Here is a 107,904-nt window from a genome sequence, read left to right as displayed (position 1 = left end):
GCAGGTTCAGCGGTGTTTTCCACCAGGTCAGTGACGTTGTCATCCAGCCAGGAACAGAGCAGGACTCAGGCAAGGGGAGATACGGCCAATGACTGATTAAAACAAAGACAACACATTCACATTTCCATTTAAAAAGTGTGCCAATACTCTCAGTGGACATATTAATCATATTTAAATATGGTACAGGAAGTTTCATGTCACGTAAAAGTGAATGTTTTAGCATTACTTTTCAGACTGCATCTTACCTCATCTCAGTTAATTCAGTCATCCCAGTAAATCTCACTTAACTCATCTCATAACATTTCCTTCATCTCAAAAATGAACAAATCTAAATCAACTGGATTTAAATTATCACATTATTTTGTCAAATCATTTTTGATTTTACCTCACTAGATTCAATTATTTCTTGTATCTAGTCTGATAAAATATCATCTAATTTCATCTCATCTGAGCAAATTATATCATGAATTTGTGTATTCTTTTTTTCTGCACTTTGAGATTATTTCATCTACATTTTCTTTCCCACTTTTAGCATTCATGAGAAGTTATATTCAACACTGTGATTTTATGGAAACAGTGAGATTTTAACTGTGTTGTTTAGTCTAATAACTGAGCCTCAAAAGAAATGTATATTTATTCTTCTGTGTTTCCATCACACTGCTACAGGAAACACAGCACAGTAGGAGCATGGTATTCAGTGACACAGTAATTTAGTTTAGAAAGAAAAACAGTCACAATACAAGGACAAAGAGATGAAATCTTGGCGTACCAAAAAAATAATGTTTTAGGCTAATTAGCCTTGATTTTTTTCCATGAGAGAACTCTGCTGTCATTGTTGGTCTTAAGTCCTCTCATGTAGGATCTCTGAGTTCTGGTTAATGTGTGCATCTATACTTCTTTAGTGTGTGCATGTGGAGTTACATATTCTACCCTTATATGCACTGTGTACCGTCTTCAAACAGGGGCCTATATTACAAACCAGCCTCACTTTATTTACAGCTCTAGTTTAACAGCATTATTTGATTAGTACAATGGGTAATGCATGTGTACCAAAGTGCAAGATCCCTATAAAAACATGTTCTCAAGGATAATACGGCTTAAAATAAGGTTAAGATAAATGAGACAGTAAATAGACAGCAGCACTGAATAACATTTTATTCGGAAGCTCTTTGGCTTTGGGTCCATTATCATAGGTTTTATTACAGCTGGGGGAGGCTTGAGGGTCTACTGTAAAACTCAAGGGTACACTCATTTATGATTACTGTCAAGTCTTTCTTTTGCAAGCGGTATATTTCACAGACAACCATTGTGGCAGGACCTGCCAAAAATATTTTGTCATAATTCAGAGAAATTAATTGTCTGTTTCAAATGGTGCTTAAGCAAAATAATGTTCTGTATTTTTACATATATTATGTACTTCGCAACTGACATGGATCATCTTGGTCTACAGTTGGAAAATTACTCTATGCATCAACATGCCTCAAGAAATAGTGTAGAAAACAGTGAAACCAGTCCAGCAATTAGTTATTGGCACCACAAGCTACTCCACTGTGGTGTGGTTATTTGGCTGTATCTGTATATGTACACAGAGCTACACACTACACAACATTACCTCCAACAATGTTATTGCACCCAAACCCTTACAAAAAACAAGCCTGTGGTATGTGGCAAATTAAGTCATAGTACTTTGTGGATTGTGGAAGCCTGTGACATTCTCTCTGTGTGCAGGGTTATGGCCGAATCATTTGCCCCCTTGTAAGGATCCAGCTCCCACAGAATCTGTCGCCATTGTCCCACCGAGTCCCATAAATCCCTAAGCAGGATTTGGACTCTATTCTCCGCTTCAGGTTAATAGTTGACTTTTCGGTTTACAGCAGAGGGCCTCCCAGGTCCTAGATGGCCTTCCTGATATTAATAGACTGAATTTGATGTTTACCCTGCAGTTTGAGGCCATACCACACATGATGGCCAGAGAAAAGATGTGCAGTTTTGGTTTGATGCTGTGATTGTTGTGCTTGGATGGTGCCTTTCCAAATACAGCTCATTACACTTTACTTACTCCATTACATGTGTTCCGTCATCACCGGTGCAATTTTCTCCACCGACCACTCCCCCTTCAACCACGCTCATTATTGGAGATTCAATCATGAGGAATGTTAAGAAAAAAATCTGTGCCAACTTTTTACTTTCCAAGCGCTAAGGTGACTGGTATCCTGGAAAAGATTCCCAGCATCCTGGCAAAGTACCCCCTCACCCAGGATGTTATTGTTCATGTTGGTTGCAATGACATTCCCAGTCAGACCTCTGAAATACTAAAATGTGATTTCAGCAAACTCCTTGACTCTTTCACAGTCCACAGTAAACAGATCTTTATCTCTGGTCCTACCCCTCCACTCAACCGCAGTGTGGGTCGTTTTAGCTGGACTCTTAGCCTCCACACCTGGCTGCAGTCAACCTGCACAATCCGCAAAGTAGCTTTTATCGAAAATTTTAACCTCTTCTGGAAACGCCTGTCCTTCTTCTGTCATGATAGTATCTACCCCAATGGCCTAGGCTCATGCACTTTCACTGACAATTTATTCTACGCAATTTGTAACTCTCTCTCAATCGGACTATCTCTCATCGAATGTCTTCATCCACTCCCAGTCATTCCCAGTCTCAACCAGCAAACCTCTCCCTCCTCTAAAAACCACACTAGCTCCCCCTTGTGGTTAGGAGCGCCTCCTACTGCCTCCCTAGGCATATGTAACTCTACACCACTTCACCCATTCTTATCCACAATAATTGGGAATAGGCCTAGAAAATTCAATGCTAAGGTTGCCAGAAAACTCAGATACTTGCGTGCTATTCCGACCTCTTTGTCTATGTAAGCATCAACTCCAAGGAATCGTCCTTTAGAATCATTCTGCATTGGCCATTTAAATACACGCTCTATTAATAAGGGCACATTTCTTTGTGATGTTATCATAGACAGATCTTTAGACTTTTTATTTTTAAGTGAAACACGGCACCAACCAAACGACTTTTTAAATCTAAATCTGTGTTTTCCTTCTTGCTACAATTACATTCATAAACCCAGAGCCACTGGCCTTGGTGGTGGTCTTGCTATCAACCACCATGCTACATTTCCTGTGTCCGAAAATGCGGTACCAGATCTAACCTCATTTGAATGCCTAGCCCTTAAACTAAGCAGCAGTACTCCTGTTATTGCTGTTTTAATCTACTTACCACCAAAACTGAACCCACTGTTTTTCTCTGAACTAACTGAAATGCTCACACTTTTAAGTCCATGCTGCTCCTCAAGCTTGTAACTTAGGACCTGAACATTCACGTTATGTTTGTCTGTCAGAAGCTTTGTCACAAACTGCCATTTTTATCTAGCTTTTAAGCCACATTTTTACGCTACACTTTTAGATCCTGGTTGGTTTACCTATATGTTTTAACAAGGTAAAAAATTTTAGTCATTGGACTTTTGGATCTTAAGTTAGCTGTAGCCTACTGGACTGCCTTGACTGCTGCTAGCTTAGCTAGGTTGTTTTTTGCCTGGTGGCTAGGCTAGCCAGTCACTTGTACTGAGGATTTTAAGGATTTTTACCTGTGGATTTTACTCCTCTATCCCTGGTTGAGGGGCTTGAGTGACAGTGGTTGAGTATTGAAGATATGAGAGGTTTCTGCACTTTAAATGGACTTTACTCAACCTCTCCAGTTGTGAGTTTCCACTTGAGAAACAGGACTGCTATAGGCTTGTTGCGGGTCTCATCAATGATGGCTGTAGCAGATGAAACCTCCAATATTAAGACTGAGCCCCTCTTTGTGCTATATGGATCTGATGAAAGTGACGTCATTGATGATCTACTATGCTCCAACTTCTATGCACCGCTCCAGGAGTTAGCGGATAGCATGCCCTCCTTACCTCTACCTAAGCTCACTACCCCAGAGAGACAGCATACGAGTCCTCGGTCCCACCCCAGGAAGTGCTCTGGCCCCGGCTCTTCACCCGGCCCCTCATCTGACTCCTTCACTTCCATCCCCAAAGCCCATTGTCCTTGGAGCAAGCAGCGTCGCCTGTCAACCCATGAAGCCAAGCCGGTTACCTCCTTAGCTGTTCTCAGTTCGCCTCCACCTGCAAGGACCACTGCCCCTAGTCAAGTGCCACTGCCCCCTGCCTCGCTGAGGTTGGCTACTTCTGTCACCTGCCATCTCCCTTCCAACCTTGCACTTTACACCGACGGGGGTAACTGTGCCTGAAATCTTGGAATTCAACGACTCCATCATAAGATTTGTTAAACTCCGGTCCACCATCACATATTATCTTGGTGGAAAGCTTGAGGATTTAATTGAACTTGCTCCAATGCTTATGGACCTTCACTGCTCAGTCCACACTGTAATAGTACACACTGAAACTAATTACGTCATGTCTAGACGTCATGTCAGCCAAGCTGCACCAGGACACTGAATCACTATATTGCACAATTGAGAGTCTGGGAAAAAGCTGTGTAATGCCTGGCCTACTCTTTCAAAGAGTGTTGAATGTTTTAGTCGCCTTTTTTAGTCTCCACCAGAGGCTGCTAAATATCTGTTGGGGAGCAGGATATCATTTTATTAGCAATTTTGATTATTTCTGGACTAAGCAGGACTTCTACAAAATGGACAGGGTCCACCCAAATAAGAAAGGAACCAAGCAACTAGTCTCTAATTTTATCCATTTTTCCACACTTCACTTTCCACACTTTAACTTCTCCTCAGAAAAGCATGTTTTACAACAATGAGGATCCTGCTGGCCTTTTCTGTAAATTTAAAAGTACCATTCCCGTTGTGACCAGCAATAGAAGGAACAGGTGTTCAGCAAGCCATCTCTCTCCCTGTATGGCAACACCATCTAATCTCATTCACATTCCCTGTCGGCCTATGTCTCCTCCACTGCCCCATGCCAAAATGCCAAATATACTCAAGACAGGGCTGCTCAATATAAGATCGCTGTTAAATAAGTCATTTGTGTGTAACGATTTCATTTTATCACAGAATCTGGACATTTTTATGATAACAGAATCATGGGTACAACCTGAGGATTTTACTCCTCTAATTGAAGCCTCTCCTCCTGGCTACTCATTTATTCACCAACCTTGACTTTTGGGAAAGTGGAGAGGGGTAGCTGTTTTCTTCAGAAATAATTTCAATCTTTCTTGTATTGACTTAGGTCCTTTGAGGTACTTCTATTTGAGGCGGAGGAAGCACCGGTTAGCCCCGGTTTCACTACAGGCACTACACTTGCTACAGTGGGTGAGGAAATAAAACCAATGAATCAATAAGTACAAACACTGTTGATTTCTTCCCGTGGAGCTGACTATTGCAGACTATTTTGGTTCAGTAAATTTCAGCTGTCAGTCAGCCTAATGAAGGCAGGTTAGCCTGTGAACCGATGTGCTCAACACCTACACAGCTGTATAGGAAAGGGGTGTGCTAGATTTGTAACACAAGACAAAACAAGAGCATCATTATGAAATGGCAATAATCATTTTATCTTGATTATCTGGTTTTCATAATCATTGGAAGCCAAAATTGTAATCGAAAATAAGATTTGATTAATCGCACAGCCCTACCATTGACAGCACTCCAGTATCTCCATCCTCTCTCATCCCAAACCTTGGTGTCATGTTTGACAGCTGGCTCTCATTTGTATCACATATCAATAACATCACTGAAACCTCATTCTTCCACCTCTGCAATATTGCGAAAATAAAACCTTTCTTTTCACCTCTTAATGCTAAAAAATTGGTACATGCCTTTGTTACCTCTAGATTAGATTGCTCTAATTTAGATAACTGTAATGCTCTGTTTCAAGGTCTCCCATCATTTATAAATAGTAAAGTTTAATATGTACAAAACTGTGTTGCCCATATTCTCACACCCACCTCCTCAAATCAACATATAACTCTAATTTTATTTAACTTACACTGGCTTCCCGTTCACTCCCACATTAAGTACAAAATCCTCACGTTAACCTACAAAGCTGTTTATGGATCTGCGTCTCATTATCTATGTGACCTTATTCAAACGTACACACCCTCCCGCCGGCTTCGCTCTAGTAGCCTGCCCATTCTCCACCAACCCCGCTCCAACCTGAAAACTATGGGCGACAGAGCCTTCTGCTGCAGTGCCCCCTGACTCTGGAATGCTGTGCCTGAAGAGCTCAGGATTGCACCCAGTCTTCTTAGCTTTAAGAAACTTCTTAAAACACACCTTTTTAAGCATGCTTTTAACAACACCTGTTAGAAATCTTGTTATAGGAACTGTATGCCACTGTCTGTTCCTACAATGTTATGCGCTTTTATGCCAAATGTTTGTGGTGTTGTATCACTGTTTGTACTGTATTTGTATCTCTGTCTGTTGGCACTTTGGGTTTAGGAAAGCGATTTACAAAGAAAAAAATATTATTATTATTGTTATTATTACTATTATTTTACTGTTTCAAGCACTGGAACAAACACAATTCTAAATGAATGCTAATGTTGCTCTGTGCCTGTTAGATGTGTAAATAAGCAATTGTATGCTAACACATTTATCATAACAACTTCATAAGGAGATAATATGTCAATGATGTGTTTCAGGCATGTTACACTGCCTCCAAGTGGCCAAAAAACAAACAAATAATGCAGGTTTTAGTGTATTGACAATAATATTAAATTAAATTATACGCATTATTTGTCTCTCTTCTCATATAAGTGTGCATTTAACATATGTAATGATGCATTCAGAACTTGTGTTTCACTTGGCATAGCAAGCAGATTTTGTCCCACTACCAGCTGGAAATAGGTGCCAATGTCAGTAGTATGTTCGAGAGGTCAGTTCATCCATCCATCTAACACTTCCAGAGCTTTCAGAACGTACTGATGATGATTGTTGCCATCGTCAGATTACTTGCTTTCTAGATTTCCATGTAGGTTACTGTTGACCTCAAATGTTTCTTTTTCACCCCTGACATCTCTCTTAGTGCTGCCAAGAGTCCAGAAATCCCACTTGTGTACAAGAAATATCACAATCTAATGGGCAAACTGCCATGAAACTCACTGAGTGCATGCCTGCTCCTCACAGAATGAACTCTCACTATTTTTGACACTCTGTAAGCTCTCCTCTTGTGCCATTGTCAATCCAAAATGTCCATTTTACACACAAGACATCTCATAATCTAGTAGGCAGATTGCCAAGAAATGGCTGTTCATTCCACCAGATGTTCATGTTGTTGGATATAGGGAACATTGCATTGAGTCAGCACATAATGTCACAATTCCTGCCTCAGTCCTGTGTCTCCCTACATGTTGCCGCTTCCCTAGTGGCTCTCTCCCTCTCGCTCCCTGTGTGTGTGATTGTGTGAGTAGAGACAGGTGTGCTGGAGTCAGAGGAGAGCCACACCAGCTGCAACCTGTTCCATAATCAAGACCTCCACTTATAATCAGCCCTGCCAGAGCCACACTGCAAGACTGTAGCCTCGGCTCAGTTGGTCTATGATTCCAGCTGTTTCGCCTGCATTTATCTTTTATCTTGTTGTTGCCTGCCTGTTTTCCTGGTCTAACCTTGTCTCCTGTTCCCCGCAGTCCCATCTGCTCTGACTCCTGTCCCTGTCTCCTGGTCCCCGCAATCCTGTCTGCTCCAGCTCCTGTCCCTGTCTACTGTTCCCTGCAGTCCTGTCTGCTCTGGCTCCTGTCCCTGTCTCTTGTTCCCTACAGTCTTGTGTACTCTGGCTTCTGTCCCTGTCTCCTTTTCCCCCACAGTCCCGCCTGCTCTGTCTCCGGTCCCTTTCTCCTGCCCTGGACCCTTGTTCTACTTTGCTTTTCCCCCACAGATTCCGCTCTGGACCTGCCCAGCTACCAGTCCAACCTTCACTAGGCCTGCATCCCATTCCCCCCTTCTTGCAATAAATACCTTGTCCAACCATGTCCCTGTCTCCTCACTTCTTAGTGTCTGCTCTTGGGTTCACCTGCTCCGCCCCCATGTAACATATAAACATCCAGGCAACAAACAAACATCCAGCTAAAATTAAAGTGCTGACTGGGACTGATCAGAAAGTCGTCACCTCCTTGTTCTGAGAAGAGTTTGGGCTCAATGGCGACAGCACATAAGCCAAGTTATCCCAGTCATTAAAAATAAAGTAACAGTAAATAACATCCTGAATGGCTGCCATAGCTGCAACACAGTTTTCTCTTTCTGTTTTTTTTTTTTTTTTACAGAGATCCTGCCATTATTATGCCATATACATTCAGCATCTGGTTTCCATTTGGGTTGTATGGAGAAAATGGTGATTGTGGTTCTTGTCAGCCAAGCTTTTTCCTCCTTTGTTTCTGTATTTCTATGGTTTCTTTTCAATCCTCTACATAGTAGGATGAAGTGCGTGTGTGTGTGTGAGTATGTGTGTGTTCAGACCAGAAGAAGAATGACAACACTGTAATGCCTCTATCCTCTGTTGCATCCACCACAGAGATGAAGAAAAAGCTGAGGAAACTGTGGATAATTAATTCAGCAGAGAACAAAAGCTACTTTCATTATTAGATTTCTCTGCTTTTCTGTCTCCAGCTGCTGATCTGTGCTGCTTTTGCTATATAAACCCACACTCTAACAGACACTCAACTGTGGGAGCATATTTCAGGGCTCTAACACAAACATGAGAAAGAGAAACAAATAATAAAGCAAGACATGAATCAAGAAGGAAAAGGAAATAAAAGACAGATTTACTCAGAGATTCATTTAATAATCTTTTGTCTTATGTAACTGTCCCACCTTAATTACCTGTCCAAGGTCATTTTACCCCAAATTGTTTTGCAGAGGAAGCAGAGAAAGAAGATCACAGTCCAATGCTTGATCCCCTCTGGCCAGCCTTGGATTATGAGGGCAGTCTGGCTGATTTCAACATTCAGCCATATCTGTTACAGTTTAACAGACCACATGCGCACTGAAACATACATTCATATGGGCCTGCATGAGCACACATAAGTGAAGGTGCACTGCTTCAGAGATGAACCTCCATCAGACAGATATTAAAATGTTATGAGTTATTGTAATACTGTTCTTCAAACCAGATAATATACTTTAAATACGTTTCCATCAAATACATCATGGATTGAACATGCTATGCTCAAATTTGAGACTTTAATATCTGTTTCAAGTGAAAGGTTTTTCTGGCCAAGTGATCCATCCCAGTGGATGGATGATATTGTCCACCAGTATTGGTCACATGTTCAAACAGCTGAAAAGACCTGTGTTTCTGTTCAAACCTGTCCTTTAGAAGTTATATTTATATACTTCAATTTTTCAACAGAAAATATTGCTAGAAATGTAATGTGGCCCAGATTACTTGTTGGGGGGCATGTATATGCCTTTATTACATACTGTAGCTGTTGCAGAAGGAGGAAATGAGGGGAGACAGAGATGGCAAATGCAAAAAGGGATGTAGTAGTCCCTAGGCCACCATAATGATTACCTCAACATAATGAAATAAGTGTTATTAATTAACATACTGATTCTGCTGCAAAAAGGTTGCTACAGCATGATTTCACTTTTTATGGTTAGGTAAAGCACTTGGTTAAGGTTCGGGAAAGATGACAGCCTCGGTTAAAAATTAAAAAAAGTCAACAGTGACTTGAAGCACGAGACGAGACAACACAAGTTTACTTTACTTACATGTAACCAAAACTGCAATATTTCTATAATCTCAATCAAAATGCTTATGTTGCCTCAACCAAACCACATCTGACACTCAGGATGCAAACACCAGACTATAGTGTCAAAGTCCTACGCATTGTACATCCACAATCTATCTCTACCATCTCCTCACACGTTGTTCGTAGTTTGCGTTTGTATTTTTAAAAAAACTCATTGCCACTAAATATAATCAAGGCAGCAATTGTTTCTCATCAAAATGTAACTAGTTTATTATTTGGTAAAAAGCAATTAGTAGTATTAAATGTATTTTGTAGACAGTGGAGACCCTGTTGTTAAATTTTATAGTAAAGCATGTAGCAGTAGCATTGTTGTGCAGTGACTCTTACCCTGCTTTCACCATTATTTTCAATGTAGAGTTCGGTGGTACACTCACAACCTGCTTATTAAACCATAGCTGCACACACTAAAGTTTTCAAGAGGTAGAAGGGTCGTCCGTTAATCACAGGATCAATGGTTCGATCTCCAGCTCCTCCTGTGCACATATTGAAGTGTCCTTGGGCAAGATAATGAATCCCAAATTGCTCCTGACAGTAAGGCTAGCACCTTGCATGGTAGCCTGCTGCCATCGGTGAATGGGCGACTGAGCGGAAAAGTCTAAAGAGCTTCAGATAAAAACTGAATATAAATGCTTTTTTTTAAAAAAAAAAAATGCTGCTAAGGCTCAAGGAAATTGCACATTGACACCAAATGCTGACATCTGCATTCCAGCATTGATAGGGGGTTATAATGGTGCCAATTTGATCAAGAGGAGAATGGAGGAGAACTTTGAGGTGTCCTGGTGAATGAAGCTGACCATGTAATCACATTTGATTGATTGACACGATTTGAGTCTACCTGTGGACCTTTGCTACATGTCATGTTCCCGTGCCATGTTTTTTTTCCTCTCATATACTGCATCCTATCTAATAAAGGGCAAAATTCCCCTGAAAAACACTAAAACGTATGGAGATTCCTCGTGTCATTCGATCAGGGAAGAGAAGATGGGGATTAGATTAGAAAATAAATATTATGATTGTGTGCATTCCGATGTAGTGCGTAGCTTCCTAGTTAGCTGCTTTATAGGATAGTTTTATGTGACGCATTTCATCCTACACTCTGCCTCATGCAAACTATACAATACACATTTGGTATGAAAACGGCATTACAAAAGGGGTCAGGATGGACAAGTGGGTGAACAAAGTATCTGACTTAAACATGAGAGAATAGTGTGTCTTTGTCACACTTCATTTCGTGCTTATTTGTACTGCATTTATCTAATAAGAGGGAAAAAAAATTGGCTCCCAAATCACTCCCATCAGTCAGCAAAATACTCATATGGGCTGTTTTAAAATGCATGAAAAAGAACTGAAATGATTCACTGCTGCTCAGGAATTCCTTTGTTGCCATTTAAATCAGCTAATTTAGTGAAAACCTGTTTCTGCTTCCTGTTTTTCCCCAGCAAATGATATTACTTCTGCTTCCTATTTGTATAACTGAAGCTTCAATCTGTAGCCAGTATATCATGCTGACAGTGTTTGTCTAGACATGGCCTGCCCATTAATTGCTCTGAGAGAAATTTCGAAATGCAGTCCGTTGGTTACTTTCTTTTGGTTAGCTTTTGTTTGTTCATACTGTTCCTGCGAGAATGAGATTTTATGCTTCACTAGTCGGGGTTTCATCAATCATTCATCAGCTCTGTATTTTGTAACAGACACCATAAATGCAACATCATGGCAGAGAGAAAATCAGAGAGACAGAGAGAATCATTTCTCCGTCGTCCAGTGATGACAGAGAAATGAGTGTTGGCTAACAACAAACATGGCAACAAATAGTCTCCCATTCAATTTCTATTTCACACACGTGCACACGTGTACACACACACACACACACACACACACACTCATACCCAGACAAATACACACTGTTAAGTTTCTATTTAGTTGTTCTTTTTCTTATCTTACCAGGCACCACATCATTTGTGCTGGAATCTGAAAATTGGACCTCTGAACATCTCTGACTCCTCTGAAGAGTAAACAAGCTTTTATTGTGGCTGTGGAGGAATGGCTGGAGGAGGAGGAGGCTAAACAAACAAAAGAAACAGCAAGGAAAAAAAACATCTTCAGAGTGAGTGCTCATAAAGAAGAGCTTACATGAACTGCTGAGGAAACACTTTCATAAGACTGGCTACTGTTCTTTTGTATTCCCTGTGTGTGACTGCGTCTCTTTTCATGCGTCTACTTTTTTTTTTATTTTGGTGGAAATGCTTTGGGCTGATGGCATTTGCAGAATGTCCTGCAGGGAGGGAGCATCAGGAGTCCCATGTACCTTCAGACAAGGGAAGGTCAATAACTATCACAGAGAATCACAGGAATGGAACAAGAAATGAAACAAGAGATATATTTCTACAGGTGCACTCACAATTATTATATTAGGTTTCTGCTCCTTGCAGGTTATCTCCATATTTCTGTACACTTACTATTATGATTATTTATCCTATGTATCCAGCGTAAGTGGTACATTTTGTTGAGATAAAGGTGTCAGTAAGCTGCTTGTCAGTTGGTTGAACAGCTTCTGAAATCAACCAATCAACTTGCTGATGTGCAGGTCTGCATGACGTGTTGTTGAGATTTGGAAAGAGTGTGCGCTGGCTCCTCTGTGGGCCTCTGCGACTCATGGTTACCCACAATACCCTTCTCTGTTCCTCCTCTGTAACTTCACAGGGATGTTTACGAACCTTAAGTCCAGCTTCAAGCTCTCTTTTTTCTTTCTTTCATACAATTACTCCTGTCATTTATGTGTGTAAAAGCAAGTGCAACACTATGAATGAATGACTCATGGATGACGTGGATGTTTTCAATGCACACTTTGGGCAATCATTTTTTCATTTTCTCTGCCAAATAAACCTTTTCTAAGCTGGGTCTTGCCACTCATGTTACCCCATTGGACTTATTTTAAACAATGTCTCCACTTTCTGAGATCTCAGCAATTACTTTAGTTTGTTCAGTGTTATCATACAATAAACCCTGGTTTTCCTTTACTTTCCGATGTTATTTTAAGTTCCCATTTTTTGAAACTTTATCAGGAAATGTAACAAAAGATGTCATCAAGTTAAGAGCTCAACTTAATTAAACCATAAATCTGGCGATATTCTACATTTTTCTTATTGACAACAAATCCTATGAAAAAACCAAAACCAACAATTCACCTGACTAACAAGTATTGTGTACGTATTCAAAGCCCAATATAGCTTATTCCTCTGAGCTGTAGAGCTCCACTGTTATCCCAAAACAATTTAAAAACTAGTGCTGTTCCGATTCATTTGTGGGTTCGAGACATTATTGGGTCTGTACTAGTCCGTACTGCCTCCAAGAAGTAGCCTTACACTCACTCTAAAGTCTGACACTAATAAAAGCCCTCACATTCTCCCGAATACTTCATTTTACGTCACCAAACTAGCTGCAATAAAAATAGAAGCATTACAACCTTAAACTGTGTCAAAAAACTTACTTGAGTTCTGTCTGACAACGTTTAGCTTTCAGTAGTCCAGGTGGTGACTGACTGACATGTTTGTCATGCACTCGCCTTGCTGCTGTGCTGAGACTGTTCAGAACTAAAAACCTGTAAACTCAACTCGACTGCTGCTGTGCTGAGACCGTTCAGTACTAAAAACCTGTAGGCCTACACAGACTCAGACTCGACTGCTGATACTGATACCAGCTTTCACTTCCCCAACCACATCCCATACATGCTGATTTAATGCCCGTATGCCGAATAATACCGAACACCGTTCAGGGCTCGGGAACTCACCAGATTCGTTCATGTCCCAGACACAGTTTTAGCTTGTTAGCCCTTTGACAGTAGGCTCAGTGCTTGTCAGTCTGTGGGTACTTTGCTGCTTGCGGACTGGAGATACTCTCTGCTGCAGTTTGGTTGATACAATAGTTAGACTACTTTAGTGCCTGTTGATGATTGTTGTGCATTTTGATTGAAATGTCGTTATTTTCTCCAGGTCATTTCTTACTTTGTCATGATACAAATACGAGTTAGTATTTTTCTTTATTTACTGTAAAAACCATACACATGTAGCATCAACCCAATTATCACTGTAAATAAATTAAAAAAGAAATTGATTTAAGTAAATATAAGCTGTATTTAGCATATAGTCTAATATTTTGGGAAAATAACGAAGCATAAATATATTTACTACTACTTGATACACACACATCTGGTTGTTAGTGTGTCCTGCATTATAGTGTCCTGAGAGGTGTGCAACACTCAGCACTAAAAACTTGATATATGTAAAGGTTTGGACTCGAGTGTATTGAGACAACTCAAACACTTCCCAGCGCTATTAAAAACACAACAATGAGCCACACTGTTGACCTAGGTAACATGTTCCTTAAGTATTAGGATTTTCTAAAGCATTGTTGGTTTGAGCCTTTTCATGTGATTTGTGGACAATAACAAAAAGGTCCCTGTTGTTCTTGGTCAATTAAGATAAAATCAAAATAACATCATCATAAGTGAATCAACATAAAATCACAAGCATGAGGTAGACGTAACCAAATCTAATCTAATATAAACCTTTGCGTCATCATCATCTCATTTGTCAGGAACATCTGTGGAAAGTCTTGTAAGTTTCTTTTTTTTTGTTGTTTCAACATGTGACATAAAATAGACAACCCTCAGATGTGCTAATTGCTTCCACTTTTTAATACTGTACAATAAAATATTCACCAAATGCCCTGTTGTGTCTGATTGTTTCCACCATTTGACATATATAAATTGCTTTATTGTATCACTGAGATATTTTCTCTCTAGTAACAAGTTCCAGAATGCCCTGCTGTGCTTTTTCGGATTTATTTTCCACAGAACCTGTTCTCAGAACATTTTCAAACATATCTTATACATTTCTGATTGCCTCTGCTCTCTTGCTGTTGGAGGCACCCTGCAGGGCATGTCTGAGGGTGTCTGGGACCAAGTGGTTGACCACAGCAGAGTCCTGCCAAGCCATTGTAATGTTAAAACAACCACTGCATTCCTTGCACTGCAGTATAAGCACTGAGCCAGGCTTGGAAAGTTACCGACTTGGGGCCCAAAATCTTCTTGGAACTCAGATAATAGCTGTTCTGTTGTAAGACTAATAGATAAAGATTACTTCTGAGTGAAAAGTGAACCCAGAGTTTTGTATTGGTGCAGAAATAGTATAGTATAATAACACTGGCAAGCATCAGATTGAGATGTGAAATACAGTTTTGACACTTGGATGTGACTCTGTACTGACTGATCATTTTAGACATTGTTTGCCAAAATCTCCATGCATTCTAGGAATGAGCATGACCGTCCAAATACCTAGTGTTCAATCATCTACTGTACCAGTGTGCCAAGACTGGGAAGTCAAAAACCAACAAGTCTTAGAAAAACCATCACCTCAAAGCCGTTCTCTAATTTTTCTCTGACCCAAGACTCTATGAATGCAGCCACATGAGGCAAAATTGTACATAAAATGTGTTAGAATTAAGTATTAGCTGGGGAGATGATCCCAGTGATGAAGAGAAGCCTCTAGTTCACCATGCTCACAATTTCTATAAAGTGCAAGCAAAGTCTGTTGAATTTTCAGGGCAGTAACTCACATCATTGCAATATCACATTGGAACATTCCCTTCCCACCCATCCTGACTTTGGGCGTGTGTATCACCAAATAAAGAAAATAAATAATTAAATTTAAATAAACTGGTGTCAAAAATCAAGTTTTTTTCTCACTATAATAAGTGATTTATTAGACTAATTGTTACTTTGGTCAACCAACTCACATGGCATTGATTATCATGTGAATGTAGAATATGTACAGCTTCATTGTTTGGTGTCTAGGCTCCGACCTCATCACTTTCCACAAGGAATCACCAAGTTCAGCACAGCAGGGAGTGGGGAGGGATGATAAGTCTACAGGTGGATGCTGGGATGGAGTCGGGGCTTATTCCCTGTGTTGATCCTGCACATTTTCTATCATACGTTGATGTATCAGTAAAAAAAACAAACTGTTTTTTCTCAATGACAGTGTCATTTTTCTGAATTAATCACACAATATGTATTTTCAAAATAAAGTGGGGACTTTAAATTGAATATGACTACTGTCACCAGTGGGGCACCATGGAAAATGATTCAGCACTAGAATATATGTGTACAGCAGTGTATTGCTGCCACCATAACAAAAAATATTTTCACAGAAACTTATATATTCCATGTTATTATGACATATGTTTTTGTTATTATTGGATGCCAAATTATTCCATTTTTAATGGGAAAGTTGTCATGATAAAGTGATCTTGTAAAAACTGAATGATCTCTTATTCATTTTTATTTTATTATGAAAAATATCTTGTTAAAATGATGCTGCCGTTAACATGTGTGGCCGCAGTCCTGTTTCAAGTACATGATGGTATAACATCATTTTAATAAATCTTTATTGTACAATTTTTTGTTTACAAAAAATGCAATGCAAAATGATTATTTCAACACAGGTAAAATGGTCTGAAAATGACTTGAGCTGGCTGGGAACTTTTAAGGAAGCAAAAGTTGATAATATATGCCACTGAGCCAGGTACCTACTGTATCTTACTATTGAGCTGCTAGAAGGCTCACAAAACCTTGCCAATGGGTCATTTTTAAATAAAAAAAAAAAACACTGGCAAAGGAAAACCTTTTGCTGGCTGTATAACTGTGTATGCGCGTGTGTTCTCCATCATACAAGTTCCTCATAAACCTTAGATCTGAACCTGTGACCTCTTCAGTCACATTTCCAGCCTGCTCTGCCAGCCCTCTCAGGTCAGTGCCCAGTTGACTAACAAACTCAAGCCAATTCATTATTTCTGCTGTTGGCAGCGGCTCAGTACCACGCAGGACCTGGAAACTAAATATCTAAACCTGAAGCTGTTTTACGTATATAGCAGCATTTATAAGCCACTAGTGGAACTTTTACTGTAGTTTTTCTATTCTGTTTTGAATCACAGTTTCTGTAGTAGGCGATGTATTTTCCTGCAGTAAAAAGGTCTTTGTCAGGCCAGTGTGAATGTTCTCTGGCATGATACATTTTTGTACATTTTATCTCTCTTCATATCTTGCATATATAGTCATATGCAAACACTCATAATCACACACATTTGATTTGCATATAGCATGATCTGTAAACACATGATCTGAATGACTTACTTTGGATTTTAGATTGCACCAATCTTAGACTGTAATTGGACTTAATTTCCTGCACGTTGTCCAAATCAGATACTGCAAGTTTGACATTACACACACAGTCAGAAATCTGGCAAACACACAGTGGTACTTTGTGTCGGCTGTAAGCCTGGTACAAATCCCACTTCAGATATCAGTTTGGGGCTCCTGCTGTGTCAAACAGTGCATCTTTCAGGTGCAAAGACAAGAGGAGGATAAACCTATCTAATATCTTGACACATGAACAGACACACAGTCATCCCTCTCTCATTTTATCTCTCATTTCCCTTTTCTCTCGCCGCCATTATCTTCCCATCTATCTGGCATGTTAGCCAAGCCCTTCAGACTGGCCACACACTCACACACTCAGCCCATTCACCAGATCAAATTGAATCTTTTTCATGTAATTGCTGCAGCGTTGTGTACTGCCAAGTGTTTGTTTGAATTGGAGGGGCTTTTGGTGCATTCACTGTAACAGATAGGAAATCTCATCATATCTCCTTCTCCCAACGTGCCTCCCTTCCCCTCCTCCAAAAAGGTCCAATCCCATACCCACTATGATCTACAATATAATATAAATAACAAAAATAACTTAAGTTCTACCATAAAAATAAACTGTGCAGCTGACAGTGGCCTTACAATGTATTTTTACACAACTTAGATTTTTCATCGGTAAGCCCACTTATAAAAACACTCATTAATATCCATAAATACATCAAGGGAATTAGTCAAGATAAAAATACTGGGTGCTGAGTGTTAATGGAGGCTTTAGGGTTCTTAGCTCTGGGTGAAGTGGCTGGTTGTTCGCTTCTAGGGTTTGGCTTTTGGGGAAATCAGCCTGATTAAAGGGAGCAGGAATGAGCAGCCACACCGCCTCTCCTCCCTGCCTGCCTTCAAGCAGGGCTTTGAGAGCTTTGTCTGCACCATCAATCTGGGTCCATTAGCTGCTCCATCCTGCAGACAGACTGTTATTTAACTTTACTGGATGTCCATTTTAAAAAGAGTGTAGAGCTCTAAAATCTTTTCACAGTCTGGAGCCTGGATGAAAAATAGCCTAGTTTCTTACCACTGGACTCAAATATTTCAGTTCTCTTTCCATTGCTGGGCTTTCACCAGAAGCAGGCCTGCAACCCATCTTGCGTTCTGGGCAACAGCAGCAAGGATTTTAGCTGGTTAAAGAGAGTGTCACTGAAAACCTGGACTCAAGCTGCAGTGTCAGTAAACATTCAATTCGTTATCATTAGCAAAACACTTCAAAACATTTAAATGGAATTGCATGGCAAAGTAAATCCATGCTGATTTTTGGTGTCAAGTTCAATTTTGGTGAACTTTAACTTGCAAATTTGCACCATTGACCAACAGCAAACAGTCTTGCCAGTGCTGACATTTGACAGGAAGGAGAGCCGGAGAGTCCAAAATGGAGGAAGCTATCGAAACTTATTAGCTGTGTTGCACCATTCACTTTTATTTACAGTTATAGTTAATGTGCAAAAGGCTGTAACTCACCTAAAAGCTTTAATTCATGTTTCAAAATTAAGTTATTGGGTCAATGAATAAGCCATTGCCACCAAAATGATGCATTCCTTTGACATTGTGTAAAACTAAGGTGGTCAAAATGTTTTGTCAGAATGACAGTGGACTCTGGAAGTTTGTTCCTCATCTCCTAATTTCCAATTTCTAAACAGTCTTGTCTTATATGTTTTCACTGACACTGAATGCCTACTGGACCAGTTATTTTTCTGAAGCTAGCCGACTGCTATTGTGCATCAAAGTGAAAACTCCTCAGACGCTGATTTGAACAAAACAAGATTTCACCTTCTACTTTGTAAAGCAAAAGATTACTTAGATTAGCATGTAATATGAGCAAAAATAACTTTATTTTCCTGCAATGGTCACATAACATTACAATACAGTAAACAGAAAAAAAAACAACTGAAAATTGAAACAAAATATATGCCGCAACCATAATCTGCACACTTCTGCTATTATGTTGTCACATGCAGCATCCATTGCAGCAAGCAAAGACATTTGATTTTGTGGTTGATGATCGTATACTTTACACCTCTGTTGCCCCCATCCAATGTTCATCTGAGCAGGCTCCTCCATGTTCAGAAACTGTAGTAATACTAGTGCCCTTAAGCTCCATACTATACCCATACTCATGACTTAGGGAAGAACAGGGTTGGTTGTCACATTCATTAGATGTCCGTCCTAGAAGGTGCTGTTAAAAAATGTTGGTACTGAAATTTTCAGAATTGGGGTCAGAGGTTACCTACAAGGTCACTTGACATTGAGGTGAGAGGACTTTTAGTGTTTTTCATGTCAAAATTTAAATATCCAGCTCTTTGGTGTTTCTTTTCTAGGCTTCGAGTTCGAGTTTTACCTGACAACAAATGTATCGATTTAGCGGACTTTACAACCACTATATATCAATGATATTTATAAAACATGGGCTCAGTAAATTTTGACAATTAGATGGACTATTCTGCATGTGATGACTTACACAATGAAAGAATACTAACATATTTTTGAGAGTAAAACTATTCAACTGAGAAGAAACATAATCTATTTTGATCACAAAGACATAAACATAGCACAAAAAGTAAGGAAATTTGTGTTTGGTAGATTATTTCTTTGTTGTAACAATGCTTCTTGGCAATAAATCTTATACCGTTCGAAAGCCTGTTTATTTCCCTTTTAAATGGTGCCACATTTGTAAGGAACATGCATTTGTGGGATGAGCAGCAGAGCTGAGTATGTGGGTTGTGCCCATGAAAAATATGCCAAATCTTCTTTGCCAATGCCAAACAGCTTATTCTACCATTGACTCTTGTTTTGTGTTTGGTGGATTGGATGATTGAAGTTTGAAGAAACAAGACATATTGGCAATTTTAACAATTTATTCATTTAACATTCTTCAACCAGCATTTGTCAGTTTGTGGGGTTTATCAGAGACTACCTTCAGAATTTGTGAGTGGAGAGGATGGAATGGCTCTGAATGGATCTGCTTGGTCGTGCTGTTTGTGCCAGAGTGACCAACACAACCATGTTAGCTGACTTGCGACAAATGCTGGTTGAAGAATGGGATGCCATCCCACAGCAGTCTGTGACCAGGCTGGTGACCAGCATGAGGAGGAGGTGCCAGGTTGTTGTGGCTGTGTATGGTTCTTCCACATTCTACTGAGGCTCCTGTTTGTTAAATGAATTAATTGTTAAAATTGCCAATATGTCTTGTTTCTTCAAACTTCAATCATCCAATCCACCAAACACCAAACAAGAGTCAATAGCAGAATAAGCTGTTGGACAGAGAAGATTTGGCATATTTTTCATGGGCACAACCCACAAACTCAGCTGTGCTGCTCATCCCAAAAATGCATGTTCCTTACAAATGTGGCACCATTTATCCAATGGTATAAGATTTATTGCCAAGAAGCATTGTTACAATGAAGAAATAATCTACCAAACGCAAATTTCCTTACTTTTTGTGCTATGTTTATATAACCAATAACTGTTCAAACTGTAGACAGTGATACTTCGTCATCTCCCTAAATTTACTAAAACATTTGCAAGTGGTAACAAAGAATGAGAAATGCTCTTTCTGTTGTGCACAAGTAACAGAATGTTGTGAAGAATGTCACATTGTTTTGACTACCTCAAAAGCCATTTGAGAATTGAGCCAAAGCAACTGAGAAAAACTGTAACCTCTACTGAAGTAAAACATTGTTCCACAAAAAAGCAATGGTTTGCAGACAGTTATGAGACAGGAGTCAATATATAGGCTATGTCTTTTGAATAAACAATGTGAGTTTTTGAGTAAATTATTGTCCCATTTTTGTCCCCAAGCTAAGCTAACAAACTAAAGAGTTTACAAACTGACTGTTAGCAAACTTGTTAGCTTGGAGAGCTTTATTTTCCCTCTTCAGTAACTTTGTCTTGAATGAAACTGTGTGCAGTAATGAACAAAATGCTATGGGGAAGAAAGAAGTAAACAGAACAGCACAGAGAAAAAAGAGAAAAGCTCCAGGAGCTATTATGACTTACTAGTTCAAGTCCAGCTGGGCCAGCTAGCGAGTTAACCGTTAACTCACCAGCTACAGCAGTTTCAGGATCCTGGTATTGTGCCTGCTCACTCACTGTCACAATGTCATGGCTTAGTGAGGCACTTGAATAGAAAGGAGCCATCGTTAATGTTATCACTAACACCTGTGCTTTTCATACTATAAGTCAAAACATCTGCTGTGAAAAAAGTCAGTACCAGGACCCTGAAACGCAGCTAAATGGAATTCAGCCATCTCACTCCTAATTAGCCACTGATGTGACACACCTGGTAGATGCCAGGAGAACAGTGAAGACATTGAAATTACTGAGTTGCACCACACTACAATGATTACACGAAGGTGAAGTGAAGGACACTTTTAAATTGTACAAACTGCTCCACAATGATTCATACATCAATGGTACAAATAAGTCTTTTCAATTAAAACATTGTCCTGAGAGCTATGGTGACTGACTAGCATTAGCATGTTCCTGGCTTGCTAGCTAGTGTGTTAGCAGTTAGCTCACCAGTTTCACTAATTCACCAGCGAGCCCTGTAGTCACTATGTCATTAGCTTCTAGCGACTAACTACTCTCCAGAGACTGAAAATGGGATCACTGTTATTAGTCTTTGGAGATGTTTCTAAACAAATTACCGAGCCCAAACTCTTCACGGTGAAGAAACTTGTCACCCATTGCAGCAGTGTGACTCATTGATATGTTTTTAACAGTTTGTGGTGGAGGACAACAGCACAGAGGACTACAATATATCAGGCTTTGGATATACACACAATACTTGTTAATAGATCAGTTCATTGTTGGTTTGGCTCTGCACATGAGATTTGTTGACAAAAAAAAAATAAAATTGCCAGCCATAACCCTTTAAGCTAAAACCAGACAATGAGCAGTATTTTCCTAGATAAATGAGCTTCTGAATCATCAGCTGTCCTGAAGTGGAGAGCAAAAGTAGCTGTGGTTATGTTAGGTGCGCAGGAATGACAGTGGCTCTGGTCAAACAGCCAGAGTTTAAACAAAGATGCTCTATAACAAAAGATGACACATCACAAGCTGCACCAATGGTATGAAATGGTATAAACTTTCTGTCTCCTAAGTGGGCACAGTCACCTCTCCCCTCCATAGACACAACCCATGCTGACAGGCCTTTTCAGCCCCACAAGCTTAACCTGCCAGCACCCAGACTACAACCACAGCCTCTGGTGGAGTTTAGATATTCAAAACAAGGTGTAATCAACCTTAGTGTTTAATCTTTATTTAAATTGCATTATGTTGATTATATGAAGTGTGAAGCATTTTGCATGTGAAGGTTGATTTTATTGTGACTTTGCTCAAGAATATCTCTGACTCAGTCAGTTTGTAAAGAGGAAATTTTATGATGCTCTATGGTAATTATATAGGCTTAACGGAGGCCATGTCATTTGCATTGTCATTGTTCTCTACATATAGAGAGAGATAAAGGCTATTTTGATATCCATTGACAATAATAATGTATATTCTGGGTGACCAATCTGTGGTTTTTGTGACTTGTTCACACTGAGCAGGTATAGAGAAGACAGTAACCGAGTTAAAATTAAGATTATATGCCTATTCCCGTTTACCTTACGTCATGGTTAGGTAGTGTTACAGTTGCTTATATCTCACAAAATCTTTTGCCCTGTTGCTGCTTTTGGGAGGGGATTGAGCTGAATCCCCAGCTCTAATAGTCACAGTTCGCCACTGGTAGACTATATTGTGCCATTGACTCCATACCAGTGGTGGACTTGGACCTCTTATGTTTCAATAGTACTTCAACATCATCGCTAAAGATTCACTACTGAGTTCTGACAAATATGTTCACCAGACGTTAGTGTCAGTCCATTTCAAAATCACCTCCAAAAAGAGCAAACATTTGCTAGTGATAGCAGACTAAAAACATGGAAAGAATATCAAATAGTTCCATTTTTTTAAAAAACAGATTGTAATTGATAGAATGGTGCCAATGGCATTTCAGAACATACTGTATAAAACCCCCTGTTCAAATGGCTTGAAACTCTAGTACTGGAGGACACAGATTTGATACACAGAAGCAGGAGAGGAAGGTTTCAACACTTCAGCCCCTGTGTATCACAGTATGTGTTAGTTTGCATAAGTATTTGCCTGCCATGCAGACGGCTGTTGCATCTGGGTTTATGTGGCTTTTTACTGGGAGCGGGTGCTTTAATATTGAGGCCTGGGATAGTGTTTGTTATAAAACAGTACCTCTCCTGGGATATCTGCTTTCTCTGTTACACAGGAATGTACAGAAATTGAGACCTTGCGAAGACTTCAGGGTAGGGCATCCAAGAGAGAAGAGAGAGGTAGAAACACACACAGAAAAAAGAGAGAGAGGGAGAGAGAGAGAGCTGTATGAGTGTGCCTGAGCTTTGTCTTGAAGACAGAGCTTTAAACACTACCACATGCTACGAATCCCGCAGCGAGAGAGACACACTGTGTGTTTCTGTGCACCACACATGGTTGCATCTGTGCATGGCAGAATGTGTGTTTGTGTATTTTATGCTCACTTATCTTTGTGTGTGTATGTGTGTATTAGAGTGTGAGAGAGAAAGAAAGAGTGGACTGTAGTTTTATTATCCACTGTTGATGGCTCAGACCAATTATAAGACTGATTAGGTTGTACTTGGCAGAAGACCATGTGCTTGCCTGCTTAAAGTCAATAAGAAACACAGCCAAAGAGTAAAAGCATTGTTTAACTCAGTCACTCACACATTCAATACAATGCATATTACAATGCACAATAGTTCTGTGGGAGAATTATGTAAGAGGATGCATGGCCACTCAGAAAATGTGTTTTCCAGAAACTGTCATCATCATCCCAACATTTCCTGGTTAGTGTTACAGTTTCTTCTGTGGTCGGCCTATTTTCTGCCCTTGTGTATGTGCATACATGTGTATGTCTGAGTGTGTTTTATCTGCTTAATTTTACCCTCTTTTATATGAATGTCAGACAGGCCCTTGACATTTCCAAGAGAAACCATTCATTCAGTGAAACGATCCCACATCACGCTCCAGAACCACAATGAGATGAGAAGATCACATCCAGCACATCTCACAGACAGATTTTGTCCAGTACAGTCAATAGAGAGCCCTTTATGTAAATGGAGTAAAAAAAAGAGTGTCTATTTGTTGGGGAACGTGCGCATGTGTTTATGTGTGTGTGTGTGTGTGTGTGTGTGTGTGTGTGTGGGAAGGCTCCCTCAAGTGTTGTATTTGACACGTCCTATTAAAACCAGCTGAAGAATTCATCTGATGTGCGGAGCAAGTTGACACAGACCAACATACTTGGATCCTTTCTTGTGAACTGTATTATAGGGCTTCACAAATATTACAGTTTTAAAGCAACATTATACTTGTATTATTATATCTTATTCAGGTGAAAATAATTCTCCCAAATCTCAAAATGGTCCAGAATTATTTCTCACAGCCAAACTTGAATTCAGGCTAGTTGACCATGTTTTTCAGTCATGCAGTACAGAAGTTAGTTTAAATTAAAAATATGTGGTTTCTCTTTTTCTATGGGGATATGTTAGAGAACATATATACTTCAAGCATGTGACAGCATAGACACCAAAATAGAAAGGGTTCTATGAGTAACAGACTTTGAGTCGCTAATATTTTTAGTGTAGCCACGTATAGAAAACAAAACAAAACAAAAAATAGACCAGCCACGTAAAAATAGAGATGAGCGATGCCCAGCTTCAGTAGCAGCTTCAGTTGATTATAATGGCCATGCTGCAGCAGACGTGTTGCGCTGCATCCACGTCTATTTCGGCCATAAGTGTAATGTGGAAGGGGTCGCTTATAGTGACAAACCCACAGAGAAAATTACAGCATCACCCAACTCTGAAGTTCACCTCAGCTCTATGGAGCATTTTAGTGCTGCAACTTTATTGCTTTGTTTGACTCTCACCACTCTGATAGCGTTATTTCCAGATGCAGCAGGCAGCTGTTTTCAGCAAAAAAAAATCAGTTAAACCCACTGTACACTACCTGCCTAGCACCAAACAGCAGACAGACAACGTTAGCAATTAGCTCGTGAACACAGTGGTGCATTTAGCAGTTCAAGATCCAGATAATCAGGAGTTGATGGAGACCAAAAACAGGGCTAGCGGGAGAGGGAGTATGGCAAAATTAAATTTGCCAGGTGTCCAGAAACACAACTGTCAAACTCTTGGATATTAGAGATTTGTTTCCGTTTTTTCCAAGTCGCCAAACGATAGGTATAGGTAGATAGATATTGACAGATATTATATTCAGATTTGCTCTGCAGTTAAGGTTACTCGGTTTGAAGGGTCAGTTCTTGGTGGTAAGTCTTGATCTCGCTATTCCTGTTGGAATAGCAAGTGTCAGTGCACTTCAATCTGCTCCCAGCGACTTTGTTCAAGCGTATGGGGTGTAGGAACGGAAATGGATATTAACCCTCATGATTCATAGTTAGCATTATTTTGATTATTTTATGACGTGTTTGTTCTACAAACTATGAATGGATGAATATAAAAGGGACTATTATGCTTGCTGGGAAGTGTGCAAATAAACTAAACGTCGACAGTATCAACCCTGATTGATTTATATATATAAAAAAAGATAAGTTGTTTTCAGTAAATCACAGTACAATGTTTCACACTGTACAAAGCATTTAGGTGGTTACTTCGCATAAATTCGTCATCACATTTCCCACATACATGGTACTGGTCAACATAGTTTTAATTTCATATTTGTTAACAGACCAGTGTTACAGTATTAAAAAAGCCACTGTACTAGCGTACTACCATCCAATCCGCAGAGTCATTCTCCATCTTTAAGAAAAGACTAAAGACCCAGCTCTTTTCATGAACACCTACGCACTTACTCGTGTAGTTCTCTCTACAAGACTAGATCCTTGTTGTGTTGTAACAAACTCTCAGATGTACGTCATTTTGAATAAAAACGTCTGCTAAATGAAACTGTAATTGTAATTTTAATTACTACCACTAGTCTGAACTACAGTATATGTAGATTGACGCAAGATGACAATGAGAAAATAGATGTGTTTGTGAGTGAAGTTTTTACAGACCAATTGTACAGATCTGGTTCTACCATATGAGTAAGAGAGTGTGTTTATGCAGCTTTTCTTTGCCAATGATTATATCAAGTAAGAGCCTAAGGTCCTGCTGGCACTCTGAATGCTACTTGGCGAAGAAAAAAGGAGGTTTCTCTGTTATACTCACAATAAATGGCTCTCTTTCTTTCTTCTCATCGGAAACATTCACTTTGATGGCTTCCCAAAGTGTGAGTCACCACAGACAGAAAATAAAAAGTGGTTCAGTGACAGTTCTTTTGCGTCATTTTGTGTACTTACGCTTGGACTCAAACAAGCAGATTTCCAAACAGAAACACCAGACGTGGTCAGGAAACCTCATTCAAGGTTGCACTTTCACACTGACAGCAAAGACACACACACACACAATACATTCACAAACAGCACTTATTCCTCACAGTTGGTAGGTCTTCAGAGTTTTCACTTTGAGAGCTGAGAATGCTGAAGCCATGCACCCTCAGGGCCCACCATATTTCCTGGTGATCTGAGTGTTGGTGAACTTGCTTGGCAAAATTTGTTTTGCCTATGTTTCGTGTACTCTCAGCAACTAAGGAAACAACCTAACAAACAACGCTTGCAAACACTATCGACTTTATTGATTCTTGATCTGTGGCCTTCGTTTTGAATGAAGATACAGGTAGGAAATGCATCATGTAATTGGTCAGTCATGGACTGAAGAAAACAGACTTTATGGTGAACTAATGTGGAGGTGAGTTCAGGATTGTTTACAGGGAGAAAAGAGGTGTTAGACAGGCACCTAATAATATCAGGATGTATGGATAGTTTAATATGGTAATACTGACATTCCGACAACATAAAAATACAAATACTAACTGATATGCAGCTGTTGCACTGGATTGTTTTGTTAGGCCTCAGTGACAGCAGAGTCACAGAAGGCTGGTTGTAAATGTTTTTTCCTCTGCTCTGTTTTACAGCCTTCCCTGCTCTCTGGCCTGCGTCCCTTTGCTCACAGCGGGCTGCTGGGTCTGTGGGAGGAATCAAAGACTCTGCTCACTTCATTATATAAGAGCACTGCTGCTCGTTATCGACATTTCTGAACTGTCTCTCTGTCTCATTATAATCCACAAGTTGTCAAGTGCCAGCTAGGCACTTGACAGCATACAGACTGACCTTTATTATTTTTATTAGTAGTGCTGTTATTAGCAGCGTTGGCAATAGATGTAGTAACATTAGCTCCATTATTACAGGCAAGGTTGTAGTACTAACACCAGCGTTAATTTTGAGCTATATGACGAAAAATATTCACCCACGACCCTTTTTCATGTTGAAAACGAGACTAAAACTGAATTTTAAAAAAAAAAGCCATTTGACAGAGAAACCATGATAGCATTTTTGTAAACATTTAAAATCTAAATGATAATGTTAAAAACTGAAGAACAGACAAATTAACTAATCACTGTTTTAATGCAAAGTTTATTTACCACATGCATCTGTGAAATCATGACCTGACTCCTGTCTGGTAAAACTGTATCCTCAGCCGCCCAAATCGCTTTCCAGAAATTGATTTAGCTGCTTGACTGGTTGCGCTATTAAGCAGCATCTTTCATTTTAGGAACCATATGTCTCTGCCAATAATGTTAAGCTAACATTAACGGTTCTTGGAGGATAAAGTAATAGATTTATGGATTAAACTGATCTATAATCCCACTGACGGCAAGCAAACCAGAAAAACAGGCAGTCTCTCACTGTTTTTTTTCAAACAAGAGGCTTTAACATGGTCTTCAGTGAAAAGTGATGACACAATACAATCAATCTTTTGTGTATTGTCTATTTAAAGAGTTTTAGCTTTTGTAGTTGTCAAAAATCAAAACAAACAGTAATCAGCAATTGTTTATGTATTATTTTAAGTGAACTTCCTCAGTTCCAGTAATATTCTCAGTAATATTTATTAGACATTTAATGTAACAAGAAAAGGAACAAGTAACATCCTTTTTATTCTCATGTTCATTGAGAGTAAAAACAAACAAGGTGGTTATACATCTTGTGAAGAGGGTGCTGGAGAAATAAAGTAAAAATAGTGCAAGACTTAATAAGTAAATGCTGGAAAGGGACAGAGAGGAAGCAAAGGAAAGCAGTGAGTCAGCCAGTAGAGAAATGTGTGTGTGTGTGCGTGTTTTTATGGGTGGGCAGAGTAATCCTGATAAACTACCCTACGCTGGCTGCTTCCCTGCAGGCAGGACAAGTCAGTTGACCCTTCTCACACAACCCGGCTGACCCCGACACTTTGAGCCTCTCCACAGATGCTGGTGCAGCGAGCACCTCAAGACCCTTTTACTATCTCACAAGTTCCCAAAACGCCGAGCACAAGACTCTTTGACCCTGACGCTTGAACCCAACAACTTTACAGTGCCGAATTACGTCACTTGAACCCCTTTGCAGGAGAAGAGTTTAGGGAGAGGTAGAGTTATCTCTCCTATTGCCATTAGCTCATTCATACTCAGCTAGCCCTCCACTGATATCTTTGAATCTTACAAAGTTATTGTTACAAATTAAATTTCTTTTCATTAACTTTTTCTTTTTGACTGGGAAGTGACTCTTCATGACTCTTCAATGATATATTTTTTGTTCCAAACAAGGTCTTTCCAGGTAAAACTAAAACTGAAGTGGAAGTGATGCGTCCAGTTTATTTTCAAAAAAACACAAGAACAGGCTGGTTAGAATGGATGGTGATTGTCTGAACTGACAGGAGAGAGCACCACCTACAGAAACTCAAACTTCAGTGCCACAAAAAAAGAATTATTATAAATTATAAATAATTATTTTAATAATAATGAATCAATCCCATCAAGTGAAAGGTGAAAGGTTCATTTAGTGTTGTGACATTATTCTCAAATAATTATTTATTACTTACATTATTTTCTCTCCAATCTGTTACAGTTGAAACTAGAGCTATTATGGGGCCTTTCTTGATTTTGAAGTGCCAGAACTTCCAGAACATTTCACTGTATTTTGAGCTCGTCAGAGAATGAGGAGTGTGTGATGAAATAATACTCTTGAGCAAAGGTGTTGGCACATACAGCAACTGTGTAAGGAGCTCCAATCATCCATCAAACTTCAGTCGGATTATGCAACATGTGCCTCTAGCGGTGTAGACACTCCACAGCAGTGGCTCAACAGATGGCCCATCTCAACTCATTCAGTGAAAGCTGACACACATGCCCACTACACATGCACACACATTCTGAATGCACCCACAGGCAGGCACATTGAGACAAGGACTGCTATATCCTGCCACTGATAGCCATGTGACAGCTGTTTCTAGGAGAGAGTCTGACAAAGTATAAATGAATCTGAGAGTAGCGGAAGAATGCTGAGGCAGTTACCAGGAACCAGTTCGCTTTGCTGATAACACATGAATTAGCATCAAAGATGGTGACTGACAAGACCCCATGGGCCAAAATGGGGCTTTTTGAGGCAAAAGTTTGCTCTTGGTCACCTATTGGCCCCCACACCTATCTACCACCCCCTGTGCATTGTGTATGTACCCTGTCAGCCCCAAGGTCCCATTGAAATGAGAAATCAGAATCAGAAATAGGTTTATTGCCAAATAGGTTTGCATTTTGGTGCATAACAATCAAAATATACACAAAAATCAAGTAATCATGAATAATATAAAATGGAAATTTACAATAGAATATGTAAAATACATTCTAAAAGAGCACACAAGTGCTGTTATAAATAGCAGCGTCATTATGGGCTCAGAGACCAACAGTACTCCTCTGCTAAAATAACACTATACCTTACTCCAAGGTTTCTGTCTGTCAAACAGTTTGCAGTAACTTGATTAAACCCACTATGTGAGCATAACCTCCACTGAAGTATTAAAGGGATTAAAACTAAATTTTGACTCAGGGATACTCTACAAGACTGGGCCACAAGATTAGCTGATGATGAAGATCCTGCCTTACTGAATATTATATGGGGATATTGTTGTACCAATATTATATGCAAATGTGCGTGGAAAGTTGTGCAACTGTGTCTCAATCTGTCTGTACATAATCAGATTTGTAAATGTGTAAAAATCTGTAAATTCATGCTGAAATCTGTGAATGTGTACAGGATTCTGCAAATGTGTATTCTGATTTGCAAGTGTATTGAGACTTGTGAATGTGTATACATCGTGCCCATTTAACATGTATAATATTTAAGTTGGATGGCTTTAGAAATGGTTAAATTATTTTTCACAATAAGTGTCTTTAATTAACTTTAATAATATAGTATATAAACAAAAATTGCTCTTCTTTATGTTTTTATTTGTATTTAACTCTGCCTGCTTGCTTTGCTTCTTTCCAGCTAGAAAGCACTATGTAGTAGCAGCAGAGCTAGGAAAGCCACTCAGCCGAAGCTATGGGAGTCGTGCAGAATTGTTGCAAATTATGGTTGTATTAACCGTAGAGGTATGAATAACCTATCTCAGCTCACACTTAAAACAGTATGACTTGTAAATTAGTTAGAGCTTCAGAATTTCCTTGTTTGAAGTGACGTTAGCATCAGTGGATTTAACTATAACCCACAAACATTAGTGTTAGCTTGTTGTCCTTTGCTATTATTAGGAGCTAAATTATTGTTTTTGTCAAAACAAATTTGCAGCACTGAAATGTGTCCTACAAAACAGGATAGGCATAAAGATATATTTTACAGAGAAAAGAGCTAAAGAGTGCAAGTAGAATAGTAGCTACACGTTTGTGAGCTTTCCTTACTTAATGTCAACAGTGCTGGCTGAGACTGAGTTTAAAGCCTTACAGCTAACATTTTCTTGTTTATTGTTGCTATTAAATGCAGTACAATGATATTAAGTGTTTTTCAATTATAGTTCTAGACAGTTACTTATAAGGGAGCGGTTCAGCAGATAATTACTGGTACAACTTGCTTTGTAACATATGCATCATCAAATTGTACCCTCTCAAATAAAATTTACCGCATGACACCCCTGGCTATACCTCTGCCATGCTTGAGATTTATGAATGTGTGTGGCACTTTGCCCATAACTCCAGGTTTTCTTCGCCCTGTGCCAAGACTCAAAAGCTCACGCTGCCAGACTGTCCCTCTCACTGCCAAAGGCCGCCGAGCGACCAAAGCAACAAGGCAGGTCCCAACTACAAGCAGAAACGGGCACACCTACGTTTCCACGAGATCTAGCGCTAACAGTGTAACCTGCCAACCTGTAAAGTTTTAGCAGCACTAGAAACTGCTTGCACATGCTAACGTTAGCTAACAGACTGAACAGTATTGTCACAGTTTTTCCCCTTAGACAACTTCAACCCTAAGTACTGTAACACTAATATCATATATAAACTATTCAGTTTGTTGCTAACAGCATTACAATGGACAATGGTCTGTATTTTATTGCTAGGGGTTTGCTAACATTGGCGCCCAGCAAGTTTCTATAAACAAATGTCTGTCAACAAACTGTACAGGTCTTTATGTTTGCGACAGCTGCTTACATGTTTAGCTATATTTTCAGTAAGCAACCTCTATCAGACTAATCCTCACTGACGACATGCTGTGCCCCTCCCATGCTCCGTAGGTGCAGGTCGCTTACTGAAAATATGGTTAAATATGCAGGCTGCTGTGACTAACTGGGAATCCACATAGAAAGAGAGGTGTGAGTTGGACAAGAGCATGTTCTGTCCACACCAACTCAGACCTGTCTTCTGACGTCTCTGCCCACAGAACCAGCTGTCTGTCAGCAGCAGCCCATGGGGAGCGGAGAGGACAGCAGCTGGCCAAACTGTCTTCACCAGGCTGACTGACAGCAGAAATTTACTGAACCAAAATAGTTTTTGTGTCAGCTCCAATGGAAGAAATCAACAGTGTTTGTAACTGATTCATTGATTTTTTTCCACGTCCACTGTATCAGGCAAGGGGAATCTGCCTGTAGTGAAACAGGCAAGCTCACAGGCAGACTGGGAGCCTTAATTAATATATATACATACCGTTAATAAATTCAAAACATACTGTACAGCAGGAGACTTGTGTGATTTAATTTAAAGCTGTCTGTGCACTAAATGTGCCAGAGAAGAAAAAAATAGACTTGCAGTGTAAAATAACATGGGGCCCATGAGATGCACATCACTTGTGTGTATAAGGTTCGTATAAGGACTCAAGAGGTTTTATGGCTTTTTCTCCAGTCTGCCTCCAACATGTGATGCAATAAGACATATGGGAAAGAATCATAACCTGCATAAATATCTTGGCTGCGTCCAAATAGAGACAGTTTCTAATATGTCTATATGTTTTAACTGTCTTTTTAACATGTTTCTTAAAATTCAAATTTGGATCCAGTGTCACACCACTGTCTGTGTCTGTCATGTCATTAAATAGACTGTTTTCACAGCAGAAAGTCATTTTGACAAATAAAAATGCTGTGAAGATCCTTTTCTGCTGTGAAAAGGATCTGTTGGCTTACAGTGGGGTTTGGGGTGTGTGTGTGTGTGTGTGTGTGTGTGTGCAGACTTACGATGGAGGAAGGGGAGGGGGGATGTTGTCAGCTCAGGTGTCTCAGTTGGATGCTTGCCGCTTCTTCCACCTTTTTGGTTTCCTCCCTCACCTGGGTGGCAGTCTTAGTGCTACTGAGAGTTTCCGTATCTATGTGCTTTTTCAGCATCTCTAGCTCTGGTCTTGTTTCTGTTTCTCTTTTGATGCACTTGTACTTTAGGCAATGCACATGTCATGGAGATATTTTTGTAAGCCAACTGTTTCTTTGAGTCATCCAACTCTTGGCCAAGTTGGATTCTCCTGTTTCTCTCACAGGAGTAGTTGGCCCTCTCTCTACACAACAGTTCACTGACCTTCTGAAATTTTTTATGAAGTGCATCACGGTCTAACAAGGCCTTCTGCAGAGTCCTGTTTAGTTCCTGTTCTCTTGCAGCAATCTTGGTTGCTTTGAGGGATTCCGTGTCTATGTGTTTTTGCAACTTCTTCAGCTCTTTTCTTGTTTGTTTTTCTCTCTGTGTACTTGTCATGGAGATCTTTTTGGGAAGCCAACTGTTTTCTTGCTTCATCCAGCTCTTGGCCAAGTTGGATCCTCCCAGTTCTCTCACTGGAATAGTTGGCCCTCTCTCTACTCAATGGGTCATAGAGCATCTGAACCTCTTGATGAAGCTCATCGTGTTCCATCAAGGCCTCATGCATAGTCTTGTCTGGTGCCTTTTCTCTAGGGGTCCCATGGTTTTTGAACTTTGAAATCAAACTGGCCACTTGATTGCAGAGAGACTGACGTAGTTTTCTTTTTTTTTAGTCTTTTTTTAGTTTCTCCATCTTGGCTTCAAGTTCCTTGTTGTGACTCTCAGCACATTGGAGTAAAGGTAAATAATTCAATTTCTTTTTTTTCCCCTGTATGTTTAAATTCAAGTTTACAATGTGTGATTTAAATGTTAAAACAGGGGCTGCTACTACTGTCAACATTTAGGACAGGTTTAAAACCCTCTATTATTCCCAAACTGATTGACAGGCCAAACACAACTATTTCACACAGCAATGATGTTGTCATTGATGATCAGTTGAGAATCACAAAATGTAGCTTTTCATCTATAAATTCAGCTCAGTAAATATCTTACAAAACTGGATTAAAAAAAACTTGTATTAAATTGTGTATGTGTATGCTTGTTTTTTATTTTATTTATCAAATGTTTGAACTTCCCTCTAATGTCAAAGAGTGATGTGACATTCCTTTGCTATATGATTAAGGGAAATGTTGAGGTAATGAATATGACTTCCACAGAGCATGCAGGTTCTCTGGTCACTGTCACAAAAAACCCCCAGTTAAACAATATAGAGGGTTTTAGTTATTGTATCGTATTATTGTACCATAGATTTTGTCACAATTTAATGATTGTACTATTTGTGTCAATAAAGACATTCTTGTCTTTTACTGTAGTTTTCATCAGTGAAGATTTAATTTCATGTAATATACTCTCCTTCATTATGAATGTGCTTGATAGGACAATAGCTGACATCTAACATGCTCACCATGACAATGCTAGCAAGTTGACGTCAGGTGCAATATGTGAGATAATGTCATTTAGAAACAAAGAACTAATTCATGCTCTCGCTTTAATAATTTGCGCTTTCAGATGAGTAATTCATCCTCTTGGTTTAATAATTTGTGCGCTTAATTAGGATTACTTAATTAGTGCTCACAATTTGTTTTTGGCATGAGGCAGCCGCTTTCAAGTGCTGTCCCTCATTCTCTCGCCACCCAAAAACAGCTTTGAAGCCCCTGCTTAATGAAAAATACAGTAGCGGTATAGGTTAACTGCTCCTCAGCACACAGGACAACATCTGAACTTGAGGCTTTTTTTCACATTTCAGCTCTGAAACAAAAACCACAGTTTGTGTGGCTTTAGTTGGAAGAGGCCCACACATGAACCTCTCCTATATCACCATACCTTTCATATATGTTGAGTTCAGTCACTTTCACTTCACTTCAGAGTCTGTAATGCATTAGATTAATGAATGTTACTCATTATGTTCATGTCAATTGTTTTTTAAATAATTATTAACAACTATTTTCATTATTTAGCTCATATTTATTATTAAATACCTGTAGCCATCACACACCAGCAGGAATGATACAAGGGTCTCCAAATTAAGAATACACTTTTTCATGCATGTGGGACAGCAGTGGCAACTGCATTAACTGTTCATGATTATTAATTATCCTGTCAAAGCAACAGGATCGGTCAGGATCTCCTATAATGCTAAACAACATTCGGCTCTTTTCTGCACATCAGACAGCTGAGCTGTAACACAGAGATTCCACATTTATCCATGTGAAATCTTTTGGAATAAAGCAGCCATCTTCAGGATGAGCCCTGAATGCCATCAAATCTGTCAAAACAGTTTTATTTTACTGTTGGTAAAAGTCAAATATTACTAATGTGATCACTCTTGCATGTGCATTTTTTTCAGTCCATGGGTGATCCTGAATGACCCTAAAACACACTTTATCATCTGTACTGCTCTATTTACATGTATTACTTTCTGCATAGAGCCAAATCACCTCATGCATAAAACCAGAACTTACATTTGACATGTGACATACAACCTACAGCTGTTTCCCTCTCTTCTTCATGGCTATGGATAGTGTCTTCAACTATTTATTGATGGTGATTATGTTGTTGAATCATGTTTTGATATTTCCTAGTGCTCTCTGGCTCAGCTATCCAGGGTAACAGTTCTCTCTGAGCCTCCAGCTAAATGTGTGTATATATATTCAAATTTGGTGAATGGCTTTGTGCAATTTGGAAGTGTCCTGTATATGATGATGTGATTGGGGAATGCCTTCTACCAGTACCGTGATGCAAGTCGATGGAAGTGGAGCTGCACACATTTACAGTGACAGTGAGTGCAGAGATTTTGAGAGGGATATCTCTGCTGACTGGAGCCAGCACCAAGTGTGTGGAGTAGCTCCAAATGAGTAAGAGATAGAGAAATTACGGTGTCCAATAATTCTAAGGCCTTTCTCAATCTTTGTTCTCGTCTCCACTTGTGTTCTTGTGGACTTGTGAAACATCATCAGTCACAGCCCATGTACTATTCCAATTCAAAGTCTGCATTTAGCTAAGTACAGTCCAAATGACCAGTAGTGTTCTTGCTCTACCTGATTTATCGAATATACATTGGACATGGGATAGCCAGGTATCCCAGAATAGATTTCGTACCAACGGGCAGTAATGGCAGAGATTTTGAGGCTAAAGGCTGTTGTAATTTTTGTCCAAGAACAGAATGTGACAGCATGTCATTTTATTATGTTTTGCTATTTTTTTACATGAGAGAGTCACCATTTAGATTCACCATATTTGGTCAGGAATTTGGAATATTTGGAAATTTGATATTTGGAAATTTGCTCCAGTGTTTTCGGAGATGTGAGTTAGAATGTACACACATTCTAATTATATCTTTTTGGAGGATACACTTTGATCTCACAGATGACATAATATTTGTTGCTGCCACATTAGTTTGTCGCATGGTGAAGTGAAGCTTCATGTTTTTATTGGACAGTACAATAGTGCTGCCTCTGTGGAATTTGGGGTCCTTTCAATACAAATCTATAAAAACATTAAAATTAACAGATTGATCTATATTAAATTTCATTTTATTATTTATATACATAACAGATTGGATTTTTATTATAGCAACATTACAGATTGGATAACATAATTGACTGCATTTCACTGTCAATTAGGTTATTTTTTCTTCTGAAAAAGTCTTTTAGTGGTGACTAAATGACTCAGCTCTTAGGCCACAACAAATAGGAGACACACCATGATAACGTTTAAACCAAAGATATTTTATCAAACCAAATTAAAGAACTAAATGTAAAGCATGGGGTGTGGATATCAGTGGTGTCAGTTGTGTATGGTGTGCATGAGTGTAAGGTGTGTGTGTGTGTGTGTGTGTGTGTGTGTGTGTGTGTGTGTGTGTGTGTGTGTGTGTGTGTGTGTGTGTGTGTTGTAAGGTGCAAAAGAAAGGCATAAGAATAACTTAAAATAGCATACTAAACCAAACAAACGGGTGCCTGAAGGGAAAAGGGAGAGAGAGTTGCTGCAGCAGCTGCATGGCAGAGAGAGAGATGCGCTGCAGCCAGGCTTAAAAAACCTGGGAACACCCCAGGGCCCCCAGGTGTTCCATGTTCCTCAACAATCTAGCTACAGGGTGAACAAAGGCACAGGTGAACCACACAGCAACGCAAAATGACTCAGCAGGGGTCATCACAGTGGACTTTTGAGATTAGATGATTTTGTGACAGTACAGTGACAAGAACACTGCAGTTCCAATTGCAAATGATGGTACTGTGTCCTTCTGTCCACCAGAGTTTGGATTTCTGAGTTGAGCCTGCCAAGTTCGAACTTCCAAGCAGACAAGTATGAACTTGACGTACTCTGTATGAGAAAGGCCTCTAGTCTCAAATCCTGGTTGAGCATTCATGTGGACTAATTACACAAACCGTCAGCGACAGATATACTGATGACACGGATTTGTGTGTGCATCATGTCTTAAAGCTAAAACCTGTTATTGTTAATGTTAGTTTGTCTGATAGTAAAGCTAGCTAAGGCTTGCTGTGTAAATTAATGTGTAAGCTAGGTAACGTTAATGATTATTTAGACGTTTAATATGACGTTTGCAAAATAAAACAAGGTATTTAAGTTACTATAAAATAGGACTCATGCACTAACAACAGCATGATGTTGATGCAGCAGTTGGCTACAGCATACAAACAGCATAACGTGGCTGCAATAACAATTAGTAAAGTATACAATTTCATATAAAATTTCAACATTTACATTAACACATCTCACAATGTAAATGTTGTTTTTAGTGACAGAAACCATTCTTATCCAAGTGGCTTTTCCTGTTTGCTGCATTTACCTATGCTCTTTATTTAACAGTTTACTGTGCATTTTTATACAGGTAATTGATAATTGTCATAACTGTGGAACTCATCTTCACAATGCACACACACAAATACGCACAGTGAGGATAATATCAGGAGATAGTCCTCATATTAGCTGTAATGACACAAGAAGGTGTTGCAAGAGTAAGTGAAATAGTTGGTATGTGTGGGGATGGGAGGGGAGTGGGGTGACTTAGCCTACTTTCAGGGACACACACCAGACTTAAGACCAGTTGATTTGGGACGGCTTGTTGAATAGGGGAGAAAATCTGTGTCCCCAATTGGAAAAAATCTGGTTTTTGGGACAGTGGTTAATGTTAAGGCTATGTTAAGGTTAGGGTTAGGCAAGTACTGGTTAAGGTTAGGGTTGGGGTAAGTCTCCAGGAAATGAATGTAAGTCTATGTAATGTCCCCATAAGTGACCTAGGTAAACGTGTTGTGTGTGTGTGTGTGTGTGTGTGTGCGTGTGTTTGTAGACAGAGTGAGACGGGAAGATAAAGTGGGTGAAGTGGGAGTATCACAAGGCCAACAGCTGCTGGTGTGACCAACAACAGGTGCTCCAAGGTAAACCAGAGGTATACCAGACATATCTCTTTGCTCATACAGCTACACTCTATCTGCGCACGTCAGATAAAGTGTGGGTCCCTCCAAAACAACTGTGAAGAAGTTCATCTTTGGTGGCAATCTGTAAAACTATTTGAAAGATATTTGGCATTAGCATAAAAACAGTTTCAACCTGCCTTAGCCTGACAGACAGCAGACAGACAAATGGATAGCCAACCTAGTAAATAGCGGGCCAGGACAGGTGTTTGACAATGTAAACAGATGGAAAGAAGACAGACAAGTAAGCAGTCAGATGGAAAGACAGAAACGCAGACAGACCCCTGACTAAAGGACTGCCATGATAGCGTGGCTGGCAACAGGGGACAGGGACATTTATTTATAGCAACATTACAAGTTTCCATGATAGTTTCCACCACGCAGGCCAGAGATTCTGGAAACACATGGCTATCTATCAACCACTGTGCTTATCATCACACAAGTACCAAAGCTACTCTGTCGGCAGCAGCTTATGAAACGCTGCATGGACCAAAACACCCACCGCCCTGAATGACATGCCAGTAATGAATTTTTTTCTTTATTTCATTACCAGTTGATGTAATCAGTGGTGTGGTGTAGGGTATGTAGAAGCATACATTACAGATTACTACCCTCTTTATGCATTCTGAAAAAAAGTCAAGCTTTTGGGAAACAATCCTGTCGGTAAAAGTTCTGGTTAAATTACTGAAAATAAATATCAAATTCTTCCATAGGTCACCCGAAGCTTATCATTTGCTTCTCCCAATTGCTTGACACAGTATACTAAACAGGGCCTACTCTTACTCACATGGCGCACTATAGCGTTGGCATGAGGCCCACAATATCACATAGCATAATACGTGATGGCAAGGAACACTTGAGCCAGCAATCTACCAGGAACACATACTGTAGGTGATCTTAGAGTCTAAATGTTTGTCTATATTGCCAAGTGTACAATAATTATCATATTTGCACCATAAAATAGCCCTTTTTATAATGTGCAATTGAAAATTTTCAGAACCCTTAAACGTATGCAATAATTTTGACATGTCATAAGTATGGTTATTCTCATGGTTTTTTTGGTTTATGGATTTTACAAAAGTTCTAAATCTATAACGCATTTGCGCACGTGCTAGGATGCATATAGTTTCCTGTAGCCTCCATAAACAACATTAGCTTGTAGTAGGAGCCCAGTGTAGTTGGCTGTATTGTGAACTACTGTACAGTCTTTTGCACGGATTAACATACATTGTAAACTCAGTTCTTGGTTTGTGCCATCTGTATCCTCTTTCACACATAGTCCCCCATAAATTACTGGGATAACCTTCCAGGCACCACTAGTGATTTTCACTATTCACACATGCAGCTACATTCATAAACATTTCCGCCTTACCCCTTTTCACACATGCCATGGCAATGCCGGAATAGATGGGCTCCAACACTTATGGATCACATAGCTCTGATCAAACTTTCAAACTAGGCAGTCCAGATTAAATGAATCAAGATTATGTTACTGCATTGCCTATTTCTCATCTCAAATGTTTCCAGAAACATATTTTAGCGTACTGTTTAGCTATAGTATGAGAAAGTTTGTGATGTGGCCGCCATGTTGAAAACAGACGAGCCAAAACCAAGCACCACTCAACTCACAGTACGTCACCCACACATCAAGTCTTGTGATTGGTTCGCTCACTCCACGTGAAAGTGTCTTTCGTCAGATGGATGTAACCCTTTGCATGCTTATCCCTGCAATGTTACTGCTTTCATTCACAACACAGCTGTACCGGCATTTTCCCTGAAATGTTACTCGGTCTTGAGGTGGGAAAATGAAGGCACAGATTTCCCTGAATATTGACCCCTGCTTCCATTCACACATGACCCCATGCGGGAAATGTTCATGAACATTTCAGGGATAGACTGCATGTGTGAAAGGGGCTTGTATTTGAATGTCTGATAGCTTTGCTGGAGTTTTTTGAACCACTTGCTCACTGATCACTGGTAAATTGAACAATGCAAAGAAAAAAAAGACCTGCACTCTAGACTTGATCTTCCATCATTTTTGTGCATTTCAATTCTGTTTGGTCCTTTAACAGGTCACATAGCTGTATTGTGTTCCCCCACTCAATTACATTTTCTGAATTCACATCAACACCCAAAACCAGCTGGCACAGGCAATGAAGATATCCTTTCACCAGTGCCATTTCAGTTGGGGTCATGTGACTACTTATGTATTTACTAAAATTGTATAAATGGATGAGGAAAAAGCAGAATATTTATTTGACCTGGAGAGAATCTGTATAGGATCGAAAGGTTTTCACATAAGAGTGGTTACCTTCTACATACATTAAACTGACAAATGTGACCATGGTCAAGCCCAACAATTTGAATAGAAGTAATATTACAGAATCACTATAAAACACAGCAACACTGGAGCTGGTGTTGCCTGTCTGTGATACTACCATATGTTTGAAAGCAATATGTCTTTTTATATGGTATAACTTCTACATGAAGTTCTGGCAAGTCTCTTTTACCCACACTTTTTACCCACAGCACTTCTCTATAGTTCAGAGCAGCTCTGTGGTGCAAATAATGCCTTCTGTTGTGTGTGTGTGTGTGTGTGTGTGTGTGTGTGTGTGTGTGTGTGTGTGTGTGTGTTTGTTCATGCTAAATATGTATATGCTTGCACACCATCTCTGCATGAAGGCGTTAATGAGGTGCTGAAAATGTCAGTGTTCATACAGCCATGGTGATCTGAAGCCAAAGAACACCACATAACACATAAAGTACACATAAAAAAAACATAAAATAGAGAAATGTATAGGGAAACATATGGGAAGGCAATCTTAGTCTTTCCTGGTTTTGATTATAGTTAATATGAGTTAAAAATAAACAATGAGGGCCTGTAAAGCAGATTTCCATAACCTCCAGGGGCTTTCCACCTCTGAATAGAAGGATAAAGCAATCCTTAACTATAACATGGATCATGTTACTATAAACCTAAATAAGACCAGGACTTAAAGCCTGTTACAGATAGATCATCCTACAGACCACCATGTTGCTGATACCACCAAGACTCAGTGCACCTCAAAGTTTTTTTTTTCTTCCTACTTTAAGATCTTGGAAAAATGCTCTTCAAACTTGTCAACTCTAATATTGCGAACATTTTTACAAGCCTCTTTGTTTTAATTGCAGCAGTTTGGAGCAAGTCTAAACTGTCCACATGTGCTTAGAAAAACAAAGCCTCTCCACTGGGGTCTTTTTTTAGCTTCAGTATTATGTTGCAAGTGGGTGAGAATTTTGCCAGGCATTTGCCTATTTTAAAAAGTCCTAAAAGTAATAAAGACATGAGTTGAGCCTTTTGAGGGTTTTCTTTCTCTTTAGTCCATGCTACCACCTAGTGGTGAAATTGTAAACTGTCTTTGAGTCTTGACTTGAGTCTGATGAAATTGAAATAACACAATGTACAGTCAAGTGTTGGAGGTGAAATAACTGTTTGCTAATTAGTGTCCTTGCTCAAGGACACCTCTGCAGCTTAACTAGCAAGGACTTGAATGCAGTTGTCAGATAGAAGATCTTGACAGTGTCAGTGACACCAGGGAGACTTGCAGAACCGACACAAAAAATGGAATCTATAGTTGTCAGGAAACTGCAGCAGTGTGGTCCAAATGATTACCATATGGTTTCCCACAAAACTATCTGGAAGTTGATTTATCTACAGCCAGTGCTATATTATGTTCAATGCCAGTAATTCCAAGATATTCTGTTAATTGATTCAATGCATTTTGGAGAGTTGAACTGTCCATATGGTCATCTCACCGCGGTAAATTCACCTTATATCCAAGAGCATATTATGGCTTAGTGAGGCACATGTTCCACCCTCAGTGCTGTCAAGTATGCAACAATGAGTACACTGATGTGTACATCTAAACATCTTATTTCTGTACTGAGTTTGGTGTTGGCTGCAATCACCCCTCTGCTGGATTTAGCTTCTCCACCTAATCACCAGGAATGGATAACAAGAGTGACAATTCACTTCAGGCTCCACATTGTCATTTTTTGTTGAACTTAGGGCAGTCAATCAATCAATTCAATCAATTTTATATTAACAATGGATGAAATTCCTATGTGTTATTTGATAGGGATACTGGTAGTGATGAACCCACAGAGAATAATTACCAAACTCTGCAGCTCCTCTTAGTTCTATGGAGCGTTTTAGCATCTTTCAGCTCACTGTTTTGGTTTTACAGGCTGCAACTTTACGGTTTTGAGTCTCACTCATTGCTCTCATCAGCATAGCTTCCAGACATATCAGCTGTTTTCAGCAAGAAGCTTTGATAAACCACTGTATTATCAGCACTAAATGTCAGACAAAGTTAATGATCTTAGTGGATAATTTGACAGTTGAGGAGCCAGATATTTCCTTCAGGTGTTGGAGGAGACCAAAATAGTGCAAAAAAGAGCATGAATGTTGGACTTACATTTACCAGGGGGCCAGAAACACGACTCCAAATGAATGCTAATGTTGCTCTGTGTCTGCTGAATGTGTAAACAAGCCACTGTTTCCTAACATACTCACCTTATCAACTTTATAAGGTGATAATACTGTATATCAGTGCTTTCTTTACGGCTTACCAGACTAACCCCTGAGTGGTCACAAAAATCAAATAATGCAGATTTAATAAGAACTTCATAACTTGAGTTGATGACACAATACTGATTATATTAAGGACAGTAGTGTGCATGTTAACGCACTAAATGATTCATAATAGCTCATGCTGTAAAAGCACAAATATACATTTTAAAAAATATTTCTTATATTATTTTACATTAAGAAATTGTTATTATTATTATTATTATCAGTATTATTATTATTATTATTATTTTACACAATGGATAGAAATGCTAAAAAAGGCCCAAGTATTAACTCAGATGTACTGCACTTACAAGCAGACTTTATACCCATTATAATACACCCTGATATGCTCTGAGATGAAACAATAATGGAGAGGACATGCTGTGTATTGCATTATTATTTATGTATAGCCACATAAGAAGAGGCTGAATACAGCTATAGCACTTCAATGCAATAGCTGACACACTATGTTACACATTACTGGTACAGCAATGAGTTACAACCAGCAGTCAGCAGCTGGTATGTTTCAGTGTGGAAGTAAAAGAAGAAATTCTCACTCTGTCACCCACATGAGTCAAATACACAAGTGGGGTATTCTATTTAACCACAGACCACTAACGTCTTAACAAAATCACCATGACATAACTGTTAAATGTCACAGCATGCGCACGGTGTGGTGTCAGTATTATATTATAAATCAAGACAGGGCAATGAGTCATTTTTGAAGCCTGGTTTGGAAAAACTGATTCACATTTAGGCTGCATGATGCTCATCTGTAATGAATCTGGCTCCTGGAACTAAAGATTAACAAGCTGATGTTCTATGGAAGATTAAGAAATCTTGAGTGCCCCACCACTAACTGTGAATTTGGCAGGAATTCTCTAAATACCAACAAGCCTGTTGTAAAGTATATTCCTCCCATGAATGAAAATGTGAAAGTGCTGTAGCTGCCTGCTGCTGTCACCAGCCTACCAGAGATGGAAAATGACAGGAGGGATATCCTTATCTGCCAATGCCATGAAATTCAAGAGGGTGCCCCGTGATGCATGCGCACTAGCTCCTACATTGCACACATACACGCACACACTCACACTCACAGAGAGCTCAACGCACAAACATAGGTACAAAAATGCATGAGCAAACGGAAAGTGCAACATACACATAGCCTTAATATAGAGAGACACTTCCACTCAAATTCATACATACACACTGTTATTCTTGGGAGCTTGCTTCCGGCTCAGCTGTGCACACACTCATCCTGACAAGCTCTGGAGACAAAGGTAAGAGCAATAAATCAAATCTCAGCCTCAAATACAGCAACTTACCTCCACTGTGTTTATTATTGGCTTACTTCAGTTGTGTTCAGTCTGAGGAGGACAGCAGATAATGTGCTTTTCAACCTTAGTGAGTGTATGTTGACTTATGTATGTGTATGTATGTGTATGTGTCTTCATTATCTATTCTCAGCTTTAGTTACAGGCCAGCAACCATGGCTGTGTACAGCTGCTTCATACACTACACACTACACTTAGGGGGAAGACAGTCATTGATTTCACTCATGTTTGCTCCCAAATAGGATCCTCACGTTTGTTAACAAAAACTGGAGTCCAGGGACTTCCAGGTGGTCCTGATCAAAATAAGAAGGAGCTGCTTCTAATATGTTCTTTTCCTATGACTTTGTTTCTTTTGATTGCCACTCATCTCACTGCAATACAGCTATGTTGATCTCAATAAGTTAGGTTTTGGGGTCTTTGACCTGAAAGATTTCGACCCCCTGCTCTGTGAGTTTCTATTGTTCAAGATTTTATGAGTCGAAGTGAGAAAATGCATCTATCGTATACTAAATTGTAATGAAACACAGTTGGTTATACAGTCTAGACTTGGTGTAACATTAGGATTCATGGACAGTCTATGAAACCTGACACAGTTTCAAAAATTTAAGTAGCTGCTCACTTTCTCCGCTGGGGGGCGGGGCTACACGCTGCTACAGTTTCACTCCAGTTTGTATCCAATCAGAAAGCGCCGAGTCGTGTAACCACGGTTACCCGAGCAGTGCTATTATGGGCTGTACACATGGCAGCGTCCGATGGAGGAATGCATGTCAACATTAGGGTTTTACACTTCTACTTTTCATGTTTCTGGTGCGCAACTAATGGACCGTCGGATGAAAGCGGACACATCTGGAGATTCCCGGGACTCTGTCGTCGATATTGTGTGTATTCATATTTTCATTCCAAGTTTGAAGCATCAGTAGTGTAATGTCAGTCTTTGTGGTTTGGATTGAATTGTGATTGATGGCTCATTAACGCTCCCCGGTGATGTAAACGGATGCATGAGTGCTGGCTGGGCTGCTATAAACAGCTACCCATCGAGTTTTACAGTCATTTACAGGAAGATTGTGTTGACTCAGCAGAGGTCCATTGTGCAAATTGCTGCACTCAAGAAAGTCTGCTCTGAATCTTCTTTAACATAAAAAAAACACAGCTGCTGTCAAATGAGGCAAAAGATCATCCATCAGAGCTTCAAATCAGACCATATAAATGTTGTGTCTTCATTTTTAGATAATATTAATAGCAATGAGAAAAATACTTGCAATAGTGAAGTTGGTATTTTAAATGAGAGCAGGATTTCTTTTGATATCTGACTCTATTTATTTAACATGTTACTGTAGAGATGAACCACAATATATATCCACAGTGGAGTTGATACTGTAGATATAAGATTAGATTGATTGATTTGATTTATTGATTCGGACAATGTGCAATTTTAAACATTAAAGATGCACTGTACCAGAGTTAGCTCAAAGCTAATTTGCATCCGTAGTCCCCCACAATCAAAACATACAACAGTACAAAACAAAAAAACACAGAACACACCATACAAAATACAAAGCTACACACAACAGCACATCACATACACCCACAATGTCAATTAGAAATTAATAATGTAAACTTGTCAAATTAAAAGCAAGATTACCTGCGCTAATGAGAAGACCATAGATGGAGTTTAGACTCAGCGGTCACACAGCTGATTGGTTTTTAGTAGATTTTTTAATTTGGCCTTAAATGTATTGATTGAACTACAGTTCTTCATATCATCAGGAAGGGAATTCCACTGAGTTGTGACTTTCACAGAGAAAGCTGACTGCCAGAATGCAGTGCGACAAAATGGTATGGTGCAATCTTGTATAGAGGATATTCTAGAGGATCTAATAGAACTTAATGAGCAAGTGTACACAAAGTCACATAGTAGAGGAGGGACCAAACCATTAAAAATTTTACAAACTAGGCACAAATTGGAGAATATCATAGAAAATCATAGAGTTTGAATTGTGACATCCAAGTCAAAATGATAAATGTGATTGTTCATTAGATATTTTGATCACAAATATATTACAAATACTGTGATGCTGTGATGTACATCATTGCCACAGTGTTTCTAAAAGCCTTTATGTAGTGGAACAGTGATTTAGTGTTAATGCTGTTCACCTTCTGTAGGCAATCTTGAAAAAGTAAGGAGACATGTTTTCATGAACATTTGTACACTTTGTGATAGGGCTGGGCAATATATCGATATTATCTATATCGTGATATGAGACTAGATATTATCTTAGATTTTGGATATTATGATGTTGCATAGCCTAAGTGTTGTCTTTTCTTGGTTTTATAGGCTGCGTTACAGTAAATTGATTTAAAATTTAAAATTTTCAGAACTTATCAGATTGTTCCAGGTGTTCTATTGTTTGCGTTTACCCACTTAGTCATTATATCCACAGTACTGATGATTATTTATCAAAAATCTCACTGTAAATATTTTGTGAAAGCCACAGTAGATATGAAATACCATAGGAGGTAAAATATAACCTGAGAGAAAACTGTTACACACAACTTAAGGCTATGTTATGAACCAAACACATAGAACAGGAGGATCATAAATGGTTACATTGTTGAAAATATGACTGATGCAAGAAATTTATTTTTGGGCTGTGTACAGGGAAGACTTGCATGTTTCAAAGCTTTCACTGGCAAACACTGTACATTTTACCTCATATATGGAACCCCTAAACAAAAGGCAGTAATAATGTAATCAGATGAGTCAAACTCACATGGCTGAATACATTAATAGGTAAGTGGATAAACTCATGTAACAGTAGCTAAAGCATTTTTCATCAACTTATTGGAAGTAAAGGAAATAAAATGTTTGTACACTTTTATCAGCTGACTGGAGGTTCAAAGAAAAGTGTATACCATATATAGTTTTATTTTTGACTGAGATTTGGTGGGGTACACTTGAAACAATACCTGACCCCCCAAATGTCCCTCGTCCCTTTTCACTCTCTATGTATCCCCAGATTAAGCCACCAACGTCCCACTCATCACAACCAACACCGCCATCATGCCCACTGAGGAGATACCGTCACAACAGACCCGCAAGAGGAAAAAGAACAAAAAATCACGCTCCAAGGGGAAGAGCCCTGGTGGGAGTCCCAGTGCCTCCCTAGGAGGTACCTTAGAAGGACAGGATGACCTCCTCCTACCCCCGGTCCTCCAGCCGCCTCCTAAAAAGCCAGCAGAGCAGAGGCCGAAAATATCAGTGGCCAAAGTGGAGGAGGAGTCATCCATAGCTATCTGTCTACAGGTGCTTTTCTTCTACCTGCTGGCTGGGATGGGCATGGTGATGGCTGGCATGGTGCTGGACAATGTACAGGTGAGTGAATACTGTCCTGGGGCTGATTTTGAAACAGTGGTAGCACAGATTTCAAGGTTCATTCATGAACTGAGTACCAGCTCGACAGTGGATATTTGTTTTGACAGTAATGCAAAGTCGTCATAGTTCATTTTTACCCAGTAGTGATGCTCAGTTTGAGTGTTAGTGTGTGTTGTATCTGACTGCCATTGATAAGTTACCTGTTTATCAACCTTATGCGACCCATCCATTCTTTTCCATCCCATTTCTGCTTTCGTCTCTTCTTGTCTCTTGTCCCGCTATGGTAAACACAAGTCAAAAACCTCTGACTCGATTGGTTCACATAGCCTAACACACATCCACATTCACAATAAGGTTGTATGGCCACTGGCATGACAGCACCTATGTTTTGGTGCACATTCACCAGATAACCCTTGCTGATTCTACAAGGTCATATGGCCTGATGCCACCACAGATATTGGTTCAAAAAGATGGCACAAAATTATCAATATAGCTATCTTCAACTAGCTTACTTTGTGTTGTGGCAGCACAGTACAGCAATGATGCTAACAGTACAGTGATGTATGTTAAGTTCTTTGCATTCTACACAAAGGAATGCAAAACCAGCTGATTTATGCTTTGTTGGTCTGGAAATAGATTTATAAACATAACTTTTTACTCAACTACTGAATTGAGCGAAAAGTTTTATTCTGAGTGAAAAGTTTTATTCTAATCAGTCACTGTGACTAGCTGATCCACTAATAGTGGCCAATGTTTGTGACCGTAGAAGAAGGTCTCTCATTTTTGTCCTTAAAGCTATACAGTGCTATGATGCAGGCACATGGTGATCACAAGCAGCAGATGTCAACCCACACAATACAACACATTCCCTTTTCCGGTGCAGTCAGAAAGTTAAAAGACAACATATTGCAGTGAAGCGCTTTCTTGTTGCTGGGACACATACAATAAGGTGAATTGTGCTTTGTGGTTTGAGTGTTATTTGAAATATTGGCACTGACTGGAATGCCTGTCAGCCAATAACGATCCATGGTAGGGACATTTGCAACCGGGAATATATTTGAATAATGTTTGTCAAGTTAGAAAACCAGCTGATCTCAGCCATTGTTAAAGGTATCAAAAGGTCCTTTGTTCTGTGCCACTGGAAAGCCCTCTCTAGTGTGCCACTGTGTTTGTGTGTCTAGTCGGCATACTGCTTCTTCTCTTTTAATTGATGTGAAGTGGGTACCTGTGTGTGTGTGTGTGTGGTCCTGTTTTGTCTTTATCCTCTGCAAAGCGTCCCTGGTATTTGGTTTGCTGCCAGTTGGGCTCGGGGAAATCAGACACACTCCTGTCTGCTTTATGATGAGCTCGTACCTCTCTCCTTTTTCCTCCTTGTCCTCCACTGATTAATGCACACCTAACCTAATGTGGCTTACTCCCTTCACTCCATCTGGTGCTCATCAGTATTGCCTCCACCCTCTCCTCTTCCCCGATTAGTTTTGAATTTGGCTGGGCGCTGTGTCTCAAAGCGCAGGGCACGTAGAAGGACATTGAGAGTAGCCTATCTAATTGGAAGGAAGATAAAAACAGGAACACTACAATATCAGCAACTGGGCTTTTTATGGTAGCCTGTGGTGGTTGTGGATCCGTCCTATATGTTACGTCCTTCACCCAATGCCTGCCTATGGGCTTTTTCAGTTTTGGAACCCAGTGGTTTGTCATTACTTTCCAAGTTATGTCTCACTCAGCTTTACTGAGCTTGGGTTACATCACTCAGTTATTCAAATATATTTCTGACGCTTCCATAACATTGTTTGTTTGTTTGTTTGAAATGGACACAGGGGCCTTGAATCAGTCGCTCCCAACTCTTTCAGACTGAACCACTAAACTATTGGTCATTGTCACTCCAAATAAATGACCGCACCAATGATATGTTCTGAAAATTAGGCATGTGGTGGTAAAATTAAACATAAAGATGTCCATAAATCGTCACCCTACCAGAAGCCAGAGACATTTTATGCTGTGAATTAGGGCTGTGCGATTAATCGAATTTTATTTTCGATTACGATTTTGGCCCCCAACAATTATGAAAACAGGATAATCGAGATAAAATGATTATTGTTTATTATTGTCATTTCGTAACAATGCTCTCGTTTTGTCTTGTGTTACAAATCTAGGACACGCCTTTCCTTTACAGCTGTGCGCTTTAACGTCTCCGACAGGCATTCAGCGTCTCTGTCCACAGAACCGGACATATGTCAGAAGCAGCTGCTGACCAGTGGCCGGCTAACCTGCCTTCACCAGGCTGACTGAAAACTGAAATTTATTGAACCAAAATAGTCTGCATGTGGGCTCCATGGGAAGAAATTAACATTGTTTGCACATACTGATTCATTGGTTTTATTTCCTCACCACAGAGAGCTGGGGCTAGCTGGGAGGCTACAGCATGACCAGAGGGAAGCAAAGCCAGTTAGCCTTCGCTAGCCTCCCAGCTAAAGTTAGCCCCGGCTCTCTGGAGCCTGCGGAGGAAACACCAGGACCGTCAGGATGTAATAGTCCGTGGAAGTGCTATGGTGTTCGGCTACACAGATAGGAAACTCCTGACAGGATGTTTTGGTTTATAATAGCGGTTGGCAACTAGCGTATTAGGTGCATTACCACCACCCTCTGCTTTGGACTGTGGACCAAAGATTAAATGCTACACATTAATCCTGTCAAATAAACTCAAAGACAACTACTGCTCCACCCACTTGGCAGGTTCATTAAAGTTTTAATGCTGAGCTGCTGAACTCCAGTCTTCCTAAGTTCTTCCCTCATACATTGTCTTTCTTGATTATTAGGACAATCTATGATTGCATGTGTAATAGTCTCCTCAGCCAGGTGGAAAAAAATATGTGCATATATCAGCATCGGCAATTAGCAAAAATGAGAGTCAAAAACTAATCGTGTTAAATAATTGTGATCTCAATATTGACCAAAATAATCGTGATTATGATTTTTGCCATAATCAAGCAGCTCTACTGTGAATGTGGAGGAAACAAATGTTATGCCAAACTAGTGCATACAAATTAAACATGAGGAGACTGTGTAGATGAGAGAATGAAAGAAAAATTAACAGTTTGTGAGACTGTGCACTCACTTTGGTTCAACTTTTTTCTACCTACCCGCTGTGGCTCATCGTATGACCATGGCAACCTCAGAAGCTAAAATATAACAACACAGGAGCTGAGTTTACTGGTTTCTGAATTGAATTATATCCTACATCTTTTCACCAGCAGACATATTGATAAGGACAAACAGTCTGGGAGCCATAAGGCTGGGCAGCAGCCTGTTGCCGCTGATTAAAAATACAGAACGTTGACGTTACTGGATGGCAGCTGCGTGATAACCGCTAGCTGTCTGAAAGCACAACAACAGTAATATCAGTTCCACTTGCATCTTGAGTCTTGAGTGGAAATAGTTTTTGTCAAACTGCTATTTCTGAGGTCAAGAAGGAACTTTTATGCTTTTAGAAGTCCTAAAAGTGCTGTGGATTCAATCATAGCAGCTACCGAGTCATCACCATGACACGACAAAAGTGAAATCAATAAATATGCTAAAGAGCATATGTGCCTTATCTCTCTGCTGTTAGTTTTTGTGTACATCTATGTATTTTATTTATTTATTTAGTACATCTTTTACCTTTTTGTCTTTGTGTGATCTGTTCATTTGATGGCTGTTGTTGACATGTTGTGTGGTGTTTGTCATGACTGATGTTAGCAGCTCTGTGTGCTTTCGTGGTCCAAGACAAATTTCCTTTCAAGAACAATAAAGGCTATCTTATCTTAAAAGGAATTTACTAGTGAATTGGAAATCGACTAAGTCTCAACAGTATGTTTATATGGTCTTACATGTGGAGTTAGATAATAAGGAGATGCAGTATAAGGGCCTGTGACAGGATCACACTGCAAATCTAGCAGGTGGAACGGAGGTAGAGATGGAGGGAATGGATTTAGAGAAAGAATGAGTCACGATACAGAGGAAGATTAAAAAAAGAGGGATGAGAGAGGAAGGAATGCACAGAGACCGGCGACGTAGAAAGAGGGATGTCACATGGCAAGAAGGAGGTAGGATGAGAGGCAGACACGCAGCAAGAAAAAGAGAGAGGGGGAGTGTTAGTGTGAGCCGGTAAGCCGGTCATTTCCCTCATGAGTTTGCATGTCAGGCAGTGCAGACAGCCCTGCCTCTTTCTATGCTACGTCACAGCAGAACAGAGCGGAGGGAGCAGGACTACCCTGATGCTGACAGGAGGAAAGGAGCACTCCAGCCTGCTAGAAGCCGGCTGCTGCATCTTGTCAGCGGACCTTTTTTAGATCTTATTACATTACAGAGCTCTTTTTGTTGTAATCTTCAACCTTGCTGTGAGCCTTCCAAAAGAGAGGAGCTGGAATGACAAAGACCACATTATCACAACTAAAAGGATCCTTCTGCTTCTAACTCTCAAGACCTTTTGGACTATTCTTCATATCCTCGTCCCTACCGGTCATCCAGCTGTCACAGCGAGCACCACTATCATTTGCAGGATACAGCTGTGCCTTTACACAGGAGGTTAAGGAGATTTCAGATGGGATCAAATAGATTAAACCAGCAAACACTAAACTTCATTGAAAGGATTGTGAACTATATCAAATGGATACTGGAGTAGATCAAAGCAACTGTACTTGAAATCTGAACTCTTCATTGTCAGGTTCAATGTCTTTAACCTGTGTGTGGATGTCAAATCTGTCTTATTGACCTTTACTTAAAAAAACAGGTCAGTTAGAGATACTCTGGCACTTGGATTAAAGGCTTGACTTTTGAACCTGTTCACCTGCAGACATGAAAAGAGTTTAACTGAAGATGTGGAGCATCTGTGCGTGTAGAGAACATTGTGACCTATGAATCAGAAATGGTGTTAATGATTGTGTTCCCCAGTGGAGCTGACAAATGGATACCTCATCACTGCTGACTCACCACTGGGCCAAAGATGCCATGCTCTGTTGCCCTCCAGTTTAAAGCCTTTAACTTTGATTTTGTCTGAGAAAAAAAGATAATTAATTGGAACAAACATATCATTAAGTGACAATCTCTTGCTTGTTTCACTTGATTTTTATACTCATTGAAGACATGGCAGTAGCTGATTACTTTCTTTCTCAGTTTTCTTCAGATGTCAAAAGGGTTAATGTAAGCTTTTACATCTGCATCATCAATAATGATTCAAGAAAAGCTTGCCTTTGAAACTAGAACAATGACGCATTCACCAATTCTGTCTCCCAATTCTTCAAGAAAGGCCTTAGTGACTGCTTGAAACATTTGCCCTTGGCCTTTTTTTTTAACCAAAAATATTGATTGGTTTCTTCTTCAGCATTCACCTGGCTCACTTCTCAGTCCTGAAGACAGGTGAAACTCAGACAAGTTTTTTGGACATATGAGAAGCTGATTTTTTGCGTCAACTAAACCCACATCCTTTACATTTGCAATGCAGTTACAATTACCATGGGATAACTATACAGCGAACTTAGTACTCAATTAACCCTTCATTCAACATGGTGGTGACTCGACTGGAACTAGAGCTACGCTACCAGGGCAAGAAGTTACGTGGCGTGACGTGGAAGTTGACACGCTCAGAACATGGTTTCCTACCAGAGAGCTCCTGGCTCATTGCTGCCCAGGTCATAGTGCCATACCTGGTGTCAGGTCTGGGAATGGTCTCCGCTGGTATCGTCATGGACCTCATACAAGTATGAAAATCTAAGAAATATTATTTATGAACTTTTTGAGAGATTGATAGATGATGATGGATGAATAGGGCTAAGTGAAAGAGTAAGATAACTCTAGTATTGTAGTGCAGTACTATAAATAAAATGTTATTTAAATATGATTTTTTTTATAACATAAGCCTTTTTGAATGCTTACTGTACTATGTTTCACTTTAACAAGAGAAAAGTCTTTGAGGATGAAGACTATGGCCGTGTCCGAAATCACTCCCTAGTTGACTTATTCACTACTGTCTATATAATTATATATATATATATATATATATATATATATATATATATATATATATATACATATTAGTTAATAATGAGCTGTGAGGTTTTGCTAATCATCATTTTGCATCATTACTGTCAGCTGTGGAGTTGCACAACGGTAATTTTTGCCTCTAAAGAATGCGGCGCATTACATTGAGGAATGTTAGCAAAAAGTAGCGTACCTGCCTGCAACTTTTTTTGTTCCATTGGGGATTTGAATCCCTCTCTGAATTTGACTGGAGTTGCTGGACTGTAAACCTCAAGTCCATTTAAGAGCAGGGTAGAGCTGCTATCATTGCTCTAAACTCTGATTGAAAAGCATATTATTTCCCACACTATGGATGTTCCAGTCCTGAACAGGGATTTGTAACCTGTAACTCTGAATAAAAAATGAAAATAATATAGTCAGTTACTGATAAGCTCCTTGGCCTGGGAGGTAACACTAGACCACTACTATAGGCAGTAAGCTAGTTAGCCTGGCATACTAATGTTTGCAGATTATTAGAGCAGATAAATGCAGTGTTTAAACTAAGCTGCACACTTTTGCTTAAGTGTTTCAGGTTTAGGAAAGAGAAAAAAAGACAACACCCTCCAAACTCTTGAGATACTGCGTATCTCTCTTTCTAGAGCCCATTTCACACAACTTCAAAGAGCTGAGAAATCCAAAGCTTGACAGGTCAATCATGCCTAGTTACGTTTTCTAAGCTGCTATTGGACAATCGCTGCTTGAGGGAGAAGTTTAGTGAATGGTAATTTAGCAGAATTTTGATTTAAATCAGAAACTGATCAAAGAATAAGTAAAGAAGAGCATGAATCTGAACAAGCACATTTCCATACTTTATGGTTTTTGATACGAGTACATTTTAATCTGTACCAAAAACGTACTGAGGTTCAATACCCAGATGGATTGACTTTATCTAAAGAGTTTGGCATGAATGAATGGATGGTACCTGATGGAGTGAACAAATGCAAGGTTAGGTTGGATATACAGTTGCTGCTGAGGTGAGAAAGGTCACAGTTAGCATAATTTCATATCTACAAGGACAAATTAGTGTCAGCTTGACATTGGCCTTTTATTAAATATCGTACATTTGCCAGTCAATCTCATCCACCTTGATTAAACCGTGGGCTGCTCTCTGACCACATATGCATGGGTCTTTCAAACACTTGCGGCTGTGGCTCAACAGGTAGAGTGAGCCATTGCATTGGTGTGCTGGGGTAAATGGGTTTGCAAATTGTACAGCACTTTGGATGAAAATACAGCCAATTTATTATTTAGATTTTATTTGTGGGGAGAGTGATGAGTTAATGGTTGATGCTTTATTTGGTGGACAGCGGCAGTCAATAAGTGCACAAATGGACGGAAGATGGAACACAACAGACAGATTCCTGGATAGATAAGTGGATGTATCAGTGGATGGATGGTGGAAATATTGATTCCATTTACTGTATGTAGTGTATAGTAGTTTTAGCCCCTGCCCCATCCCTGTTGACAGTGCTGTTTCGTGTTCAACAGATGGAGCTTTGCTGAACATCCACCTCTCTAAGTTTTCTAAATCAGATTTAGATGTGGGAGAGAGAGAAGGGCCTTGGAATAAAAGTGAGCAGTTAATTTAATAAATGGTTGGAGGATGAGAGATAAAGAAAGACATGAGGCCAGAGAGAGGGAGAGGTTCAAGAAACTTTAATTTCGTGGTATCACATAGTGCAGTTGCAGGTGCACAAATAAGAGGGAAAGACGGTCCACATTACTTGCAGTTTTTCCAGTATTTCTCACATTTGTCTTAACTGTTACATTAACTGTTCTAAAAAATAATTGACTGCACATGCTGATGACATAGACTAATTATAATGTCTCTAATGATGACAAGTACTTAATGATATTGACAATAAAAGCAAACACATCATAAACATAGTTTTTTCTCCCTAGAGTAGCACTGTGTTTAGTTATCTTGGCTCCTAGCCCTTCAGACTTAGGCAGCAGCAGCAGTATTACAGCAGAAGTGGGCCATGTCCCATGATAACTTTCCAATATGACAGCTGTTAGCTAGACCTACCAGTCCACAGCCTTAGAGTGATGTATATAAATAGACCGACACAACCTCTACAATTCACCATCCCCCTTATTCAGCCCTCTATTCTCTCCCACGGACTTGTTTACCCCCCTCGAACCTCATCACTACCTCCACCACTTGGCCTTAAAGCATCAGTTATAAAAATAATTATCTCATTGGTTGAGTTAATTGTCAGTTGGTGGAGCCAAAGCACAAGTCCATATTAGATAACTGGCAAAGGCAAATGAGCAAGTGTAGTGAAAGATTAAAAAAAAAATGATATACTGTATGTATAAATGATATTCAATTAGGTCATGTATTTTTGAACATGGCTTTCAGTATTTTGGGTGAGGAAGCTAGCTAACTAGCATTTTTAGTTGGCTGTAGCCTTGACTCGTCTCATTGTGCTTTAAACCTCATGCAATCTCTCATTAAGGGTGTCTTCCATGTCTTTCTAAAACATGTTTCTGGGACTTACTGTCCATATTGTAAGATCAATGAGTATCTACTACAGTAGTTGCAATTAGTAGTTGAAACCTTCATGATCTTAACAAAGCTAAGCAAACTACACACCCATTTAACTTTATCAGCATGGGAACGAGCATACATACATCATCGTAAAATGGTGTGCACGTAGCCCATGGACTTCACTATTTGAGCTGGTGTCATTTAACCCACAATGTTCTCGAGGCTTATGGAAAATGGTGTTCAATAAAGGCCACCAAAAACTACTCGCTTTGTCTAGGCAAATGGAGTGAACCACACTGAGTTTATGTTGCAAGACTGGATTTTTAGTCATCTCGATTACAAATGTCAGAACAGATTCACTTCATTGACTCTTAATAGAACAGATGACTGGTGAAGGACGAGCATGTATTATTGTGCAGGCTAGCTAAGAAGCTTATCTAGTTTGTCGTACACTTTTTTAATTGTGCTTTACTTTAAAGGCAGGCATATTTGCTGCAGAAATTAATCTTGTCAAGTTCATACAAGGACACATTTGCAGAAAAAACAAAGCACTCTATGGGCTTTGGATTCTACATTGTGTGAAATGCAAATAATAAAATATAATAAAAATGATGCATCATGTGTAGCTACTGTATGTTACCTTGTAGCAAAGCTTGTCCCGGTCAGTAATCGTTATGTTTCAATGATACTACATATTCAAGGGTGTTTCTATGTTGGTCATTTTCTGTCATTGTCATTTAAGGGTAACTGAATCACTGAAAATATTTCTGCTTCCAGGACATTGTTTCGACTGAAAAATGTTTTTATAACACAATTTCTTACTTCTCCTTCCCTTGTTCTGGCCTGCTCCGTCACTCCCTCCTCTCATCTATTCCCTCCCTTCTTCCCTCCCTGCCTCTGCTCCACATCACTCTGCTCTTGGCAGATGCGTTGTCCTTTTATATGTGCATCTATTTAAAGATCTAAACCATCTTGGACCTGCCAACTGGAGTTGTAGTCAGAAAATGTGAGGCAGCCTCTGAACTGTACGTCTTGTAAACCCGGTGAACCTGTGCAGTATGGTGTGGCATCAAAGATGCTGCTCAGAGATGTGGAAACAGGGAAAGTAGGCTACTGGGGTAGTCTAGAATATGTGATGTGCTTATTTCCAGGGCCGGCCCTAGCACATTTGGTTCCCTAGCTGAGCTTCATCCTGCCCCTCCCCCCGTTCACTTATTGAAGTAACTTGGTGTTCACTTTATCTGTTCTTTGAATTAATTATTAATGTAGCCTACTCTGATTTTGTGTCGAACATAGGACATGGTTTTATAATGGCAAAACATCCAGCGTATTTCATAAATTGTTAATGATTAACTGACAATCAATTGTTAACACAGCCAATCGACTGAAGAAACTGCTTAAAATTTGCATCCCTAGTTCAGAGTTTACATCTGTGGTGGTGGAAATGACTGATGTTTTTTTCAAATTGAAATATGTCATTATTAACAAGGAGGAACTGGGAGAATGGTGATGATTGGTGGTGATGGTGATTAAATGTAATTATGTCTGTGTGTATTTGTTTTCTGTGTTTGTGAGCAATGCTCCGTAACTGTCTAAACAATGTTTAATTTTCCCTGTTTGTGTTCCAGCACTGGGAGGTGTTTAAGGTGATCACAGAAGTGTTCATCCTGGTGCCTGCGCTGGTCGGACTCAAAGGAAACTTGGAGATGACCCTGGCTGCTCGCCTCTCCACTGCTGTAAGAAGAGCTAGGTGTTAAAGGATACTGTAGGTTCATATTATTTTAAGTCTGTCTTAAAACAATGTTCACATGCCCTTTACACTGAAACAGACATTACCCTTACCTAACCTTTTCAAAGATGGCCGTTTCTCTGCAATCCTTTATGGATAAATATCAGTAAATTCATACTAAAATCATAGTAAAATTATGCTCCTTATAACTTGAGATCTTTGTTCATAATCATCAGATTGATGACTTTTTCTCCAATGAAAGTAACCCCATTGATCTTTTTACAGCTATGTAAACTGGAAGAAGCAAACACTGCGTGTGATGTCATGGAGCAAAAAAATAATAACACTAATAGCCTTGCTGGCTGATACAGAGCAATTACAATTAGCAAAACAATCAGAGGGATAAAATCAATGAAAATGATGTTTGGCATTATCAATACGTTTTTTGACTTAGTAAGGCTCAGAATGTCCAATCAACATGGTTCTTATATCCTTGGAACTCTGACAATCTCCACTATTCATTCATATTTGGATCGTTGCACTGTTTTGAAAACTTCTGGACATAAAGATGAATAAAAAAAACAAATTTAAATTTTTAGTATTTAGTTAAGTTCTCTCATAGAGCATGCATACATGAAAAATTATGGCATTTCTGAATAGTATAACTTGTCCTGAAAAAACAGTATATGGCATGCCTGGGTGACATGTATAGTAACTATGCCGTCAGCCTATAAGAAGGAAATTAAGAATGAGATAAAAAACCCAGGATTCAAAGGGTTAAGTACAAAATGTAATCTTTATGTTACCATCCCTCCACTGCAACTTAGCAGGAACATATCCATTGGACTTGTCTAACTCAGTCTGCAGCTTCATGTAAGATTTTGTCTCCCCATGACTTAAATTGGAATTGTGTTAGGAAGTCATCTCTTCAGGGCCAAAAAGGACAGGAGAAACAATTACAGCAACCAGAAAGCATTTCGATGTACATATGGGCATGTGAGTATTTTTTGAAGACAGACTTGAAAAAATGTGAAACTATCCCTGTGCACTATCATAGTTGTTACACATTACAGCTTTCAAAGCCTTATGTTTGTTGAATGACAGTCTTTTTAGTATTTAAGAGAAGACCATTACTACCTACTAAACTTAGCACAAAAAGTAAGGAAATTTGTGTTTGGTAGATTATTTCTTTGTTGTAACAATGCTTCCTGGCAATAAATCTTATACCTTTGGAAAGCCTGTTTATTTCCCTTTTAAATGGTGCCACATTTGTAAGGAACATGCATTTGTGGGATGAGCAGCAGAGCTGAGTATGTGCGTTGCGCCCATGAAAAATTTGCCAAATCTTCTCTGCCAATGCCAAACAGCTTATTCTGCCATTGACTCTTGTTTGGTGTTTGGTGGATTGGATGATTGAAGTTTGAAGAAACATGACATATTGGCAATTTAACAATTTATTCATTTAACAAACAGGAGCCTCAGTAGCGTATGGAAGAACTATACACAGCCACAACAGCCTGGCACCAGTGCCAAACAGCTTATTTTGCTGTTGCTATTGACTCTTGTTTTGAGCTTCTGGTACCCCCAGTGGTACCGCCTTGTGAGCATGGGCACTGCTACAGTGGTCAGTAGGTGAATCGGCATGCCACGATTGACTGATCTGGATAGGGCCCGTGTGATAGGGCAACTTCAAGCTGGTGTTCCGCAAAACCAAGTTGCAGCATTGATGGAGTGAGCCCTAGTACCATCTCCAAAGTGAAGGCCAGTCTTCCACACACTACTGAGGCTCCTGTTTGTTAAATGACCAAATTGTTAAATTGCCAATATGTCTTGTTTCTTCAAACTTCAATCATCCAATCCACCAAACACCAAACAAGAGTCAATGGCAGAATAAGCTGTTTGGCATTGGCAGAGAAGATTTGGCAAATTTTTCATGGGCGCAATGCACATACTCAGCTCTGCTGCTCATCCCACAAATGCATGTTCCTTACAAATGTGGCACCATTTAAAAGGTAAATAAACAGGCTTTCCAAAGGTATAAGATTTATTGCCAAGAAGCATTGTTACCACAAAGAAATAATCTACCAAACACAAATTTCCTTACTTTTTGTGCTAAGTTTATATTACTCACATTAACTCACATAAGAGGAATGTATTTTTCAAGCCTGTTCATATCATGTAATACCATGGAAAACTAATTGGCAAAATGTTTGTTTTTCAGCTCAGTTTGAGTTGTACGTAGATCTGATTTCTACAGAGTAAATGTAAACTACTTTAACATTCAAATTGTCTCTGGAAGTAAGTTTAGGCATGACCACCAGATGTTAAATCATTTAGAATGACAATGAGGTCTAGTTTTGGTACTTAGTCCTGTGCAGATGACACAGCACTTATTCAGTTTTGCATTTCTTTTCAACCTGTGTGGGTCTCATTTTCGCCGTGTTTGGTTGACCTACCCATAGGTTATGATAACATTTTACTCACCAACTTCATTGCTGAGTTCTGGGGGCATGGTGACTTTGCTACGATAGAGTCCAGCAGGGCAAGAAATACGGGCAGTCAAACAATCAGACAAACCCCAGGTTGTCAAAAAAAGAAAAAAAATCTTTGACTGCTCCAGTTTCAATTTTCTCTTCATCTTCAAGTCCTAACTCCTTGTAGCTCTTCATGTTTGCAAATGAGGAATGCATTATTCCATATCAACATGTTTGTCATTTCGTCAAACCTATATAACTTTAATGATTGAAAGTTGAAAGCCCTTTCACCCCCACAATATGATTAAAGTGACTGGTGGTATCTCTGTGTCTTTAGGCCAACACAGGCCAAATGGATGACCCTGATAAACAGTGGACTATGGTGTGCAGCAATCTGGCCCTCATACAGGTAACATACTGGAAACTGGAAACTCCATTACATTATCCATTAGATAGTATCTCAGCTATACTCAAATAGTGTTAAGTATTACGTCACAAGAAATCTAATGACAGCTTTATATCATTGTAGGGCTGCAGCTAACCATTATTTTCTATTGTCAGTTAATCTGTTGATAATTTTCTTGATTAATTGATTAGTTGTTTGGTGTATGAAATGTCAGAAAATGGTGAAAAAGGTTAATCATTTTCCCAAGATGAAAATGATTTTCCCAATGTCAAATGTTTTGGCCCGACCAACAGTCCACAACCCAAAGATATTTAGTTTACTGTCATAGAGGACTAAAGAAACAAGAAAATATTCACATTTGAGGAGCTGGAATCAGAGACTTTGGACATTTGAAATCATTAATTTATTCATAACTGTCACATTAATTGTTGTACTGTACAATTGTTGAATCTTATGATGTCCTATTTTCATATTCTGCAGGTTCAAGCCACAGTTGTGGGCTTCCTTGCAGCAGTGGCAGCGGTGTGTTTAGGGGCAGTTTCCAGAGGAGGGGTTGAACTGGACCAGGCAGCTGTTCTGTGTGCCAGCAGCATCACCACGGCCTTTGTAGCTGCTCTCTCTTTAGGTTAGTGACCTGTTTTGCATCAGATTTTGAATAAAATGGTAAATGGACTGTACTTGTATAGCGCCTTTCTAGTCTTCCGACCACTCAAATCGCTTTTACACTACGAATCACATTCACCTATTCACCCATTCACACACATTCATACGCTGAATGGGTACAGGGGCTACCATGCAAGGTCCCAACCTGCCCATCAGAGGAAATCTAGTCATTCACACACATTCACACACTGATGGCACAACCATCAGGAGCAATTGGGGGTTAAGTATCTTGCTCAAAGGGCACATCAACATGCGAACTGGAGGAGCCGGGAATTGAACCGCCAATCTTCCGATTAGTTGACGACCCGCTCTACCTCCTGAGCCACAGCCGTCCCTAAAACTGAACATATATTACAGTATTTTATTTTTTTAATTTTCCCAACAGAGTTTTAGTTAGCAAAACTCTTAACACAAAATTCTGCACAATTATCAGTACACAAAATGGAAACATCTTCATCATATTAGCTAATACATCACACAAAAGGTTCATCAGAGAAGCACAATAATTTATGTGATGATAATTACTTTTTCTGCTCTGCCCTGGCACCAATCCTTAAATATTTCAACCACTTGTAAGTTTAATCCTCTAAAATACAGTATGCTGGAAAGCATATAGCTATAAACCACAATTTACACTAATGTAAAAGACAATAAATTGCAATATTTTTACAGTAATCAAAAGGAAATGGGGTAATGTTACAGTAAAATAAGGAGAAATGTTTGCAGACACGTGTTGCATTGATTCAGTGAAGTGCACACTTTGTAATTAAGCACTGAAATTTGTACTACAATGAAGTGTCTGTATACTGGAGACTGAGTGTGCGTCAGTTTTGCTCTTTGCAGTGAGAAAACTGAGCCAAAGCAAATGTAATATACTATACTAATGCCAGCTGGCATTAATGTTCTGAGTTATCAGGAAATGCAGTGAGAAAAAAGTCTAAAATCAAGATGTAAGTGCACTAAATACCCAGTGAGGATCCAGTCACCCAGGATCCAGGGGTAGCATTGCAGCACACAACTGGCAGAACATGGTTTTCAATGAAAAGATTTTTGGGATAGTCACTAATTGGAAACAAACACAAAGATTGGCATTTACATGCATGGCTCCTTTTAAGGTGAGGTATTATGGTTATTCAGCTGCTTCTTAAGCAGACACAAAGACACACACAAGATGGTCTAACTAGACAAGACGCCTTTTAACCTCCTTCATAGCTGCCCTGTCTGTTGGTCAGTAAACTGCTCTTACATGGATTAAATGGCTAGTTTGGCATTTTGCGACATACACTTATTTGCTTTCTTGCAGAGAGTTAGATGAGAAGATCAATACCTCACTCATGTCTGTACAGTAAATATGAAGCTAAACCACAGATAGTTAGCGTAGCTTAGCATAAGGACTGGAAACAGTGGGAAACAGCTAGCCTGGCTTTGTCCAGAGTTTGCAAAATTGGTTGTCTGTACAAAACCCAAACTGTAAGACAAGACTCCAGGATTAGTCAGCTTTAGAGGTGCTTGGGGGCATTTTTTTTAAACTTTTGGACAGACCCAGGCTAGTTGATCCCCCTACTTCCAGTCTGTATGCTAAGCTAACTTCATATTTAGTATACAGACATGAGAGTGGTATCAGCCTTCTCATTTAACTCATGACAAGAAATCAAATAAACATCTTTCCCAAAAAGGACTGGTCTTTTTTACTCTTAATGTCAAACCAGACATCAGTACATGGACCCAGCAGAGTTTGACTGTGCACCTATCCCCATATAACCCCTCCCCACATGTAGTTACTGCATAATCCATAATTCATCCACATCATTTATGTTCTAGCATTTAGCAGGCTTGATGAGTGAAGGAATTACATTTCTGGTTTCTGTTTTTGCTAATGTCTTGAGTCATGTCTCAGCAGGGAATAACCTCTTTTCAGTTTTCCTCCCCCTACTATTCAGTGTATAATATTTCTCTACAGTATTTTCCTACATTTCTTTTTTATTTGCTTAGTCCTATCCAGCTTGTTTAAGTCTTCTTTTTCCTTTCCCAGTAAGCTGTCACCCTGTGAGGCTGGGTGATGTCCTGAAAATTGTCTTTATTAATATAGAAATAGTAACACATTTCAGCTGAAAGCTTTCATCAGCATTGTTCTTTCTTTATTCATTTTTCCTTTTCATACATCTTGGTTAAATGTAATGACAGTTTTGCTTTTTCTCCATCATCTTATTTTCTGTTTCTGTCTCTTACTCATTGCTGTCTTGCTTCTTTCTGTCTTCACTCTCACTCCTCCTTGGTCTGCCGCCACTCCTCCGCAGGTCTGGTGATGATTGGAGTGATTATCGGGTCCAGGAAGGTGGGGATCAACCCTGACAATGTGGCCACCCCCATCGCTGCCAGCCTGGGTGATTTGATCACCCTATCCCTGCTGGCCGGGGTCAGCAGCACGCTCTACGAGTACATAGGTGAGGAAATGCAGTTGGAATGCAAATGCTTGCGGTGGAGTCAGTGAGGGCAATGAAGTTGGACTCAGCTCTGATTTATGGCTCTGTGTCACCCTTGTTTGAGCTGCTCTGCTGTGTTGTGGGTATCAGTAGCCACAGGAGTGCTTCCATGTAGATTTTGGCCGCCTTTTGAATATGACGACAACTTGTTGGTTTCTTTCAACTTGGCACATCTGGATTAATGGCTTTTCAACCCATAAGAGGACATTTTGAATGTCTGCTTCGTTGTAATAAAAACAACGTAATGGTGTAAATGGTGTTTATTATGGATATAGTGTCAAATAACTAAGAGGGACTATTTGGACTTTTTTGAGTTCTTCTGTGTTCTGTGATGCTGATGAAGAGAACACAAGATGGCAGCAAAACTCAGGTTTATTATTTTTTCAGACAGCTCATCATGATGTATGTCTGTGAGGCTCTTGGCTATAATTTTACTGTGAAAGTGTTTCTGCATTTATGATAAGGCGCATCATAAATGTTTATCTTGCAAGTAAAGTGTCTATATTTCACCTAAACCCACCTTTTTCAAGACGGCATTAGTATTTATTACTTGAAATTCATATAAAACTATGGTATACTCAGTATGGACAAAATAACTTTTATATCTTTTGTTTTGTACTGTATCAGAGAAGTGTTGATTTAACTTTACGGTGCTGTTTGATATCACGACACAACAGTATTTTACAGTTTAATATAATTATAGTATAATATGACAGTAATATTTATAGTGAGTCTGTTATATTGCATTACAGTGTCTTGTGTTTCTGTTACTGTGTTCTCACCTTTTATATCACTGTATAGCTAAGTGTCAGCTAACAATACTAGTATTGATAATAGCATAATCCATGGCTTGCTCAGTTTTTTTTTTAATTTTATTTACATTGATTTTTTAGTGACCATCAATATAAATAGCATATAAGAGGAGGTCAGTTCATTTCTGTACCACCTCATACCTGTCTCTGTCCCACAGATATATGGTACCTGTCCCCCCTGGTGTGTCTGGTCTTCCTGGCTCTGATCCCACTGTGGGTGGTGGTGGCCCGACAGAGCCCTCAGATCAGGGAAGTTCTCCGCTCAGGATGGCAGCCTGTTATAGTAGCCATGTCCATTAGCAGGTATATACATACATACAGACACACAACACAAACTTATAAAAATGTTAATTTTATTATTAATTAATGATCATCACATCCATTTGTTCAGTTAAATTGTATACTGATGTTAAAGAAAAGAAGACCTCTAATCAAGCTGAGTGAAAAAATTAGAAAACTGACAGACTTGAATAAAACTGATAAAACTGATTTTACACGCCAAAGTCTGTTTACAGATCTTGGGGAGTACTACTGCACATGTGAAATAACTTGTATAAAGCCTTTTGTGGCTCCACAGGGGGCTATGAATGTTTATGTGAATGAATAAATTTTGATAAATCAAAACCTACACTGTAGATATCTACAGTGGGTCTCCTGTTAACCCTTTGCACTGACCACAAATCCTCAATAATGCAGTCGTCAGGCTGGGAAACCCTGGCAGTGATCGCATGTTATTCTTATTCTTTCTTTCTTTGTGGTTTCCAGTTTTGGAGGTCTTATACTGGACAAGACAGTGAGTGATCCCAACTTTCAGGGCATGGCTGTCTTTACACCCGTCATTAACGGTAAGCTGATTGGTCTGAAAAGTTATATGATGAAGTAGTAATCAAACTGAAAAATTAAGTTAAATTAGCATTTTATCCACTTAGTGGATGTTGTTGTCCGGAGTGTGTATTAGTGTGCTACTTGTATGAATCCAAGATGAATCCTAAAGATTCTACAGTGAGCAGAGTAACCCCCAGCGAAATCTAACAAACACATATCACTGATATATATGGAGGGTACGTACTGAACATGGCAAGAGGTGCCATCACAGTTTTTTTTGATATTGATGTAAAACAGGAGTGGATGAGGTTGGGATGGTAAAGGAGAAGGCAGCAGCAGCTTGGAGTCATGCAGGGAAAAATCACTTTGAATCTTAAATCAAAGAAAATAAAACACACACGATCACTGATTGGATAATCTTTTGGTCAGCTGATGTGTCATATCTGCTGTGAGCAAACAAAATGTTCAAGTTGTTATGGAATTTTCCATCTTTAGGGTTGACAAATTGGGTTGCATTGGGTCAAGCCTGGGCCCTGAGGTCACACTGAAATTCTTAAGCAGGAAGGAGGTATTCTCTCCTCTCCTTGAGACTGCAGCTGTCTGTGATGTTTTGGGGAAAGCAGAAACCTCCCTGATAGAGGGTAAATCAGCATTGCCATGGTCACCAAGGTTGAAGGCTTTCCTAGACAACACAGATAGGTGGATGCGTAGATTCTATGGACACAGTCAGACATTCAAACCAAAATGTGCTGACAGTGACCTGAAGTTCCATGCAACGTGACCTGAACTGACACGGGTAAAATGCAGTTCCTTGTTTAGAAACTAGTGAACCAATTAGACAAATTTTTCATAGTGTGGGCTGATCTGCTGAGGTTAAAGACTTAGACTCAGACTTTCAGGGACAGAACGGAAAGAGACAGCATCCGCGTTGCAGATGACTTCAATGTTCGCTATTTCAGTTCTGCTTGATCAAGTACTTCAATAAACTTTTTCAGCTTTAAGACATCTAAGGCTTGTGTCCACTTTTCCCCACTGAGGTGCTGACCATCGGTCAAAATATCCACAACACAAGTCAAATACATTTGAACTCACATTTTCTGTTCTCTCGGGTGCTTCCTGTATGAAACCGAGCAGCATGTTAAAAACTGAGCTGACAGGAGTGAACAACAACAGAAAAAAATAGTAATGCTTCTCACTCAGATTTAACTGAGATTTGCTGCATTTAACAGCAACAAGGTAGACCTCAAGAAATTACTTTTGCGATTGATTTCCTTCCCTGCAGGTAGCCACTGACAGCTGATTGTTTTCATTTATTCCACAGTGTTATGAAAATCAGCTTGCAGCAAACTTTTATTTTGTACCCCTTTTTTATCTTGTCAGAAAATCAATCCCAGAATACAATAATACAACTAAATACAACTAAATAATATAACTAAAAGGAAAATGTAAATTTGGTCATTTCTTGTACTGAAAAGTGTCCTGCCCAGCAAGTAACTCTAAAGGCTTGGAGTGTGTATCTTAAAGAAGTGTTGGGTATTGATACCTTGGTTTGAGGTATGTAAACATAGATTTCTAAACACAAGAATCTGTACAAGAACAAGTCAAAATAAAATACAGTTTAAAACTGGCCAAATTATAGTTAAAATCAGGAATTAAGTATTAAGTAAACATGAAACAGGATCTGGCATTCGCTGCCAATCTCAGAACTTGACAGTTTTTGTCAAGTCCTACTGTACAGACCCATTTCATTCAGTACCAGAAAAGTACTATAATATGATACCCAGCCCTACCAACAAGAATGATCAGAAGAGTTCTTCCTCAAACTGAATTACAATGCATGATTACCTTTCTCAAGCAATTCAGAATTTTGTGCAAGTTGATTTTATTGCCATTGCAAAATGCACTGAAACCAGTAGCAGTGTGGAAGGTAGGAAACCAGTCTAAATACATACGGGAAGCTTTGGAAAATATGAGGCTGTAATGAAAAGTGTACATGATTTGAAGTTAATGGGCTACCACATGCAGAACTGCCAAAATGTCCTGCAAAAGAAACCTTAAAACCTCTGGAACATTTGCAGCAGCTATTTCAAATGCACCAAGGCCAACATGTGGAGCATCAAACTGCTTTGATGCATCGCATCAATTTCAGAATAGTAATTCATTCAAAACTGTAAGAGTTGCATTAAGGGTGCATGCAAAGGCACCCTTTATAGCTCATCAACTGAGCCAGCTTAATTTACAAGTTTAAGGACTTAATTGACTGTTTGCTAAACTTCCCTGATGCTCCCCTGAAGCTTTGGATTTTTCCACATACTAAAGTGGTGCGCATGAGGTTGTAGGAAGAGCAATAATTAGTGTATAAAGAGCTTTGAGGCTATTTTTTGTCTTTCCAAAACCTAAAATATGAGCACAAAAGTGTAAGGAGTGGATTAAACAGTGTGTTCTGTGTATCTGCTGTAATATGAATACATCCAGTCTCTAGTATCTCCCCACTGTGTTGGAGCCGGTCCTGGTCAGTGGCTCTGCCCTGCTCTTCATTACATTTGAGGAAGTTTACACTGCAGCAGTCCCAGCCTAACGTGTTATTTGAGGTAGCATTATGTTTGCCAAACACATTAGTCTGACCTCTGTCTTGTCCAAGCTAAGCCAAATAGGGTTATGTCATAATAAAACATAAGTCTTATCTTACATCTGTCCTCATTATACTTCTAACACTAACTAGCCCTACGTTGCAATACAAGAATAATCCTGTTTCTTTATTCCTACATATACATAAACATTTAAAAGTCATTTGGAGACAGCATTTTCAACCAGCTCATGGATTAACTCGCTAGTAACAGCTGATAAAATCTGCCAGCAACAGTTGACAAAGCCCCAGCTAGAATTGAGAAGCCTGCTTTTGACTACTTTTTTCTGAACAAATTGAATTCTAAGTTGTAAATCTGCCACCATTATCACTGTAAACTGCATATCGATGGCCGAAGAGCAAAACCTCCTATCTGAAAAATGCACTTTTTTGAGAAAACTAAAAAAAACTTGTTTTCTTGCAGAATGCTGTTTGTTAAGGATACCCAATACACAATACACTGTTTTTGGACTATATTATTATATTATGTGTTAACAATACCGACTAGATATTAATGCCTCGCAAAGTGCAGGTAGGAGCTTTTGCACTTGGTGCAAGTTGGAAGAGGTTCTACAAAACGATGCTCTAAATTAAGTTAATTTTATTTTTGATTTAATTTTAATTATTACGTTTGTTTTCAGGTAAAAAGATGTAGTAAATGTAATAGTTACTACACTGTAGTATACTAGGGTCAGAATTCCTTAAGTGGGAAATTCCTTAAATTCAGTGCATTTGCTTCCTTGTCCGGACGGACGGGATTATCTTGCAGACAGACTGAATATCTGAATATGAGCAGCTTTCCTTGTTCTCATCATCCAAAGTGAAATCCGCCAATCAGAAAATTCTGCTGATAGGAGGTTTTGCGCTTTGGCCATCAATATGTGCCAATTGACAATGGAAAGATTGACAAGTATAGCAACAGTAACTAAGGCTTAGCAAATGATTTAATGAATTTCATCAAATTTCATCACCCATCACAATGATGTAAAAGCAACTACAACACTGTGGTGGTGTTGCATATTACTCTGCTTGCAGTGAACTATAAAAGTTGATGATGAAAAGATGATGCATGTCAAAGGTCACATTAAATCCATTTACGTCTCAAGGTAGAAACAGAGATCATATCACACTACAGATCCAGTACACGTCCTGGATGGAAAGATGGATAAAGTAGAACTAATCAGGAACAGAGAGAAAGCGAGAGAAGAGAAAACAATGTTTTGCAGTGTGTACTGAATTTGTAAACTGACCCATTTAATCCACATGCTGCTCTTTTCTCCATGAAAAAGTCCCGATCAGCTGTAAAAATCGGAGACTGAAACTATGAAGATTTAGTTACTTTATACACATAGAAAACTGATTTTCACCTCTTAATGCTGTTGAACAATGATGAAAAATGCATTGAGACAGAGAAGCGGAGGCAAAAGAGAAGCAGCCTCCAGAATAAGTGGTTTGGCTGTGAGGTGATGCATGCAGGGATCCACTGAGGATAGGAGAAAAGTCGATACAAACCACTAATGGTGCACACCCAGTGTCCTGGCACAGCTGACAGGGCCTTAAATAATCATCTAGTCTTGCTGTCACTGTTTCTCATTTTGTCTCTGCCCATCAGCCTGCTGTTTCTCAATCTCCTTCCTATTCTCTCTCTTTGCACCCCTCTCTGCTAAATTCTAAAATCGCCAATCTGGTTTGAATTTCCCATTTCCCCCACTGGCTTGCATATAAACCAGTATTATGTTATACTAAAGTTTCCCTCGAGTCTTTTCCATCTCACAAAAGAACATCTGTGCCGGTTTTTGGGGTAAATACTTGGATAGGTGTTTGATTTAACTGAATTAGGCACAGATAGCCTTGTCAACACCAAAATTAAAATGGACTTTGAAGACCGGTTGTATCTGGAAATATTGTTTTGCATTTAGCAGAACTGTTTTGAAGAAGGGAATAAAATGGATCAACTCACACCAGGATGAAAGGATGAAATCTTATCTTATAGCTCTAAGGTTTAAACCCAGTGAGCTTTTTTGTTGCACATAACATCTGGGAGAAGTTTAAAAATCTGAAAATGACTTATCAAACAGATCAGACATTTTTACACAAAGTTAGTTAGAAACAAGGTGTCTACCAGAATTAGAAAGACAGCACATAATGGTTTTTGCACATCCAGAGTCAGATTTCACTGTTGAAATCATACAGCTGCATGCTTCTCATTTACTTTCCATACGAACGCGTTGCTGCTCTCATGTTTCTCTGACATATCAGATGGAGCTTTTGTTTGTTTTCATCTCTTTAATTTTGTCAAATGCTGTGTCTCCTCTGGCCAGGTTTTAGCTGTGCTTTGGCCTTCACTCTCTCTCTGGAAACTCTGTCCAGATCACAGCCGTACCATAGACTCTATATATAGATGGACGTAGCAAGGCGTGATGTCACCCATTGTTTTGCATTGGAGCTAGTTTGAAGCCCAGAGTTGCTGCTTATAATCAGTGCCATCTTTCCTGTTTGGAACCAGGAACTTCCAAATGAGTGTAGGGTGTTGCCTTTCATGCTCTGGAAACATGCCCCGCTACCTCGCACTGACGCTAATGCTAACTTACCGGGAACACTGAGCGGTGCACACTTGTGCTAACATTAGCTAACTAACACAGCAGGTATCATTATCAAGTAACATTAAATTTACTGAAATACCGTGACAATAGTCTGATTCAGTGCGTGTCCCGCAGCCAGGGAGCAAACTGTCAATCACAGCTGTCAATCAACACCCACACGGCAGACATTAAAGCTACTATTCATCTTTATATGTTATTAACGGAGCAATAATTTCCAAAATGATCACCAGCACACTTGTTAGAGGGCTCGAATTTAATAATTGAGACCATAATGACTCGTTGAAAAAAATAATTGACTCAGTATTTCATGAGAGAAGTGGATGCTTTTTGAATAGGAGTCTATTGGAGCCAATGATTTTTTGGAGCCAACATCTAGCAGCCGTCAGTGGCATTGCACTTTAAAGGGATTTCCGTATTGGCTTCAATTTCAAGCTTGGTCATCACTTGGCTTAATTTGTGTTCAGGCAACAATGAAACAGATGAAAAGTGTTACTGATTGTAAAGCTTAGTTTACCGCCCCTTGTGGGAAAGAACTTTCTGTTTCAGTTGATAACGATGATTCAAAATCAATATCAGATTTTGAAATGAATCATTGGGGGAAAAGTAAGTCTTTGTTAGCATTTTTTTGATAGAATTAAAGTTGCAACCAATGGATACAAGTGGTTGCTCTGCTAATAAAGTAAAGCTCTACACAGCATCATCTGAATCCTCCATTCATACTCAATCAATCTGTCCTCTGTCCTTCTTTCCCCTGTGTAGGAGTGGGTGGCAACTTGGTGGCCATCCAGGCCAGCAGGATCTCAACTTACCTGCACTTCTGGAGCATCCCAGGGGTGCTGCCCTATAAGATGAGGCAGCACTGGCCTAATCCCTGCATCACTTTCTTTTCCTCAGGTAACACTGTCATGCTGGCTTGACAGCACAACATCCATATGTACTGAAAATCTTAGACCTTTAACCCAGGGTGACTTACAAGATTGAATTCCTAGATAGCCGTTGTTCAGTAAGTGGTTGAAATGTTACTTTGTATTACAGACTCGGACTAGGCTGACTCTTTGAAGCTGCTCTAATCAATATTTTTACATTAACAATGAATCAAATGACTATGTGTAATATGAAAGTGACAAGCCCACAGAAAACGATCACATGACTCTGCAGGCCCATTCACAGAGCATTTTAGCATCTTTCACTTCATTGTTTTGGTTTTACTGCCCCTAACTTTACCGTACAGATTCACTCTTAACACTATCATGAGCAATGTTTTTAGCAGCAGCAGCTGTGTTCAGCGAAAAAGCTGTAAAAACCCACTGCACACTACCTTTCCAGCATCAAAAAGCAGACAGACAAAACTAGCAACTAGCTGGTGAACAACTAAAGAGCCAAATGTTTTCTCGGGAGCTTCACCAAAAAAGAGCTTAAAAGAGTGAAACATGACTACATCCTTTTTTTTGGAGTTTCAGTCAGCACCATCAGACCTGTGGCAAACTCTGTCACTACTGCTAGCTACAGGAGCGAGGAAGCTCATCCACTCACTATGGACAAGTCAAGATTTTAGTAAAAAATGTAAATTGATTATTTTGTAATTGGTTAATCAAACCACCAATTTGCTGCCACATATCTGGGTCCAGGTTAATTGATTAACTATATTAGTTCTGTAGGAATTATTCATATATTCAGCAGGGAAGCCAAAACGGTTATAAAAATGTCAATAAATTAATGCACTTAATAAATCATTGTTGGACTTATTGTCCCTACTGGTTCATGCTCATTCATTGAGCAATATGATTGTAAAAAAGTTGTTAAATTGCATCTCATGTGGTGTTAAGAAGGTCTTAAAAAGTCTTAAATTTAATTTGGTGAACCCTGCAGAAACCTTGGTTAATGTTGTGTCAATTATCAATTCAATTAACAGCTTTAATATTATTATAGTTGATGATATGATCTTAATTAGTTTCGAAAAGGCAAACAGTATATCAGGGTTTACTCATCCTTGGAAGATAGCTATGAATCCCCCTGTTAGTGTCTAGACACTGGTGATGATGAAAGAATAATGGATTTAATTTCTTAATGGTATATTATGCAGGATTTTCCTAAAAAACAATGTATAAATCTGTACACAATGAAAAAACTGGATGGCAGATAAATTCTTACAGCTAAATGCAGACAAAACATAAATGCTTATCCCTCCTAGTCTTGTCCCTAAGATAAGGGATGGTCTTGAGTCTCGTCGGTTAAATCCTCCAGAAGAAATCTAGGTGTCACTATGAATCAGGCTCTGACTCTGGACCAACATGTCAGGTGTCTGATTCGCTCTTGATTTTTCCAGCTCAGGCCCATTGTGTCTCAAGCGGAGATGGTGATTCTGATTGCTCTTCACTTGCTCCCCATCAAATTCACAATCCAATTCAAAGTTCTTGTGATCACCGATAGAGCTCTACATGGTCAGAGATCTACTGCAGCCCTGAGTCACCAGCAAGTCTCTAAGGTCCTCTGATCAGGGTTTGCTGGTTGTTCCTCAAACTAGATTTAAAACTAAGCTTCTGGGCATCAGTGGGTGTGTAGCCCTCAGCCAGTAATAGTATGCAGGGTGTGAGGTCAGGACTCATAGTGAAGTCACCAGGTTACATCGCTGTCTGCTGTCTGCTCTCTGTCTCTGTGTCATGGATGTATAAAGAGCTGCAAGTTTGTGGGTCTGCTTGACCGAGGGCAGGGCTGAGCTGCACACACAGTGCGGAGAGGCCACAGCAGATAGGATGAAACTCTGCATTCACACAAAATCTGGTAATGCAGCACCTTCCCGCAGGGTTGTGCGGAGGTGTGGGTGTGTTTATTTGTGCTTTAGAACGTAACTGCCATTAAACAATCAGAAAATAACATTTTAGAGAGAGCGAGAACAAAACCGTGAATCAAATAAGATTCACGGCTTTGTTCTCGCTCTCTTCATTCACTCTCAGGCTTGCTCAACTACCGCTCTCTCTCTCTCTTTCTCTCTCTCTCCCTCTTGCGCTAGTTGAGCTGGGAGGGGGGGGCAACTTTGAAGGCAGTGTGTTTACAAACACCAACCGACTGCATAGTATACATTTAAAGCCCTACTAGTGACATTATAGCCTAACCTGTCTAGTTACATGTCAATAACAGAGATATGTGAAATCCATAGGTGAAAGCAGACAATGGCTTTTGTATTGATGGATCATCTGTCCTAAGCAATGACTTCTTGCTTGATTTTACAGTAAATACCCATAAATCTTCCTCCTCAGTGGCCAGGCCCAGTTCTACGAGAATGCAAAAGTGTGCATAGCACCCTCAGTTGAAATTTGAATAATAAATGCCAGGCACAGAGGCGCATGGACTGTGTGGACGTTCATGTGCACCTGCTATTTTGGTTCATATGTGTGCAGCAGTGCGATGTGCAAAAGGGCTGAGTGAAGGTGAATATAGATCAACAGGTGTAGCGATTATAAATACTCTCTCAGCCAGTCACATCACTGCTCTCATGGCTGTGAAACAGCTGTGCCAATCACAGTTAAATGTGATAACGACAGCTCAGCAAACGGAAAGCTTTTCTTCAGGAAATGTCTGGACAGTTCAGAGCATCACATCATGAACACACATCACCCCAAATCTGCACCCATAGACAGATGGAGTAGTTTTTTTCATCAGTTAGTTACTATAATAACAATAGAAATAAGAAATAAAGAAATTGATTTGGTAATGCAATGTGTTTCAAGGATAAAACATGAGGCGCTATTTTGCTAAAAAGAAAGTTGGAAAAGAGGCTGATGAGCCCTTCATAAAAAAAAACAAATACTGCGTTATAACCGACCAGTCTGATGTGTGTAGAAGTGTGTGGTTATACTGTAGCAGCCTGGTTACATCAGGCGATTTAATGAGGGTAAACACAGTGAACAGTGGTGTGTAACGGCACTGTGCTCTGGCACAGCACTTCTCAGAGGCTGCGGATTTATCAACATATCAGTCCTGCTGCCTTCAGATGCTGCAGGAATGTAATGAACTGAAGGAGAAGGTCTTCATACAGTATAAACAGCTGTTGATAACAAACACTGTAAGAATCACCCACTTTCATTTATAGATCAACGCAGACTGATTTACTGACTTTTCTGCTTTTGCCGATTTTGGTCAAAGTGTTTAATTTGAATAAATTATTTATATTTTAAGCATTAATCTGTTGTTGCAGCACATCTGCAGCAAGTATTTAGGTCGAAACACAGGCATCTGATACTGTATCTGTAGCTTATGTGACGCTCACAAAAAGAGCAGGATTTTATGAGGATGACATATGACTGCAGCGTTCTACTACAGTCATACGTCATTGTTCCATTTTAGCAACAGCTTAAATTTTTGAACTCTGAGCTCAAATTGAATTATTTGTCAAAAAATATTTGGCAACAGTGTGGCTAATCAACATTGACAGGAAATGACTCAGAAAAATATGAAATATCTTAAAAATGCCAAAGTACACTGGAGGGAGGCTTTAAGAACTGGATGGATTTGACCTGGAGTAGAACATCCTGAGGGGCTTGTTAAACACGAGCTGTGCTGGTTCTCAACAACATGAAACACCTGAAATGGAACCATTTTTGAGCACCAACACATGCATAAATTTATCATGCTACCACAATATCGTAACCTTCCTGTTTACCAAACTGAATGAATACTTCCCCTCTCTATGTCTCTCAGGGGTGAATTCCAAGTCAGCACGGGTGCTTCTGATGCTGGTCATCCCCGGTCATCTGGTCTTCCTCTACGCCATCTCTCTGCTACAGGGGAAGGAGGCGCCTATCACTGTAGCCTTCACCATCTGCTACCTGTGTGCTGCTCTGCTACAGGTGAACTGATGCAGTTTCATGCACACACTTTGTGAGGTGTTTTTATGCCCCCCATTCACTACAAGAAATAAAAGAAAAGAAATCATTTTGATTTCCTTGTTAGTGGTTGTTAACACTGACCAGTTTCACATAGACTCACTGGCCTTGGAGCAGAGAATTTTCACACAACACTCTGATTCAAACTGTGGAAACCAGTCATCTGAAGGTACATTGTAAGGCTTTGTACAGTGTGATAAAAATGGCTGCTGCCACCTGATACCTAACTGTGAAATGACCTGTGCCAGGTGTTGGTGTTTCAGCGGCTTGGTGAGATTAAGATTTGCTCCAGGATAGAACCAAAAGTATTCTTCATGCCTGCCACGGTCCCCTTTCTGACCTCCTCAACATAATATCCGCTGTTAGTGTTTAACAGCCTGGCTGATTGAATAAAAGAACACACACAAAACAGAAAAACACACATATACAGTATATCCATTATCAGCATTTGAGGGAACTAGTGCAGTGGTTCTCCAACCATTTTTGTCTGACGTACCCCAACAACAGACACCCATCATGCTCCAAATATGTTCTTTTGAATTGATTTTAAACTGGATGTTGTTTCTCACTAGTTTGTCATACAATTGAATTATTAATGCTTGGGCGGGTTCGTTTGGTCAAGTATTCCTTCTACATCCACTCGGAATGGCAGAAGCTGGATTTTACAGCCATTTATCCATTACTTTTAGACTTTTAACCATCTATTCCAACCATTTCCCATTACTTTTAGTTCACTATTCTAACCATTTATCCTTTACTTTTAGCTATGTATTCCAACCATCTTTCAATTTCTTTTAGGTAACTTTTCCAACCATTTATCTTATTTTAAGCTAACTATTCCAGACATTTATCCATTCCTTTTAGCAAGTTAAAAGTAATGGATAAACATCTTTTTCAGCTGTTTAATCATTAATTTTAGCCAACAGTTCCAACTTTAACTTTATCCATTAGTTATAATATCTATTTCAACTGTTTATCTATTATCTTTTACTAACTATTTCAACCATTTATCCATTTCTGTAAAATTTCAAGTATGTATCAATTCAGCTATTTAATCATTACTTTTAGCTACACTGTTACATCCATTTCTTTTAACTATTGCAACTGTTGAATCCATTACTTTTCTGTATGTATTTACACTATTCATCCATTACTTTTAACAATCATTTTAACTATTTAATCATAACTTTTAGCTAAATATTTTTTTCTCTCTTATTGCTGCCTTTTCTTCTCCGTCCAGGTGGCCATCCTCCTTTACGTGGCTGACCTCATTGTCCGTGTGATGTGGAGACGGAGTCTGGACCCTGACAACTTCTCCATTCCCTACCTGACAGCCCTGGGGGATCTGCTGGGCACTGGCTTTCTGGCCCTCTGCTTCCGCTGTGTTGCACTGGTTGGAAGTCTGGGTCTCTGAGTTTTTCCCCTTCGCCTCTTAACTCTTAGACAGCCACTGTCTTGTTGCACCCATTTTGTTTTATTTACACAGAGATGCTTTTGATTGGACAATAAGGCATTTTCTGATCTTTATCACTGGGCAGTTCATATGGCACAGGTGATAAATTTACACCCATCCATCTGACCTTACGGTATTCAGACATTTTGAGACATGATTTCTGGTCATCAGTGCATCTATTTTGAACTTAAGTTTACAATCATTCCTTTTCATCTCTGTCTGTCTTTTGGTTTTACTGCACTAACTAAATTTGTGGTTGGAGAGTGTGCTCTCCCTGTCTCTCATATCATCTCATCTCTTTGGCTTCATCAAAGGAATATGTAGCAAATTGACATCATAGCAGCAAGACAGCGTAACAGCATATCAATTGTGTAGTCCAGTAGAAATTTTTGTTCAACAGCCTTGACTGTGAAAAATTGGTCTGTTTGTGGACTTTTATTTGAACAGACTGTACTATGCATTAATGCTGGAGGTTGTGGAGGTCGGTATGTGGTATGTGTTGGTAAGTGTCATACACTAACTGGAATCATCATTACTCATCAACGCTTAGAATGAGTGGGACAAATCAGGTTCAGTACCTGTAACACAGAGGAATGTTTCGTCATCACATGAAAAACTTGTATCTCAGTTATTATGCATTTAATGGACTTTATGTATTGTAACCCAAAGCTCCACTTTTCATGAGGTTTTCTGCAAATTAATGAGGTAACAGAGACAGAACAGGGGTAATTGGTACATTTTAAGGACACAGACAAATGGCATTGCTTCACAGTGGAAACAGTTTGATTAGGATAGGAAGACAATATCAGTAGGTGAGGTGGAGGTTTGTGTCAATCATGAGCAATGGAATCACCTCTGCTCTGACAGTTTCATGACATCAGTAAACATCAGACATGCAGATATCAGTGCAGGCCGGATCCACCTAAACACTGCTCATTCAGTGGATATGTGCAGATCTGTTGATATGCAGCACCTAAAAACTATCACAGGAGATAGCATATTTAGCAGCTCTGTTCACTGGATATCCATTTACCAGTGTTTCTGTGAAGTGAGATGAAGAGTCAAATATAATGGATCATAAAGACTGAAAGAGGGACGGCATCCACTAGCAAGTTTCTGACGTTTCTAAATTATGTGTTTGTGTCCAGATTCCCTACTTGTCACACGTCATGGCACATAGTGGGATAAAATCTAAATTGTTAAGGTTTAAAGTATGATCCGGTGCTGACTTCCATGTTCACAAAACAGCCACGGCACAAAAATCCCTGCAACCCTCGACTTCTATTCCTTCTCCTGCTCTTTCCTTCCGCTGCGGAGAAGTCAACAAAACACCAAACAGGCACAGGTGGGAGATGAACCTTGTGCCCAGCGAAAACACCACAAAATGAGCCCAATGTCTCCAGAATATTCAATATGCAGATGATATATTGCTGTTTGTTGTACATACAGTAGATATATACATGGTTATTAAACTGACACTTGAGTTTAAAATAGTGATAGTTATAAGCAATGTTTTTTTCTTTTTCATCAAAGGCCCAAATTGTGTTTCAATGCACTTTGAAGTTCTGCAAAATGTATCTACACCTCTCACAATGTGTATAGCAATCTCGGTATAAAAAAAGGTAGCGAAACAGCAGTGAACTGATGCAGATGACCTCTATAAGTTTGGGGTATTCATTTTCATCTGTCAGCCCAGGTTTATGTGTTTATATCTACTGTGTAGCAGCAGAGGATCTCACCTCACCACTTAGCAGTCCCTTTAAAGTAGGTTTCACAGAGCCTTACAGTTCATTATGATGGTATTCTGTTCGAACCATAAAACCTCATTATAGCAGTGAGTGCATATACATGCACACGTTACTCTTTAAAGTCATGTTTAAGCATCCTCATATTGCAGTTATGCACATTTACATTTACATGAATACTCAAAAGATAATCATTAGTATGGATTCAGAGATTACAGTGTGAAGTACACCTGGCTATCTCTAGATCCCTGCTATCATACTTACAGTTCTTAATACATATATGAGCTTCACATCAAAGATTTGTACAATATCTCAGTGCAGTACATACTGTATATGTGTGTAAATGCACTCATGAAGCCACATGGAACATTTTTTGTTGTTTGCTGTATACTCATTTTTAGAGACAAACCTCATAAACACTGAAATTAGAAACATTTCTCAGAAACAACCCGTCGTGTCAATAACTCATCTTCTATGTGAGGTATTTCAGTGTTAATAGTGCTTTGCTATAAGCTTTAATCGTGACACTGTTACACAGTACTTTCTACACTAGAAGGTAATGAACTATAGATGTGTACTATTTGAGTCACAGTTTATCTCACTCGAACTTACTCTATGAGATCTATGTGTTAACTGTGATACTGTGAGAATTAGACCACAGCTAAGGTTGTGTTGTACCAGCACATAAGTGTGTCTTAATCAGTAGGGCTGGACGATATGACCTACAATCTGTGTCATGATAAACTGTCACATTCACAGAGAGAGCAATGAATGTAATAATGCAGATGATGTATTGCTTTTTGTTGCACATACAGTAGATATACACTACAGTACAATATTATTAAATTGGTACATGCAAACACTAGTGGGTGCTGTAACTATTTTCAAAGAGTTTATTCATTATTTATTATTCATCCATTATTTCAGTTATTAAAAGGAATAGTTTGACATTTTGGGAATTGCACTCACTTGCTTTGTTGCCGCGAGTTAGATAAGAAGAGTGATGCTACTCTCATGTTTGTGCGCTAAATATGAATTGGCAATTAGCTTAGCTTAGCATGAAGACTGGAAGCAGGGGGAAACAGCTAGTCTGAAACTGTCTGAAGCTGGAAAAATCTGCCTACCAGCAGCCCTAAAGCTGACTAATAAACAAGTTATGGTTTTATGGGGAATTTCCTTTTGTAACCAGTCTATTTCTTGGACAGGACAGTGACAGGCTAACAACCTCGTTATTACAATACTCCAGAAAGCCACTGCACCCAGCCAAGAAACAGATCCAGCTTCATATTTAGCGCACAGACATGAGATTGGTGTGTATCAATCTTCTCATCTAACTCATGAAGTGAAAAAGCGTATTTCGTAAAATGTCAATTTTTTGTTTATCATCCAGCCCTATTAATAGGTATGTAAAAGAGTGTGATGGCAAAATACCTGATTGCAAACTTGCACTTTTGTTTCAATAGTTGTTTAAAGTTGCCTTGAAAACAAATTAAATGTCAACTGTGTCTTATCCAACATCTCCCCATCTACAACCATGTCAGTGTTAAAGAAGTAGTTGCTTTATTTAAATGTTGCAACAGTCCTTCCTTTTTTGCTGTCAATAGGAAAAACTTTGTACTGTACTTCAATGTTGACACTGCCACGTTATGAATTTAGGGGCTTTTAAAATGCCTTTTTTTTCTAATCTTGCTGTGTTCAGTGTCACTTGAGCTTCCACACCTGTGTTATGTCTTCTGTGTGCGCAAAGATGAAGTGCGGTTTCAAAAATGTGACAAATGTTTGGTGAGTGTTTATGTGATCTTGTGGCTATGAAGTTATATTTTAATAAAAACCAAACGTGTAATGAAAAATGTGTCACTTAAGCACCATGACTTTTGCCAAATCAACCAAAAAAATGCTAAGTATTAGTAGGATTTTTAAAATAGGTGAAAGATTGTTTCATCATTTCATTTGATCATCAGAATAATTTGGAAGGTGCTTTAATTACTGAAAAATTTTACATAGTGACTTTACAAAAATGTTAAATTACAGATTTTTCTGTTTTCCAAGGATGGCTTGTTCATCCAGCACTGCAGCCATCCACAAGTAATGTGCCAAGGGGGAAAACAAGGTCATCTTTGTCCAGTACAGCTAAATGGAAAGCTTCCCTTACTATCATACAAAAAACCACCTTTGAGAGAGGATCTCTGAGTTTAATTTAACTGTGTTTGTGATGAGAAACAAAAAATGACCACACACACTCAAGTGCTGCTGTTAAGGGATTGTATTTGTCAAAAACTTCAAGGTAACCAGCCAGTCAACTATCAGAAAGTGCACTTCAGTTATCACATTCACAGTTTTGTGGCACAAGTAAACTGGTGCATGAGAGATTCTTTGAGATTGTGCTTTGTTCACTTTTTCACAGTGACTCACCAAGTCACAGGTCTGACTAAAGGAACATTTCTAGAGATGTGGCTGGAGGTGTCTGACTAGCCGTGTTCATACACAGCAGCGTCCGAGCATTTGAGATGAATATACAGTATGTTTGATCCCTTTCAAAGAACAAGCTACTTGTAAAACTTGGAAAAAAGTAAATTATATATATTTTGTGCAGCAAGTCATCAAGCCAATAAGAAGAAAACAACATGAAGGGTGTGATTGGATTTTGGCAAGTCACAGCTTCCTGCATATTATGGCTTAAATCACACACTGCTTCACAGCAGCGCATTAAAAATGAAAACCCTGTAATCCATGGCTGAAATCATAGCCGAAAGGAAAAATAAAATGTGGCATACAGTAAGCATGATGAAACAAATTTAAGGCTTGAATAAAAAGATGGAGTCACTTATAAAGACAGCTTTTAACAAATTACCCATACTCACTCACAGATATTGCACTTTTCAAAGCATGTCTACAGGCATAAAAAGGCAATGTTTCCAGATAATAATGTTCAGTATAATGAAATATTTTACAAAAGACATCTGGTAGATAAAGAGATTAAATTAAAGACAATTTCCTTTTAGCTCAACGCCAGCCTGTCTTGACATGCGCTAGCAAAATTGTGCACGCTTTTTCAGCAAAACTGGAACTAATATCCTGAGACTGCAGGAGACAGCCATTTCAATGGAAATGTTACATTTTGTTGTTTTGTGGTGAATTCTTGTTATTCTCAGAGACAACCAGCTAAACAAAAACATGTCAGGTCCAGATGAATCCCAGCACTTATCTAACACATGTTAGATTGGTATCTTGATAAACAGGCAATAATACCTGGAGGCCACAAGATAGTCCAAGTAAGACTTTGTGTACACTGAAAAATCACTTGCTGTTGCTATGGGAAATGTACGGAATCACAAATTGAAGATAGTAGATGTAGGTGAAAAGTGAAAGTGAATACTATGCGTCCTCACACACAGTCACTGATCATCACAGATGTATGAGATAATAACTAGGTCTGAGCAGGGGATTTTACTGCAGCTTTTCTTATTACATGTTAATTATTTCCTAATGATTTCATACAAAATTTTCTGGAAAGAACAATGTAATTTGGTTGCAACAGAAGGCAAAAAAATATGGACTGACACTGTTATTTTAGTTAGAGTTTAATTAGTTTGTGTGTCGAGTACTACTACATTTAAACCTGAGTAAGTATTTATTCATATTTTATTTATAATCAGAAACTGTATTCTTCATGCTGTATGTGTTGACTAAAAGGCTTGAAAGTGTCAACTGAATATAATCTGTTTGACCCAAAACTGATGTCAAATTCCAAAAGTCTTTACAGGAAACGTTCTAGTAAATTATCAGGAATTTAAGAATGTGGAAAAATACAGCAGTCGCATTATTACTTTAACAAATCATCTTCATCTCAAGTCAATCTCAATTTAACTTGTCATTCTCAATTTCTTTCATTCTGCCATTCACGGATACAGAAACAAGTGAAAGTATCCTCAAACTACATAAAAACAGTCACAGTAGATTACTCTACTAGTTTAAAAAAAAATGCTGGCTTCACAAATTCACTGGCAGATTTGACTGTTTCAAAATGATGTCAGCCTAGTTAATGATACTGCCTCTAGTTTCAGAAAATAAGACTATTATTTAAGCCTGCATGGGGCATCTGTTAAAACTGATATTTTCGCAGTGCAAACCATTCATAAAAGTTGCTACCTTAAACTGTAAATTCACTAACATTTGCTGAGCAAGGCCCTGCAGTGATGACTGTAGCTGGGTTAACCCCTTAATGTGTCTGCCTTCACGCTAACAAGGGCAGCTCTGACCAGAGGTGTTGCTGGGCTGGACTCAGGACCTGACCACAGCTATGTGGCTGTTTGTTCAGCATACCTGCCCAGAGCTAAATACAGACAGCGATAGAGGAGGGATGGTGAGCTTTTACTTGAATTACAAAGTGACTGTGAATTTTCCTGGAAGTGACTCATATGTATATGTATGATAGTGTGAACGAGTGCTGTGACGAGTTAGATAAAACAAGCGTCAGAAGCAGAGCTTAGATTAAAAAAAAAGTATATGATAGATAGATTTCTATTTGGCATCAGTTTATGTGCAAAAGCCGAGACAGCAAATAACTTGCTCCATGCAAGAAGTATTCACTCAGAAGAGAAACCCCTTATTCTTTCATATAAAATCCATTTTCACAAAATCATGAGCCCAAATCCATAACAATAAATACTTTATGCACTGACATACATAAATAAAGGCCTTCCAGAGATACTGTACTGTAGGTGCTTTGAAACAATCTGCAATCTTCAGCTTCACAGTCAGCACATTAACCTGTATGCCCGTGTAAGAGAAGAACCTGCTCCTCTGAAGTGTGACTTTAATTTGTGGCTCATTAGTTCTCAGAAAAACAAGGCAAGAGAACTTTTACTGTAGTGGGCACCACAGGAATGCTGGTAAGGCATATTTCACTCAACTCAACAACTACGTATAAAAGACAGCAACAGAACTAAAACAGAAAAAGTCAGGGACAGAAAGATTTGCTCCATCTGACAAAGCAGGTTCTTGGAGAGAAATGGAAATCGGGTGAGTAAAAATAATAAATACTGAATTCTTACTGAACTTAAAGGCCAAGACCCTTCAGCAATCTGTTCTGCTAAACATCTTTAAACTGGAAAGTAAACCAATAAACTATGAGTGAGTGTGACACACTGCATATAACATGCTATTAAGATAACAGCACATACAGTCTGTCCTTCTCAGGAAGAAATGTGGTTCCATTTAGTAAGTTCCCTTCACTGAAACCAGTTTTTTAGTTGTTGTTGGAGAGTCGTAGTGCCAAGTCTGTGCGTGTGATGGACCATTCCACGCAGGAATGAAAAGTCCATGGCAATAAAAAAGTGCAAACGTACCATCACACATCCACTGTATGAAATGTGGACTATCACAAAAGCCTTCAGAGCTGCGCGATTGGCCAGTCCATCCATGGCACTGATTTCAACCCTCTTTTCTCTGCCCCTCATCAAGTCCTGAGATACTCTGGTGTTGAGTAGTTAAAGAGCAGGAAATCCATTCGATACAGGTTGAATAGTTTCTTCTGGTAGAAAGGACTGATGTGCTTAAAGAAGCGTGCTGCCATGTTGCCGTCAGTCCGGGTGCTCTTACCAGACGTTGGAAATTGAAGTGTCCCATCCACTCCGGCCAATCTGAGCACAGCCTGCGCGTCTGGCTCCAGAGTCTCATACTTCCCCACCACGTCATAATGGATCAGACATGGGTGGCAGAGAGAGTGCACCCGCTCCCAGTGCTCATTGAAAGGTTCTTCCCGTTGGGTCCGAGGGTCCACGAGATACTGGACAAACTCGTGGAAAGAAACGTCATTCCCTTTCTCCAGTGCTTCACGCTGCGGGTTGGGCCGGTGCCGGCGGACGATCTTGGTTCCGTAGCGCTTGTGGAAAGCAGTGTTGTAGCTGCGCGTGAACTTGTTCCGGTAGGCGGACACCAGGCGCTCAAAGGGCTCCCGCACGAAGATGAACTTGAGGTAGCTGCGAAGGCGTTGGTTGATCTCAGGGACTGAGAACTCGGAGAGTGTGCGCAGGTTTCCCGCCACGTGGGCCTCATTGGCAGGGATGGCAAGAGGGTCAGTGTAGCGGCCGTCACTGGTGAGGACCATGAGGACACGCTTCCAGTTGGTGCAGGCTACCTGGAAGTGAGGACAGAGAGATTTTATTTCAGTCAAAAAACCTTTTATACATATAAAAAAGTGAAAGCAGCAATGCTTTTACACATTGTAACAAACTATCATCTCAACAATCTGCACTATAAAAATAAGCCAACTGAATAAGATTATAATTTTATGTGGTCTGGAACTTCAGCTGTGCTAATTACTCTCATGGTAACCAACCTTTGGTACATAGCAGTAAATAAGGCTGTGTTTATCATCCACAATGAGGTGTTTGAGATCCTCGGGTGAAAGCACCCGACGCTTCCTCGTGTGGCTCAGGCACTCCTGCTCCAACAGCTCCCTGCGGCCTTGGAGGGACCTCTGAGCTGCTAACAGCTCCAGCTGCTTGTAGAGAGTACGATGAGGACGATGCAGCACAGGTGAAAGAGAGACCAAGTGGGATGATTAAGGGTTAAAGAGAAACAGAAACACCTTTTAAAAATAGTTGCAGGCAGTTCACATATAAAATATATTTTATATCTTTTGAAAGAATGGTGTTCATCCCTCCAGAAGAGTTCAGAGACTTGCCAATGTGCATTGAGACTGTTCTGGCAGCATGTGGTGGCCCAAAACCTTACTAACACACTTTAATTTGTTTTTTCTTTTAATTTGTCACCTGTCTGTTAGGCTTGCCACAGTGGTCAATGTTACCGGTGTTACACAGTGTTTGGACATACATCGATTACATTACCTGCCCACCGCCCATACTGAAGTTTTGCTTTTTTCTGTAGAAACAAACCCATTTATTTCATTTTTGCGTCAGTGCCCATATTCATCAAATAAAAAAGCAAATTAAATAAAAATCCAATTTGTAAAGTATCGAGCGTGTTATCAATACTTAGTCGGACGACAGATGCTACAATTATAAAGTGACAGGGTCAGCTCCAGAAGTGTCTGCAGCAGCAGAGTCGCAGCAAAAAGTAGCAGAGTGAAACGTCTGTTCTCCGTCCTGCTGCTGTAAACTAAAGTAAAACTAGCTGTTAGTGAGCAGCTGCTCTTATGTCTCCCTGGGTCTCGGTGCTTGTTTTCATCTCTCCGGATGGCAGGCAAGTGCCATTTGTAAAATGTCCAGTGTAACCGGTAACCGGTGTTGTCAGTTTTTTAGTCAGTGGGAAAATTTCCTCACTGTGGCATCCCTACTGTCTGTGACAAATTAAAAGAACATGTCATGTCATATGTCATCTTCACAAAAAAACTTTAAAAAACTATTTCAATAGTGGAAAATTTGCACTTATTGAAGCTGACAAAGTCTTCAATAAGTGCAATAAGTTTACCAACTAAACCCCTTCATCCTGCCACCTGGCTGTAGGAGGTCTGGTGTCTCTGCTGACTTGATATATTTGCTTCTAATACAGGGAAGCTTGTTACTGTGTGTTTGCGAGATGACTACATAGCTTGCTAATTCAAAATGAATGAATACAATATGAACTGAGTTGATGGCCTTGAATCAGTTCTGGAAATCATTTCCAATCAGCTTTACACTGTATGTAACAATAAACATCATAAAGATGTTCAATGCTCAGCTCACTGTGACTCTCAAAGTTAATATCCTACAGCCCAGCCTCCACTGAGATGCCAAAACTGTCATCAGATGATATTTTCAGAGAAATCTGGGCAACCTCACAGACACAACACGACTCCAGAAAATCACTGCGCCAAGCCAAGAAATAGTCCGAATCATTAACTACCGTAAAACCACAAAGTGTCAATTTTGTACAGATTAAAAAAAACCCATTGTGTTAATCAGTGAGCTTTAGAGGTGGATTTTGTTTCCTTTGGACTGAGCCAGGCTAGCTGTTTCCCTCCTCTTGTAGCTAAGCTATCCAGCTTCTGTCTGTTCTCACCTGATCTCCATTGTAGAGGCTCTGCAGTGGACTTCTCCTGCTTTGCCCTGGTCTGCTGACAGTCTTCAAACCAGGTTCTACAGTAAGAGAGAGACAAATCAAAAAGCCATATGATTACAGCCAATCAACACATACTTTCTCAAAAAAACACCATTTGACAGAAGAGTTTAACTTGTGTGTTATCTGAGTGAACTCATGTCCCAGTTCATTTCTTTTCATAAGATGTATGTGAAAATCTGATATGAATAACACCACATTAAATCTGTATTGTGTTATATGTCAACAGGAGAACACGTCTGGTTAATTTTCATTGCGTGTGTTTTGTTGACTTGGCAACACTGATGAAAGTCTGACCACATTATTGTTGTTTTTAAATTAGCCTATATGAAGGTCACAAATGAGAAACACTTTGTTTAACAATGTGTCATGTAATTGCAGAGAGGTTTAAATTACACTGTAAAGATGTCCGTCAGTCGGAGCCAACTTTCCAACCTTCCTCTGGTCTGTTTGTCATGACGTGATCCTTTTTTTAAAAAAAAATCCTCCCTCCTTTCTCCTTTCACTCATAGATTCAATAGGAACAGCTTGTTCCTTTCAAACTCTGTCTTACATTAGTTGCACTTCTCTTCTTACTCTGTCTTTGCTTTTGCTGCAACATTTTTTTTTCGTAACCTGTCTTTTGTCATTTGACTTTTACATAAAATAAGTTGTTTATCCACAGCAGACTAACTGGAGGACACAGTACAAATCAGAACAGACTGTAAAGATTTCAGGAACACGCACTTCCAATTTACTAACATTACACAACCAAACAATGATGAATATGCATCAGTATTTGGCTGCATAACATGCATATATAATGAGGGACATGCAGGAGGCAGAAGATATCTGGATGGAGACCTTGTTATCGTCTCTCCTCCCTCCTCCAGTCTCTATAAACACATCTGTCTTCTCCTTCCATCCCCCCACTCCCATCCCCCTCCTCTCCAGCCCCCATCCAGACCTGATGGCAGTCAGTGTTGGGGTCTGCAGTTAATGGTGCTGAGCGAGAAAAGTGATTTGCTTTGCACATGTGGCTAAACAATGCCTCCGGTTGCTTTATGTCTTCACACAAAGTTGGAACGGGAAGGAGGTGGAGAGAGGTGGAGAATACGCTTCATATGTATAAGCATGAGGGGAAAGTACTTGGAGGAGGGCCCAACAGAGTGATGAGAAAACTCCATACCATCATATGGAAAGCATATCACTGAGTTAGCGCATAAAAAGGTTGGGAAGGCTTATGCTATGCAAGTATGCAGTCCAGAGGGAAGTTTTTCCTCTCTGACTGTTTCTTTTCTTTCTGATGAGTTCACATCAAGCAAATAAAAGTTCCAACATTTTGAAAAATGTCATAAATCTGAGCGTCAGCTTGGGACTCGACTCATGAAAAACATATAAACCACTATTGTGCGCAAACTCATGATCAAGATTAAAATCAAGCTCTAAATCATGACTGTTTCCTGCAAATTTGAGGAAGCAGAAAACACAAAATGAATTAGTGGTGACTAAGCGAACACAGTGAGGCATGCGCTATAAGAGGATCTGAGATAGCCAGTGAGACAGACAGACTGAGACTGTCGTGATGCAGCCTCTCCCTGTCCCTCCTCTCTGCGTGAGCTCACAGGAATCATCAAAATCCTCGACTTCCTCTGGGTGAACACTCTGCCACATCATCTGAACACAAGAGATAGGCATCTAATTCTTGGACCGTGATGAAAGCTTTACTGGATACATTTCAAATCCACATCTTACACAAAATCAGAGTTCCATTTAACAAATATAGGCTTACTAACATATAAATGCTATGTATTTTATGTATATTTTGAGGTCTATGGATATATGACAAAAACGTTTTGTTAAGGTTACAGTGGGTTTCCACTAGGATGACAAGGAAGAGGTCACAGAAACAGCATACTGCTATTCCAGAGGTCTGAAACATACAAGCCACCATACATAAAACTCAGACAGTCAAGGTTCCAGGTAGAACTGAATATAGATGTCTAAGCTCGCAGTCAACAGCGCCGTCGTTCACATTTTAAGCCACTGAGTCCTGCACAAACTCAGGACACTTCCTCAGGAAGCTGGAAAGTAGGTCAAGAGACACTTGTGGCGGCTGTAGTCACATTAATGGGTTATTGTGTGTTTTCAAGTTTAAACACTGCATGATGGAGAGGAAATATTTCATTAGGTCTTTCATTCATGATGTCACGTGGTTAAGACAGGAAAATGGGGAAAGTAAATGTCAAATGCAGAGCTCATTTAAAAATCGGCAAGAGTACATTCCTGTTTTGAATCCTAAAACTCAAAACAGGAGACTGTACAGCAGAGCTGCAACTAATCGATTAGTTAAATTAATAACCAACTGTTTTGATAATCAATTAATCATTTTGAGTTATATTTTAAGAGGAAATTTTAAGAAAATTCCAGCTTCTCAAATGTGAATATTTTCTGGTTTCTTTAGTCCTCTATGATAATAAACTAAGTAGTTTGGGTTGTGGACTGTTCAAACAAGACATCTGAGATGTCACCTGGGGCTTGTATGTGCTGTAAAATGTAACAGCTAAAAAGTGCTGGAGATCTCACATGACAAGGCCAGGAAGTAACTTACCAAACGACAACTTCTCATTTTTACATTTCAGTTGTGGTTTGGTTAATTAGTGAGCTTCAAAGGTGGTGGTGGGTGTATTTTTTCACCTTTAGACAGAGCCAGGCTAGCTGTTTCCCCTGCTTACAGTTTTTATGCTAAACTAAGCTGTCAGTCTCCTAGCTGTAGCTTCATATTTGACAAACAGACATGAGAGTAGTATCAATCTTTCTAACTCTTGGAGAAACTCTTGGAGAAAGTGATCAGATGCATTTTTCAAAATGTTGAACACGTCATTTAAACACAGTACTGATCAAAGTTCTGTGTTGTATATTTCTCCAAAGAAGAAGGAAGTAATTTGTACTTTCCAAACAGGGGAACGTACAAATTACCATGATGCACTCTGAGTATGACTGCATGGGTACCTGAGTGAGTAAATCACTTTTTTCATACCTTCACATGGTATATGACTGTATTTGTGTTAAAAAAAATCCTTAACAGCTGAGCTGCTGGTGATAGAAGTCACTGTAGCATGTATGACATTGTCTAGTGGTGATGCGCAGGTCAGGGTTTTTTAATACCTGCACCCACCCGACCCATTAAGAGAGCCAATCTGTACCGCCTGACCCGCAAAAATATGTCAATCAACCACCCAAACCTGACCCCACCTGCAAACGTTTACGTGGAACTACAAGGCAAAAATTCACAGATGAAACAATTAACGCTGTCTTTTATCACTCATCAGGTTCCACAGCAGAGAAACAATGAATGAATAAATGTCAGGAACAAACTTACTGAAGGCCAACAAGTTTCATTCACCACAAACATAACAAGACATGATTATCTCATATTTTGGCTCAAGTTTTCAGCCAAGTTATTAACTTTGAATCACTGCTTCTGCAGTCAGCGAGCAGAAATACGGACAGTGCCACTCTGCCATTGCAACCCACATTGTGGTCGGAGGGGGGGATTACATGCTGCCTTCAAGTGCTCCTCCTAAACTCCAGGTGTACTCAAGGTTTACTCTGAGTCTGTATTTTTGACGGTATTGAAAATCATATGTGTGGGATTTCTAAATAATAATATAATACTGTGATACCTACTGGGAAATTTCAAAAAGTTCAAAAGGTGACAGCTAAACATAGCCTCTACATGTGTAAGTGTATATGTACATGGGTGTGAATGTGTGAGCATGATGAGGGGAGGGAGGGTTGTGACCTGCTCTGTTTTAAGAACATGTTCACTCTTCCTTCTTATCACCACTGAAAACACTGCTTTCATATTATTTTTGTTGTACGTTCAAAGTTTAGCTCCAGAATGCTTTTTCTTATCTTTTATATTGCATCAAAGCTTTCAACTACAATAACACAGTCAATGTTTTTTTTTTCTGTTACATGGAAATGTGCATTTCACAAGCGTCATAAACCATATCTTTCTCTGTGTCGTGTGTTCTATCACATTCACCAGAAAACCACCACTTCCTTTCAGATTCAGGAAGTGACAAAATACAGACAGTTGAAGAGGAGCAGATGAGGGCCCCAGTCTTACTACACAGACAAACAGCCCGTGCTGAACCTGGCTCTGTCTCGTCTGACAGTCTCGAGGGTGTGAAACGCCACTGATGTTATGTTCCCAGACGAACAAGGTTCCATTAAGCATGTACACCACTCTGGATCTTTGTAAACAGACACCACTTGTTTAGGTCTTATCAGCTGACAAGAGAGAGGGAGACAAATTTAAATAACAACATTAAGATACTTTCACTGTGTGTGGAGGCCTAATACACCACAACCAATTTTATTGCTAATGGTTTTGTTTCTCGTTTTGTGAATCAAGTCTCTGCCCTGCTTCCTGGCAAATAAACTTCCTTTTTCATTTGAAAAACCTCATCCTCCCTCTGATCATGATAAAGAACAAAGAGGATTCTGTGGCATCAATAATGTAAATATTTACTTAAAGAGGTAAAACTGCACTTAATTGCACTTGAAATGAAGGCTTGTCTTTATGAGGGCCACGTAATGGAAGATTCCGTGAGTTGAGAGAAAACCACAGTGTAATTTGCTTTGATTGAGGTATATAAAAGTCTGTTTCACAATGTGACTGAAAGGGAAAATAGGATGTCACAAATGAAAATAACTGCAGGCAGGAAGAGACAATTGGGTTATCAGGAGTAACAGGCCGCCAGGCTTTATGTGTTTGTTTAGAGCATAGCTTGATTTGAAGGCGTCACACCATCCACACGCTAAAAGCAACAGATGGTGGTAATTAGAGCAACAAGATGAGGTGACTTTACAATCACTGCTGTTCTTTGTAGCCAGGCAGGCACTCCCTTTTAATGTTAGTCTTACCCTCTTGCTGTTCACCTTCATTCAAAAGGGTCAAAAACATTACTGTAAGAAATTCCTGCATTCAGTTACAACCAGACAATTTCTCAATCCAAAAATTACGATGTCAGAGTTCAGGTTGATCTGAAATACTGTGTATCTTTGAGTCCCTTTAATTCTCAAGAACAGTAAAAGTGAAACTGAAAGGGATAAAGTTACCTCAGTGCATAACGCTTAGATTTAATGCTAGGGCTGGCTGACATGACTTATATTTTTCACATGATAATCTCTTTCATATTAGTCAATATCAATATAAATCACAAAGTGTAAATTCCCTAGTAGTAGATTCACAACCTGAGAAAAATCTATTTGAATTAATCCTCAAAAATCCTTCAGTATGAAATGTTTGCAGCCAGGGAGGTCACACATTTTCAACTGTGTGTAGTGGGACGTCTTTTGCCATTAAAGACCAACCGCATGTGTTTAATAATGGTGGAAAAGCACTTATGGTTCGTTGCAGGGGTGTTTCTGGGGATGGGTCTAATTGCTGGTGAGAGTGTGGATGTAAATGCTTGCACTCTTTATTGGAAGGTAAGCTTCAGGTAATAAAATTTATGTCTAGTCTGTTTTACGTTAGACTTAAAGTAGCCTAGCTGCGTTTGGGACTGTCTCATCAACTGTATGGACAAACAGTTTTAAGTATGACCATATTAAGTAGAGTATGACCACACCACCAAGGTCTTATTACCCAATTTATCCACAACAGCTCTTTAACTTTAAGGACACTGTGACTGTTAAACTGTAGCTTCCTGATCTGCTGACACGTCAAAGTTTTCTCAGAGGGAGCGCTCATCCCTCCTGTCAGACTTTTGAAACCAAACAATAGCATCTGGTGTGTTCAACGATCCCTAATTGATATTAACATTTAACACAAGCATGTTTGGGCCTCGTGTCCCAAAAGTGCATTTCGACCACTGAACTTCTGCCTCTTAATGAAGTAGCAACAGTAGCTGTGGTTTGTTGATCCCAAAACTAAACTAATAAACGTCTTTATATCTGAAACGGAGAAATAGAGAGGCTAAAAAGAACACCTGCAACGGAAAACATGACAATCACTGTCAATGTTACTGGTTTCTAAAAGTGCAAGTAAGACCAGAGACAGAGAGTCTGAACTTGAGGCATTGAAACCACATCTTTTTCAAGTACGTTAGACACAGGCCTCTAGTTCTTGTTTTGGCATATAAATCCACTCAAGCTTAATGCTTCCTCTTTTCAAAACACACTGTTAGTGGTTTGAAAAAGGAGAACGCTAGAAGGCAACAGGCTTAACAATTTACAAGATAGAGCATGTTTGGAGTAATAACAAATAGACTTTTAATACAGCTGAGAGAGTGAGGCAGAACAAACCACCAGCAAGTGTAGCATGTGGTCTGCTGCGCTCTGTAAAGGGCTGCCGGCGTTGTGGGGGACCTTAACGGCATCAAACAATGTTTGTTTCACAACAGCCTCATTGATATCAACGTCAGATGATAAGTGGCAGCATGCATACACATGAAGTAGCGCTGATGCGTTCAATTATAGGATTGCGCTGTGTGAGAGTGTGTGTGAGTGTGTGTATGTGTATAGGGGTGAATAAGTGTGTCTGTGGGTAAATACATGTTCAATGACAAAGATTACAGTGTGTGTGTTTGTGCCTACAGTAGGTTTAGGTAAAAAATGACAATGAATTGTGGACTGACTCTGTGTGCGGGCAACACACATCAGAGCAGGCCTTGATGTTGTGTCTGTTTAGAGCTGCAAGGAGGAATCCATCACTTTCACAAGAACCAGCAGAGCTGGTTGGAGAATCAGTGATATGTGACAGATGCAAGTTTCCAAATCCTGTCATCCATGAGTTTAAGTTTTTATTAATTCAGCTCAGATTTGATTAGTATGTGTGACAACAGCTGTGACAGTTCTGCTTGTTGATCAGACAACGTTATTGTTTCCCGTCGCTGGGAAAGACGGAGGAGTGTTTCCCCACCCTCTAGTATCTGAAGTCATGTACAGCTGCCAAGCAAATGAAGTGGAAACGTTGTAGAGAGTGAACGTAGAGCGAAAAGCAACAGAGGATCAGAAATGATTCTATCAAGAACAAACCTCAGACACATTTCAGTTCTGACTCTACTCCAAGGCAACATTTCTCTATTTAGTTTGACTTTTACCATGTGACAATGCCATGACGCAAACAAAAAATGACATACAGACATGTGATGTCACCTCTTTTAAGAATGGCAGCCATTATACTGAACCACATGCTGAGTGTAAGGATTGATTAACACAGTCAAAATTTAATCACGTTTTTGTCAAAATTCGAAATATGATGCAATGAGTATGTTTAGTTTTGGTGTTCGGGGTGTTGACAGAAAATGGTTTCCTGTGTCAAACAGCAGGGCTTAAGACTCACGACCCTTGCTCTAAATACTGACAAGTTCACGCTATCTTGAACAAGTGCACATACTGTATACCATCCTTCTACGCTGAGCTATGATACTTGGCAAAGTCACACATACTGTACTCGAACTACACACACAACGACACTGTGCCATAGCACTGCTGAGTCAATGTGACCACATAAGAGAAACTGGGTGTTCATCTCTATTTTTGTTCAAATTATGATGTATCTAATAAGAGAGGCTGACTGGAAAAAGTAAATGTCAGGAAAAAGTTTCTCAGTATGTTAAAACCGTTTTACACTGGCCTGAAGGAGGAGGAGCTTCTGGAGTAGCTCAGCAGGCCTTTTATTTGCATCATTGCACCAAGTTTGTATTTTTATATTTTAAAAAACTCTGACAAGAGCTTAATGAAACAAAATGTGAAATATCTTAACAGGGAAAGAGTTAGAGAATCACGTTTAGAGAATCATAATACAGAAAGGTCAATGTTTCTAGACTGTTTTCATGGCCGTTACATTTTCTCACCAGAATTATTATTTTTCTCACCAGTTAGTATTTCTGGTAAGTTGCAGAATTGATCGTGTTTGAAAAGAGGGGCAGTGATTACAAGGATTTGATTTTCTCGGTCAGCTACAACTTTGTCAAAAACACACAGCACAAAGCATGACTCTGATCTACACTGATGACTTTAAATCTATGCATGAACAGATCGTGCTTAGATGCTGACAATCTCTCACTGGGTGATATGTTGTCGGTTTTGATACTGACGCAGCCTGAGTCTTTCAAAAAAAAACTCCATGCTTCAGTCCATTATTGCTGCAGCCGTTAATGGTTTTTGAAGTAGTTTTAATACACAGCAGTAGCCAGAGACAAAATTCAACAAATCCCAAGCACAGTTTTAAAACAAATTACATAATGATAACATTACATACAGGTGGAATGCTATGACTCGAAGTTGATTCACTGTACACTGTAAATTATACTGGTGTTTAATCATTTTGGACATGTGATTTATGCTAATGTACCAGCCAAAATGTTAATTAACATCAAACAACTTGCCGATCCCCATTGGTGAGCCATACACTCACACCTACATCATTCATTTGCTCATCAATGTGTGCAGTATCTTTAACACCACTGATGTAATCTTTACTACATTTGAACATTACTGAGGAAGTCTTGCATCATATTGCCAAACTCAAAGGTTTAAAATGACACTGTCCTACCCGCAAAGGAACTATGACTAAAGCTCGACTAAAGATAAAGCATATCTCAATCTCACAAACTCAAATTCCTAAATAAATGAAGAGCTGATAGAGCTACAAATCTGACGTGGCTCGACTAATGAGGTTTTTAACAGCACACTGGATAGGACTCGTATTTCTTTCTTATGTGCCAAACCCAGGGTGTTGGCACAGGAAGCCAGACAATGGAAGCACGACAATAATATACACTGAGCTTCCTGTCCACTATTACACAGTATGCTTAATTTGGAGATGTGGCTCTGCAGAGCAAGTGGATGTGTGTGCGTGTGTGTGTGTGTGTGTGTGTGAGAGAGCTTTCATATATAGCACATTCCTGTGTAAAACGAATCAGATATCCATCAACAATGTCTTTAAGTCTTCAACTTAAAGAAGTACAGAACATTCTTCATAGTGTATGATTTTTATAGTCATTAACTGTCTATGCAGTTTACATCAGTGTCAAATGAGAAAAACGAAATGAGAAGTATGAGTGTAAAACGTTTGCAGAATTACAACACAGAATTATTTTGTAAGTCCAGAGGCTGGGACAGTTTCCACGGTAATGCAGTAACACCAAAACATGGGATTAAACTTATTACCATCAGTGCTGTTTTTTCTTTCTTCCCTCAACCAAAAGACCACCTCTCTATCAACAATCGGGCTTTATTATTACTGGAAGCAAACTATTTTTCTTATCTGCTGATCTTGGTTAGTAGCGCGAACATCAAACCTCCGATACCTCACCAATGAAAACATTTAGGCCATACCACATCACAGGCTCTGATCACAGTAAGACGCAAGTATCTCAGCCAACTGCATCAAAATTTGGCGTAGGAGGCGTACACATAATCAAACTAAATTAGAGCTGCAACGATAAGCCAATCAACAGAATATTAATCAGCAATAGGGCTGTTCCCGACTCAGGATTTTCACAATCAACTCAGATTCTGTATTTTAGACCAATGCATCAACTTGTACGGGGGGCGAGGGGGGGGTGCTGTGTAGTCTCATATACTCATCTATATTTCTCTATATTTATTTAATTACATATATTTTGTTCTTTTGGGTTCTATATACTAAACAACATTATTACTTTTTGTTTCTTTCTTCACTACAGCCTACAGAAATATCATTCATGTCTCCACCAAATTACTGCAGTTACAGTACAATCACGCGCACCAGCAAAGCAGCCACACAATAATCTGTTGCAACAGCTGCATGAGTCTCGTGTTTTACTTGTAAAACTTGTGTTTTAAAGCTGTTGCTCATCATTTGTGATGTGAAAATGTCAGATTACCACACAGCCGGAGAAATAAAAAGTCCCCCTGTTTCCATCACAGTTATGTATTAAGGTCATTTAGAGAGAAGAATCTGTTAAAGTTTACAGTCTGTCATGCTGTCGTGAAAAAAAGGCTGCAAATCATCTGACAAAATGCAAATGGACTCAGGGTTCTTGACTGATGCATCGACTCAGTAGGTTTTAGGGGGCAGCCCCAATCTGCAACTATTTTCATAATCAATTCATTGTTTTTGTCATTTTTTAAGCAAAAATGTCAAACATTAGCTGAAATGTGATGTGAAGATTTCATGCTTTTCTTTGCCATATATGATAATAAACTGAATATCTTTTTGGTTTTAGACTTTTGGTTGGACTCTTATCAACAGGCAGTTTCACTGTTCTCTGACATTTTATAGATCAAACCATTAATTGAGAAAATAATTGGCAGATTAATCAGTAATGAAAATAATCACCTAAACTACATTTTAGAAGTATTTTGCCCCCAAAACAAACATATTCTCAACTCTCTCTCTCTCTCTTGAAATCTCTCTCTTAAATGAGGTATAGTATTTCCAGCACACGTAGATTAAGTGTGACAGTGGAAATACTTGGGACACGTCTACAACATCAGTGGTGAATATCAGGTGTTGGTGTCAGGCTTCAAATTTCTTCTTTCAATTCATCCTAGGATTTGTTATTGTTTGTTTTGTTAAGCATCTGCAGAAGAGGAATAAGCTGTTAAATAGATTTAATCACTTTACATATCCTTATACTGCATATACAGGAACTTTATAAAGGAGGTTTTAACATAAACTGATTTGGATTGGAATTTTGCATGAACCATCAAGTAAGTGGGTTTAGATGTTAAAAAAAAAAAAAATGCATTAGGCATAAAACATACATACTGCAACATACTGGAACAAAACAGAGCAGAGGAGAGATATTAAAAGGAACGAAGAAGGCCAGGAGAATACAGAATTAAACAAGAAAATTGATGTTGGTTTTCAATCTGTCTCTGACTGGATACACAGTAATTAAGGACGCCTTGTGCTTTGTTGACATCCTGTGAATTAGTCCTGTCTAATGTGGTTCCACAACGCTTTTCATGTGGCCTGCATGGTTATTGGTGGAGCTGTAAAGCAGACAAGCCCAGACAGGGCACATAGTATAGGTATCCACCTACAACAGTCAGGTAGAGGAGGTGGGGGTGTCAATGGTAGTGCTAAAGTGTGTTGCTCGTAGGTTTGGCAACATGTGGTTTAGTGTGTCTGCTTACAGACTGCTCTACATTTATTCAACGTGTGGTGTTCTGTAAAAGCTGATTTATTTCTGTGGTTTTGAACTGTTCACTCATGTCGTGTGCACTGGAGGCACATCAGGTGTGGTGCATCATATTTGTTTAATGCATCCCAAGTTCATTTCAAGCAAAGATAATTATTTTGATTGAAGTTATGGGTGTGATTATGTTTTTTAATTTTTTACTATTTCACCATCATTATCTTTTATATCTTATGACACGCACAGTGTGACAACTGGGGATGATTCAGTTCGTGCCTTGACAAGTGTCTCACCAAAGTTGCAAAACTTCACCCAGAGCACACTTTGCAGACTTAATGTCAATACTTATTTCAGAGAAAACCCACAATGATTTTTAAAGCTCCTCTTGCCTGACAACATCACCAAAGACAGGGCATTGGCTTCTCCTCTCTACCCCAATTATCCTCATTCTCTCTTCTTTACTATCCACATGGAAAACAGCTCTTTTGTATCAAATGCTCTTTCTCCTTCTCCTCTTACCCAACTGCCATTTTGCTTCAGCATGTGTGGTGAGCGCAAATCAATCATCTGTACTTCTCCTTCTCTTTTATCTGAGATCTAACTCCTCTCCCTGGATGTCTGCAGTCGCCTGGGGCCCAAAATCTGTCTTCCAATATCCAGGACGGGCTCAGTCAAGGAGACAAAAGGAGAGGAGAGGAAAGGAAGGCTGAAGCAGAGGAATGCAGGGGGTCTCTAGGAGGGGGGGTTTCAAAACATTCCACTGTTCACAGTGAGCTTATTCATACTTCATGTCACTCACATTTCATTATGTCTCAGCACATGCCCACTGCTTCACACATGCACACCAACACATACACACAGGTGTGCTGACTGTGTTAAAAGTTTTGTCAACCAAAGATGCTTGTATCTAAGCTAACGTTACGCCTAAGTTAAGCTTAATATAACGCTGCCTTACGTGTATATTACATACAGTAACTTATAAGGTGATATTTGATCCTCTAACAACTATAAAGTTGTTTTACTTTTATGGTCACTGCACTAAATCTAGTCTAAACTGCTGTTTTATTTACATATAAACGTGTTAATTAATATTACAATATGGTAAGTGTAACGTTAGTTATTTTAGCCCAAAAGTACAGTATGTGCCTGGTCTTACCTGGCTTGGTGATGGTCTGGAAATAAAGCACGAGAACGAAGAGCGAGCCGAGGCACGTCGCCAGGAACAGGCGTCCTCCTCTGGGCATCTTCATCCTGAAACCCGGCTCTTCTGGCGGAGCCCCCGACCCCTCGTCGCTGCCTCGACACGGTTCATACGAAATCACCCGGCGGAGGATGAAAAGACTCTCGGAAGAATGAGACTATTTATTAATTGTGAGAAACGGAAAAAAAACCGTGTCGCCCATCCAAGAGTAACGTTAGCTTGGCTACTGAACGACACCGTAATTAGCCGTTAATTCTGATATGAGAGGGACCTGAATCCCCAACTGTCCGCTGTGTCTTTTGAGCGAACGTTACCTTAATAACGATAGTAAATGAAGGAAGGTCAACTAAGATAAGACATGAAATAATGTTATGTTGATATTACATAAGTTTTAAATAAATAGTTTTTCTCTCTCCAGGGTCTAGTTGTTACCAAAGCCAAATGTGTCTAGACTTTGTCGAAGCTGCAAAAAAGTTCTCCGCCAAACATGGACGGGGCACCGTGCCATGACGTCACGCCCACCCCTCTCTCGCACGCTCTCCTCCTTTCATAGGCTGTATGGTGCCTTTAAGTAGTGCCGGAAATACTAAAACTACGCTGAGGAAGTCAAATTTTCCATATCATGCATGCTCAGCTGTCAGGTGTGGCGTATAGCATCTATAGTACAATAAAGATGTGTAATCACTTTGTGATAAAAATAAATAAATAAATGCAGTAAACATTTGGCCCTCAAAAGTTACCGTGCGGCCACCATATTTCCATTACGGTCAGTCTGCACAACATCGGTATCGGCCTGAATATCAGTCTCATAAGGGGAACACTTGAAGGCAGCAATACACTCGTGCACAGAGATTTCAACATGGACAGCGTGTCCTAGCTCATTCAACAACTGACAGCTATATTAATTGTAAATGGCGCTGAGTGCAAGACGTTTTATGAAATAAATGACTGAAAAGTCGGAACCACATGAAACTTAACAGGCAGAAAATAAAACACACAGTATGGGTACCAATCTGAATAGCTTACCTGCCCTGAAATATGACTGAAATATCTGTTGCCCGAGTTTTATTGTCAGTCCCATTTCAAAATGCTGATTGCAAACCCAGAAGCCACACGCTTGTGTCACTGTTAGAAACTTAATATGGCTGCAGTAGCTACTTACAGTTTTTTCTTGCTTTGTGCAGCATCATGCAATATGGACAAACAATAACATTTTCAGTTTGAACTGTTGTGGGTGAAGATAATTTCAATGAATATTACATTATGTAAAAAACAACTAGACTAAACTTAACAACTGTATTTTCCTTTATTCTTGGACTGTTTTATGCAAGTCTCCTACTTTAATGTATGTTGGAATTCCACTCTGCAAGACCTTCTAGATGTCCAATGAGTCCCATTAATTGCGTTTCTTTCCAGTCTTTTTCATACCAGAGTCAATATGGGAACACATTCCTACGCATGGCCTGACAGAGCAGTTAATGCTGCATTGAATTCTGGCAAAGCTTTAAATCACACATCATTCCTAGAGGGGAAACTTTTTCACATTTGTAACACCTGTCTGTTCAATCACAGAAAGACTCAGCATGCTTCACATGAAAGATGACACCACCATAAACAAACATACAGTAACATAAACATGCAGTAACTCTTGAGAACTGCACTCACACATGCATATCCAGATAGTAGGCTGTGCATGTAGATGTACTGTTGCTTTCACACAAAATGCCTATGAGAAACATGACTCCAAATTTTGAAATGCAGCTAAAATGTAATAATAATATCACATTTAAGGGGCCATTTTTCTGCAGAATTAGTACTTATACTTTATAATTTAAGTATATTTTGTATACTATAGGATTTTGATTGAAGGGCTTTAACTTGTAACAGAGTATTTTTACACAACTATTGTAATTTTACTTGAGTAAAGGATCTGAATACTTCTTCCACTACTGCTGTAATATCACACTGTCTAGTGCAAACTCCTCAAAGAGCATTTTTGTGCCTGTAAATGAGGCAGGATTGAACCTGATCAAAGTTCAAAGATGTGGCAGAAACTAAGCCACTAAAGAAGTGCTAGGTCAGTGTGTGAGTAATATAACCATCGATACTGCCATATTTAAGAATGGTGTAATTACCACATGCCCATCGTTAGACCTACAACATGCAATACCTCCCAGGTTTCTTGGAGACACTTTACAGATCTCAGACTTGAGAATGAAAGAGGCTTGGTTAGGGATGACTTGGCAAATGTTAGCTTTTACCACACAACTCTGACCAGGAGATGGTTGGTTGACCACCCACACAGATCTACTTGTCAGTGAAGAGTTCGCCAGACGAGATGGAGTATCATCACCAGCCCACTGACAAGCACTGTGGGCAATGGCTGCTGCTTGTGGAAAGGGGATGTTTGTGATTAATTCTTATACATTAATGTATATGGCAAAAATAGTTTAATTCAGCGAGCTGCATGTTTTTGGGCTGTAAGAAGAAACAAATGTAGGGAACTGTGTAATTTAGCTTTCACTGTACAATCTCTGACAGAAAAAACAGTAGTCAGGTTGTGGAGATTTGTTTTCTGTAAGTTACTTTATCAGTCCCGCCATGAAATGGAAATGGTTCTGAGACATACTGATGCTAACAGCCTAGTTAGCATTTTGCTTGTTTTGGTTTCAGCAGAGATCAGGGGAACCTCATTTTGATTAGATTTGTTGATTGATCGACTTCATTTTAAAACAGGAGTTAAAGATTCTGAGGGAATTATGTGCTGCATAGTGTAAACCACTGCAGGTTTACACTTTCAGATGGGAATTATGTGAACTAAACTATCCATGTAGAAACTAAACATTTTGGGAAACATGCTCAATCGATTTATTGTGTCGAGTTCACATGAAAAAATTTTCATGTCTGTCTTAAAACACTGAAAACACTGAAAGTGGTTTTCCTCACTGTAATCATTCCTCCTGTTCATACTGGCTATTAAAAGATTCCCTTCTAATGTGCTTTCAATGTAAGTGATGGGGGCCAAAATCCACAGTGTGTCCACACAGTCATTTTGTGCAAAAATGAATTTAAAAGTTTATCTGAAGCTTATATAAGATTATATAAGTCTTTTTAGCATAAAATTCCCTCTTTGTGTTTCCTCGGACAGTGTTTCCCTGTTGAGCTAAGGTAGAAGAATAGTAACAAAAAGAGGGACTTTGGCATTAGAAAGATTGTAATGTTGAAAGATATCAACTTGATTTGACTCATTTGTACAGCTAAAGCCTCATATTAGCTTGAGATAAACTTTTAAATACATTCTTGCACAGAAGGAGGACTGTGGATTTTGGCCCCCATCACTTACATTGTAAGTACATTATGAGGGGACTTTCTAATGGTTAGTATGAACAAGAGGAATGATTATGGCAGGAAAAACTTATTTCAAGGTTAATTTGGGCTCCTGACTGTTGTTTTAAAACAAACTTGAAAAATTGTGAACCTGTTCTTTAAATTTGCAGTAACTGCCAGGAGTCTATTAGCCTAGCTTAGCATAAATATTGGACGCAGAGGGGAACAGCTATCATGGCTCGTGAAAAAAAAAAAATTATATATAGGCCTATATATATATATATATATATATATATATATGTTTATTAGTAAGCTTTAGATGGTATTTTTGAACATTGGATTTAGCTAGGGTACCTCTAGTCCTCAAGGACCTTGACCTGGCACTATTGCAAAACTGGCCAAATGGGAAAAATGTTAAGTTGAATTGACACTTTTGACAGCAGACATTTTGACTTGCCAAACCCAGGAGTAACCAATAGCATTATTAATTGCTGCATTGCACTGCACTAATTGCTGGAATGCAGCCATCACTGATGTCATTAGTTTCACCAGTGCTTCTCCTGCTAAGACAAATCAAAATGTCTACTGTGAAAAAGATCCATGAATGTGATTCATTTGGTAAGGATAAAGGGACAACAGTCCTCTGACTCTGGCAGGCTAGCAAGATTTATTTTTGGCTTCCAAAGCAAAGCATGCCAGGCTTGCAATTATCTTGTCAGCGTGCCACTAAAACACATGATACTAACACTAATGATTATTTGTTTTGATTCAATTCAGTTTTTTCAATTCAATGTATTTTATTTGAAAAGGGACAATGTACATTAATCAACATTCAACAAATGTAAATGTACCCAAGTTAGCCAAAAGGCTAGTTTTCACCAGCAGTCTGCAGATTGCAGTGTTGATGTGTGTATAAGTGCTCTGGGGAGATTTTGTCAACATACAGTCTATTTGATTCTCTTTGATGCATTTTCCTTAATCTTGTCCATGTGTTAATTATAATGTGAATAAATCTTCTCTCCTAAACAACTAATAACTTCCAGATAACCAACTATGACCTAGATTGTCTTTGGCACACATGTCCAATCAATAAAACTAATTTAAAAGAAGAAATCAAAGGAGGAGTCTTAAATATATGTATTTATGACTGATGGAACTGTAGAGAAGTAAATGTTTGCAGTTTTCCATCCAGCATGTGCAGGTCTTACATTGCAGTTAGCGGTTAACTTCATTACAACCCTTTGATCTCATATGGTTTTCTGTTTGTGGTCCTGGGATGGGCCGGGATGACTGGCCTAGTGTGGAGACATCCCCTGTAAAACTACAAGACAATAATAGGGCCTTAAAACATCTTGCACAACATGAAGGGCAATTTTCCTGGACATGAACTAGAGTCCATTTTTAAGTCTTAGAAAAGATTTAATCATAAGCCTGTGAATCCAGCCTATAATACACCGACTGTAGAATATCGGCTTGTTTCAAACAACCATGCACAAATGAACTGAGCCAGGTTAAAGGACATTTGTAGATTTGTCATCATACTGTACACTGTCTGCTGACCATGCCTCTACATCTACATACATGCCGTTGCTTTCATTTGATACACACTGTGCACAAAGGGAGTCTAAATCAGGTTTTTCTAATCACATTTCCAGCTTTAAAATTGCTTTAAATGATTCAAACAATAACTGAAAATGACCCTCCATTTATCAATCCTTCACCCCTTTGACGCAAAGTGAGAACAAGAAAAAACCCACAACAACCTCATGACATGAAGAACCTTGCTTTTACTTTAATGTTCCCTGTATAATGACTATGTGCCTTTAAAATGCACGCAACCCACTAATCTAGACAACATCAATACAACCAAAAGCTCCTGCCAATGTAAACATGTTACATGAAGTGGTGCCCTGCTGCACATGCGATCATGATGACCTGGGTTCAAACTCAACCAGAACCTTTGTTGTATGTCATTTGCCCCACTCCCAATGTTATTTGTCTACACTGTCTGATAAGGGTTAAGGTCCTACAAAGACTTTTAAAAACATGTCACATATACAGTGACAAGTCTATGCTTCACATTTGAATGTTCATATTCATGTCAACCATATGTGCTTTTAATGATGTCTACTGAGATGACACTTTGTGATGGGTAACACTTATAGTATGTCTTTGGGTAGCCTCATTTGTGACTCGGCACTCTGTATGTTACTATGTGATTCGTTCACACAGAGGTTTTGCCCCAGGCAAACATTTCATCATTCTGGGCAGAAAGCAGACATCTGTGAAATCACAAAAATACCTTTGAAGACTCAACCTGTGGCTGGAAAACAGATAAAAAAATTAAGGTTTTACTTTTCCTCTAAGGTTTGTGTAGAGAATGCTTTGTGACCAAATCATGGAGTAACATATGGAGTGCTGAGGTCACAAATGGAGCCAATGTTTGGGGTGCTTTGTCACAAGAGCTGACCACGTGTCCAGAATAACAGCTCAGTTGGTTCCTAAACTTTGTGCTTGTGACCCATTAATACAAAGAAATATATATATACTTGAGATCACTTATCAGGTTGTATGACTGCGAGTTGCAGACAGTTCAATCAAAGAATGATTTTCTTCTCTCAGATTGTTTGATTTGTATAATTTTCGTGGAGCGCGTTGCACTAGCTGTTTGTAAGTTCAAACTTAGAGTTATAACGTAAGTGTTAACTAAGTGAGGATTTGTGCGTCACAAAACACCACATAAAAAATGTAGATGAGTTGGTACTAAATATTTATACCCAGTATTTGCCAGATGTAACTGCTGCATACTGTAGATAACTGAACCAACTGACGAATGTGATGAAAGCTTGCTGATATCTGACCAGTTTTGACCTAACACTTAATCAAAATGCTGTTTAATAATGATGAAAACTTGGAAGATTTTGAATTACATTTTACAAATATAGTGCAGCCTACCTCAAATTATGAAACAATAAGCCAATAACAGATATAGAATATAGAATAGATGGAGTAATCAGACTAAAAGACTCAATAAGGTCGGTTACTCCAGTGTAATGTTTATGTACACATAAACTTAGAGATGGATTAATGAATATTTGGTGGAACCAATTCTGAAAAGATAAAACAATATTGCATATTGCAAGAAATAAAATACTCTGTGTTTGGAAACCATTGCTTTAGCTAACACTGCTGTGACATTGGATTTTTCCCTCTTTCTCTTCTATCTGATGAAGCTGTTTAGTCACCCTATAGGAGATTACTGGATTACTGGACTGCAAAAACACTTTTATTGAACCATTACAAGCACCATGGAAAGCATGAATCACTATGTGTATGTGTGTGGGTATGACCTAAGTCACTTTCAGGGACACACACCAGACTTAAGATCAGTTGATTCGGGTGCAATTGTAGACCAAAATGCCTGATTTTTGGGTCAGTGGTTAAGGTTAGGTTAAGGTGTGTGTGTTTGTGTGTGTGTGTGTGTGTGTGTGTGTGTGTGTGTGTGTGTGTGTGCGCGTACTCATTCCCTTCCAGCTGTCATGAGTGTAATGGTATATGTTAAATGCTGAAGCAGAAGCTGAAGAAATTAAGCAAACAGATCCCGAGACACTCTTGCTAATGGTGCTTAGGAAATTTCTTTAGCCAGCCTCATAAACCTGTGTGTTTATAATCAAAATAAAACTGACTAGCATTACATGTGTTAATAGGGTGTCATATTATCAAAAGATGCCAAAACACCTTCACTATGACTTTCTTTAAGTGTCTAAAACACCAGCCCTCCACAAGCAATGACATCATCTGATGTTTTGTTGATGACGGTGGAAAATACCATCTACCACATGGAGCACTGGACTCTCTCTGAAGGGTTAAGCTGGGCCATGTGTTATTTTGGTTTTGTTTTCATGGTCTTCAAACCATTTGTAGACCATTTGTGGCCCCTGCAGATTAGGGGCAGAAGTTGACAACCATCAAGTCTCGCATCACTACTGAAGGTGTTTGGTGAGAACATAGACTGGTCCTGTGTTTTTTTTGCCCTTTTAAGAACTGAGAACATGTATGTATTGGGGTTGTGTAGGTGTAGTTCTGGTCAAGTAGACCTGACAGACTGGATATTTATTATTAACATGTGTAATACAGTAGCAGAGGCAAATTATTACATGAGAGATTTTACATAACAGCAGAACTGTGATTAGAGATGGCCAAATATCTGCCCTTGATGATAGACCTGATAGGTTATTTAGCCAAAAGCATGCTGTGTACTGTATACATGTAGCAGCATTGCATGTGTGTCAGAGCTGGGCAATACAACTTTTGTCACAGTATTATTCCCTGAGCCTGCTGTTTAGTTTCAGGGAAACTAAATGTTCTGTGAACACAAGCCCAGCACAGCCGAAGAGGTACTACAGTACAGTGAACCAGTGTTGAGTGTCATGGACAGTTTTGAACACAAGGAAATGAGGTCAGTAGGTCCATCTTGTCTGAAATGCAGGCAAAGTGCTCCCCAGCTCCCCCATAACAAACTTGTCACCCTCCAGACCTCACTGAAGAGAAGATGAACGTTGCCTGTTGTTATTTTGTGCGTGGTTAAAGGGGTATGGTAATTTTGCAACCCACACAGCCCTATGAATCTCAACTGAAGCAATTATCACCCACTAATCTTACCTATTAACTCCACTGCAGTCAGGAAATAAAAGAGAATGGCTGAGTTTAAGGAAGTTAAAAGTTTAATTAGCCAAATACCCTACATACTGCATTCTTCACAGACATTTCTGATGGTGACCTACTCCTGTTCTCTGCCACTGAATTTGATTTTACTGAATGAGTTGGAGCTTACAGCCCCATCACCAGACATGGATATTAATACTGGACGCCTCTGCAAAACCCCAGATTATGTTCAGTGACATCATTTTTTAAAGTCTTGCTCACTACAATATCTGCACAGGACAACTATGGTGGTTAAAGTTAGGGAAACGTTACTGGTTTCAGGTCTGTGATGGGATGCAAAACCCAGACTCCTGCATTAAAGTCAAAACTCCACACCCTCACTTTCAGTTACACTGCTTCGAACGTTGCCATTGGACAGACATCATGTCATGAGAGGTGAAATTATCCAATATGAACGTAATCCCTAGAGATACTGGACCGCAGCTGCAGCTATGTATGCCAAGGCAACATAATTCTTATGTATCGTTGTTCCCTTCTACACGATCAGCATCTGTTGCAGCCAAACTGAAATCACGTTTAGTCATCTCTTTTTGCTGTCAAAACCAGTGACAATGTGCATCTTTTTAAATTATTGTCAATATTCTTTTATTAGATGGAAGAGAGAAAAGGGTATAAATCTGAAATGCTCCTTTTCTTATCAGCCATGTCATGTCTGTGTTTGATTGGCAGCTGCTTGCAGACTGAGCCCTGGTAGTGAACGAGAGACAAATTAAACAAACTTGTACTGTAGCTTACTAGCCAATGTGTTGTAGCAGTGATATTGAAGAGTAAGGACCACACCAGCATCTTA

At 39.4% G+C, this 107,904-nt stretch overlaps 2 protein-coding genes across 7 annotated transcripts; one reads left to right on the top strand and one right to left on the bottom strand.

Annotated features, from left to right (window-relative positions):
- The first annotated feature begins 32,951 nt into the window (after positions 1-32,951).
- Positions 32,952-80,426, top strand: LOC137184085 (solute carrier family 41 member 1-like). 4 transcript variants are annotated; one of them, XM_067591435.1, is made up of 12 exons: positions 32,952-33,411; positions 37,979-38,066; positions 47,066-47,421; positions 57,601-57,708; positions 60,513-60,584; positions 61,062-61,206; positions 63,542-63,688; positions 64,698-64,842; positions 65,305-65,384; positions 71,353-71,487; positions 75,292-75,440; positions 76,717-80,426. In XM_067591435.1, the coding sequence occupies exons 3-12, from the start codon at positions 47,110-47,112 to the stop codon at positions 76,888-76,890; spliced, it is 1,467 nt and encodes a 488-aa protein (XP_067447536.1). In that variant the 5' UTR covers positions 32,952-33,411; positions 37,979-38,066; positions 47,066-47,109; the 3' UTR covers positions 76,891-80,426. The 4 variants fall into 4 exon arrangements, with proteins under 4 accessions (XP_067447536.1, XP_067447535.1, XP_067447533.1 ...); XM_067591434.1 differs by lacking the exon at positions 37,979-38,066; XM_067591432.1 differs by lacking the exons at positions 32,952-33,411; positions 37,979-38,066 and adding an exon at positions 43,774-43,994.
- A 2,900-nt stretch (positions 80,427-83,326) lies between these two features.
- On the bottom strand, positions 83,327-99,593 carry LOC137184087 (carbohydrate sulfotransferase 11-like). Of its 3 annotated transcripts, XM_067591437.1 has the most exons (5): positions 99,495-99,590; positions 99,018-99,202; positions 86,679-86,755; positions 85,015-85,179; positions 83,327-84,813 (listed from the first exon to the last, which is right to left on the bottom strand). In XM_067591437.1, exons 2-5 carry the CDS (start codon positions 99,109-99,111, stop codon positions 84,133-84,135), a joined length of 1,017 nt encoding a protein of 338 aa, XP_067447538.1. In that variant the 5' UTR covers positions 99,112-99,202; positions 99,495-99,590; the 3' UTR covers positions 83,327-84,132. The 3 variants fall into 3 exon arrangements, with proteins under 3 accessions (XP_067447538.1, XP_067447537.1, XP_067447539.1); XM_067591436.1 differs by having other exon boundaries at positions 99,018-99,593; XM_067591438.1 differs by having other exon boundaries at positions 85,015-85,176; positions 99,018-99,592.
- Between the last annotated feature and the right edge of the window lie 8,311 nt (positions 99,594-107,904).

Source organism: Thunnus thynnus, chromosome 6, assembly GCF_963924715.1.
Source record: "Thunnus thynnus chromosome 6, fThuThy2.1, whole genome shotgun sequence".
Classification (NCBI taxonomy): Eukaryota; Metazoa; Chordata; class Actinopteri; order Scombriformes; family Scombridae; genus Thunnus; species Thunnus thynnus.
This window is presented reverse-complemented; position numbering and strand designations above follow the sequence as displayed.

Bases quoted from the DNA above. Each gene is read 5' to 3' on its own strand.
- LOC137184087 (XM_067591436.1), bottom strand. From the start codon at position 99,111: ATGAAGATGCCCAGAGGAGGACGCCTGTTCCTGGCGACGTGCCTCGGC. The intron at 86,756-99,017 runs GTAAGACCAGGC...CTCTTACTGTAG, and splicing joins CCAGACCATCACCAAGCCAG to AACCTGGTTTGAAGACTGTC. The intron at 85,180-86,678 runs GTGAGAACAGAC...ACTCTCTACAAG, and splicing joins GCCTCTACAATGGAGATCAG to CAGCTGGAGCTGTTAGCAGC.
- LOC137184085 (XM_067591434.1), top strand. From the start codon at position 47,110: ATGCCCACTGAGGAGATACCGTCACAACAGACCCGCAAGAGGAAAAAG. The intron at 61,207-63,541 runs GTTAGTGACCTG...ACTCCTCCGCAG, and splicing joins TGTAGCTGCTCTCTCTTTAG to GTCTGGTGATGATTGGAGTG. The intron at 63,689-64,697 runs GTGAGGAAATGC...TCTGTCCCACAG, and splicing joins CACGCTCTACGAGTACATAG to ATATATGGTACCTGTCCCCC.